The sequence below is a fragment of the Myotis nattereri genome (assembly GCF_964212035.1).
Source record: "Myotis nattereri genome assembly, chromosome: 11".
Classification (NCBI taxonomy): domain Eukaryota; kingdom Metazoa; phylum Chordata; class Mammalia; order Chiroptera; family Vespertilionidae; genus Myotis; species Myotis nattereri.
Window position 1 is genome coordinate 4,978,815 of NC_138086.1, and position 121,896 is coordinate 5,100,710.

General features: G+C 51.6%; 1 protein-coding gene across 10 annotated transcripts; it reads right to left on the bottom strand.

Annotated features, from left to right (window-relative positions):
• Positions 1-54,682: 54,682 nt before the first annotated feature.
• On the bottom strand, positions 54,683-117,983 carry ACTR3B (actin related protein 3B). 10 transcript variants are annotated; one of them, XM_081101705.1, is made up of 13 exons: positions 117,834-117,983; positions 106,393-106,448; positions 91,079-91,203; positions 90,330-90,440; positions 79,275-79,370; positions 78,196-78,303; positions 75,373-75,516; positions 71,983-72,156; positions 69,977-70,069; positions 66,808-66,852; positions 57,600-57,725; positions 55,725-55,808; positions 54,683-55,094 (listed from the first exon to the last, which is right to left on the bottom strand). In XM_081101705.1, exons 1-13 carry the CDS (start codon positions 117,875-117,877, stop codon positions 54,999-55,001), a joined length of 1,302 nt encoding a protein of 433 aa, XP_080957831.1. In that variant the 5' UTR covers positions 117,878-117,983; the 3' UTR covers positions 54,683-54,998. The 10 variants fall into 10 exon arrangements, with proteins under 10 accessions (XP_080957831.1, XP_080957832.1, XP_080957834.1 ...); XM_081101706.1 differs by lacking the exon at positions 117,834-117,983 and adding an exon at positions 116,347-116,398; XM_081101707.1 differs by having other exon boundaries at positions 54,861-55,079.
• Between the last annotated feature and the right edge of the window lie 3,913 nt (positions 117,984-121,896).

Consider the following 121,896-nt stretch of genomic DNA (forward strand, 5'->3'; position numbering starts at 1 on the left):
CCTCCCCACAGTGCCTCAATATTGTTTGATTAAATCACTGGGTGCCACAGCCTGGCCACGTTGGCACCTAACACTAACCCTGAGGATGTGCCCTCAGGATACATGGGGACAGTACTGATTGGTGGCAGACAGATAGGTCGTCCGGCAAACCCAGCCGAGAAGATCTTTGCTGTGATCCCCGCTTCTGACTTCCTGTGGGAGCTCAGGCAGGTCTAACTCTGCTTCCTCCTCTATAAACTTCCCGAGCTGCCACCATGCACGGTGGTGAGGAGGAAAGAATTTCAACAAGTGGTGTAAAGATGATCGTGCGGCAATGTACGCATCCTCCATGCAAAGACGCTGTTCTGAGCACCTCCATGCGGAACGCTCACATGTTCATTTCACTGATTTAAGAAACAATCATAACAAGGGTTAAGAATTTGTCCACTTAGAGAGCTAGTGAGAGGAGGCTGAGAAGTATGAGTCCAGCTGGGCGGGCTGTCCCCCACCAGCCCTTTGCACAATTTGGTTCCCTCTCAGAATGTCTCCCTTAGTCGGCTTGGGCTGCTGCTCTAACAACACCACAGGCTGGGCACTTAGACAACAGGCATTTCTTTCTCAGTCTAGAGGCCGTGAAGTTCAATATCAAGGTGTTGACCAATTTCATTTCTGGTAGAGCCCTCTTCCGGGCTGGCAGGCAGCTGCTCTCCTCTGTCCTCATGCAGGGGGTGGGGTGGGAGCTGGAGAGAGAGAGAGATCTGTTCTCTTCCTCCTCTTCTAAGAGCACCAATCCCATCCTGAGATTCTCGCCCTCGTGCCCTCATCATGACCTCATCTAACCCTAATGACCTCCCAAAAGGCTTCTTCCGGAAGGAATGCCTCCTGTTGACCCGTGGTTGCAGCCTGGTCATGAGCCTGGACTTAAACTTCTGATCCACAGAAACTGGGAGAGAATGTGTCTGCGCTGCTCAGAGCTGCAACTGTGGGACTTGCTCTGACACAATAGAAACAGCAGGCAGTCCCCACGGGCTCCAGGGAGGCGCCTGGCCTCTGGCCTCTGGCAGGAGTTTATAGCTGGAGCCCTGGCTTCACGGTGCAGCTTTCAGCTGCCCTTTCTCTGGCCTCTGAGAGTGCCCTTAAGGGGTGTCTGTCTTGTCCAGCTTAGCTCCTCCCCAGGAGCTCTGTTCCTTAGCAGCCAGGGTCCTGCTCCTCCACACCCAGTCCCTCAAGGGGCGATGGCTCTGAACAGCCCCTGGAATGTCATGGTCCCCACCCCCCTCCCACCCAGGGTTGTGCCCACCCCCGTGATGGGGTCTCCCTGACACCGAGGCTAGTGATGCTTCTAGTCACAGAAAGACTCTTGGAGGAGGTTCACTTTCACCTGGAAAGTCAGGGAGCACAGGAAGTGGCCCAGCAAATGTTCGAGGCAGAGGCAGGGGGAGGGGGAGGGACTGGGGAGTGCAGCTGCCACCCTCCCCTCAGGAAGCAGGGAGCTGGGACTCAGGAAGCTCGAGGTCCAGTGATGGGCACGTGGGGGCGGGCACGAGAGGAAGACGGCTGTCTGGCCAAGGAAGGGCTGCCCTGCGGTTAGTGCAGAGAGTTGGAGGGGCAGGCACTCCACGTGGGAAGCAGTCAGAGGCGAGCTGTGCGGACTGTGCTGCACACAGAGGCGGCGGGGGGGGGGGGGGGGGGGGGACGCTGGCAGGCGCAAGGAAGAAGCAGGGCCGTGAGGAAGCCACAGGGGGAGCGATGACCTGGATGCCCCCCGCCCCCGCACTAGGCACTGCGCTGGGCCTGTTGTCTCAGTTACGCCTCACAGCTCCTGACTGCCAGGCAGAGGGATGGTCCCTCCTTTGCAAGGAGCCTCCAGGCCATCAGCTCAGAGGCGGCCACGCTGCCCACTCTGCTTCCCGAGCCTCCTCCCACCCCTCTTCTCCATCCCGTCTCTCCTGCAGGACAGGGCCTAAGGGGTGGAGGAAGCCACGTGACAGACTACAGCCACCGCCGGCGCCATTCTTTCACTGTCATCAACAGGATGGGCTTCCCTGAAGAAGAGAAGTCACAAGGGCAGGCGAGGGCCCAGGTCTCCCAGGAGAGTGTCCTACGCTCAAAGGCAGGACCGAAGGAAGCGGGCGTTTCATCCCAGAAAAGAGCCCAGCCCCAGGGCCAGGCCCAGGCGGCACCACGCGTGGAGGTTCTCCCACCAGTCCCACTCTCCTCTTGTCTCCTCTGCGGGGCTCTTTCTCACCCCCCACCCCCCACCAGGAACCCCTTACCCTCCCTGCATTGTGCTTCCTGCGGGGAAGTGGTGATGACAGCTCCTGCGCCAGGGCCATGAGCATGGACTGAACTGCGAGTGAGAATGAGCTTGACTCCTTGTGGTCGCACCTAGGAAATGTGCTTGTTATTCACGGGCAGCGAGGAGCTCACGGGTGGCTGAGGAGAGACGATCACGGCCCGTGTCCTCCAAACACACCCCCGCCTCCTCCCCCTCGATTCCCACTCCCTTTCTCACTTAGGTGTTCTCATTGCTGTCCTTATTTTATTTTTGAGAGAGAGAGAAATTTGGATGAGAGAATCATTGATTGGCTGCCTCCTGCACACCCTCTACTGGGGACAAGCCTGAAACCCAGCCATGTGCCCTGACCAGGAATCGAACCTGCGACCTCTTGGTACATGGATGACACTCAGCCAACTGAGTCACATTGGCAAGGGCTGGTTATTTTCCAATGACAGTTGACACAATATGATATTGACTCAGGTGTATAGCATAGTGATTAGACATTGATTTACAAAGTGATCCCCACAGTAAGTTTAGCCCCCACCTGGCCCCATATGTAGTTATTACAGTACTAGAGGCCCAGTGCATGAAATTTTTACTCCCTCCCTTCCCCCGGCCGCCCCGGCCCCTGGTCGAACTCCCGGTCGAGGGAACAATTTGCATGCTATGCTTTTATTATATAAGATTATTGACTGTGTTGCCTACACTGTATTTTAAATCCCCATGACCATTCTGTAACCACCAACTTGTACTTCTCAATCCCTTCACCTTTTTTTGCCTAGCCCTCACCCCCCTTCCATCTGGCAACCATAAGTTTGGTATCTATGTGCTTGTCTATGTTTTATTTGTTTGTTTTGTTTGTTAGATTCCACATATAAGTGAAATCATATGGTATTTGTCTCTCTCTGTCTCACTCCTTCCACTCATTTGTTTGAAAGAGGCAGATAGGAATCAGCCAGGGGTTATAGCACAAAGCATGCAGTCACCAAGTTATGGGTTATTTTATGGACAAAGCCCAGTGGGGTGCAATGATCTGTCCAAGGTCACACAGCTGGTGGCTCCCAGGCAGGGCGGCTGCTGGCTGGGGACCCTCCTGTGCTGACCTCCAGCCCTCTCTTCAGTCCATTCCCATGGGGTCCTGGGTCTTTCGCACTAAAGTAGCAGCCAGATGATGAAAAAATGCTGAGTGAATGATTTAAATCGTGAAGAGTATGATGCGATGACTACCTGGTTGCCCTCATTTCCGGCGATAGGACATCACGGCGACAGGGTCTCATTGATGCCTGGACAGAAGAAACAGCAGTTACTGGGCACTTACCTGGTGTCCTGTTCCTTTGCCTCTCGTCTGGCAACACCAGTTAGATGCCGACTCGGCCAGGCCCATGAGCTTCGGTGGCCGAGTCCTCTGGGGAACGACAGGTGGGCATCTGAGTGACTCTGCCCGCCCCAGGGCCCTGCGTGGGAGTGAGAATTATTGTCACACCATCATTCTCACATTTATTTAACCCTTTTCCTCAGAACTGGCCCCAGGGGTTCCCAAGACAAGTGCACAGGTGTTGATGCAGCCGCTGAAATAAGGTGGCAGCTGCCCCGTGGACCCCACGGCTGTGGAATGGGAGTCCTTGCTCTCGCTTCAAGGACCAGCAATGGACTCAGTAAATATTTGAGATTAACAGGTTTCTGATCTCCATGCATCCTTGTGCGTGGCTTTTAAAATTTGCATAAATATTGGCTAGATAATTATTCAAAGTGGACAATGTCGGGACCCCATGCAGTCACTCCACAGCCTGCAGTTGGGTACTGCTTTGGGACATCCTATAACCTACTTGAGGTTCCGGTCACCCTGCCAGCCCGTCGGAGGAGCTGGCCAGCTGGTCAGCGGCTGGCATCTCTGGCAGCTGCACAGAGCAATTCTGGCCAGGAAGCCTTTCTTTGAGCACAGCATTCAGCAGGTCCTGTCACAGCCCTACCCTCTCCCCTCCAGGTCAGGGGAGGGAACCAGAAAAATAAAAGAAAGAGAGTGGGGCAGTGCTTCAGCGGTGCACAATCAGGGACAAGGCAGGCCAAGTCCTCATGAGGGGCATCTGCCCCGGCCTGCTATTGGGGTTACAGGGTCCCCCCATTTACTCCTTGACACACTACCTCTCCTCATGACCCTTTCCCATCTTCTCTGCTCCTGTCTACACACATGCATAGACACACACACGCACACACACACACACAGGCAATTGCCACTCCAGAAACACTTGGGTGGTCCCCATCATAATAAAAATTATAGTCACTTATGAGCTGCTTATCATTCGTGCCTAATTACCCAGTGGCATAATAAGCGCAGTGCATGTAATGAATTTCATGTTTGATTAGCTTTGTTGTAAGTTTCTCTTGATTTCTATACTGAACTCTGTGCTGTGAGCTCGGCTGTCATTGCCTGGAGGGCTGCGGAGAAGAAAGGGCTAAACTCAGGCTGAGTCACAGCCTCAGGGACACCCACCCGCTGCACGCAGAGCAGCCGAGGCAGTTCCTTGATAGAAGCAAGGGGGTAAGTGCAGACCTGGGGACGGGGAACCAAGCCAGGGTTCCAGAAAGCAGGTGGCACCAGAGCAAAGAGGGGGGACTGGGCAAGGGCACAGACGGAGGTCATGCCACACCAGGCACAGCTGGGGCAAAGGCAGGCGAAGGGGTGGCCTGCGGGGGCTGGTGCGCCAGGGCACCTGGTCAGCAGGTGTGTGTTTGAGGAGCTCAAGGCGACACTGGATCCATGGGGCAAGCAGTGCATTAGAAAGGCAATGGCCAACACCAGAGGAACACACCTGTGTTCACAGCAGCATCACTCACAGGGGACAAAAGGCAGAAATAACCCAAACGCCCATCGATGAATGAACGGAGGAACAAAATGTGGTCCCTCCACACAGTGAACTATTCCTCAGCCTGAAGAAGAAATGGAGCCCTGGCCCATGGGGCTCAGTGGTTGGAGCATCAGCCTGAGCACCAAAGGGCTGCAGGTTCAATCCCCAGCCCCAGTCGGGGTGCAAGTGGGGGGGGTAACTAATCTCTCTCTCTCTCTTTCTCTCTCTCTCTCTCTCTCTCTATCTCTCTCTGTATCTCTCTCTCTCTCTCTTTCCTCTCCTTACCTCCCTTCCACCCTCTCTGATAATAACCAATGGAAAAAACATCCTCAGTGAGGATCACCCTCCAAGAAGAAGAAATGGCGTCTGGCACATGGGCAACACGATGAGCTCCCAGGACGTCACGCTCCATGAAGGAAGCCCGACACCACAGGTCAGACACTGTGCTGCCACTTCGGTGAGGTCCCTGGAGCCACAAATCATGGCATGGACCCTGGAACACAGTGACCAGGCGGAGGGGGGAGGGGGCAGTGTTCAGTGGGAAGAGTTTTAATTTGAGGAAAATGGAAAAGTTCTGGCAATGGACGGTGGGGATGGCTACACAGCAACGTGAGTGGACTTACTGCTCCTGAATGTGCAGGCAAATCATGTTATTTATCTTGTTCCACAATAAGAAAACCTAGAAGGAGGTTGGAACGTGGGGTAGAGAGGCTAACAAGAGGCAAGACCATTTCAGAGTTGCTCACTGCAGCTGTGCTTTTAAGGCAAGGAGCAGTGGATGACATCAACTCAGAACTCAGAGGCCACCACTTGAGGGCGATCAAGAAGGGGGGGGGGGGGTGTCAGAAAAACCAAGATGGCAGCATAGGTAAATACCGGAAATTGCTGCCTCCCACAACCACTTCAAAAACACAACTAAAAGACAAAATGGACATCATCCAGAACCACAGGAAGGCTGGCTGAGTGGAAATTCTACAACTAGAAGGAAAGAGAAAAGCACACTGAGACTCAGAGGAGGTGCAGAAGTAAAATGCAGAGGTACGGAGGTGCACGGGGAAAGGGCTGGCAACTGAGGACACGGTTGTCTTTTCCAATTGGGAGGGAGTCTCAAGCTCCCAACTGCTCTGAACTCCAGTTCCAGGCGAGTCTCTGGGGACCCAGAGTCATACGGGGAGAAACTGGACTGTCTGGCATCGGTCGGAGCTCAAGGGCGGCTTTCTCTGAGGTCCTTGCAGCGATTACCGGGACACTAAGACGCGGGGCCTCTTAGGGTAGGACTGAGGATCAGCCATAGCTGTGTGCTCTGCCCTGTTGATTGCCTGAAACCCCACCCCACCCAAGCTGTGAGCAGAGGCTTTTGCATATGAAAGGCCTGGCCCTTTCCAATCTGAAAATTACCTAACAAACTGCAGCTGGGTCAGAGAGACCCAGAACTTCCAAAAGAAGGCCCAAATCCCCACAGCAGCTTGCATTGCTTCACAGCTGGGCCTCATCTTGGCACCTCTAAACCCCAAACAAAGAAGAGGAATCTGCAGATCTCGCCATAGCTCCTGCTGGGTAGCCTCAGGCAGAGGCTAAATTAGCACCTCCTTAGAGATCCAAGAGCCAGTGTACCCAGTGGTCAGAGTGGGACCATCCAAATTACAACTCCTCAGATCCATAAGGGACACACTCAGGGGCAGACTCAGTGAGCACCAAAGCCCCACTGAAGCAAATCTTGCCCCAGAAGGGTGTCTCCAGCACAGAAGTTCTCCCACTGTAGACACAGCTGATTCTCACAGGAGGTCACAGTTCAATTCTGGTCAAGGGCACATGTCCAGGTTGCTGGTTCGAGCACCAGTAGAGGGGGTGTGCAGGAGGCAGCTGATTGATGATTCTCTCTCATCGTTGATGTTTCTATCTCTCTCTCCTTCTCCCTTCCTCTCTGAAATCAATACATATATATTTATTTTATTTTATTAATATATTTTATTGATATTTTACAGAAAGGAAGGGAGAGGGATAGAGAGTTAGAAACATCAATGAGAGAGAAACATCGACCAGCTGCCTCCTGCACATCTCCTACTGAGGATGTGCCCACAACCCAGGTACATGCCCTTGACCAGAATCGAACCTGTGACCCTTCAGTCCGCAGACCAACGCTCTATCCACCAAGCCAAACTGGTTAGGGCAATATATTTTTTTAAAAAAAGAGGAAGGAGTCCAGGACCCAAAGAGTTAGATCCCATGGAGAACCTAGCCACGAGCCATCTGAGCCAAGCCATGGGAACACAGGGTGGTCCCTACCGTCTCCGACAGGTACCGCTGATGAGACCACAGCACAGGCTACCAGCCTCTCGGTCCTCCTAGAGGTGTGTCCTCTCTGGGAACAGGAGGCAGGACCTGTGCACTAAGACCTTCAATCCGAGGCACACACGCAGGGTTCTCCCATTTGTGCTGCCGCTGGACACCTGCCACTCAGAGGGTCGCCCACAGACCAGCATCATCACCTGGGAGCTTGTGCGATGCAGACCCAGACCAAACCATCAAAGCACAATTGCACGGGCAGAGCTGAAGGAGCAAGGAAGACTTGACTCGAGGCTGTTGCAACACGGTAGAGCGATTTAGTCCCGGCACGGAGAGTATTTGAGCCCTGGGGGAGGCGTTGGAGGATGTGTGGGGAAGGCTGGTCATGTCATGGGACCATCTGTGTTGGCTGATCAGCACTTGCTGAAAATAGGCTCCTCCCCTTTCACAGAGACTAGGAAATAGGGGCGTGTCTTTCCTTCTTTCTTTCTTTATTACTGTTTGGCTTTATTTTATTTTTTAACTTTCTTTTTATTGTTGACACTATCACAGATGCCTCCCATGCCCCCCCTTTGCCCACCTCCTCCCAGCACCCCCTTCCCTCTGGCCCTTCACCACACTGTTGTCTGTGTCTATGCGTCATGTATAGATTTCCTTGGCTAATCCCTTCACCTTCTTTCATCCAGCGCCCCCCCACCACCACCACCACTCCGACAGCTGTCAGTCTGTTCCATGCTTCCGTGCCTGTTTCTATGTTGTTCGTCAGTTTATTTTGTTCATAGGCTCTGCCTTTAACTGAGATCAGAAGGTATTTGTCTTTCTCTCACGGGCTTATTTCACTCAGGGCATGATCTCTCTCGATGATGTCATTTCAAAGGGGTGCCCTCAGCTCCTCGGGAAAGCTGGTCCTGGGCATAAAACCGGCACGGGGCTGGGAGACTCGCATCTCGAGGGGCAGAGAAGACTGGGCAGGGCAAGCTCTGAGGCGGGCGGCGCCCACGGTTAGGAGGAGCTGTCTGAGGCTCGGTCGAGCTGAAGGGAATGCCAAGGCCACGCTGTCACCACTCACACCTCCTGTCAGCTCCATGCGGTGGCCCAAGGATCTGTGGTTTTGTTTGTTTGTTTGTTTGTTTAAATATGTCTTTGTTGTTGTTAATCCTCACCCGAGGATATTTTTCCGTTGGTTTACAGGGAGAGAGGCAGAGAGAAACGTCGATGTGAGAGAAACACATCGCTTGATTGCCTCCTGCACGAGCCCCAACCATGGCCCGTGCTGGGAAGGAGCCTGCAACCGAGGTACGTGCCCTTGGCCAGAATCGAACCTGGGCCCCTTCGGTCTGCAGGCCGACGCTCTATCCACTGAGCCAAACTGGCCAGGGCAGGAATCTGTGTTTTAACGGCCCCAATGTTTCCGAAAGGTACCAAACTTCCAATTCTTAGACTCAAGTTGCTGGGCACCTGGTTATAAATGCGCTGAGCTCACAGGCGTCGCTTTGATGAACTGGCTTCCCTACAAGGCAGGCCAGGGGGAGCTCGGCGGTGAAGCTCGTTGTCAAAGAACAAAATTCCATCATCTTATTAAGCTGTCTGTGCATTGCAGCATCCCATCCAGCAACGAGAGGGTGCGCAGAGGGCTGTGCGGAATGAGGGATTTTCGGGGCAGAAGAGTGGGCAGGACGGTTTCGGGTCAGGAGGACACCCGCCTGGGGAGGAACGGACCGCACGCCTTCGCCCTGCAGGCGGCCTCACTATGCCGATCAAGGCGCCTCCGCTCCGCTGTTTCAGAGTCACGTTCTCGGGAGAGGTTGGCGCTGCAGTTACCCCTCGGTCTGCTGTCCTCGTGGGGGCTGTTAGTTCGCTTTTAACACCCTGTGAGCCTTAAGGAGGCACCGCCCAGCCAAGAACTCAGAGGAGCCCTGGTTTTTGCGTGTTTTGTGTTGTTTCAGTGAGAACCCACCAAGAAAATGCACCATCCCTCCGACAGGAACTTCCCTTCCCGCGGGAACCCTGGAGGCCGGACTTTGATAAGGCTGTTGCAGAAGACCAAAGAAAAACCAAGCGACGCTTTAGAGAAAAGGAGGGACACTGTTTATTTACGCCGGCGGACTCAGGGAATAACTTCCCAAATCTGAGTAAAGTAACATGCAGGGGGCTTGGCTTCTCTTTATATCTCCCTGTGGTCTTGGTCCCACAAATACGGATTATGCTTCCGGTCCTTTTCGCGGGCCTTGCAAGAAGGCCCCCAGGAGTTGGGGATCTCCAGGCCATAGCTGATGGTCTGGCCTGGCGCCAGCGTTAATAACCCTCCCTCCGGGGCAGTGCACTGTTCACACTTTTATGGCCTCTGTAACAGGTTCTGCAAGACCAGTATCTGGGAAGGAGGTAGTGACTTATTTATAGGTTATCAAGAATGTACACTGAGCTCGCTGGCATGGATTCAGATCGCTAGCTCCCCAGAGATCAGGGTTACATTGGAATTAGCTTTTTAGCCTCCTCAAGGTGATGTTTCCTCAGGAGTGTTCTCTGTCGCTTTCAGTACATTAAGGGTGTTACTTTCCAAATGCTACGGGGACATGTTCTTTATAGGCGCAGTAAGTCACAGGATGAGAAATAATTGAAACTCGCTTGCTGTACCTGAGTGGGCTGAGTCTTACCACAGAAAAGCCATCGGCTGACAATTAAAATGCTAATACAGGGCTCGCCCCCGCTGGGCACTCTTGCCAAACCCAAGGAGCAGCTGCAGCAGAATCCCCACAGCCTGGGCCGGACTTAACATAGAGCCACCATGGATTGAGCAGAGCTGCAGGTAACACCACAGAGCCGGCTGCCGATGGAAAATAACAACAACAATAACAAAGGAACTGACTGCTATGATGCAAACAAAAACTGCACTTAATGTAGAAGCCATCGATTCATCAGAGCTACAAAGAACACTACAGAAAAACGCTTTTTGTAACTGTAATGAGGAGAAGGATGGTAACTAAGCATTGTGGTAATCGTTTTACAATACATGTGTAAGAAGTCATTATGCTGCATAGGTTAAGCTTATGCAGAGCTGTATGTCAATTTATATCTCAATAAAACAGGGGAGGAACCATAAGAGATGTTTTACCAATGAAAAGTAGCAATAACAATAATGAAAGAATTGACGGTTATGATACAAACCAAATTATTCTCAATGATCTGAGTGTAGTCAGCTCCATTGTTTAGAACTTACTGCAAAGAAAACCAGCATCTTGCCCAGGCTGAGTAGCTCAGTTGATTAGAGCGTCGTCCTGATGCACTAAGGTTGTGGGTTCAGTCCCCAGTCAGGGAACATACAAGAATCAACCAATGAATGCAGAAATAAGAGGAACAAAAGGCTAATGTTTCTCTCTTTCCCTTCCCCTCTCTCTCTAAAATTGGTAAATAAAAATGCTTTTAAAAACCAGCACTTTGCCTGGCCAGTTTGCTAAATGGTTGAGCATCGATCTATGAACCAGGAGGTCATGGTTCAATTCCCGGTCAGGGTACATGCCCAGGTTGCGGGCTCAGTCTCCAGTGTGGCACATGCAGGAGGCAGCCAGTCAGTGATTCTCTCTCATCATTGTTGTTTCTATCTCTCTCTCCCTCTCCACTCCTCTCTGAAATCAATAAAAATATTTTTTAAAAACCAGCATCTTGGGTTCAGTCCCCTAAGGTTTTCTTTCTCAGAACCAAGCCTACAGGAGAAGCTGCAGGCACCACATATGAAGACTCGGGAAACCAGGAACGTGACTGAGGCACATTAGCGGACTGATCTTACGAACTCGGGAGCTAAACTGAGCCCACTTCATATCCTGATTCTGCCACCTGCTGGCTCCAGACCTTTGGCAAGTTATTTCAGTATTATCTGCCTCAGTTTCCTCGTCTGCACAATGCAGATGTGAACAATGCCTGCCTCATAAAGTTATTGTGAGAGTTAAATGTGGTAACTACAGCAGTTAAACAATGCATCCTCAGAATGATTTTATGTGATGAATTATTAGTACCACTGCTACCATTAATCTCTCCAGACTCTACCCCTCCCTGGCCTCAGGCCCTCATTTGTCCTGTAACCCTGTCTTGGTTGCTGTCCCTCTGCTTTGAACCTACTCTTGGGTTTTCTCCCCAGAGCCCTCCATCCCTGTCCCATCAGGAATCTCAGCTCCCACCTCACAGCCATGGGCCAGACCCAAGTGACCCCACCCCCACCTTTCCCAGGCAGGAAGGTCGATGTCTTCCTGCCAAACTTTCCTCCTATTGAGGGGAACTTGGGAGCAAGGATCAACATAAATCCCAATTCAGTTCCAAAAATAGACATCCAGTGTGTGTCGTGGGTAAGGCACCCTGCGGGCACTGTGTTGCTGCTCTTACATAGCTCTCTGCTCTGATATTTGATGGGAAGCACATCGATTTCCCCCACAAAGATGCCCACACTCTCGTCCCTGGAGTCTGTCAATACGTCCCCTTGCATGGCTGAGGGTCGTTGCAGATGTGATCGGGTTAAGATGAGGTCAGACTGGACTGGGGTGGGCCCTAAATCAATGGCTGGTGACCTCATGAAGAAATAGAAACTAGCAGACAGACACACACACAAAGGCCACGTGACAACAGAGACAGAGATCAGAGTGACCTAGGAGCCAGCGAACACCAGGGATTGATGGCCACCACCCAGAGCTGGAGGGCAGGAGGGACGCTCCCCTGGAGCCTTCAGAGCGCACGTGGCCATGCCAACACCTTGATCTCAAATTGCCAGGCCCAGAGCTGAGAGGGCAAAGGTCTGTTCTAAGCCGCTCAGGTTGTGGTACTTGGCTATGGCCACCCTAGGGAGAAGCCACTTACCGACTCAGGGCTTTAGAGGATGTAAGTCCCTTAAGCTGTTCCAGCCGCAGCTAATTCAGGAAGGCGGCTCCAATGTCCACGTCTCCATGACCAAGAACAGCAGCAGGAACAGCTGTCCAAGTGCCCAAGTCATCCTAGAGCTAAGAAGAACCAATCTCTCTCTCTCTCTCTCTCTCTCTCTCTCTCTCTCTCTCTCTCTCTCTGATCAACATAAAGATATTAGGTGGGGTCATGGAAAAGGATAACACAATCATGCCGGTAAGAGAGAATTATTGAAAACGAAGGACTAAGGGACAGACAGATGGAAAAGAAGCCTGAAAGAATAGGAGAGAGGCCAGAATGCGATCCAGCTGAGAGCGGTGTCACGGAAGCCAACGCGGAGCTTGAATCATAAATGAGTCGAGTTGGACCAGATCCCACCACCAATGCTGCCGAGAGTTAACTGAGTAAGAAAAAGACTTCGGTGACCTTGGCTCAGTTCTTGGTAAGCATATGCGTGAGTGAATGAAGCAGATGGGCAAAACCAATCATATGCTACATCCCTGTGACCCTGGAGAACCTCGTCAAAGCGTAAGGATTTCTCCCGCAGTCGTTAGGCCCAGCTCTCTGGATCCGGTGTCATTAGCAGAGCTAGAGACTGTTTTCCTCTCCACCCAACCTCCAAAAGTCCTGCCCTTCAGAAACGCTTCCCCGTCACCTGGCACCAGGAAAATCCGCAGCTTGGTCCATGGAGTTATCTAGCCAGAACGGAGTGGACCCTCCTCGGGGTGCCCCCCCACCCTCTCTACCCCACTGTTGGATAACAGACCCCCCCCCTGCCCACACCGCACTAAAACCCTTTGCCTCAGCTGCTGGTGAGCAATCATGCCAAGAGCAGGAACCCTGTCTTTTTCAACCTCGTCTTCCCAACCCCCACCCTATGCCAGTTACATGCTCTACGACGCTTGAGTAGACACCATGAAAATCATATCTTTGCGACATCTGTATTTGAGCCATGGGAGCCCCAAAATGACCAACGCCCTGGCTGAACGGTATCCTGTGACACCATCTCTCCTAAACGTCATGTAACTCAGTGCTTCCCAATAATGTGTGAGCCTCCTGCGAGTCTATGTAGTCACAGGCACATGGAGTCTATGTAGTCACAGGCACGTGGAGTCTATGTGGTCACAGGGGGACAGAGAAGCAGGACACGGCAGCTGAACTGTCCGCAGAGCTGAGCTCAGGCGCTCCTCCCCCCACCACTCCCACTGCGCCAGGCCCAGGAGAGAACGCAGACACGGTCGCCATCCAACAAACGACCGCAGGCTAATTGAATCAATAGTCCCAGCAAATTAGGTTTTGAAACGAAAGTGCTTAAAGACCTTTATAAAAAAAACCAGGATACACTCCTATTGGGGATGACATCTGAGGACAATTTAGCAAATCGGGGCGAGTGGAGGAAGGAAGCAGCATTCCCGTCAGCTCCTAAGAAGCCAGCTGCCATTTGAAAATGCTAAACTGATCAGGTGAAGACCCTGCTGTCCCCCTGAGCTTTCGCCCGCGCAAGTGCTTTCCAGGTGGCTACCGGCAGCCACAGCAAGAGCACGTGTCTTCCTCCACTAAATCTGAGGGCGCAGGTTTCTGTTTGTCAAAAACTGTTATGAATACCGTGATGCAGAGCCTCCCAGCTCCACAAAAAGAACAAAGAATAAGTCAGAGTGATTGCCCTGCTGATTTCGGGCCAGTGTCCTTGACTGTGGCCAGCCCCTTTGCTTTCCAGCTGTTACTTATTCATAACACCGCAACTAACGACAGCTGCCGTCGGCAGCTCACGGGATGCTGGGCACGGCTTTAAAACTGTACACTCTTAAGCAAAGGCAATAAACTCTAGCGATGCCAACGGGCACACTTTCTCCACGTTTTCACCACTCTGAGGTCAGAATTGCTCATAGTCCTCCAATCACTGCCCTCCCCCTCCCACCACACAGTGTGTGGTCCTGCAGCCACCGTCAGCTAAGCTGCCTGGAGCGTGGCTGCTCACCGTCCTCCCTGCCGGCGGTAGCACGCATTCTCCATCCTAACCTGCAGAGTGTGACTGCTGGTTAAACTGCCTTCAGAACAATGGCATGTGGAAGGGGAGGGTGTTCTGACCTTTCTGCTCCATTTTTTTATAAACCTAGTATTACTCTGAAAAATAAAAGTCTACCAATAAATAAAATTAGTGCATTAAAAACAAAGATGGCATTGGGGGCTGGATGAGAAGGGTGAAGGGATTAAGCAAAGAAAAAAAAGGAAGGCTCATGGCCACAGACAGCAGTATGTTGATTGCTGGAGGGAAGGAGGTTGGAGCAGGTAAAGGAGGGGGATGGTGATGGAAGTGAGGCAGGATAGCGAGAAGCTGGGAAATTTCCTGGGCAAGTAGGAAGGGGAAACTGAGACAAGAAAACTGCACAAGGCCAGTCTGTTTGGGCGGCTTGCAGCCAGCCTGTGAGTCACAAGGCCTTGTCTTCCCAGCCAAGGGCACTTGAGAGCAAAGGGATTATACTCTCCTCCCGAACCAGAGGACACATAGCTTGCATCACCCTGGTCTGGGAAGTGGAGCACAAAGACCCAATTAAGGCCGTTTGTGCAGCTAAACCCAAGGGCAGATGAAGTCAGGGAACAAATAACAAAACCCATTAAAGCCAGACAGACCTCAGATAACAGTAAAATAGACCAAAATTAATTCCACCACCCCCACCACCACCATACACTCATTTTGATGCATCCGCATGTACAAATGCACCCGGGAAGCTGAGGAACATTTGCTGAAACCCTCCCCTAAGATTCTCACCTGCAGGGGAAAAAGGATAGAGAGCCCTCAGGACACAGACTCCATGTGAGCTCGCTCTAGAGCAGGCCGTGCCCCCGCCTGGACATGAAGATGTTATTTCTTCCTAAATGCTAAGGGTCCCCATGACAGACTGCAGCCAGCAGAGCAGTGGCAGTGGCAGCTGCACCCAGGCTCAGCCCCTGATCCTGTCCCCAAGGCCCCCTTTTCCCTGACTTCCCAGGGAGCTGACGCAGCCCCGCTGGGCGCTCTGCGGTTGCCCCTTCCGCCCGACGCCCTCCTTGCTTCACTGCCCCCAGCTTCAGTGAACACCCTCTCACCGTCACCGGGACTCGCGTTGTGAAGTCTTTCCTGCACCAAGTCAAGAGCCACACACTGCAGGCCGGCCTGAGGCGGGCCCGCCGCGGCCAGGTGCCTGTCTGGTAGCAGGAGGAGGCTTGACCTGGGGTGGTGAGCACACAGGATATTTACAGATGAATTGGAATTGTACACCTGAAACCTATATAATTTTATTAACAATGTCACCCCAACCAATTCAATTTAAAAAAACACACAGATGACAATTCTGATTTCAAACAGGAAGGAACAGCTGGAAGCAAATGTCATATCAGCAAAGCAAAACTTCATCATCAGCAGAAGGCTCACAGCACCCAAACATGAGTGGGCCCGGGAGCGGGACTTGGAGAAACTCACGGAACACGGGGGAGCCGCGATCCTCGCTGCGCCCCCGCCAACATGCTCCCGGCGAGAGGCCTCCTGTGCAGGTAGTCACCCCGAGTCTGCAAGCGACTCACAGGTGTCAGGCCCCGACTGAAAATGTTTCCGGACTATCTCCACCCACTTTACTGAGGTTTTCTTTTTCAGACATTCACAGAATGATAACTGGGGTGCGGGAGGGGGTTTATCTAAATGAGGCTAAAATATCTTCTCCATTCGTGTGGTATAAAAAGTCCAGAGAGGAATCGTGCTGTGTTTAGCAGGCTCTCCTCCCCTGTGAGACCGACGGAGGGGGCTCCAGATGGTGGCGGGGACGCGAATTCAGTGAAATGTCACCCCCACGCCACAGGCGCAGAATGAAGCTCAGGGCTCTGTCGCCCCTCTCTGGGCAGGGCTCTGTCTGCATGTGTGAGTAGCTTATCTTCACCCCAAGTGTGAACAGATAGCCCTCGACCCCAGGGGGCCCTGCAGACGTCGTGCGCTCATCACCAAAACCCAGTCTCCACGGTGACAGGGCTGCCAACTCTGAGGACATTCAAAGGCTCTGAGGAGGAACGTCTAACTAATATATGACTGTCCAGCCACTATGCTGCATGCCTGACTCTAAAGCGAAATAATAGTGAATGTAAAATAAAATAAAAATTTTAAAAAATATTTAATAAAATATAAAATCTAAATTTTTTTCTAAGCAATGGTAGTCCCATTAGAGTTACTACACAATACCCCAAAGGGACACTGGGCAGGGCCAACATATGTTTGCACGCTTCAGTTTTGATCTTTAAAAAAGAAAAGTCTGGAAAAGAATCCAAAATAAAAGGCTGATGATGTCATACGTCTCCCAAAATGGAGACCTGCCTTACCCACATCTCCTCCACCTCTCGTCCCCTCCTCTCACGTTATTAAAACCTAACAAGAGCACTGACAAGGGGACTGGAATGCTAGTCGCCAAGGATACCTGACTGCTGACAACTGAACACATCCCAAAGCGAAGTCCTCAGTTACGTGACAAGCATTTTCTGAAGGGCAGCTCCGTTCCTTACAGCGACGTCATAGACAGGGCTCCTGAGTCTGAATTCCTGCCCCATCTCCGGGGTGGAGGTAGCAAATTGCCACGGACTGGGGGGCGCAAAGCAAATGCTCTCACAGCTCTGATGTCAGAGTCTCCGCTGGGCCTCGCGGGGCCACCGTCTGTCCCCGCTCCCGGCTGCATTCCCCGTTCTGTCCGGCCCCTCCTCTGTCTCCAAAGCCAGCAGCATCGCTCCTGCCCTCACCTGGCTGCCTTCGCCCGCTGCACCTCTGTAAGGACCCTGTGGTGACAGGCAGGGCCGCTCAGACACCCCGGGTAATCTCCCCCGGGCAGGAGGCCTGCTGAGCCTTCCCCAGTATGACACTCACAGGACGGAGCTCTGCGGGGCATTATGCCGCTGACCGCTCCCCTCCAAGACCATGAGCGCCTCAGGGGCAAGGCTGCCTTAGACTCTGCTTTGGGGCCTTCCAGTGCCTGCCTGTAGCATTAACCGTGCTCACAAGTTTGCTGAATGAATGAGTGGAGGACCTACCGGCTCTTCCGGTTACTGCGTTATGTCTGGGTTTCCATGGCTCCTGCTTGCTCACTTTTTTATGCAAATCTACAACTTGCTTTATACCCTGTTTTGCATAATAGCTTTTAAACGATGAGGCATTTATTTTATCTCAGAGTTGCTGTCCAACTCTGGCTTCCCATGGTTTCGGAATGAAGATTTCCTTTTTTCTATTTTCATCCATCTTCTTTGTTTTCCCAATCATCCTATAACTTTTCCCAAAACACCTGTCCCAGGGTCACCAGGCCCTAGTGGAGAATATGTGTCCCGGTCACACGGCTTCGTCCAATCGGAATTACTCGGCATCGTATTTCCACTGCGAGTCGGTTTAATCATCCCTTCTGCTGGGAAAGTTCGGCTTTGGATAAATCAAAGCAGCATTTCGATGAGTCAAGGACAGACTAACTTCCTGGGAAGAAAATTTCACTCTGCAAATATATTGCTTTCTGAGTCATACATAAGGGCCACGGACAGTATCTCTCGCCTTAATGAGAAATTCAGAATTTCACAAGGAAAAATGGCCCTGCCAACAGGGGAATCTTAGCTCATCTCACAGAATCCCTTTCTGAATATAATATTTTTCGTCATAAATGTGTCCTGGTTAACCCAAGGAGACTTGTGGTTTTTGATTTGTATGACCAAACATCTTAAACCTCACTGTTAACTACAAGTCCCTAAATCTACCTGTTTCTGCTGACACGAGAAGGGAAGCTGGGAGGCCCAGAATTCACATTTTTCTTGGCTTGGGCATTTCCCACCAGTGGCTGTCAAGTTGACGTTGCCAACTTTGATCACTTTGTTTGGACATGAGAATCTAAAAAGGACAACAGATGGCATTAGCTCACACTCAGAGGCCACGAATAAATGTTTCCTGAGTAAATGGACAAAGGAATGCTGCATAAATAGGGCACCATGTCCTCTCTTTTTTGAAGAGTTAGCATTTACTGAGCACACATCACAGGCCACGCCTGTTCAAAGGGGCTTTTCATCCAGCGTCTCTGATACAGCAACTCAAAGAGGTGAATATCATTATCATTTTTTTACTTTTTATTGATTTTATTGGGGTGACATTGGTTAATAAAATTATATAGGTTTCAAATGTAGATTGCATTGTGTGTTCACCACCCCAAGCCTAGGCCACCATTTTCTCCGAGATTGTGCCACTGACTAGTCCAGTGAAAGAAAGTGTGTCCCCGCTCTTTAGTTTTCTTAATTAAATCTAGCTCGACTGCAAACTGGGCATAACTCAAAAAAGAAGTTAGGTCAAGTCTAAGTCTGATCTCAACTCTCCTGTTTATAATGTCTGTAACCTTGGAAAATCCACTAACATCCCACAGAATGTGAATAACAGTGGGCGTGGGTATGGAATGTATTTAGCCAAGTGCCTGACACACAGAAAAATTTCAATGCTCATCAGTTATGATCAAGTGTCCAGTTTTTGTTTGTTTGCTTGTTTTTAATATTTTTGTTGATTTTTTTTTTTTAGAGAGAGAAACATCAATGTGAGAGCAGAACATCAATCGGCTGCCTCCTGCACGCCCCCTACTGGAGATCAAGCTCACAACCCGAGCATGTGCCCTGACTGGCAATCAAACTGGCAACCTTCTGGTGCACAGATGACACCCAACCAACTGAGCCACACCAGCCAGGGCGAGTGTCCAGTTGTTTAGATAGCAAGCTGTTCTCCTGCATGCCTTCAGGAGTCCGGGTTCTTACAAATGGCAGTTAGACTCTTTCTCTAAGTAGCTATACTATTTCCCAGAAAAGAAATACCATGCTCACTCTATAATTATTATTACACTTACAAAGTACAAGGACATTATTCTGAGTTTTAAATATTATTTTATACTAGAGACCCAGTGCATGGATTTGTGCACCAGTGGGGTCCCTCAGCCTGGCCTGCGCCCTCTCACAATCTGGGACTCTTCAGGGGATGTCAGACTGCCGGTTTTGGCCCCATCCCCACAGGCCAAGGAGCCTGTGGGGATCAGGCCGAAGGCTTGGGAGGAGCCGGAGCCCAGGCCAGGCACCACGCCCCTCCTGCTCATCCTGGCCCTGCTGCGCTTGCCACCACCACCGCCGCCGCTCGATAGTGCTGCCACAGAGGCAGGAGAGGCTTGCACCCGTCGCTCAGCTGAGCAGTGCTCTGGCTGTGGGAGCACACTGACCACCAGGGGGCAGCTCCTGCATTGAGTGTCTGCCCCCTGGTGGTCAGTACACGTCATAGCGACCAGTCGACCAGTCATTCAGCCACTTAGGCTTTTATATATATAGACTAGAGGCCTGATACACAAAAATTTGTGCACTCAGGGGGAAAGGGGGTCCCTCAGTCCGGCCTGTGCCCTCTCACAGTCTGGGACCCCTTGGGAGATAATGACCTGCTGGCTTAGGCCTGCTTCCGGGTGGCAGAGGGCAGGCCCAATCCCTAGGTGCAGCCCCTGGTCTGGCTCAAAACAGGGCTGATTGGGGAGTTGGCGCGCCGCCCCCGTCATGCACAGAGCAGGGCGGATCGGGAGGTTGCAATGCCACCCTCAGTCATGCTCAGGGTAGGGCCGATTGGGGGGTTGGGGCACCACCCCGTCACACTCAAGGCAGGGTCAATGGGGAGGTTGCGGTGCCACCCCCTGTCACTACAGAGCAGGGCCAATCAGGGGGTGGGGGCACCTCCCCTTGTCACACACAGAGCAGGACGGATCAGGGGGTTGGGGTGCCGCACCCTGTCACACTCAGGGCAGGGCCGATGGGGAGGTTATGGCTCTACCCCATCACACACAGAGCAGGGCCCGTGGAGGGGCGGGGGGGTTAGGGCGCCGCCCTCTATCACCCACAGAGCAGGGCCGATCAGGGGGTTGGGGCGCCGCCACTGTCACACTCAGGGCAGGGCCGATGGGGAGGTTATGGCTCTACCCCGTCACACACAGAGCAGGGCCGATCAGGGGGTTGGGGCACCGCACCCTGTCACACACAGAGCCGTAGGGCAATCAGGGGGTTGGGGAGCTCCCCCCTATCAGGCACAGAGCAGGGCTGATCAGGGGGTTGGGGCGCCTTTCCCTGTCACAAACAGAGCAGGGCGGATAGGGAGGTTGTGGCCTCACCCCCTGTCACACACAGAGCCGCAGGGCGATCAGGGGGTTTGGGCGCTGCCCCCTGTCACACTGATCCCGGTGCTGGGAGGCCTCGTGGCTCCACTGATCCTGGTGCTGGGAGGCATATTACCCTTTTACTATATAGAATAGAGGCCTGGTGCACGGGTGGGGGGGCCAGCTGGTTTGCCCTGAAGGGTGTCCTGGATCAGGGTGGGGGTCCCACTTGGGTGCCTGGCCAGCCTGGGTGAGGGGCTGATGGCTGTTTGCAGCTGGTCACACCCCCTTCAGGTGGGGGTCCCCACTGGGGTGCCTGGCCAGTCTGGGTGAGGGGCTGAGGGCTGTTTTCAGGCTGGCGGGTGACTAAAGTTCCCAACCGCTCCTTTTTTTCTTTTTCTTTTTTTATTCTGGGCCAGCTTTAGCTCTGAGGCTTGGCTCCAGCTCTGAGGCCTCAGCTGCTGAAAGCAGGTATCTGGTTTGTTTGGGTTCTATAATCGAAACACTGTTTCAACTCCAGCTCTGAGATCCCGGCTGGCTGAAAGCAGGTTTCTGGGGTTTTGTTTAGCTTCTATATTTGAAACAATGTTTCAAACTGCAAGCTCAGAGGCCGGCAGCGGCAGGCGGGGAATGTTGGCTTCCTCCGTCACTGAAGCAAGCAAGCCTCATGTTAGCTTCAAGCTGCCTGGCTTCCGGCCGCCATCTTGGCTGGCAGTTAATTTGCATATTGCCCTGATTAGCCAATGGGAAAGGTAGCAGAGGTATGGCTAATTACCATGTTTCTCTTTTATTAGATAGGATAGAGAGGAAGGGAGAGTGATAGATAGAAACATCCATAATGAGGTATTTTTAATCTTCCAAACAACCCCAGGAGCTAAGTCTCATGTTCATCCTTAATTTACAGATGAGGAAAACCGAGACATTGAATAACTTGCAAGGTCACGCAGCTGATAAGTAGCAAAGACTCATTCCCAGGCTATCCTACCATAGTGCTGCTCTCAACCCACACTGTCCAGCTCCTCCTCATGACTTCTGTGACGATGCCACCTGGTGTGACCAGTTACCCCGCACAGAACACATCTGGATTGTGTTTTCACGACTCAGGAGAAGAAAACAAGGTGTACCATCTTCAGGCACCGGCCAACCCATTAGAAATAACACTCCTCCCTCTGTTTGTGCCTCAATCCAGTCAGGAAATGCCCAAAAGAAATTCAAGAAAGGAAAAAAACATTTAAAATGTTTGATCGCCTAGAAGTCTACATGGTTTAAGCGAGCCTCCAACTAAAAGTAATTGTTGGATCTGATTTTCAATTTCAAAGGAGTACGTTAGTTCCCTCCCGGCTACAGCCAAACCCAAAACTTCCCCACACTGTCCTGTTATCTTCAAACCGTTCCCCTGAAAACAAACCAAAAACCTGCAAGAAAACAACTCCAAATGCTCTGCTGCTGTGACTCTACCTGCACCGGAGCGAAACTGCTCTCATCTATTTCAGAAAAGCAGTCTCTTCCCTAAGCACACAAAGTGGGAACAGGGCGGGCGCCAGGTAGGCAGCACGCACTGGGTGGAATGAGGTTCCCAGCACACGTGCAAGTCAGGCCCTGCTGGTTCTGGGGATCCACATGCAGAAACTCTCAGGCGGTCCACCCAGGAAAGTGATGCAGGATCCAGGGTCAGGGACGTGGGGAGCACACGGAGCAGTGGTACTGGTGGTGGTTGTTGTGGCTATAGTAGTAGTGATAGTAGTAGTGGTAGTAACTGTGGTAGTAATGCTAGTGGTACTAGTGGTGGTGGTAACGGCGGTAGTAATACTAGTGGTACTAGTGGTGGTAATGGTGGTGGTAATGGCGGTAATTGTACTAGTCACACTAGTGGTGGTAGTGGTAGTGGTAAAGGCAGTAGCAATACCAGTGGCACTAGTGGTGGTGATAACAGCGGTAGTAATACCCATGGTACTAGTGGTGGTAGAGGTAGTTGTAACGGTGGTAGTAATACCAGTGGTACTAGTGGTGGTGGCAACAGTGGTAGTAATACTAGTGGTACAAGTGGTGGTGGTGGTGGTAATGGCAGTAACAGTGGTAGTAGTACTAGTGGTGGTAGTTGTGGCACTAACAGTGGTAGTAGTACTAGTGGTGGTAGTTGTGGTGGTAACCGTGGTAAGTAGTACTAGTGGTGGTAGTTGTGGCAGTAACAGTGGTAGTAGTACTAGTGGTGGTAGTTGTGGCAGTAACAGTGGTAGTAGTACTAGTGGTGGTAGTTGTGGCGCTAACAGTGGTAGTAGTACTAGTGGTGGTAGTTGTGGCGGTAACAGTGGTAGTAGTACTAGTGGTGGTAGTTGTGGCGGTAACAGTCGTAGTAGTACTAGTGGTGGTAGTTGTGGCGCTAACAGTGGTAGTAGTACTAGTGGTGGTAGTTGTGGTGGTAACCGTGGTAGTAATACTAGTGGTGGCAGTTGTGGCGGTAACAGTCGTAGTAGTACTAGTGGTACTAGTGGTGGTAATTGTGGCGGTAACAGTGGTAGTAGTACTAGTGGTACTAGTGGTGGTAGTTGTGGCAGTAACAGTGGTAGTAGTACTAGTGGTGGTAGTGGTGGTAGTTGTGGCGGTAACAGTGGTAGTAGTACTAGTGGTGGTAGTTGTGGCGGTAACCGTGGTAGTAGTACTAGTGGTGGTAGTTGTGGCAGTAACAGTGGTAGTAGTACTAGTGGTGGTAGTTGTGGCGGTAACCGTGGTAGTAGTACTAGTGGTGGTAGTTGTGGCAGTAACAGTGGTAGTAGTACTAGTGGTGGTAGTTGTGGCACTAACAGTGGTAGTAGTACTAGTGGTGGTAGTTGTGGCGGTAACTGTGGTAGTAGTACTAGTGGTGTAGTTGTGGCGGTAACCGTGGTAGTAGTACTAGTGGTGTAGTTGTGGCGGTAACCGTGGTAGTAGTACTAGTGGTGGTAGTTGTGGTGGTAACCGTGGTAGTAGTACTAGTGGTACAGGGTAGCAGTAGTGGTGTGACAGTAATGGGAAGACCAGTCAGCGCAGTGGCCCCGAACCCTTATACAGGCACAGGCTCCCACCCCAGCACTGCCGCCTGGCACTCCGGACCCTGGGGAACTGCCTCCTCTCACTGACTCCGCTCTCAGTCGCCTGAGGATTTCTGAATCTTGCTGACTTTCTCTCGGTGTCTCTGCCGGGCTTGTCGGCTGAACTGTCTCCCGGCAGCGCCTAGAACACGATGCAGACTAACAAACGCTGTTCTGCCCGAGCGGGTTGGGCCCAGTGGATAGAGTCGGCCTGCGGACTGAAGGGCTCCAGGTTCAATTCCTGATCAGCCCGGATTGTGGGCTCGATCCCCAGTGTGGGGCGTGCAGCAGGCAGCTGGTCAATGATCCCCTCTCATCATTGATGTCTCTATCTCTCTCTCCCTCTCCCGTCCTCTCTGAAATCAATAAAAATATAGAAAAATAAGAGAAACATTATTTTCTAACACGCAGTCTCCAATGCACGTGGGGAGCCCTCTGACACTCCCCATCCTACACCCCGCCTGTATGACTCCTTCGCAGGCCTCCCGATGGCACCAGAGACAGACGGGGAGGACCAGAAAGAAAAAGGAAACACCGAGGCGTAATTTCAAGCCCCAATAAAAAATATTTTTAAAGCAAAAGGGTATATAATTACTAGGCTGCTCAGAGGGAGGAGAGGTTTATCTTAAATAGGCTGTGTGTATATGACACCACAAAAGACCATGGAAACCAACCCACCAACAAAAGTGCCGCGGCCGGTGTGGCTCAGTTGCTGGAACGCCGTCCTGTACACCCACAGGGCACATGCGGGAGGCAGCGAATCGGTGTTTCTCTCCTTCTCTCCCTTCCTCGCTCTAAAAAGTCAGTAAAATCTTTATTTTGAAAAAGCAGTGGTTTTGTTGGAGGCACTTCGGTCAGTGCCTTTGCTGTTGTCTCTTTGACTTCAGTTCCGGATCAAGCGGAATCTCTCCATGCTGAGTTCTTCAGTGAGCCCCACCCCCACCCCGAACCCCACACCCCACACCACCCCCGCACCGCCCCGTGGTTGGCGGTCAGGGTCAGCAACCAGGCTCCCGCCACGCTTCGCTCTGACAGCTTCCTCACCCAGGACACAGGGGGAGGCAGGGCTCAATTCAGCACCAACGAGCAGATCCCATGACAAAAAGGGCACGAAGTGCTGGGGCGATGAGATGTCCGGGGAGCCCACGCCCCGGCACAAACCTGATGGAGGCACAGCCACAGGAGCTCACTGGGTCTTCATCCCCCCTAGGGCTTGGTGCCCTCTAGTGGCCACTGTCCTTTGCGGATTAAGTTTAACAGGAACAGCCTCAGGTCCTGTGGCTGCTGCCACCTCCCGGACAGGAGCCATAATACAACCACCTACCCATTTTCACCGCCCGATGCGTAGAACATGAGCACAAAAGTATTGGGAACGTAGGACTCACTCTTTGTGTCTCCACGTCCCAAATGGAAGTGATCTGTCTTTCCTCAGGTGTGGCCCACCTCTCTGTCCAGACAAAAATGGCACAAAGTGGCCTGGCCGGTGGCTCAGTGCCAGGAGGTCACCAGTTCGATTCTTGGTCAGGGCACATGCCTGGGTTGCAGGCTCCATCCCCAGTAGGGGGCGTGCAGGAGGCAGCCAATCAATGATTCTCTCTCATCAATGATGTTTCTATCTCTCTCTCCCTCTCCCTTCCTCTCTGAAGTCAATAAAAATATATTTTTAAAAATTGCACAAAGTTAAACAGACAAAGAAGACTTATTCAAAACTACTGCAAATATTTTTAGAGAGAGAGAGGAAGGAAGAGGGAGAGAGAAAGTAACATCAATCTGAGAGAGAAACATCGATTGGCTGCCTTCCTCACGCACCCTGATCGGGGATCAAGCCCACAACCCAGTTATGTGTCCTGATCGGGAATCGAACCAGTGACCTTTCGGTACATGGGATGGTGCTTCAATAAACTGTGCCCCACCAGCCAGAGGAGGGCAGGAGGGTGTTAAGAGATGCAGCAAAGAGGTTGGGGGAGATAGCCCATCTGTTTGCCAATTACCTTTTCCCAAAAGAAAAGTGGTCTCTATCTTCAGGACAGGAGGCAGTCCTTACCTGGAGCCAGATGCCCTCAGAAGGCAGGCCCCCACCCCCTGGGAAATCAAGATGGGGTGCTGCCCCCACCCCTGTCCCTCCCATGTTACATTTCAAAGAGATGGCTCCAGGCCCTTGAGAAAGACAGTCCTGGCTTAGAAACCAGCAACAGGCTTTGAAAAGATTTACATTTCAATTTACATCTCAACGGGCAGAGGAAGAACTGACACATTTCTAAGTAGATACTCTGTGAAAGGAAAGTCAGGGGCCAACAAGCAGGAAGGGTTCTGTCCAAAGCTGCCCGTCTGGTCACCTCCGACCCCTCTCCCAGGCTTTCCCAGACCAGACGGACTTGCCGCAGCCCCCACCCCGGAACGCGTGGCCGGAGCCTGCGAGGGAGAGCGGGTCGCATTAGCCCAAATGTGTGCCGTCTCCGCACGTCTCCGCGGGGCGTCCTTCACTTGCTCCTCTCACCTTTGCCAGCACAGCTCCTGACCAGAAAGGGCTGCAGAGTCGACCGTTTTTCTTCCCGGGTCTCTCCTCGCCGCCTCTCCGCGGCCTGGGCGCTGTCGCAGGGAGAGAGAGAGGGAGAGGCTGGGACCCAGGTGTCAGGGCTCGGGCAGGTGCCGAGGAGACGGGGCCCTTCCCTCCGGCTCCTCCCACTGCCGTGTCCACCCACATGCTCTCTCTGCTCTGAATTTACGCTGTTTCCTCACTTCCCATCATCCCATAAATACTCCTCTGCTTTTGTGCAGGGTATGCCCCGCCCCAGCCACAATGCTCTGCCCCACCTCCTTCACCTGACCTTCCAGCACCCCAAGTCCCGCCGGACCGGAACCGGACCGGAACCCTGCCCACATGCACCCACTTGCACTCAGTTCCTGTCGTGCTTGCCTCCACACCCACACACACTGCACATGCTCACACATGCCACACACACATCTGCCCAGGCCCATACACACCCACACACACTGCACATGCTGGCACATGCCACACACACATCTGCCCAGGCCCATACACACCCACACACACTGCACATGCTGGCACATGCCACACACACATCTGCCCAGGCCCATACACACCCACACACACTGCACATGCTGGCACATGCCACACACACATCTGCCCAGGCCCATACACACCCACACACACTGCACATGCTCGCACATGCCACACACAACTGCACAAGCCCATACACACCCACACACACTGCACATGCTCGCACATGCCACACACACATCTGCCCAGGCCCATACACACCCACACACACTGCACATGCTCGCACATGCCACACACACATCTGCCCAGGCCCATACACACCCACACACACTGCACATGCTCGCACATGCCACACACACATCTGCCCAGGCCCATACACACCCACACACACTGCACATGCTCGCACATGCCACACACACATCTGCCCAGGCCCATACACACCCACACACACTGCACATGCTCGCACATGCCACACACACATCTGCCCAGGCCCATACACACCCACACACACTGCACATGCTCGCACATGCCACACACACATCTGCCCAGGCCCATACACACCCACACACACTGCACATGCTCGCACATGCCACACACACATCTGCCCTGGCCCATACACACCCACACACACTGCACATGCTCGCACATGCCACACACACATCTGCCCAGGCCCATACACACCCACACACACTGCACATGCTGGCACATGCCACACACACACATCTGCCCAGGCCCATACACACCCACACACACTGCACATGCTGGCACATGCCACACACACACATCTGCCCAGGCCCATACACACCCACACACACTGCACATGCTGGCACATGCCACACACACACATCTGCCCAGGCCCATACACACCCACACACACTGCACATGCTCGCACATGCCACACACACATCTGCCCAGGCCCATACACACCCACACACACTGCACATGCTCGCACATGCCACACACAACTGCACAAGCCCATACACACCCACACACACTGCACATGCTCACACATGCCACACACACATCTGCCCAGGCCCATACACACCCACACACACTGCACAGGCTCGCACATGCCACACACAACTGCACAAGCCCATACACACACACACTGCATATGCTCGCACATGCCACACACATCTGTACAGGCCCATACACACACAAAAAAAAACACACACACACTTGCACATGCCACACACACGTCTGCCCAGACCCATACACACCCACACACACCACACACACTTGCACATGCCACACACCTGCGACAGTGCCATGTGTGGTGTGCCAAGCAGTCCGGCCCCGCCCAGAGCGCCCCCTGGCTTGCCCAGTGCAGATCTGCCCCTCCTCTCGCTGCCAGACTCCAGGCCTTGCGGCAGCGGGAAGAAGGGAAGGTCCTTGTAGTGCCAGACACTTGACAGGGCTCCGGGGCAGCTCAGGACGGTCGAACCACATCAGAGGGATCAGATGCTCAGGACAGTCTGAGCACATTGTGGTCAAGGAGGGAGTAAGTCAGGAGGCAGCAGACCAAAGCGTGAGTGTGTGTGTGTGTGTGTGTGTGTGTGCACGCACACATGCGCACACTTGGGCATGGATGTGGGTGCACGTGTACGTGTGTGTGTGTGAGGAGTTGTCAGGAGTATGTTATGTGCACAGCTGTGCATACATGCACATGGGAGGAATGTGCGTGCGTGTGGGTGCATACATCTGTGTCATGGTCATGGGTGCATGTGTGTGTGCATGAAAGGCCAGGAAGGCAAAACAGGTGAGCCTCCGGGAGCACTTATTTTGGCCAGAAAACAATTGTCTGAAAGCAATTTGGCCCACGGGGAATTGGTCAACACGGCAAGACACGGGCGGTGGGGGCTGGCCCTCGGGGGTGGGAATGGCTGGGGGTGGGGGGGTCAATGGGGAGAAAGGAGACATACGTAAAACTTAAGACAATTGTAAAGAAGTTAATAACCCAGCCTCTGCTTTGTTGTTGTTGTCCTCACCCGAGGATATTTTTCCATTTATTTTCAGAGAGTGGAAGGGAGGGAGGGGGAGAGAGAGAAACATTGATGTGAGAGAGACACATCAACTGGTTGCCTCCCACACATGCTCCAGCCAGGGGCAGAGAACAACCCTGCAACCCAGGTATGTGCCTTGATCGGGAATCAAGCCCAGGACCCTTCAGTGTGTGGACCAGGGCTCCAGCCACTGGGCCACAGCGCCAGGGCCCACTCTGCTTTCCCGAGTCCTGGCTGGGATGAAAACTTGCACGCTGGTAGTTAAGTCAGGAAGCAGTCGGGCGCAGGAGTGAAGGACCAGGAGAAGGAAGAACCGCCCACACCAGGGAGTGTTACCATGTCGACCAGCGCCACCGGGGCTGGTGCTCCATCCTGCTGGAACTTTCTGGGGAGAAACTCAAACGAGCCAGAGTCTGCACCGCCACTTCCCATTGGCTAACGGCACCTCCGGAGTCCCAGATTCCCTCTCCCCTCTGCACAGACATGAGTGCTTCGTGCATGAAGCTGTGAGAGGGTCCCCAGGGCAGGAAGGCAGGGCACAGGTGACCCTTCACCTGCCATTCGCCATCGCTGTACCGGCCTCAGAGGCCAGGCCTGGCGTGAGGTGTGTGCTCGGGGGTCTCTGCGGTATGATACCCCTCAGTCCTGCACGCGGCCAGGGCAGGTGAGACAGGGCTGCAGGGGTCGAAGCAGGCGGGAGGCTGCAGAGATGAGGCAGGGCCAGGAGCTGGTGCAACGAAAACCTGAGGGAGACACAGAGCGGGTGCTGGTCTTCTCCGGCACTTCCAGTGCCTCCTTGGGGTGGGGGTGGCATGTCCCCAACCTCCAGAGCAAGGGCCTTGCCCGGGGCTGTGTTCAAAGGCAGTCTGTCAGTTAAACACACTTTAGGAAAATAGAGATTAAGTCCTGGAAGACGGTGCAGTGTAGGGGAGAAGACGCACGCTTAGCACACACCCCATGAGGTAAGGTCTTTGTGTCGGTGAATACGCCCCGGCCTAGGAGCCCTGTTTGCCAAAGAAGCCGTATTAAACATGAGGACCTGTTACACCATCCATACGAGAGGTCATGAGGCTGTGCGGGTCCGGTGAACAGTGGCCTCCTAGTGGTTATTGGAGACAAGGAAATGGCTATAATAAGCATTTTTTTCTGTTAATTCTCCTCCATGAAATAATTGATAACATGTCAAGTTTTTCCTTTCAGACATTCACCCTATCCGTGTTCTTAATAGAAAGATATTCTCAGCCTGCTCGACTGTGGCCCACAGCAAAGCAATTATTTATTTTAAAATTTGCATTTAAGCCAAGCGGCATTGGAATTCATCAAGGCGCCATCTCCGATCTTACAAAACTGAGGGCAGCACCATCTCAGCCCAGATCTGCGGAGCGATGCCTCACACGGATGACAGCCAACGTTACTGCACTCGCCACTCCGATATGATCGCTGACAACATTAACCAAAGACACACTCCGCGTGTGGCCTTGTCACCAGCGAAGTCGGCCTCGGGCCACAGGGAGCCGTCTGGGCACATGTCTGTCTTGTTAGGTCACGGGGTTGGGGATTCTAAATAAAGCAGCAACGTGCGCTTTCGACAGCACGGCTTACAACCAGAGGTCAGCGGGGAGGCCCTCGCTTTCCTTCAGCAAAGCCACTGCTTCCAGAACCGGCCAGAGTCCAAGAGCTCTCTGTAGTCCAGGGCGCACTCCCTGGGTGACCTTTAATTATCGGTAAAACGGAAGCCGACAAGCCAGAGAGGACGCAATGTAGCTGCGGGGCTGGGATCGGCACGCGGAGCCTGCAGAGCTGCCAATCGCCTTTATTGTTCAATCGCTTCTATTTCAGCCGCAGCGCCTGCTCGGGAGGCGGTTTGGGAATAACTTGGCCGGTGCGTTACTTTGTCAGGTTCTGCCCCGGCCGCCCTGCTTCGGCGCAGGCGCCCATTACTGCCCATTACTGCCTATTACTGCCCTGCATTTGGTCCCCAGCCCGCACTCCCCTCCAGCAGGCGGGGCTAGCCTGGGAGAGCGAGGTGGAGGGATTTCATTAAGACCACTGCTGTGTGCCCTGGCCGGTTTGGCTCAGTGGATAGAGCGTCAGCCTGCGGACTGCAGGGTCCCAGGTTCAATTCCAGTCAAGGGCACATGTCCAGGTTGAGAGCTTGACCCCCAGTAGGGGGCATGCAGGAGACAGCTGGTCAATGATTATCTCTCATCTTTGATTTTTCTAGCTCTTTCTCCCTCTCCCTTCCTCTCTGAAATCAATAAAAATATTTTTTTAAAAGACCACTGGTGCTGTTTTCCCTGGTAGCCAGGGCTACAATGAGGCAGCCCCGGCAGGACAGGCCCTGTGGTCAGCCTTGATCCAGGTCTGTGCCATCTGGGACGCGCCACAGAGTTCGGGCTCCTGTGAGGTCCCTTTGGATCCATTTCCACTTGAACTCCGGGACCCAGAAGGCAGCCGAGCAGTCCTCAGCGTAGGAAGGAGGAATGGCTCTGGGGCAAGGTGCCTGACCCCACCCGGGGCTCCTGTTACCAGAGCAGTAGCCGGGCATTCAGGCAGCCACTTCTCGGCCTCTCAGCAGAACCTGTGTCCACCAGCCTTAGTCTGGGCTGCAAAATGCTAACATTGATGTTAGAATTAAACTAGAGGACCCATGCACGAAATCTGCAGGGAGGGCGGGGTCCCTCAGCCCAGCCTGCACCCTCTCACAATCCGGGACCACTGGTTCTGCCTGCCTGCCTGATGTCCCTAACCACTCTGCCTGCCTGATCACCCCTAATTGCTCACCTGCCTGCCTGATCACCCCTAACCACTCTGCCTGCCTCCCTGATCGCCCCTAACCACTCTGCTTGCCTGCCTGATCACCTGAACCACTCTGCCTGCCTGATCACCCCTAACCACTCTGCCTGCCTGTCTGGTAGCCCCTAACTGCTCACCTGCCCATCTGATCATCCCTAACCGCCTCTGCCTCGGCCCCCGCCGCTGCAGCTTCATCCCGAAGGACGTCCGGAAGGTTGTTTGGCTGTCCAGTCTAATTAGCATATTACGCTTTTATTATTATAGATATAAAACAGCGCTGAGTTTTCTGAAAGTTGTAAGGAGGGTATAAATAAATGTAAAGGAAATAAGTTTGCTAAGAAAAGTATAAGCTTGCAGGAGGCATGGGTAACCTAATGTATGGAACAAACCATCTCTGCGTGCATAGAAGGACCGGTTAATACAGCACAGGCCGAAGTCACACACAATCATCACTGATGCCCCGTCGCTCACTAACAGAGCCTTGCATGTGCATGAACAGACGGCAGCTCGGTAAGCTCACAGCGCTCTGTGCACTCAGAGATGATACCACTGTGTGTATGGATCTAGAACTTGGCACACATTCCTCTGGCTCCACCCCATTGGCCTGAATAGAGTCTCAACTCTATGTACACACACCTCTGTCCACGCGACCATGCCCCGAAGGAGCTCACAACCTAGCTCAGACATGCACGCACTCCGGGAAAGTCAGAAACAGTAGCAAAGTCTGTTACTGGCTCAAGAAGCCAAAGCTAGCCCTGGTCGGGTGACTCAGCTGTTGGGGTGTCATCCCGTAAACCAAAAGACTGTGGGTTCAATTCCAGGTCAAGGCACACACCCAGGTTACAGGTTCTATCCCCGGTCTGGTTGGAGCATGTACAAGAGGCAACTGAGGAAACCATAAAAATTCTAGAAGAATCCAAAGGCAACAAAATCTCAGACATATGCCGAAGCAATTTCTTCACCGATACAGCTCCTAGGGCACTTGAAACTAAAGAGAAAATGAACAAATGGGACTACATCAAAATAAAAAGCTTCTGCACAGCAAAAGAAACCATCAACAAAACAACGAGAAAGCCCACTGCATGGGAGAACATATTTGCCAATGTTATATCTGATAAGGGCCTAATCTCCAAAATTTATAGGGAACTCATACAACTTAACAAAAGGAAGATAAACAATCCAATCAAAAAATGGGCAAAGGATCTAAATAGACACCTTTCAAAAGAGGACATTCAGAAAGCCAAGAGACATATGAAAACATGCTCAAAGTCACTAATCATCCGAGAGATGCAAATCAAAACAACAATGAGGTACCATCTCACACCTGTCAGACTGGCTATCATCAACAAATCAACAAACGACAAGTGCTGGAGAGGATGTGGAGAAAAAGGAACACTCGTGCACTGCTGGTGGGAATGCAGACTGGTGCAGCCACTATGGAAGACAGTATGTAGTTTCCTCAAAAAACTAAAAATGGAACTCCCATTTGACCCTGTGATCCCACGTCTAGGAATATATCCCAAGAAACCAGAAACACCAGTCAGAAAGGATATATGCACCCCTATGTTCATAGCAGCACAATTCACCATAGCTAAGATCTGGAAACAGCCTAAGTGCCTATCAGTAGATGAATGGATTAGAAAACTGTGGTATATCTACACAATGGAATACTATGCTGCAGTAAAAAAGAAGGGACTCTTACCATTTGCAACAGCATGGATGGAACTGGAGAGCATTATGCTAAGTGAAATAAGCCAGTCAATGAAGGAAAAATACCACATGATCTCACTCATTCATGGATAATAGAGACCATTATAAACTTATGAACAAAAATAGATACAGAGGCAGAGCAGCCTCAAACAGATTGTCAAACTGCAGCGGGAAGGCCAGAGAGGGTTGGAGGGCAGGAGGGAGGGGGGTAAGAGATCAACCGAAGGACTTGTATGCATGCATATAAGCATAACCAGTGGACATAAGACACTGGGGGTGGGGAGGCCAGGGGATTGTCAAGGGCGGGGGAAAAAGGAGACATATGTAATACCCTTTGTAATACTTTAAGCAATAAAACTAAAAAAATAAATGAATAAATGAATAAAGAGGCAACTGATTAATGTTTCTCTCTCTCTCTCTCTCTCTCTCTCTCTCTCTCTCTCTCTCTCTCTGCCTTCCTCATCTCTCTCTAAATCAATAAACATACCCTCGGATGAGGATTAAAGAAGGAGGAGGACAAGGAGGCAAAGCTATCACAGAGCTACATGTGTCTGTTGGTCATGTGGGGCCGCAGAGCAAGTGCCCTTGTTTCCAGAGGTGGGCCGGTCACTCAGTTGGGACGGTCGCTAAGTTGGCATGGTCACTCGGTTGGCACGGTCATTCGGTTGGCATGGTCACTCGGTTGGCACGGTCACTCGGCCGCAGAAGGAGGAAGCCTTTATTCGGATGAAACCTTGAGAAAAATGGGAGGAGTTAAAGGGAGCAGCTGGGACGAGCCGTCAGACAGGGTGAATACTGAACGGCATCCTTGGGCCAGTCGGGTGTCAGGGTGTCCATGTGTGAGACCCACACCCAAAAAGTTTTTGAGGTGCCTTTTAACAAAAGACGTAAACACAATGAAAAGCATTAAAATCAGGGTACACACACACAACCCCCCACACGCATATCTGCAACGCCAGAGGGAGATGTGCATTTGTGTGTGGGAGTTTGTATATGTGTATGTGGTCTGTATGTGACACGATATATGTGTATGAGATGCTGTGTGTGTGTGTGTGTGGCATGGCTTATGTGTGTAGGTGGTGTGTGAATGTGTGTGTATGTATGTGGTGCGTATGCATGACATGGTGTGTGTGTGTGTGTGTGTGTGAGATGGTGTGTATGTAGATGGGGTGTGTGTATAGGTAGTGTGTGTAGGTTGTGTGTGTGTGTGTATGACATGGTGTTTGTGTATATAGGTGTGTGTGAGAGATGGTGTGTGTGTGAGCATGTGTGTGTTTGTGAGAGATGGTGTGTGTATGAGCATGTGTATATTTGTGAGAGATGGTGTGTGTGTGAGCATGTTTGTGTTTGTGAGAGATGGTGTGTGTGTATAGGTAGTGTGTGTAGGTTGTGTGTGTGTGTATGACATGGTGTATGTGTATATAGGTGTGTGTGAGAGATGGTATGTGTGTGATTTGCTGTAGGCTTACTGACTGATGACCTTGAGCTGGGAGGTGAAGGGTGCAGAGCTGGAAGCTAGGGGCTGCAGGGGAGGAGCTGGAGGGAGCAGCTGGCATGGACACCTGTGGAGGGAGGGACATGGCAAGGGCAAAGGTGTGGTCATTGGAGCATCTTCAGGCTCCACAAAGCCTCTAAGGTCCCCACAGGAGCCTGGAGTACAGTGTCCACAGAGGTGCCCACAGGGGTGCCCACAGGGGTGCCCACAGAGGTGCCTGCCGGGAGCCGGTCCATCCTTGCTGTTTCAAAGGACCTGGCATATATGGCATACTGTTCTTAAAATGTTTGCTCACCTTCTTGGCACTATGTGTTTTAACCAAGGTCTCCTCTCTGAGAAAGATTGTTTCCCCAGGTAGGGATTTTCCCCTGAAGTTAGGGAGGGAATAAAACCCCTCAACTAAGTGCCAGGCGGGTAATTAATCACTTTAACTATGAACAATCATGCTTAAGCTACATAATCTTTACTCCCTGGAATGGAGATAAGAAACGCCCTAACCTTTGGAATAGAGATTGATAGGATTGAATCAACTGGTATAAATACAGATGTAACAAGACAGCAGGAGACAGAACTAAGAAGACAGAACCTACACAGAACCTACAGACAGAAGAACTTCGCTGGAGAGAACATGGCAAAGGATCCTGGACTGAACCTGACTACAGAAATTGGCAAGAGAACCTGACAAGAACTAGGTGACTGAACCTGGCTGGAGAACCTGGACAGAACCTAGCGAGGGAACATGGCTACAGAACCTGCCTGGAGAACCTAGCAAGAGAACATGGACACAGAACCTGGCTGGAGATCCTAAGTAGAACCTCTCTGGAGATCCAGACCAGAACTTGGCTGGAGATCCTGGCTAGAGATCCTGGCTAGGCTGCTGATCAACTGAACGCTGTCTCTGTGTCATTCCTTCTTCGCCGACTCCGTCCACACCTTTGGGGACCCCTGGACCTGCTGGGGTTGGACCCCGGCAGGTGCCCACAGAGGTGCCTTCAGGGATGCCTGCAGGGGTGCCCACAGAGGTACCTTCAGGGATGCCCGCAGGGGTGCCCACAGAGGTGCCTCCAGGGGTGCCCACAGAGGTGCCTTCAGGGGTGCCTGCAGGGGTGCCCACAGAGCTGCCCACAGAGGTGCCTTCAGGGGTGCCTGCAGAGGTGCCTTCAGGGATGCCCACAGGGGTGCCCTCAGGTGTGCCTGCAGGGGTGCCTGCAGGGTGCATATAGCCAGGCCTCTGTGTCCCTGCATCACTGCAGGGGCTGCCAAGAAAAGGAGTGAGTCTGCAGTTGAGACAAGTGCTGACAGCCCTCCTGGCATCTGGGGCAGCAGGCCCCTCGTGCAGGGAATCGGGTGGCCACTCCACAACCCGCAAAATAGACAAGACACACACCACCACCCCCTGTAATGAGACTCTCACAGGAAGTTCCCAGCATGTCCGACGTCACTGACTTTAACCTACAAAAGGCACTCGAATGCTCTCCTAGCGGGAGGGCCTGATCAAGGTCACACAGCCTCATGGTGGGGGTGGATTTTCTTTTCTTTCTTTTTTTAATTGATTTGAGAGAGAAAGAGACACTGATCTGCTGGTCCACTTATTGATACATTCATTGGCCGATTCTTACATGGCCCTGGCCGGGGTCAGACCCTCAGCCGTGGAGTATCAGGCGATGCCCACCACCTGAGCCGCCGGTCGGGCTACCCTGGGTTCTGAATGTCAAATCCACCGCACGGCCCTGGGGTGAATCCCTGACCACGAAGAACTCTGAGTGTAGATACATTTTTCATTCAGATTGCTGACTCCTGTTAGATTACGTGCATCCAGGTTCATGACGGCTAGTGGTCGGTGCCTCCTGTGTTGTCTGCCTTGGCTGTGGGCACCACGCAGTGCTGAAGTGGTGCTGTGTCTTCCTTAGATGCGGGTAGAATTCACCAATAAGGCGACACAGCTTTCTTCACGTGAAGGTCTGTAATTACAAATGCAATTTGTTTTTAATTGATGCAGGGACATTCACTGCCTCTTCCTCCCTGAGTGTGTTCTGATCATCTTGCCAGGAATTTGCCCGTTTTATCAAAGTTGAGGCGTTTAGGACATAAGCTGTTCCTAATGTCCTCGGACCCTCTGGATGCTGCTGACCCCGCCGGGAGTCCTCGCTCAGCCCCGTGCTGTAGTCAGGCCTCGTCTTTATTTCCCAACCAGCGCTGCTAAGGAGACTTGCCAAGGGAGCTGATCCCTGAGAACTGACTTCCCCATCATTGATTTCCTCTATTGTTTATCTGCCTTCTACTCATTAATTTCTGTATTATTGTCCCCTTTCTCCTGCTTCATTTGTGTTCGTTTGCTCTTCGCTGTTGCCGTGGTTGCTCATCCTCACCTGCAGATATATCCCCATTGACTTTTAGAGACAGTGGGAGGGAGGGAGGGGGGAGGGAGAGACACATCGATTGGCTGCCTCCCGCACACACCCCCACTGGGGCCTGATCGAACCTGCAACCCAGGTACAAGCCCTTGGCAGGAATCGGACCCATGACCCCTCAGTGCACCGGCCGAGGCTCCCACCGCACGGGCCAGGGCTCTCTTCTCTCACTGGTTCGTGTGCGCGGAAAAGCCTGATGGGACGCGATCGCCGCGTTACACTGGGAGCGTCCGTTTGCCGCGCATCCCTGCCGCGTTCACGGTCCTGCGGCAGAAAAAGCCATGGCTTCCCCAAGGGGGCGTTCCCTCTCAGGCCCACGCTAACACGCTCCGTGTCGATTCACACCACGCGTGCTCTACAGCATGCAGCCTGCGCCTCCTGCGCCTCCACTCCGAGGCGTGTCCTGGTGACCTGCCTGTCGCCTTCCACCCAGGACACCCAGGCTTCCCTTAAACGTTTGTCGTAGGCAGTTGTACGTGTGAGGATGTTTGTTACAGGAAATCATGCCCGTTCTCTCAGCATCATGAACAACATTTGCCACAGAAAATAAAATTCGCTGACCGCCTTGTTATAATTAACCCAGGCCCTTCGACCTAACCAATGTTTTAAAGAAATCACCTCTGAACGCGCTGAATACATTCCCTTGCGAGCTTGCAAAATATCTCGGCGGACGGGTCCTGAGCTCTCTTCTTGCCGCCTGGACAGTGAAGTTAACATGGAGGCTGGAGCATTCGTTTCTGAAAGCCACGGATCTCCTTCCTCTCAGCCCAGCCTAGGGAACAGGCACCGGGGAAAGCACCTTGGCCGAGGGCCGCGACCCCTGTGGTGGGAGCTGTGGGTGCCCCGGGAGCTGGGGGAGCCCCGGGAGCTGGGGGAGCCCCGGGAGCTGTGGGTGCCCCGGGAGCTGCGGGAGCCCCAGGAGCTGTGGGAGCCCCGGGAGCTGCGGGTGCCCCGGGAGCTGTGGGTGCCCCGGGAGCTGGGGGAGCCCCGGGAGCTGCGGGAGCCCCGGGAGCTGTGGGTGCCCCGGGAGCTGTGGGTGCCCCGGGAGCTGGGGGAGCCCCGGGAGCTGCGGGAGCCCCGGGAGCTGTGGGTGCACCGGGAGCTGCGGGAGCCCCGGGAGCTGTGGGTGCCCCGGGAGCTGGGGGAGCCCCGGGAGCTGCGGGAGCCCCGGGAGCTGTGGGTGCCCCGGGAGCTGGGGGAGCCCCGGGAGCTGCGGGAGCCCCGGGAGCTGCGGGAGCCCCGGGAGCTGTGGGTGCCCCGGGAGCTGCGGGAGCCCCGGGAGCTGCAGGGCTTTAGGACACACGGGCCATGTCCGTGTTCTTTGGTCTCTGCCGGGCTCGCCGGGGCGCACAGTGGGGCTGGCTTCTCTCCCTCCGTGCTGCTTGCCTGGCAGCGTCAGAAAGTCATCTGGTGCCAAAAACCCTGAGGTTTCCTCTTTGCCATTAAGGGTGGCGTCTCAGGGATACTGAGCCCGGAGACCGCAGGCAGGCCCTGCTCGTGGAGATGAGAGGTTAGCTGGACACGCAGGCAGACAGGGCAGGGTCCAGTGGGAAACAAAGCCAGGTGGCACACAGGCAGGGCAGACACGTCAGTTTGAGCAGCCCAACCACAGGACCCAACCAAGCAGAAATAATCAAATGTTCTGGACTCAAAGCCAGAGGCATGGAAACCAAGGGAGGGCCTGCAGCAACAAGGTGTAGGAATACATAGGAACAGGGAGAGTCCTGCACAGGAACAGGGAAAGGACACATAGACACAGGGAGAGTCCCGCACAGGAACAGAGACAGGACACATAGACACAAGGAGAGTCCCGCACAGGAACAGAGAAAGGGCGCATAGACACAGGGAGAGTCCCGCACAGGAACAGAGAAAGGACACATAGACACAAGGAGAGTCCCGCACAGGAACAGAGAAAGGGCGCATAGACACAGGGAGAGTCCCGCACAGGAACAGAGAAAGGACACATAGACACAAGGAGAGTCCCGCACAGGAACAGAGAAAGGACACATAGACACAAGGAGAGTCCCGCACAGGAACAGAGACAGGACACATAGACACAGGGAGAGTCCCGCACAGGAACAGAGAAAGGACACATAGACACAAGGAGAGTCCCGCACAGGAACAGAGAAAGGACACATAGACACAGGGAGAGTCCCGCACAGGAACAGAGAAAGGACACATAGACACAGGGAGAGTCCCGCACAGGAACAGGGAAAGGACACATAGACACAGGGAGAGTCCCGCACAGGAACAGGGAAAGGACACATAGACACAAGGAGAGTCCCGCACAGGAACAGAGAAAGGGCGCATAGACACAGGGAGAGTCCCGCACAGGAACAGAGAAAGGGCACATAGACACAGGGAGAGTCCCGCACAGGAACAGGGAAAGGACACATAGACACAAGGAGAGTCCTGCACAGGAACAGAGAAAGGGCACATAGACACAGGGAGAGTCCCGCACAGGAACAGAGACAGGACACATAGACACAGGGAGAGTCCCGCACAGGAACAGAGACAGGACACATAGACACAGGGAGAGTCCCGCACAGGAACAGAGACAGGACACATAGACACAGGGAGAGTCCCGCACAGGAACAGGGAAAGGACACATAGACACAGGGAGAGTCCCGCACAGGAACAGGGAAAGGGCACATAGACACAGGGAGAGTCCCGCACAGGAACAGGGAAAGGGCACATAGACACAGGGAGAGTCCCGCACAGGAACAGGGAAAGGACACATAGACACAGGGAGAGTCCCGCACAGGAACAGAGAAGGGACACATAGACACAGGGAGAGTCCCGCACAGGAACAGGGAAAGGGCACATAGACACAGGGAGAGTTCAGGCCCATGGCTGGGTAAGAACAATTGAGGAAATCGATCAGGTGATGACAGGGATAGATATAGAGCAGACTTGTAGCAAATATCTGTCCCTAGACCACAGGCCTCACAGGCCGCGCATTACAGGGCACCCTCCCCGTGTGGCGAGTCCGAATCTGCTTGTAGGAAACTTTCCACACTTTTGCTTAAATCTTCTGGCTCTCAGAGCTCATTCTTCAGCGTCGAGAGACACCACCCCAGGAAAAGCCCTCAGCTCACCGCTCAGGTTATCAGAGAGGCGAGGGGCGGCATGAGGAGAAGCCTGCACCCCCTCTCTGCTCTCTGGGCGCCTTTGAGCTTTGAGAAGTCCCAGTACCTCACCTTCTGCAGCCCCTTCTCGATGATGTCACAGGATGTGGTCGTGATGTGTTGCTTGTCACGGTGGCCCTTCTCGCTTCTGTCCCTCCTGCCTTTCTCGCTGCCTTTTCCTTCATCCACCATCAAGACCCACCCTGTGCTCGCAGGGCCCCGAAGTCTCTCCAGAGAGCCCCCCAGCTGACGGGTGTTTCTCTCCCCGTCCCTGCAGAGGGAGCATCTCCATCCACCTGGAGTTACTGGGCACCCCTGAGGAGGCAGGCGCTGTCCAGCAGGCAGCTCGCTGAATCTCAAACAACCTTATCCAGCAGGCCTGTCACCGTCTCCATTCCACAGTGAAGAACGCGAGGCAAGAGCAGGGGAGACCGCACCCGGCCCAGGCCACACTGACACATGCCCACGGTCACCTGGTGCCGGCTGTTAGCACATGCGATTGTTGAAAACACTGCATTGACTGACAGGAGACGACAGGGGCGTGTGATGCTGCCTCGCCGCCACTCGTTTTCCTGGGACACTGTGTCACACGTGGGTTCCAGAGGCGCGTCCGTCCCGTGGAGCCTGCGTTTCAGGCCTGCTGACGGCCTGCAGGCCAGCAGCCGGGTCCCGGTGCCTCAGGCTTCCTGTTACAGCGACAGGCCGTAGCGACAGGGACTTCGTTGTAGCCACGCACATGCTGAAGCTCACAGCTATTGAAATAGAGTAGCAAGGCCCCTCAGCCAGGCTGCTGACAGAGGTCCCTGCCCGTCTGTCGGGGCACCGGCCTCGTGTGGTCAGAGTCGCTCAGAGTGTCCGGCTGGCTACCCTGCCTCGTGAGTCCTGAGAACAGGGGACAGGCAGGTGTGGAAGAAAAAGTGCTGGAGAGGGGGGGCAGCGTGGGGCCAGAGGCAGGATGTCAGAACTGCCAATGGCACGAGGTTCAACACACTGCCTGTTACTCAGAATGGGCCAGAAACTCGAGTTTTGGGGAATGATCGCTCCCTGAAAGCGATGGTGTCCATGAGCTCTATTCCAGCTGGAGGCCCACGCCTGATCCAAGCCAGGCCTCCCGGAACCACCAGCACCTGAAGGAGGCCAGGCCCGGAGGCCCAGGAACCACCCACGGCCACCCCGCTCTGCGGACAGCAGGGCTGTGCCCAGTGCCCAGCACCCAGCACTGGGCCCTCGGACAAGGGCAAGCTGGGAAACCCTCCCCCTTTCTCTACCACGTCACCACAGCCCCCAGCCTGTCCTTCCAAGCCCTTCACCATGCTGCCCACAAGTTCTCCAAGACCCTTTCCCCCCACCCCCCAGAGGGTGAGCCTGGCTCTCCTAGGGCCTGCCCAGCCCCCACCACTCCTCAGGAGCACCCAGGGCTCTGCACCACCTGAGTACCCGCCCCCCCTCCCCTCCATCCCACACCCACCTCCACCAGCTGGAAAGCCTCACTCAGCTGCCTGGGACAGGTCCCCCAGCCCCTAGGAGACACCCACACCTTCTCCGTCCTCCCGTCCCCACTTTCAGTGCAGCAGCACAGAGACCCCCTGTTCCCTGCCCCCACCACCTCTGCTCCGCCCGCCCCTGTCCCTTGCTCTGTCCCTCCCCCAGAGTAGAAGTGGAAAGTCATTGAGACTCTGGTGGCCCTTTTTAGGGACCTGGAGATGCCCCGTGGGAACCACCCCTAAGGTGACCACAGGAGAGGGACACAGGTGATCTTTCTTTCACTCCCGACACACTCCACGGTGTGACGGGAAAGAACTGGCTGGTGGGACCCTGTGCACCTGGAAGCTGTGCGCGCTCAGAACCTCACCAGGTTTCCAATGGAAACTCTGGACGCACCGAATTCCCGAGGGAGCTGCCAGGTGTCTTGTCTGGGAGCTGAATGTGCAGGTCCGTCTGGTCAGAGACTCAGACGTGCGCCCTCCTCCACAGCGAGGCTGCTCCTTCCCTTGCTAGTGCCGGCTGCCAACCCCACCTCTCCCCACAGTCATGTCACAGCGGGGCGAGCCCACGCCCTTCCCCGGGGCAGCTCTGGGTGCTGAGGCCAGGCTGGGAGGTCACAGCGTGTGTGAGAAATGGCAGCCTCAGGGGGCTCCGTGCCTCCCAGCATGAGGGCTCTGAGCTCAGAGCAGCTGGGCTGCTGGGTGGACTCAGGCTTTGCATCTGCCTCTCAGCTCTTGTTCCAAGAGGTTTGACAGGCACACTCACTCTGAAGGTCAAATTGCAAAGGTTTGCTGTCACAGAATGCCATTTGCTCCTTACCACTCAGTGCAATGACAAGCTCTTACAATCCCCTGAAAGGGTCGACGCAGGTGACTGTCCCTCCGTTGCTTCAGATTTCAGCTCAGAACTGACCTCTGAGGGTTGGGCAACGAGCCTTTGCAATCACGCGGTGCTCGGTGTCACCCAGAGCCAGAGCGGTGGGCGGTGCTGGCGCGCCCTCTGGTGTCCGCCGCAGGGACAGGCGGCCTGCAAGCCCGGGCGAAGGGTCGACTGAACCAGGGACTGAACCACGTGGGAGCCTCCAGACACAGCCGCCCCTCCCTGGAAACCTAAGGAGTCAGAGTAAAGGGAGGAGAGAGCAGGGAGGGCCCACCACGGGGAGATGTCGCATCTCAGCACTGGCGCTTTCCTTCCTCCTTTCCACTTCCTGCCACCCCGACAGCTCAGTTTACATCAGTGGTTCTCAACCTTCCTAATGCCGGCCCTTTAATACAGTTCCTCATGTTGTGGTGACCCCAACCATAAAATTATTTCCGTTGCTACTTCATAATTGTATTTTGCTACTGTTATGAATCGTCATGTAAATATCTGATATGCAGGATGTATTTTCATTGTTACCAATTGAACATAATTAAAGCACAGTGATTAATCACAAAAACAATATGTAATTATATATGTGTTTTCCGTTGGTCTTAGGCGACTCCTGTGAAAGGGTCATTCGACCCCAAAGGGGTCTCGACCCACAGGTTGAGAACCGCTGGTCTACATCCTCCCTTTGGGGGGCAGGAAACTGGGGGTCAGAGGTGAGGAAATACACTGAGGTTCGCAGGGTTAACAAATGAGAACCCAGGACTTCAATCCCGGCCTCCAGCTCCTCAGCTCAGGGCTTTAACGCCTCTGGAACCAATGGATGGAGGGGGCAGGCGTGAGCGGGTGGAGGGCAGAGTGCGGAGGGCCTTCCCGTGTGCTCACTGATGAAGGCAGCAGCACGCCTCCCGGTGAGCTGTGAACTCAGTGCCTGACCTGCCGTGTTTCTTTTTCTCTTTTTTAACATGTTTTATTGATTTTTAGAGAGAGAGGAAAGGAGGAAAAGAGAGAGAGAGAGTGAAACATCGATGTGAGAAACACCGACTGTTTGGCTCATCACACAACCCGTGGCATGTGCCTGGCCGGGCCAGGCATCGCACCTGCAGCCTCTGAGAGCACGGGACACTGCTCCCCCACCTGACGTGTGTGTCCATCGTCACTCCTGGACCGGCGTGGGGTGGGGAGGGGGGACCCCACTCCCTGCTGCACTTCCCTCAGCTGCTTCGGTTCACACAGGAGCCACCAGTTCCCCTAATGAAGACCTCACGCCTGGCTGGCTGACTCGCCGCTGGCCCTGCCTCTGGCAATGGGCTCTTCTTGCAAGGTCTTCATTTCTTCCTCGTTGTCGGGATGTATTTGCTTCATTTGTCTTGTGAGGAAACATGTTAGAAAAGTAATCTCCAATCTTGGGCTGCAGTTAATTTAAAAGCTCCTCCTGGTTTATTAACGACATCATTTGTAACTTCAGTCATCCCCGCTCAGGCCAGCAGGCGGGAGAGCACGCGCACACACACACACATCACTCAAGTCCCCCCTTGCTCTCTGCCTTCTGGTTAAAGACAATTCTTTCATCGCTGTCACTGTAACATCAGTTGACTTGAACAGCTCACCTGATAAACATCAGGATTCAAAACAGCAGGTGGTGGGCATGTCCATGTCCGTGAACTCCAGGCTGTGATGACTTCCGGCTCACAGGTGCTGGGAGACCCTCCCCCTGGCCTCAGCGGCTGCTGCCCCACCTCCTCCTGTCCACCTTCCCCGGGAGCTCCCAGCAGGTGTGTGACCAGAAATGCTCAGCCCAGCCCTAGCCAGTGCTCAGTGGTTAGAGCATCGGCCTGCAGACTGAGGGTCCCAGGTTCAATTCCAGTCAAGGGCATGTACCTTGGTTGCAGACTCGATCCTAGCCCCGGGGCACGTGCAGCAGTCAACCAATCGATGTATCTCTCTCACATCAATGTTTCTCTCTCTGTCTCTCCCCCTCCCTTCCCTTTCTCTTGAAATAAAATCAATGGAAAAGATATCCTCTGGTGAGGATTTTTTAATTTTAAAAATAAGGAAATACTCAGCCCCATTCTCTGCTGCTGGGCTGGGGCTCAAGCCCACAAACACTGGCTGGAAATTAACTCGATGGCACTTAGCACGAAACGCTCATTTGTGTTATTAGCCAACATCCACAGAGTGTCCCCTAGGACTAGAACAACACTCTGGTCCCTCTCTGGTGCCGACTCCCAATCAGGGCCACAGCCTCCTCCAGATGATCCCGAAGCCGATCTGGGCTCAGCAATTACCCAGAACTCCCCGGTCCAGGCCAAGCCGAGAGGGAAGGTGGTCCGTCAGGTGTTGTCAGTCAGAGATAGATGCAATCAGAGGTGTGCAGTAGGTGGGGTGGGGCCTGAGAGGGTTATTTAAGGAACTGGCTCATGTGCGTGTGGGGACTGGCCAGTCTGCACCGTGAGGGTTGGCGGCGGTCGGAAACGCAGGAAAAGTTGATGTTTGGGTCTTGTGTGTGAAATCTGCACGGGAGGCTGGCAGGCTGGAGACTCAAGTGGATTCCATATCAGTCTTGAGGCAGAATTCCTTTTCCCTCTTAAAAGTCTTCAACTGATTGGCTGAGGCCCAGCCACGGGCTCTCCTTCACTTAAAGTCAACGGGTGGCAGACGTTAACCACCTCCACAGAATACCTTCACCCTGACATCCTGGTGAGTGTCTGACCAAGTGCCTGGGCACCATCGCCGGGCCACAGGGACACGTGGACTCTGCCAGCACAGGTACCAGGGACGCTCCCCCGTTTTAGGAAGGCCGCCTCATCGAAGGTGCCAACCCCTCCCGTCACCCTCGGAGCACACTCAGGCCACTTCCCTCACAGGTTCCCGTGATGCCACTTCCTAACAGAACACAGAAGTAACAAGCTGACGCTCCATCAGAGACTGTACAAGGCTTCGGGAATTTCCTAATTCCATCGGAAAGCTCCTTGGGGGCCACCTCTGCTTCCGGGGGGCGGGGCTCCAGTCACCACTCTCACATTCTCAAGTGTCCCTGCCCCAATGCCTGAGAAAGGAGAGGTGGGAGGGGGACTTAAAGCAAAGGTGGAGGTTAATATCCAACAGGCACTATGAGTGGGGTAAGCCAAAATCAATTGCTTTTCCATTAAAAGCCACAAGGCAACAGTCTAAGCAGGCCTTCCCCCCGGGGCTGTGCACACAGCAACACCGAGCAAGAAGGCTTCAGGGGCGGTGTGGAGTCCGCACAGAAGAAAACGCTACAGCGTCCAACGCTACCACCCATTAGAATGGCAGACGGCACCGGGTAAACGCAGATCGCCCACTTCCTCCACGCTCTCGTCGTCTTAATCAGATGCACGCGCCCAGCCTCTCTAGTTAGTCCCTCGAACATCCGTTCTTAAAAGTCTTCATCGGATCCGGGTCAGTAGGACCCCCTTAGACACCCACAGGTGTCCCGTCCGGGCTGACCAGCTGGGAGCATCACCAAGCGTCTCCATCTGCTTAGCTTTGTCGCTTGAACTCACAAACGTCGCCTAGAGTCTCATTTGCTCCATCAAGACTGCCCTGACCACTGGAGCCCACACAATCTCTGGTGGCATTGGCCCTGGGACCCCAGACCCAGGGCACCCCTGGGCACCTACACATCACTTTGTGTGGTGGAGCAAGTCTTCTCTCTGCATCAGAATTGCCCATGTTTACAGCAGCAGCTGGGCCTTCCCATCATTCGGGTCAGAAAGTACTCCAAGAACAGCCCACCATCATACAGACATCGACCAGGTCGGAAAGTCATGTCTCAGGCCCTGACCGGTTTGGCTCAGTGGATGGAGCGTCAGCCTGCGGACTGAAGGGTCCCAGGTTCGATTCCGGTCAAGGGCATGTACCTTGGTTGTTGGCACATCCCCAGTAGAGGGTGTGCAGGAGGCAGCAGCTGATCGATGTTTCTAACTCTCTATCCCTCTCCCTTCCTCTCTGTAAAAAATCAATAAAAAAATTTTTTTTTAAATTAAGTCATGTCTCAGCATGTGACTTGCAGGGAGCTGACAGAGCACGTTGAGGTAGGAGCCGAGGGTCCCCCAGCGCCCGGGGTGATAGCTGAGTGTCAGCCCTAAGCTCTCCCTGAGCAGGCATCTCGCCGCCCTGCTCGCCGTGTCCTCCTGGGGAAAGGATGGCGTCCTTCTCTCTGCTGTCCACCCCTTCAACACGCCACCGGGCTCGGTGAGAGTTTGCATGTGGTGGGCTATTCTAAGTGTAAAACTTAACACTTGGACCTATTAGACCTTCTATCAGAAGTAGGTGTGTGCCCTGCCAGTGTGGCCCAGTGGTTGCTGAGTATTGACTCACGCACCAAGAGGTCACCGTTCGATTCCTGGTCAGGGCACATGCCCAGTAGGGGGCCTGCTTCTCTCCGTCCATGCTTCTCTCTACTCCTCTCCCTTCCTCTCTCTCTAAAATCAATAAAAACATTTTTTTTAAAGTAGGTTGTGTTGTATACCTTAAATGTATACAATGCTATTTGTCAATTATATCTCAACGAAGCTGGGGTCAGAAAGAAAGGCAGTAGTAAAATTTGGGGGGTGTCGGTTTGTGAGAATTGCAGGGCCCCGTCCAGCATCCTCTCGGGCTTGTTCTTGACTCCCTGGCCCTCTCCCGGCCCCTCCTGGGGTAGCCTGTCCCCACACCTCCCTCTGTCAATCTCCCCACCCCGAATGCAACTCTGCCACAAAGGGGCCACCAGTGCCCTCAGCCTCTGCACCTCGGGGAGGGGCCACCTTGGGGCCCGAGGGGAGCACACGGCTCCGTCCCTGACGAGCCCACAGCTTAGCCTTCTCCCAGCGGCTGTCGGGAGAACTTCTCAGCCAGGACACCACCAGCCTCTGGATTTAGCCAGGGATTTAGCCAGTACTCGGACGTTGCTAGAGTTATCAGAACACGTTGCCCTGGCTCGGTAGGTTGGAGTGTCGGCCGGGCAGGGCACATACCCAGGTTGCAGGTTTGATCCCTGGTTGGGGTGCATGTGGGAGGCAACCGATCAATGTTTCTATGTTTCTTTCCCACATGGATGTTTCTCTCTCTCTCCCCAACCCTTCCACTCTCTCTAAAATTAATAAACATATCCCGGATGAGGATTTCAAAAAAAAAACAACTTGAGGCAAGAAGGGCCAATCGCACAAACCCAGAGGGTGCGGCTTCTGCAGACCAGACTGAAGGGCTCCCCTGGGGTCTCCATGAGAGCTGTCTGCCCTCACACCCAGAGCCTTCACCTTGCACCTCCTCCGTCACCCCCACCGCTCATCTGCCTGCCAAACTCTACGTTGGGTCCTATGGCCCCCGACTCCCCTGGCTCACGCACCCTCATCTCACCAGGTGAAGAGAAGGAAAGGAGACGAAGAGACAGCCGAGAGCAGCAGCACCGAGAGCCAGCAAAGGCAGCGACGTCCCTGCTTCACCCCCAAACTCCGCTTCACGGTGATGAGCAAATGGCATGAAGTGAACCTCACTGGAAACCGTATCGTCTGGTCACCCCGCCAATCACAAACGGGAAGCAGGACGAAAGGTCACTCGAGGCCAGGGGATGTCTGAGGGGAAATTAGTCAGAATGCATCTGCGGGGAGCGCTAATGCAGCCAGCAGGCAACTAGGTCAACGGTGAGGGCCGATCCATCTGACCGGTTAATATTGAAAAGATAGCCAACACCATGTTATTTAAATTTTCCTCATCCATCCTTAGGTTTATCAGTATTAATTTTTTAACAGTAATTTAAAGCTATCAAATCAATTACCAATCAACCTTCTTTAACCAATTAAAAAATTTTCAATTTCTTAGGAGCAAACACTATTTCTTTCAATATGTTTTTATTATTTTTTAGAGAAAGAGGAAGTGAGAGGGAGAGAAACACCGACTGGCTGCCCCCTGCAAGCCTCCGACCGGGGATCGAGCCCGCAACCCAGACATGTGCCCTGACTGAGAATCGAATTGGTGACCTCTTGGTGCATGGGACGATGCCCAACCAACTGAGCCACACCGGCCAGGCTAGCCAATACTATTTATATATATATATATATATATATATATATATATATATATATATATATAACTGTACACACACACAGCCAGAAATAACCTACACCCCAAGCTGAAAACAAGGGTAACCTGAATGCCAGCCTGCGAGAGTACACCTACTTGCTTTGAGACATAGTGCAGGATAGAAAGAACTAGTATTTTTTATTATTATTATTGATTTCAGAGAGGAAGGGAGAGAGATAGAAACATCAATGATGAGAGAGAATCATTGATCAGCTGCCTCCTGCATGCCCTCTACTCGGGATCGAACCCACAACCTGGACATGTGCCCTTGACTGGAATCGAACCCAGGACTACTCAGTCCGAAGACCGACACTCTATCCATTGAGCCAAACCAGCCAGGGCAAGAACTAGTATTTTAACACAAGAACAATCCCTCCATGACACCAATATCAAGCTATCATTTCTCTCCTCTCTTTTTAAAAATGTATTCCATCTGACCAAGTGGAATTGATATAATTGCCAATTAAAGCCTCACGCAATTATTTTGCCAATCTATTTCTATTTAACAAGCCTGACAGTTACTTTTAAAGGAAACATTATGAAATAGCCTTCATTTAAGCAAAGACTTTTTTCCCAGTAGATCTCCACTTGCGGTGTCACAGAAGCTGTGCACGCGATCACTCTCACAAGACTGTCTGGCACCATCGTCATGTTCACAGATGAGACAGAAGGAGGGACCGTAGAGAAGGACTTCATCGCGAAAGGCCCGCTGCTTCGGTCGGAAGGGGCTCATCATTCACCTCAGGGAGCTGCAGGTGCCGGCTGCTGCTCGGCAGCCCAGGCCCGCACGGCTTCTGCGGGCGTTTCTGCCACCAGCTCTGCTGTGGCCACACAAGGACGGGCACCACGTGGAGGGGCCCGCACACCAGGAGCAGGCGGACGGGAAGCCCACTGTGGCCTCAAGTGCTGGGCTTCACACCATTAAAACTCTTACGGTCACGCTCGCGAACACCCCAAGCGTGCAAACACCAGCCTCATCGGAGGCTACCCACACTCTGCACAGCACGCCCAGCCTGGGGAACCGGGTGGAGTCTCCTGTGACAGGAATGGAGTCCAGCGTTTGCTGGGCACCTACCAAGGGCCGGGCACTGCGGAGATCAGTCCCCGGGTTCAAGGACCTCGTCCGGTGAGAGACACAGGGCAGGACTGGGGAGGAGAGGCTGACTGTGGGAGGTGGGGCTGGGGGCGAGGGCGCAGGTGAGAGCGCTCGGGTGCAGGGAGCCCTTCGGGGGCTGGTCACTCGGGCGCTGCCCCCATCCTGCCCCGGAAACCACACAGGGACACTGAGAGAGCTTCTCACATCCCAGCGCGTTCGGCTGCAGCCTGGCTGCGGGGTGCGCGGGCCTGAGGCTGGACAGTCTTGGGCCTGAGAGGATGGTTGGCAGCTCGCAGCTTGGCGGAGGCAGGTGCGGTGCGGGGCGGGGCTCTAACTCATGGATGATGAACGATTCCATCATGGCAGCAATGTGACAGGAAGAAAGGCCTAGTGATGTTTAGACTCTGCAACTACAGACTGATGCCTTTTTAAATATTTTCTTACTGGAAGCCCTGAAGACCCGTTAGTTCATGGACCTAACATTCTCTTTCCCCACGAAAACTATTTTTTAAATCAGTTTTCACGAGTAGGCTCTCAGGACACAGTCGCTTTTTAGCAAAGTGAGAACGGCTGAAACTCCCCGCACACTCGCTGTGCCCCGTGTGGCTCTCGGCTCTCGCACTGACGACTCTTCCGCCTCGTTTGCCTTATCACATACGATGGAGTCAACGCACAGGGCAAACACATATTGGCAAAGCACCGTGAACAAAAATAATTCAACATAAAAACGTCGACAGCAGCTCCCTACAAGACATCACATGCCAGGGGTTTGGGTGGGGGCGGACCTTTTACAGCGCCTCGTCGTCGGTTCCCACCTGGCCACGCGCTGTCAGGAAATCACTTGGCTCACGCCTCAGATGTGCCCCCCCCACGCGGGCTGTCGTCCACCTACTTCTCCAGGAAGGGGGGCGGATGCGCGCCTGAGACCACACAGAGCCTCCTCCCCCCTCACTGTGTGCTTGAGCGTGTCAGCCTGGAAGATGGGGATCGTGGCAGCACCCATTTCACAGGGGTGCTGCTGAGCTCAAACAAGGCCATGTGCAGTCGGCACGTCGTGAGCTCCCACGGGCGATGCTCAGGTTCTGGCCGTTCCGCACCTGCGACTCTGGGTCACAGTTTTGCTCTCATCTCCAAGGCCCCATTCCACCCAGATGGTGTCCACCCCCAACTAGACCATCTGCCCAACGCCCTGAATTCTCCGGTTTCCAGTGGATTCAACCTCTACCGATGCCCACCTTGGTGGCGCAGTGATCGCTGAGAAGGGCTTCGTCTCTGTGACCACAGTCTCCCGACCTTGGGGCTTGAACCTCCAGTCCTCAGACCCTCCACTCCCAGCCTCTCACTCCCTGTCCTCCCCACCCTCCTGGGCTTCAGGGGTTTTACCCAGAGAACCCCGCACCTGCCCTGCCCCCACCCACAGAGAACCCCACATTCCCCCTGCCCCCACCCACAGAGAACTCAGCACCCGCCCTGCCCCCACCCACAGAGAACCCCACACCCTCCCTGCCCCCACCCACAGAGAACCCGGCACCCACCCTGCCGCCACACCTGCTGGCAAACCCCAGCCCCAAGGTCAACTCACCACTCCTCCCCTTCCCTTTGGAAGCTGGACAGGGAGAACCCCTGCCTTGTGGATCTGTCCCCCGTGAGCCCCTGGGGCCTCAGAGCTCCTCGTGCTCCAGGCGAGCCACCTCGCACCTCCTCGAAGACCCGGAGGGAGGGCCAGCTACCCTGTCAGGAGCCTCCATCTCTCCCACTTGCATTTCCCCCGATGCTCCACACGTGCGGAGCAAAATCCTAAGCCGCCTGCTCTCCCATCTGGTCTTGAGTAGAAATTCAATAAAGACAGAAGCTGATGCCCGGGGACCGATGCTGAGGGGTGTCCCCCGGGTGCCCGTGGAGAGCCTGAGCGGCCCCACCTGCCGGCGGAAAGACTGACCGGTGACCAGGTGTGCAGCGAAAGCGCCCGTGACATTCTGGGCCCAGAGCCGAGTTTATGTCCACATCTGTTAGGCAGCGCCCCGCAACTGCCACACCGTGAAGACGTGTAATGTTCTAAAAACCACTGGCTGACCATTTCAGAATGCTAACGTGTGCATTTGTTGAGTTATTCTTACAGAAAACTGTTCAGGGAGGCGTTTTATTGTAGAAGGTGGATTTTACTCATTGACGTCGTCACACTATGATCTAACTCAATCTGGAGAAAAAGCCTGTGCGGATTTCCTTCAGATTGCCAACCTAACTGGCATTCTTCCTTCTTACCAAGTGACCAACCCCAGCTCCTCCTGCAGACAGTACCCGGCAGGTCGGTTGAAAGAAGCGACACATTAGCCTGGCCGGTACCTCAGCGGCTAGCGCGTCCTCCGGATACACCAAGCAGCGGGTTCGACCCCCGGTCAGGGCACATACTAGAAGCAACCAAGGAACGCATCAATAAGCAGAGCGACAAATCCATGTTTCTCTCTCTCTTTCTCCTTTTTTCTCGCTCTCTCTCAAATCAATAAATAAAATCTTTGCGAGGCCTGCATAGCTCAGTGGTTGAGCGTCGACCTATGAACCAGGAGGTCACGGTTCGATTCCCAGGCAGCGCACAGGCCCAGGTCTCGGGCTCCATCCCCAGTGTGGGCCGTGCAGGAGGCAGCCGATCCATGATTCTCTCTCCTCATAGTTGTTTCTATCGCTCTCTCCCTTTTTCTTCCTCTCTGAAATCAATAAAAGTATATTTTAAAAAATAAACAAAATATTTTTAAAATGTACAACTCCAGCCTGCTACCAGCAATAGGACCATGCAGTCTTAGATAAGGAAACAGACGGTAAGCAGTCACTTGCTTAAGGAGCCACCAGCACCCACACTTGGATCACCTACAGGCTGGCATCCCCTAGGGCCAACTAGGTCGGCAAACTGCAGCTCGCGAGCCACATGCGGCTCTTTGGCCCCTTGAGTGTGGCTCTTCCACAAAGCACCACGTGCGGGCGCACACGTACAGTGAGATTGAAACTTCGTGGCCCATGCACATAAGTCGGTATTTTGTGGAAGAGCCGGTATTTTGTGGAAGCCGCGGTTTGCCGAGCCAGTTTGCCGACCACTGCCCTAGGAGCTTAGAAAAACAGCTGCCTCCCTCCTCCTGCCTCATCTGACTCGCCTGGTCCCGGGGGACCAGCCAGGGCTGAGAGCCTGCACTGTGGTCACGTTCTAATCCCTCCACCCATCAATGTCATGTTTAGAACCAAATGCCCTGCTCAGGATCTGTAAGTTGGACAAACGTGAGTACAATCTCAGAGATAACCTTGTCCCCAACTTCAAGGGAAGCCTAGAAGTCCTGTGGCCTAAGAACGCGTACGTCAGGTTCTACCTCAACCACTGCTGGTGGCACGGCCTCCTGAGCAGGGCCGAGGAGGAGCTGCCGGAGCTGGGAGGGGGGCGATGCCTCGGAGGCCGTGGCAGCTGCCGTCCACTGTGCATCAGCCAGGGGCCTGGGGACAGGCACCCCACAAGGCACCTGAACAAGGAACACAGCACAGGGGTGGAAACGGTGAGAACGCAAAGGCTGGGGAGGCAAAGAGCCCCAAGGGCCCAGGGGCAGGCCTGGTCGCTGAACAGGACAGGATGTGGGGTGCACGTGGGTACCTGAGGCAGACAGCCCCACCCAGACCTCCTGTGACCAGGTGGCTGGAGGACCGTGAGAGACGAGCAGCGGACAGCGCAGCGAGCCCAGAAGGAGCCAGGCCAGAGGGAAAGCAGGGGCTTGGTCTGTGCGGACCAAGGAGGACCCCGTGGCTGAGACGCCCCGGTGGGGGGCACAGGTGTGGGCGCTGACCCTTAGGAGGCGGTGGCCGGACCTCCTACGGCGTGGGAAACCCCACCTCCCGTGCTCGGCGGAGAGCTGACTGCACGAGTCCCCAACTTGTTCCTAAACGTCAGTAAAAAGCCCAATGCTTCCTTCCAAATGTTGAGAGAATAAAACATACTTCGTGTCTTGGAAGAAACACCATAAACACCAGTTTAAAAGTAAGGTAAATACTCTATGAACAGAATAAAACTAAAACTGTTAATTTAACAAATCCCTTTCAAGCCAGCTTGCTCCTGAGTCCTGCTTACTGCAAGCGTAGTCATGGAAACCGCAGGTCCCTGCCCTACCCTGACCTCTGCCGGTGACCGTGCCTGTCCACAGCCGGCAGCCACCGGGGCAACATCCACATCGTTTAGATTTCCTTCCGCAAACTTGGTATCAACATCAGACCCCCACAGACACGAAGCAAATCTCGGATGTTTAAGAAAAACATGGGTGAAGGAGAGCCAGGGGCGCCCAGCGCAGCGGGTACTTCACCACGGCTTCCTTCAGGGCGCAGCGGTGTGGCGTCCCATCAGACAGCGGAGCACCCTCCACAGCTCAGCCCAAGGGTCCCCGCGAGGACGTGAGCAGGTACGTTTTCTGGAGCAATTCTCACAGCGCTCTAAGCTCCAGGGCACTCCACTAGAGTGAGGTCAGCTCCTAGCAGACACGTGGCTACCTTCCATCTGGTGAGGTTAATGCCCGAAGCCAGGATGTGCCTCAGGGAACATGGATGACCACACTCCAGGGCACCAGCACCCGCCCAGGCCCAGGACCCGGCACCGCCCAGGCCCGGGACCCCAACACCCGCCCAGGCCGGGACCCCAACACCAGCCCAGGCCCAGGACCCGGCACCGCCCAGGCCGGGACCCCAACACCCACCCAGGCCGGGACCCCAACACCCACCCAGGCCGGGACCCCAACACCAGCCCAGGCCCAGGACCCGGCACCGCCCAGGCCCGGGACCCCAACACCAGCCCAGGCCCAGGACCCGGCACCGCCCAGGCCGGGACCCCAACACCAGCCCAGGCCCAGGACCCGGCACCGCCCAGGCCGGGACCCCAACACCAGCCCAGGCCCAGGACCCGGCACCGCCCAGGCCCGGGACCCCAACACCCGCCCAGGCCGGGACCCCAACACCAGCCCAGGCCCAGGACCCGGCACCGCCCAGGCCCGGGACCCCAACACCCGCCCAGGCCGGGGACCAGCCAGTTGTACCAAATACATAAAGGGCAAAGTGACAGGAAATAAAACACCGATTTGTATTTCAAGTTTATATTTATTTACAAAAATAGGCTGGGGGGGGGCGGGATTGAGGGCCCTGGGGAGGAGGCTGCTCTGTGCCACATTCTGGCTGTTTTCCTCACGGTGAGTTAAGCTCCTTCCAACATTCCCGCGTCCCCAGAAGCCGGCTGGAGTGCAGGGCGTGAGGAGGGGGGGCACCGCGGCACGGGGGCTCCGCCTGGCGCAGGTGCCTCGTGTCCCCCCAACATCGGCATCACCGCTGACCCCGCTCTGCAGGGCCTGAAGGACAGCGGGCTGGCGAGGTGACCCACAGGCCAAGGGCCAGGCTGACGCTAGGACAGGACTCCGAACACGGGGCTGTGGCGGCAGATGCTGGGGCCGCGCTCCTCGTAGTCCCTCTTGGTGTGGCAGGCCTGCAGGAACGCGGGCTGTGCCGCAGAGAGTGAGTGTCCGAGGCCGAAGCAGCCCAAGTGCCCCTCTCCTTGCCGCCCTCCCCCCCACCCCCTACCCCCCCACCTCGCCCCCCAACACCCCCCCACAGGCCTGCCCCTCCCCCCTCCCTCCCCCACAGGCCTGCCCCTCCCCCCTCCCTCCCCCACAGGCCTGCCCCTCCCCCCTCCCTCCCCCACAGGCCTGCCCCTCCACCTCTCCTGGCCACCCTCCCTCCCCCACAGGCCAGCCCTCCACCCTCCCTCCCCTCCATCCTCCTCCCCCACAGGCCTGCCCCTCCACCTCTCCTGGCCTGAGCAGCCACAGGGGTCCTTTGTTAAAAGCCCCTCAGCCTCTGTTTGGGACCAGCTGTGTGCTGCCCTGGGTTTAGCGACTCGTGCGTGACCTGTTCGTGCTGACGAGGAAAGGCACTCAGGACTCAGATAGTCACGGAAAGGACGATGAACGCATGTGGGTTCCCTGACCACACAGCCCGTCACCCCCAATCACTGAGAACTGAAAGGACCGCACGTTTCTGTCCCACAGGATTAGGGGCGACAGTCTAGAGCAGGCACACCAGCTGGCCTTCAGGACACGGGAGGGAGCAGTGCCGGCCGGCAGGGACTTACGGTGGAGGCGAGCATGGAGCCGCCGAACCACACGGCGAAGCGCTGCATGTGGTGCGTGATCACCTGCACCTCCACCGGCCTGGGCTGCAGGGAAGGGACACGGTCACCCGGGCACCAGCCTCTCCACAGACGGGCATGTGCCCCCCTCCCCTGGCACGGACCCTATGGTCAATCCCTCTGTGAGGCAGCAGCCACAGCTGCCTCAGAAAGGAGGTTCTCAGCCACTCCTGCTGCACCCCTCAAGCCCCCTCCGCCTCCTAGGCCAGTGATGGCGAACCTATGACACGTGTGTCAGAGGTGACACGCAAACTCATTTTTTTGGTTGATTTTTCTTTGTTAAATGGCATTTAAATATATAAAATAAATATAAAAAAAATATGTCTTTGTTTTATTATGGTTGCAAATATCAAAAAATTTCTATATGTGACACGGCAGAGTTAAGTTAGGGTTTTTCAAAATGCTGACACGCCGAGCTCAAAAGGTTCCCCATCACTGTCCTAGGCCACTGCCCCCCAACCTCCGCCCCACACTCCGTCACCCCCAGCCCAGCCCCCAGCCCAGGGTGGTGCGGAGAACACAGCAGGCAAGCCTCTCAGAACAATAAGGGCATTTATAAAAGCAAACCATCGGCCTGGCCGGTATGGATCAACGGTTAGAGCGTCGGCCCGCAAACCAAAAGGTTTCGGGTTCAATTTCTGGTCAAGGGCATGCAAGTACCTGTGTTGCAGGTTAGATAGGTCCCCAGCCCTGGGCGGGATGGTGCGGGAGGCAACCAATCAGTATGTCTCTCTCACACTGATGTGTCTCTTCCCCTCCCAGGCCCCCTCCCCCACCCCCCGCCCCAAAAGCAATAGAAAAATATCCTCAGGTGAGGATTTTTTAAAAGGCAAAAAATCCAAGCAACTGACTCAGTTCATTTTTTTACTGAACAAATTAGCTGTTCTGGTTTTGTAGGAATAATTCCAAGTAACACTAAGAGTCCCCAAAATGCTCTGAGAAATGACATTTGCCAACAATGACTCAGCAGATGACATCTCCCATTCACCCTCCGCCCAAGCCCCTGTGACCCACTGCTGGCTGTCCAGTGGAGGCGAAGGGCGTGGAGCGGCGCTAACTCCCTGCTCAGGGCCCACATCAGGACGCCGAGGCCCTCGGTGAAGAGAGCCCGTCGGACACGGGCTGCCGGGGCTGCGGGGGCAGAGCTGCTGGCCACCACGGCCGGTCAGTCGGCTCACACTTGGAGTGAGTTCAGCAACAACCTCTACCCGTAACTTCCCAGTGTGGCTCCGGGGGGACTCGGACAACTTCTACCCGTAACTTCCCAGTGTGGCTCCGGGGGGACTCGGACAACCTCTACCCGTAACATCCCAGTGTGGCTCAGGGGGGACTCGGACAACCTCTACCCGTAACTTCCCAGTGTGGCTCAGGGGGGACTCGGACAACCTCTACCCGTAACTTCCCAGTGTGGCTCAGGGGGGACTCGGACAACCTCTACCCGTAACTTCCCAGTGTGGCTCAGGGGGGACTCGGACAACCTCTACCCGTAACTTCCCAGTGTGGCTCAGGGGGATTCGGACAACCTCTACCCATAACATCCCAGTGTGGCTCAGGGGGGATTTGGACAACCTCTACCCGTAACTTCCCAGTGTGGCTCAGGGGGGACTCGGACAACCTCTACCCGTAACTTCCCAGTGTGGCTCAGGGGGGACTCGGGCAACCTCTACCCGTAACTTCCCAGTGTGGCTCCGGGGGGACTCGGACACCTTTCACTTCCCACTCCCCAGACAGCTGAGTCCTCGGCTCCCTGTGGGGGAGAGCCGAGTCAGCTGGGGCAGAATCGCCCTTCCTCCCACGCCCGCCTGTCGGGGTCCCCACCTTTATTCTGCCGCCGCTGAGCTCTTGGCTGAGTCGCAGTCTGGCATCCACCACCCTTTTCAAGTCTCTCTGCAGCCGCCGTCCAAAGTCTCTGAACATTGTCGAACCTCCTGAAAGAACGACGTTCTAGAGGCAAAGCAGAGGTTTCCTGGGGTGAGTGGCCGCCCACAAAAACCGCCAGGGGAACCAACAACTGGCAATGACAAGGCAGGGAAATGTGGACTGACTGGGCATCTGATAATTCTGTGGGATTAGCATCAATGCTCTTAGGTGCGATCATGGTATTACGGTTCTGTTTTTCTTAACGTGTCCTTATCTGCTAGACTAGAGACACTTTCTGAAATACTTTATGGATGGAATACAATGTCTGGGATGAGCTTAACAATAATCCATGAAGAAGGAATGTGTGGGTGACAGGTACTGGGGGGTCTATCAATGTCCTATTTTTATGTTTAAAAGTTTCCATAATAAACTAATATATTATTGTTAAAAAAAAAAAAAAAAACTGCCAGGGGCCCGACGACGGTGTGACCAACACATTTCAGCCTACCTGAGAAGACAAGCAGCGACCCAGGTCAATGCATACGAAGCGCCACTGCATCTCCCTCCTGCCACCCCTCCTGTCATTCCTCCGTCCTGACCCAGGGAAGCAGGAGGCAGCTCTGCCCCGCACCCACCCGCCCGCTGTACACACGGGGAAGCTAGACAAGGACCAGGAGGGCAAAGCAACCGTGCACATCACCCGACTGCTGGTTGTCATGAAAACCTACGGCAAGTCGCACTGGGCCTAGTTTATCTGCCTTAATAATCACTGGGAAACAGGTCTTAAACACTCGTCCGATCAGGAGGGCGCTATGGAGAACGGTGTTTTCGGGTGAGACACCCTTGTGCCCGTGTCCCCTCTGTCACCCTGAGACTCTGCTAAGTAGTCACAACAGGACTCTCCCCGGAACTCTCCCAGGACCCTCCCCAGGACCCCCCCTGGAACCCCCCCGGGGACCCTCCCCAGGACCCCCCTGGGACCCTCCACAAGGACCCTCCACAGGACCCTCCCCAGGACCCTCCCAGGACCCTCCCCAGGGCCCTCCCCAGGACCCCCCCTGGAACTCCCCCCGGGGCCCTCCCCGGGACCCTCCCCGGGACCCTCCCCGGGACCCCCCCCCAGGACCCTCCACAAGGACCCTCCACAGGACCCTCCCCAGGACCCTCCCCAAGACTCTCACCAGGACCCTCCCAGGACCCTCTCCGGGACCCCCCCTGGAATCCCCCCCGGGACCCCCCGCCGGGGCCCTCCCCAGGACCCTCCCCAAGACTCTCTCCGGGACCCTCCCCAGGACCCTCGATAAGACTCTCCCCAGGACCCTCCCCAAGACTCTCCCCAGGGCCCTCCCCAGGACCCTCCCCAGGGCCCTACCCAGGACCCTCCACAAGCACCCTCCCCAGGACCCTCCCAGGGGCAACCCCTCCTCAAGAACATTAATAACAAACACACGCGACGCAGTGCCCAGGGATGGTGTCGCCACCAGGATGGTGATGGCCAGCCCTCCCGTGGGCACCAACGTCCAAACCTCGCTTGCTCTCTGGACACCGCAGGCACGGGCTGCTGCCTCGTCCATTTCTCGAGGGGCAGCCGTCTACAGACACCCCTCCCCACAGGGACTGCCGCAGCTCCTTTGCGTGACAAACCGCACATGGAGGTCTTACCCGCAACACCCACCCAGGAGGGAGGTCGCGGACAAGCGCTGCGGCACTCTGCTCCTCCCAGAGACAGCGCTGAGCCACAGCAGGAGGCTGCCCCCCCAGCCCAGGGCCACCTGGCTACCCACGCTCACTGGCCGTGTGGCCGAAGGTGAGACCGCAGGGCCGAGCCCCTGACCGCCAGCCAGGGTGGCAATCGTTAATACAGGGGTGTCCTCACCCCGCCCCTTCTCAGGCCTCACCTGGGAACTCACACAAACTGCCATGCTTTTCCCACTACGAATCGCGAATGAAAAGCATCCTCGCTATTCTGGTCACTGTCCCTTAGGACAAGCCTCAACTGACATCTGCCCCCGCCCTAACTGCCGGTCAGACGGGCCTACTGTCTTCTGGGGGAGAGACCTCGGCTTACATCCAAGACCGGATCCAGAGCCCAGGGGGCAGGACGGCACCGGCCTGACATCAGACATTTCTAAGGGTGCTTTGCTGAAATACTAGCTTTTATTTTCATTTCTTATATTGCACAGCAGACAACGCCTCTGAAACTTCTTTTCAGGCTAAAAAGACCAGGTCCCTGCTGCCCAGCACTGAACAGAGGCCTGGGCCTCCTGACGGCCACGCGTCACGCAGGAAGCCGGCTCTGCCCCCGAGCTTCCCTCCCTGTGACTGAGCGTCTTCCTCCCTAAATGACTGTCCCAGATATGGGGCTGCTTTTCACCGAAACCCTGAAAACCAAAACCATCACTGAGAATCTCAAAGCTGGCTGCTGTCGTTCGGAAGAGGGCCTGCAATTGTGGGGGCCTTGGTCAGGTAAGAAGGAAACATAAAGGTTTTAATTTTGCTGGCAAAGGTGTAATTTACTAAAGTGCTATAGGTCATAGGTAGCTTACGGGGACATTTTTCTTCAGTTAATGGGTTTTACCTTATTGTACCTATTTTTACAGGTTTTTACCTATTTCAACTGTTATAAATTAAATCAATTTTTATCTTTTATGGCTCATAGTTTTTATGTCTTATGAAACTTTTGCCTAGATCAGTCATAAAAATATATATATATTTTCTTCTAGAGTTCTTTAGTTTTAGGCCTGACATTTAAATCTGTGATCCATTTTAGTCAGAAAAAAGGGCCCGCATGACTCCAAGATTCTCACAACCAGAGCAACCATGCCGTGTGGCTGGTGCCTGTGCTGGAGGCTCCCCCTGAACCCCACGCCGTGTGGCTGGTGCACCTGCTGGAGGCTCCCCCTGAACCCCATGCTGTGCGGCTGGTGCACCTGCTGGAGGCTCCCCCTGAACCCCATGCCGTGCGGCTGGTGCACCTGCTGGAGGCTCCCCCTGAACCCCATGCTGTGCGGCTGGTGCACCTGCTGGAGGCTCCACCTGGACCCCATGCTGTGCGGCTGGTGCCTGTGCTGGAGGCTCCCCCTGAACCCCATGCCGTGCGGCTGGTGCCTGTGCTGGAGGCTCCCCCTGAACCCCATGCCGTGCGGCTGGTGCCTGTGCTGGAGGCTCCCCCTGAACCCCATGCTGTGCGGATGGTGCACCTGCTGGAGGCTCCCCCTGAACCCCATACTGTGCGGCTGGTGCACCTGCTGGAGGCTCCCCCTGAACCCCATGCTGTGTGGCTAGTGCACCTGCTGGAGGCTCCCCCTGAATCCCACTTGACAGACACGCAGGGCCCCCCACCGACCTCCTGGTGCCACTAACAAATCCCTGCGCTCACTGCAGAAACCACGTCCCCTGCCCACAGAGCGGGCTCCCCCTGACCAGCAGACCAAACGCTACCCGGGAAGAAGACAGCTCGCCCGACGCTCCTGGCAGCTGCCCTGTATCGTGCTGTGAAAGGCTGTCTCTCTTCAGGGACAAGGCTGTCCTGCTCTGGAGCTGAACTGAAGACTGGGACTCAGCAAAGCCAGGGCAGCTGTTTCTAGGACGTGGTGCCAAGTCCTAGAGACGGTGAGTCTCGGCTGCCTCCAAGCGGCCTGGCTGCCAGGGTGAGACTGTCTGCACGGCTCCTCTCCCGACTGCGGGGACCTGGCTCTGCCCACCTCCCCTCACAGGCTGCTCACCTCCTCACCCGACAGCCACGGCCAGGTCTCAACCTCCCCTGCGTGACCTCTCGCATCGCCAGACGGGGCTGCGAACAACCTTCCACTGGCTTCTGGAGTTTTCTCTCTTTCTTCACTACTTCTTGGCTTCTGTGATGGTTCATTTTACATGTCAGCTTGGCCTAGCTATGGCCCCCAATTTAACTAACACGGCTCCAGGCGCTGCCGGGGTCTCTGTGGATGTGGTTAACATGAGTGTCCCTCCACAGCATCCGTGGGCCTCGGCCGAGAGCAGAGTTCCCGGGGCAGAAGGGATGGGCCTCAGACTGCGGTCCGCTCCTGCCCAAGTCCCGGCAGCCGCCTGCCCTGCGATTCAGGCCCGAGCAGGCTGACAGCGGCCAGAGACGTACTAACCCTGACACAGACACGGAGCAGAGGAGGGAGGAGGAGACGGAGACAGTGCGACGACCTCTGCCGCTTGTGTCTCTGGAGAACCCACTGACGGTCTCTTCTCTGCCCGTTCCTAAAACCTGACCTTCCAGTCGGCACCACCGTCTTCCTGTCCTGTCCCTGTGACAGCCGCCGGCAGCCCTCCTCCCTGCAGCATGAGGAGGATCCAGACCTTCCTCCTAAACTTCGTCATGGCCAGACCTCGCGCCCAGGGCTCCTCAATGGGCTCCTTTCTCTGCATGTCCTCATTAGTGACACCCCCTCCTAGATGTGCGTGTAAGAACCCTGAACTTTCCCCTTATCAGCACATCACAAACACTGCCCAGCCTCTCCACATCTTCCTCCGAGTCCGCCGCCACCTCCCTCGTGGGCACTGTCCTGGGCCCGCCCACAGAACTTGCTTCTGCCCCTCTGGCTCCCACCCACTTCCGTGGTGCAGCTCACACGCTTTCCTAGCCCTAAGGAGGATGTCACCTCCCTGCAAAAAACCCCGATGCCCTCAGTTTGGTAAAACCCAACTGCACGCAAGGCCCTCCCAGCGCACCCACCGCAGCTCTCTCTGAATCCCACTGAGTACACGCAGCTGCCAGCACCCTCCTGTGCACACAGCCAGGCCCCACCCCACCATGCCCACTGAATGGAAGGCCCGCGGAGGCCATACTCCTTCCAGACCCACATGCTCTCCTCCCCTTCACCCAGGGGCGGAGACAGAGCCTTCCCTTTGACCAGGAAGCCCCACCGGCCGCCAGAACTCAGTGGATCTGAGCTGTCCCAGTAGCCAGCAGCCACACATGGCCACTTCCGTTTAAATGTAAACAGCCCTGGCCAGGTAGCTCAGTTGGTTGGAGCATCACCTCCAGGCGCCAAGTTTGCAAGTTAGATCCTCAGTCAGGGCACATACAAAAATCAGCCAGTGCCCTGGCCGGTGTGGCTCAGTGACTAGAGCAGCCGTGGGCAAACTACGGCCCGCGGGCCAGATCCGGCCCGTTTGAAATGAATAAAACTAAAAAAAAAAAAAAAAAAAAAAAAGACCATACCCTTTTATGTAATGATGTTTACTTTGAATTTATATTAGTTCACACGAACACTCCATCCATGCTTTTGTTCCGGCCCTCCGGTCCAGTTTAAGAACCCATTGTGGCCCTTGAGTCAAAAAGTTTGCCCACCCCTGGACCAGAGGGTCAGCCTGCATGCTGAAGGGTCTCAGGTTTGGTTCCCAGTGAAGCGCAAGTACCTGGGTTACAGGCCTACTCACAGCGTGTGCAAGAGGCAACCAATCAATGTGCCTCTCTCACATCCATGTCTCTCTCTCTCTCTCTCTCTCTCTCTCTTCCCTACTCTAAAAATCAATGGAAAAAATATCCTCAGATGAGGGTTAACAAAAAAAAAAAAGAATTCACCAATGAATGCATACATAAGCAAAACAACAAATTGATGTTTCTCTGTATCTCTCTATATATAAAAATCAATTTAAAACATTTTTAAATACAAAAATTAAAAAAAACATAAAAGATTTTTAAATAAAATTTTAAAAATAAATTTAAAGTAAACAAAATTTTACAAGCAGTCCTGCAGTCACATGAGCCCCGTTCTGAGGGCTCAATGCCACGTGTGATCGTGGTGACGTAGTAACCAATAGAAGCACTGCATCACCGCCAGCACTGACCCGACGGCCTGCCCAGGCAAAGGAGACACCACCTGCAGTCCCCCGTGCCATGTGGGCACTGCCCGTGCCCTGGTGCCCACGGTGAGGCCAGCCTGGGCAGGTGCTCAGGAGCCTTTATTCAGTGTGGTCAATGGAACACCATCAAGCCCTTCACTTCATCACTCCCTACAATGACCTTCTCCGCGCGGCAAGTCCCCATCAGCTGTTAGCGCCACTCTTCCCTCCCCAGAAACACACAGCCCTGCTGTGCGTGATGCTCCACGGGAATAGTGGGGACAGGCGGCCTGGCACTGGGCCCGCCCCCCAGTGGTTCCTGCCTCCCATGCCTGGCTGCACCAGAACAGACTTCGGAAACCTCTGCCTGCTAGCCTGCTCTGTCTGGGTTAAGGCCCCTCCCCCAGGCCCAGGCCCCTCCCCCTCTGCAGGCCAAGCCCGCAGACTCAGCTCAGTCTGCCCTTCTCTCGATTATCACACTTTGCATGGCTCACTTGAGTGACATGTGGCCGGTAGTGATTCCCATGAGAATTATTTCAGTATTATTTTTAGCTTTTTTTAAGGTCTAGAGGACAAGGACTCTCTCTCCTACACACGTAAATCCTCTGCTTTGGCTATGATCGTGCTGTGGTCTGTCAGGTGTGCGGATATCTGAGGACCAGAACTCAGGAATGAAGACATGCAGTTTGTCAGGGCCAGCCTGACAGGGTTGAGCCGGGCCGAGGCAGGGAGGTGGGAATTGAGAAAAGAAAGAAAGACAGGAAAGCGGGGTCGGGAGGACCCCAGTTCTCTTGATGAACTGAAGCGAGCTTATTAGCCACACAATCCTATTTATACACAACACACTGAATCGGAGGTCTGTCAAGAGGGATGTATTCTTTGTTCCTCTTAATCTCTAAGGGAGAGACACAGCAGAAGGACAAGTTCTCAGTACAGCATATCTCAGTAAATAGTTATAGACTCCTTGGCAAGCTATGAAAGGCTGTTCTCATTCTACAAATGTTACTCCCATTCTACTGATAATCGCCATCCAAACAAGTCTGGGAAAACTGTGTGGGCAAGGGTACCAGCCTTGCTAGCCCCTGCAGGTGCAAGGACCTTGCCAGCTTACATCTGGCCCCCAACAGCAATTCCACAACAAAGCAACGTAAAACTGGCCCTGCCGGCAAGTACAGCAGGAAAGCGACAACACCAAGACGAAGCCAGCTGCTACCAGTGCCGCCAGTTTAGCTGCACCTCACAGTCACCCGGAAGCTCCAAACACCGGGGTCCAGGCCCAGCCCGACCACACCAGCATCTCTGGGGGTGGGACCAGGCATGTGTCCACTCTGACACTCCTGAGGGTGATGCCCACAGGCAGCCAGGGCTCAAGCAGCACCTGCTCCTGGCAATGTCTTGGCCTTTGGGGATGTCATAGGCCTGTCACACACGAGCCCCTCCAGGCCCCGACCTCCCTACAAAGAGGCTGTAGGCAGCCTTCTTATCTACAGTCCAGACTGAAATGAAAATTAGGGTATGACTACTTTCTTTGAAAAATAAACTTCTGCTTTTCTCCAGATTCTAAAGTTCAAAGCCACCTTTTATTCTCACTCCTCCACCACCAGCCTGAGCAAGGTGCTAATTCACAACGAGGCATCAGCTGCCACCACAGGGCCCACCATGAGCCTCCTCTGACTCCCCAACCCTGACAACCCACACAAGGGTCCGGACGAGTCTGCAGATAGGAAGTCCTTGCTGGCCGGTCTCCCAAACAGCAGACCTAGGCACCATGGCGCTGGTCCGGAACTCCCCCCTGCTGGGTCTCCGGGGTCCCACTACAACCAATTTGGACACCACAGCTGCCGTAAGAGGCTGTGGGGACCACAGGGCAGCGCGTGGTGACAGGGGCCGGAACCAGCGCCCGCTCTCGTGGAGGGTGCCTCACCTGGCTGGTCAGGGCTCAGCAGGTATGCTGCGTCCCCTTGGCACTCATAACTTCCTCTGGGTCTGGACCATACTTCCTACTTCCTCCCTGATCCACTGAGTGCTTTGTCTTTGTTTTGTTTTGTTTTTATGCTTTTTTTATTGATTTAAGAGAGGAAGGGAGAGAGAGAGGGAGAGAGGGAGAGAGGGAGGGTGGAAGGGAGGGAGGGAGGGGGAGAGAGAGAGAGAGAGAGAGAGAGAGAGAGAGAGAGAGAGAGAAACATCAATGATGAGAAAGAATCCTTGATTGGCTGCCTCCTGCACACACGCCCTCCACCCACTGGGGATAAAACTAGCAACCTGGGCATGTGCCTTGACCAGCAATCCAGCCATGACCTCCTGGTTCATAGGTCGATGCTCAACCACTGTATCACACCAGCCAGACCACTGAATGCTTTGTAAGCCCAGGCAGGTACCTATGCCACAGACAAGCGTGGGCCTGGCAGGAAGAAGAACATCAGTAGCAGAGAAAGGAATGACAGTACCAGAGTGACAGGAGAGGGAGGGCAGGGCCTAGGACAGGTGAAGGCGCCACTCAGAGCAGAGGGCAGCGTGTTCTGCAGGACAGTGTCTCCCACAAGAAGAGGGTTCTAAACCCTAAAAATCCACCACCCCGAACACCTGTGCACGTCACAGAGGATCAGGTGGAGGTTCTTTCCATGACAAGCTCACACCCACTGGGAAGAGGAAGGCCATCTATCCACCTGTCAAAGGAGAAAACGCTCACCCCATCATGAGCAACTCATAGCCACTGACAGAAATCCATGTCCAGGAGGACACAGGGAAGACCCTGGAGCGCACCTGCTCCTCACTCTCACGAACAAGAAGACTCAGAGGCCCACACCTGCTCCTCGCTCTCACAGACAAGAAGACCAGGAGCCCACACCTGCTCCTCGCTCTCACGGACAAGAAGACCCAGAGGCCTACACCTGCTCCTCGCTCTCACAGACAAGAAGACCAGAAGCCCACACCTGCTCCTCGCTCTCACGGACAAGTGACCCAGAGGCCCACACCTGCTCCTCGCTCTCACAGACAAGAAGACCAGAAGCCCACACCTGCTCCTCGCTCTCACGGACAAGAAGACCCAGAGGCCCACACCTGCTCCTCACTCTCATCGATAAGAAGACCAGGAGCCCACACCTCCTTCTCGCTCTCACGGACAAGAAGACCAGGAGCCCACACCTGCTCCTCGCTCTCACAGACAAGACCAGGACCCCACACCTGCTCCTCACTCTCACGGACAAGAAGACCAGGAGCCCACACCTGCTCCTCGCTCTCACAGACAAGAAGACCAGGAGCCCACACCTGCTCCTCGCTCTCACGGACAAGAAAACTCAGCTAATGCTGAGACTTAGAAGTGGGGAAAACAAGGTGGACGGTTTTACTAAACCTCAATATCCAGTCTGTCTTCAGTTTTCCCTTCTTGTGGATATTGCTGGAGGACATTCAAGGATATGCAATAAACAAAAAAAGAATTATAATTATTTTCACCATAAATAGCTGTCTATATAGAAAAAATTTTTCCACTAATAAAAATAACACTTTTTAACTATAAAACTTCAAACAATTTTAAAAGACAAAAAGTAGAAAGTAAAAGTTATCCATCTGCCACTCCCAAAGACATTTTATTTAAGAGGTTGGCATATGAAGAATCTGGTCAAGATGGCAGCATAGGTAAAGGTGGTACTCGTATCCTCCCACCACCACATCAAAATTGCAACTAAGTTACAGAACAACCATCACTGAAAACCACCTGAAATCTAGCTGAACAAAGTCCTATAACTAAGAATATAAAGAGGAAGCCACATCAAGTCTGGGGGTCACTGGTGGAACAGATGAAGCAGAGGATCAAATCAGCAATTTGGAAGATAAGAAAGCAGAAAATACCCAATCAGAACAGCAAAAGAAAAAAGAAGCCAAAAAAAATTAGGATAGTACAAAAAGCCTCTGGGATAACTTCAAGCAACCAACATTCCCATCATAGGAGTGCGAGGAGAAGAGCAAGTAACTAAAACCCCATGTGAAAAAAATGATGAGAAAAACTCCCCCTTCCTGGTGAAAGAAATAGACTTACAAGTCCAGGAAGCACAGAGAGTCCCAAACAAGATGAACCCAATGAGGTCCACACCAAGACATCGTAATTAAAATGCCAAAGGTTAAGGACAAAGAGAGAAACTTAAAAGCAGCAAGAGAAAGCAGTTAATTATATACAAGGGAGCACCCATACAACTGTCAGCTGATTTCTCAATAGAAGGTTTGCACACCAGAAAGAATTGGCAAGAAATATTCAAAGTGATGAACAGCAAAATCACTCTACCCAGCAAAGCTATCACTGAAAATTGAAGGACAGATAAAGAGCTTCCCAGACAAAAAGAAAAGAGAAAAAAAAACTAAAGGAGTTTCTCAACACTAAACCAGTATTACAAGAAATGTTAATAGGTCTTCTTTAAGAAGAAAAAAAGACCCAACATATGAATAATAAAATGACAATAAATACATGTCGATCAACAATTACTTTAAAAGCAAATGGATTAAATGCTCCAATCAAATGATATATGGAGGCTGAATGGATAAGAAAACAAGACCCTTATATATGCTGTCTATAAGAGACCCATTTCACATTAAAAGACACATACAACTAAAAGTAAAGGAATGGAAAAAATTATTTCATGAAAATGGAAACAAACAAAAGCTGGGTAGCAATACTTATACCAGACAAAATAGACTAAAACAAAGCCTATATGACAAGAGACAAAGAAGGACCCAGTAATTCTACTTCTGGTTATTTATCCAAAGAAATCCAAAACACTAAATCCAAAAAACATGTGTCCATATGTTCACTGCAGCATTCTTTACAATAATCACATAGTTTGGAAGAAACTTAAATGTCCATCAGTAAATGAAAGAATAAAGAAGTAGTGCATATATATAATGGAATGAGACTCAGCCATAAGAAAGAACAAAATCTTACCATATGTGATGGCATGGATGGACCTAGAGCAGCCGTGGGCAAACTATGGCCCGTGGGCCAGATCCGGCCCGTTTGAAATGAATAAAACTAAAAAAAAAAAAAAAAAAAAAAAGACCATACCCTTTTATGTAATGATGTTTACTTTGAATTTATATTAGTTCACACAAACACTCCATCCATGCTTTTGTTCCAGCCCTCCGGTCCAGTTTAAGAACCCATTGTGGCCCTTGAGTCAAAAAGTTTGCCCACCCCTGACCTAGAGGGTATTACGCTAAGTAAAATAAGTCAGACAGAGGAAGACAAAGGCCATATGATTTCACTTATATGTGGAATCTAAAAAAAAACAAAATAAACGAACAAGCAGAAAAGAAACAAACTCATAGATACAGAGAATACTTTGACAGTTGCCAGGTGAGAGGGGGCCTGCAGGGATGGATGAAAAGGAAAAGGACTAAAAAAAAAAAAATCAAAGAATTGATATAATAAAAAAGTTTAACATATATCATTCAGAACCTTTGCTTCTATAAATATGCAAACTATATTTCTATATGAAGTGAAATACTATGTGCAAATTTTACAACCTGCTTTTCTAGCTATCAGTATATTCTCACAACTTTTCATTTGCATTTACACTGATTTACCTATTTCTTTTTAAAGGCTGTATAGTATTCCATCTTATAGATCAGGAGTGGGCAACGTCCGGCCCACGGGCTGCATAAGGCCTGCAAAATCAATTGGTCTGGTCCTGCCAAGGCATTAGGGGCAAGTTAATTAAATGTTTAACCAAATATGATAGGTTGATTTTTAAGTGGATAATTCTGTATGGCTCGTGAATTATGTTATAAATATCCAAATGGCCCTGGGCAGAAAAAAGGTTCCCTACCCATTATAGATGAAAAAATGTATTGGGCCCTCTTTACTGAGCCTGAGTTCTCCTCTGTAAAATGCAGCTGCCTAGACCTGAGTAAGGGGAGACGCAGTCCTGAGGCTGGGATAAGACATGACCCCCTCATGCAGAGGTTTAAATGCTCCAACGGCGGCTAATTGACCATCCCTTTCTGCTCTCAATATTTGGCAGTCAGCAATATTTCCTTTTATCCTGTAATTACATGGATTAGCATTTTCTCAAGTTCAAAAGTCCCTCCAAAGACTTTGGAAAAAAATATTGCATGAGCGTTTTCTAGTTGGTTGCTCTATCTTCTTCTGGCAACACCACATTGGCCCTAAACCTAAATATGCATCAAACAAAACCAGTAGAATTCATGGAAATCAGAGAGGAAGTATCACTTTTCTCTCAATCAACACATATAGTTAAAAGGGTCCAATTTAAAATAGCATAGCTTGCCAGATGAGAATAAAAGACACTAGAACAGTTAAACTAATACTTCTGGTTTACTGAGTCATTCTTCCAAACATCTAAGGCATCCCCACTCCAAGAAAAAAAATTTGCCATTCCACTGGCCTTTAACAAATCCTGTAAGACAGGAGGTGGAACAGGAAAGTCTGCATATCGATGTTAATGACCTATCCTGAGGATGGCGGCCAGTAGCTGTGGAATGAGCTCGGAACTTACCCCAGCAGCTCCTACCTTGTACAGCGGACGGCGCACATCGATGGGACAGTTCTGTATCACTTCGTCAACAACATCCGAGATGGACTCCATGAAGTCTGGGTTGGCAAACTACATTTCACATAAACACAAAGGAAACATTACACACTTCTCTCAACAGGACAAAACAAGAGCACTTTTTAAAAAGTAACTTTAACAAATACAGAATTTACTATACCTTTAAGCACTTCACATGGGAATGAACAACACGTCAAGTGAATCCCATGTGACTGTGTGCACGGACTGATGACAACATACGTCCCCTCAAGAGATGAAATGTGGGGTTTGGTGAAGGAAAAATATGAAACAGTAACAAAAGCAGAACAGCCCTGCATCACAAATACAGTGAAACGTGTGGTAAGAGACTGTAAAAAGCACGTACATGATGTATGTGAAATAATGAAACACTATGAATATGAATGAGTACATCACTTATGAATACTAACTTATGAAAAAATTATCCAAGATACAGAAAATAACAAAAAAAACATGGCCAATGAAAAGCCACTGTATGGTGGCTTTAAAATGTAACAACTGCCCTGGCCAGTGTGGTTCAGTGGTTGGTATGTCCTCCCATGTGATTCCCAGTCAGGGCACATGCCAAGTTGTGGGTCTGATCCCCAGTCAGGACACACACAGGAAGCAACCAATCAATGTTTCTCTCTCACATTGATGTTTCTCTCCCTCTCTCTCTCTCTCTCTCTCTCTCTCTCTCTCTCTCCCTCTCCCTCTTCCCCTCCCTCCCTCCCTCTACTTTCCTCTCTCTCTAGAGTCAATGAAAAACATATCCTTGGGTGACGATTTTTTTTTTCTTAATGTAACAATGCCCTGGCTGTTTGGCTCAGTGGATAGTGTGTCGGCCTGCAGACTGAAAGGTCCCAGGTTCAATTCTGGTCAAGGGCACGTACCTCAGTTGCAGGCTCGATCCCCGGCCCTGGGTCTGTGCAGGAGGCAACCAGTCAATGCTTCTCTCTCTCTGTCTCACCCCCTCCTTTCCACTCTCTCTAAAAAATCAATGGGAAAATATCCTTGGGTGAGGATTAACCAAGGATAAAAAATTTTTAGCTTATTTAACTTAGGGAATTTAATCTGAGGAAACAGCATTGACATTCCATTTGAAACGTGTTAAAAGTCGAAGGAAAGCCTAAAAGTACACTATTGCTGGGAGGAAGTCACATCCAGCTGCTCACCAGCTGTTTCCTGGGCATGGGCAGCTTTATGTCTATTTCAATCACTGATATCAAGGGCATGAGTGGAGGAGTATGATATTATTAGATTACAATGCTGGACACGTTTTGTGCCATTTCCCAGTACAAAACAGTTTTATGCACATCTAAAAAGACAAGTAGCAGTTTGCAATCTTCCTAATAAATACAAACTGAATCAGGCAGGAAAATATACCAAAATATTTTAAGTGCATTTTATTTAGACTTTAAAATGCTGCCCCTTAATTACTGCTTCCACAAAAGTAATAATTTGTGACTCCCAGCTAAAATGACGATAGCCGTGATTCTTACAGACAGCCCTCAGACACAAGCCTTAACTAAGCACCAGCGGGGCCGCGGCAGGCGGGTGTCCCGGTTAGAAACTGGGTTAGGAAGGGCGATCACAAAAGATGGGAAGGAAACGGTTACATCATCCACTCTGATAGAGGCAGCTTGCACGCGGTCCTGAGAGTAACTCATTTTCATATTAGTGTGCGATTCGTTTCAATTCCATTATCTCCTACTGCTCTTCAAACTTCTTCCGAACCACTCGTGGCATAATCAATGGTTCGCTATTTACAGATAATCAAGCCTATGGCGAGCAAGGGGCACAGTCAGTCACGCAGACAGACGGCCCGGGGGCTGTGACCGTCACAGGGCCTGTGCGCACCAGTGTCCTCACTTAGCCGCAGTCAGTGGCTGAGAACCAGCTTTACACACACGAGGTGGCAGTGTTCCTCCACATATGAAGTGCTTCAACGCCACAGGCAAGCACCTCACCTCGGGGTGGAAGAAAATCTCGGGGCCCAGGAACCGTTCGTAGCCCACATCTACCACGAACTTCTTCTGGTTGATGGCATTGATGCCTGTGTACTGCTTGATCCACTTCCGGGGGTCCAGGTCGTACTTGGCAAATTCCTTGACGATGTCAGGGCAAATGTAACAGTATTTCTCCTGCATGCACAACACACAAAGACGTCACCAGGCATTAACAACCAACCCAGAGCCTCAGACAAACACCCAGTAACCCCAGCATTGAACACACCCCTGGACTGAGTCCTGCCCACACCCCTAACGCCAAGCCTCACAGTCGTCATCCTTCACACAAGACATGACTACGCTTTGATGCTGGACCTTTTAAGCTGCTTGTTTCAAGGTGTCTACTAAGTATGTTGTCTCCATCACCTCTTTCTTTATTCCTCTTAGGCGCCCACACGGCACCTGCCCCGGGTACCCACTACCATGGCCCTGGACCAGCTGGCCTGCACTGCAGCCCCGCCCGCTGAATAAGGCAGACGACATGATGCCCGCCACAGCCACCGCCACTGTTACCCTCTGTGCATCCTGACAGGACAGCGCGGCCATCAGCTGCACGGAGAGTCTTCACGCTGAGGCACAAGTGAACAGACACACAGATCCCGGCCCTGGGGCATGCGCTCTGGCCGAGAGTCCATAACAAGCAGGTGACACAGCAGGTTATGGGTGGTAGGGGCCATGGAAAAAGAAGAGGCAGACTTAGGCAGGACTGGACTATGGCTGCTGCTGCTGCACAAACATGCCCGTGGCTTTCACCTTGAACCACCAGCCTAGACGTGCAATGTTTCCTCTGAATCTGGCGATGCTCAACTGGGCTCCTTGGGTGGGCACCTGTCCTTAGAGCTAACCTCTGTCAAGCTGCAGGTGGCACATGAGTACCAGCTTCCAAAAGTCAGCTTCCTGTGGGCAGACAGCAGAGGGGGGCACCTTGTACACAAGGAGCGAGACTGACAGAGCGGCTATAGATCACCATGGAGACACTCAAGCCATGCCCACTCAGGAATACGCAGGGACCCAGAATGGCTTCAGTGTCTCCAGGTGATCTGCACCTGCTGGGTCCGTCCTACTCCCTGCATAGATGGTGCCCCCAACCCCAGGTGGGAAGGCAGCACATGGGCGCTCGTACACATTTTGGAAGAACCTCTGAAGGTGTTTTCTGCTATGAAGTTTGAAGTCTCCTAGACTCCCTGAAACATATTCCAGTTTCATCCTTGACGCTCTAACAGAATTGTGAGACTGGTGGGCAGGGTTTGTTTATACAAACTGTGTTCCCTGACGACAGAGAGTGAGGGACACAGTTAAATCTACCAAATGGAGACAGAAGCATCGAGCTGTCCTCAGAGGCCTGCTCAATTTCCAACGGCACCTCAACTGGCCTAGTGACAGCACGAAAGGCTTCAAGGGAAGGTGGGTGGCGTGTGCAGACCTAGACTGGAGTTCTGGACTCACGCTACGAGAACGGCGTGCCACAGCCCACACAGCCTCAGGCCTGCTCATGCCCGTGGGCCACGCCATGGCAGTAGCACGAGGCAGGCACTTCTGCTCCACACTCCCCGGGGCCTCTGCCTTTCACAGAAACAAGTGAGGCGGGAAGCCACGGCAGGGCCCACCGCCCCCCAAGCAGGGCCAGTGCAGCTGATCTCGAGAGCGTCACCAAAGGAGTCTCTTTTCTCCTGACCTCTGCAGCCTCAACAGCCAGCTCTAATTCAAGGTCAGGATAGGACCCCAGAAAGCCAGTGAGTAAAGCAAATGCCACTGTGAGGACCAGAACGCAACCTCCTGAGCCATGCCACTCAGGAATCTTGACTGAGAAAGGGAACACTCACGCTCACCAGCTCGACCCCTGAGTGTTAGAAACAAGAGGTTCCATTCTGATTGACATTTGTCACAGATATGGGGTGGCAAGAGAGCTTGGGTCAAATCTCCAATTTTTTTTTTTTCCACTGAAAAAAGGCAAGGAAAGGAAGAGGGAAATTCTTGGGAAGCATTTTAGTCTAAAAAGAAAGTCTATGATTCTTGGGTAAACTCTCCCCAGCTAGAAAGGGCTAAGTGTCCCGGGCTGCCCGGGGCTGTGCTGTGCAGTTAAGCGTGCCCATCCCGGGAAACCGTGGTCCAGGACAGCAGGGCAGCTGGCCACCTGGCTTGCCGGAGCCCAGACCTACACCAGTGCACCCTGTTGCTACCCAGAGTGCCGTGCAAATGTGGGGCCATCTCTGATGCTTCCTGTCCTTCAACCAGCAGGGTTCCTGGGAACTAAGCCAAGGAAAGCAGTGGGGGAACGCCCCTCACTCCCCCTCAAGCTCAAAATGACAGGAGATGCTCAAGCTCATGGCACACCCACGCGAAATTCTTCTTCAAAACAAACTAAATCCTTCTCTCTTCATCTATATCAGTGATGGAGAACCTTTTGAGCTCGCCATGTCAGCATTTTGAAAAACCCTAACTTAACTCTGGTGCCGTGTCACATATAGAAATTTTTTGATATTTGCAACCATAGTAAAACAAAGACTTATATTTTTTATATTTATTTTATATATTTAAATGCCATTTAACAAAGAAAAATCAACCAAAAAAATGAGTTTCGCGTGTCACCTCTGACACGCGTGTCATAGGTTCGCCATCACTGATCTACATAATAGTTATCCTTGCATTCCTAAGAATCTCTTGCATTTTTACTAGAAAAGTTCCCTTAAAAGGGTTTGTCAACTGAAACGGACACGGTAACAGTCTAAACTGGTCAAGTGAGCACTTAAATATGCCCCGACAAGCCATGCTCCTTCTTATCGAATTGATTTCCTTTTAAAACTTCCTGTAACTTTTTTAGCATGGTAACTAGAGTCCAGAAAATACAAGTGGACTGTGTTTCATGACTCTAGAGCCAGGAATGACTTGTTCTGAACTGCAGTTAAGAGGGTGCAAACCACACACAACAGGGATGGGAAACGAGTTTGACATTGGCCGATACCCAGGACCCCTGGGGTCACTGCTGCTACTGCTAGTGCCTTGTCCAACCGTCCAACCGTCCAACCGTGGAGGGAGCTGCAGGCGATCAGGTAACTGGAGGCCCTACCTAATCAGGCGCCAATTAAGTGAGGCTGCATCCGTAGCACAGGCTCAGTCTGGCCATAAAGCCGTTCTCGTCTACACTGGAACCTCCACGGCTGATGTCCGAGGAAGGGCCTGAGCTGTCAGTCTTTCAGCCCTCACTGAACTCAGCGGTAAACAGATGAAGACCCACATTCACGGAAAGGAAGCAGGGAGAGGAAGCAGGTGGGCGCAGGGTGGCGGCAGCGGGGAAGCGTGCAGCCCCATTTCTCCTCCACCCAAACCAGCCCATTCCCCGTCCGTTTTTACCTTAATGGCTTTTGCGGTCTCCAGTGACTGCTCAGGAGGGATTCCCACCTCCCTCTCCCTTAGCAGCTGTTGAATGAAATACGTAATATCTCTACCTGCAATCGGGATGTGTTTGATGCAGCTTCCGATTACATAACCTTCCGCCTGGGAAGAGAGGAGGCAGAAGACTGTGAGCAATCCCAGGGGCTCCTGCCCTGGAGGCCCTGACACACAATTACAGATCCCAACATGGCTCCATGGGCGAGGTCCTTAAAGTGACTGCACTCCCAATCCCGTTTCCATGACCTGCCCCCCCCCCCACCCGGCCCCCGCATAAGCAGCCAGAACGGTGCTTTCATCAGGAACGTGCTCGGAAAACCACATTCCAAAAACAGATGCTGCGTGTCGGAACCGTGAATCCAACCTAACTCTGTTCCTTAACAGAAAGCGTTTTACCTGTAAGCTGCTAAGCCAACTATAAATCTACTTGTATTTAAGGATCTTAACATGCTTCATGCCAGAACCTCTGCCCACAGTGTGGGGCAAATGACCCCTTGGGGTACAATACAGAGTCAGTGCAGTACGCAGCCCAGCACTAGCACTGTGAGGCCATTTACTAAGCACCCAATAGACAGCCCCGAGTGTGGGGCTAGGAGTGATTCTGTGGTTCCCTTAACACTGTGTGTCTCAGACCCGCTCACTGGGGGCCTTCCTGGACCATGGCCCTGTCTGCTGGTGCCAGGAACGGGCCATAGCCCAGCACCAGCCCCTCCCCAACCTTCCAGGGAAGCCACAGGCTGTGGCACACCCAGCTCGCCCAACAGGGACCGACAGTCAGAGTGTCCCTCCTACCACAGTGTCACAGACAAGGACGTGGCACGCCAGTCCCCAGGACAGCCCTGCTTCCGTGCCCCACGCCTGGGAAACAGAGGGCCCGGCAGGGGGCCGCTGACTGCACTCTGCGGTGGGAGCCACCAGGCAGGGCCACGTGAGGGCGAGGACACGCTGCTGACCCCTCAGGTTTCTTCCTGATGTGCCTAACGTCTGGAAGTAAGAGAAGATGTGGCCTTCCCACAGTCTAAGTTATTTATAAAATATTTTAAGAAAGAGGAAAAAAGAGGGAGATAAAAGATATGTCCAAATTATTAAAATAGTAAAGATCAACTTACAGTCATAAGAATACCAGCTAACACAAACTATTCACAATTATTATACTCCGTGCATCACATCTAACACTTTCTAAAAGTAATCCAGCCAGTGTTTACTAACCTGAGCTTCGTCTCAGATTCAGAACACTCGACACCCCGTCCAAGGACAGGCAGACAAGTGAATTAGGCTAGACTCCAGGATGCGCTATTACATAGCTACTAACTATTTTCACAGAATACTCAGCCATAAACACTATTAGGGATAAGTCTGTATGCAAGCTGTAAAGTTAGGGTTGTATTGTACAATCAGGACACAGAACCGGACACAGGACGCTCCAATTTCGCTGAAAACGTCACGCGTTGTGTCTAGGAAACAGCTTAGAAGCTCTCTGGCTCAGTTCACGGGTATTCTACTTCCTCCTTTACATTTCTCCATTTCACCCTAATTTTGTGCAACATGTAATTTTTTGGGAAAACACCGAATTATGATACAGACAAAAATGTTCAAGCGACTTTCTCTGTGGGCCTCGACACCGAGAGAGCCAGTTTTCCTTTCTCCTCCTCAGCCGGAAACACGGGAGAGAGGGCAGCAGGCCCACGCGCCCAGCGGGTCCGTCTGCACCGGCCTCCGAGGGGAGGGCCTGGGAAGGGGCAGGCGCCGGGACGCTCGGTCCGCACTGCTCTCACGGCCAGGGCAGCAGCGCGGACACGCCTCAGCAGCCCTACAGGAGCAAGGGGTGAGGCCAGCTGCGGGGCTGCCAGCACAGAGAACACCGGGAGGGCGCGTGCAGTCCTGCCCGTCCCTCCGGACCCTGGGGGCACGTCCACCCTTTACCCTGTTCCTGGCGTTCTGACCCGGAAGGAATTAAAGCATGTGAGCATATCCTAGCTGCAACCTCCTGAAACGAAATGCTATTTCTCAATGAAAGTAAATGATTTGTTTTTTAAAAGCCCTAGTTTGTCTTTCCCAAAGGTGTTATACACACAGACACCTGTATATACAAACAGCGTGCTTGTAACAAACGTGGATAACCGGTAACGGGCTGCATCTGGGAGGAGGGCCTGGCGATCAGGAATGAGAGCCAGGCCACTCTCCCCTGGACACCCTCTCCAGAGTTTCCATTTCTTTTCAAAAGCAACTTTAAACAATTCGTTTAAATAGTTTGTGGAGGGTGGGGGGAGAAACAGAAGTCTCTTAGAGCCCCAGTTAGGAACCACTTCTCTAATATTCTGAAATGTAAAACCAGAAAGCGGCCCTGCAGACCACTCTGCAGACTGAAAGGTGCAACTCCTCCTCTCAGCTCTTACATAAACTCTCAAACCCCAGCAGCGCCTTGTCCAGAGCAGGAGCTGGTTAAAGCCACCCACGTCTTGTCCCGGAACAGAGAGATCCTCTGGGTGGCCCAGGCTCGGGAGGCGAGCAGGAAAAGCCCCCAGGGACCATGACCTCATGACCCCAGGGGCAAGGCAGAGTCCTGCTGACCCCACCCAATGGCTGCCGTTCGACAGCAGAAGCTGCCCCTGCACATTTAAAACTGCGACGGCCACGGATTTTTTCTCCTCTTATTCCCTTGTCTAAATACAGCTATGACTTTAAAAGTGGTATTTTAAGCAGAAAAGCTTTTTTCCCTTTAATTGTTCCCTTACCTCCAATCAGGTGAGTCCTGCAAAGAGAAGCACTGACCAGTCTGCTTACCACTGGGATGGCGTGGGTGACCCCGTCCCCGCTGTCGATGATGATGCCTGTCAGCGTGCGCTCGCCGACCTGCCGAGACGTCCACGACGCGGCCAAGGCCAGCACTGCCTGGACAGGACACGAGCCGTCAGCACGGGGAGCGGCCTCAGGTCCTCTGCGCGCTCATGCTCAGGTCAAGCAATCGGTCCTTCTCCCCAACTGAGGCTAACTCTCCCTCTCCCTCCTTCACCTCCCCCCAAAATTCAAATCCCAACCTGGACAAGGACCATGTGTACTTAAACTGGAGGACTCAAGTTTTCAATAAAATAAATCAATTTTTACCCCCAAAAAGCCAGTGAGGTGGGGATTTTACTATGGAGTCAGAGGGGGGTGTTTCTCACCCACCGTTCCCGGTGCAGGTCCACGGACGGCTGCAGTTCACTGGCCTCACACCGGATACTGGTTCCCCACCAGGGCCGTCTGCCCCCCGGGACACTGGGGAGGCCTGGTGCCGTGTCTGTCACACTTGGGGAGACCAGGCGGGTGCTATTTCTAGGGGGTCAAGGCCAGAGGCTGCTAACCGTTCTGCTCTACATGGGAAGCCCCCGCACAGAGAACTGCCTGTCCTACCCTGAGCTGGGAAACCTGGTCTGAGATTAATGCAGAGTAGGGTGTGTGTAAGTATGTGTGTCTGTCCTTCTGTGTGTGTGTCTGTGTGTCTGTGAATGTGTGTGTGTCTGCGAATGTGTCTGTCCTGTGTCTGTGTGTCTGTGAATGTGTGTGTCTGTCCTTCTGTGTGTGTGTCTGTGAATGTGTGTGTCTGCGAATGTGTCTGTCCTGTGTCTGTGTGTCTGTGAATGTGTGTGTCTGTCCTTCTGTGTGTGTGTCTGTGAATGTGTGTGTGTCAGCGAATGTGTCTGTCCTGTGTCTATGTGTCTGTGAATGTGTGTGTCTGTCCTTCTGTGTGTCTGTGTCTCCATGTGTTGTGTGTGTGTTGAGGGAAAGGAAAAAGGAAGAACACACAGCCCCATCTTGTAACAGAGAGCCTCTGGAATCACCATGCCGTCCTGTGGGAATCATAAAAATAACTTTGCTTTTACCTGAACTGCAATGTAGAGTCCTGGTACATTAAAAGATTCAAACATAATTTCTGCAAGATATTCTCTATTTTCTGGTGTGTTCAGCGGAGGTTCTGTCTGTAAGAAAGCAGTCACTGTGTTCAGTATTCGCCCAGATTCCATGTGATTGCATGATCATCAGGATGCTGTAGAGCGCCCTCCCTTTGCAGATGGCGAAACCAATGTGGTTCCTTAAGAAACCTGGCCCGGCCAGTGTGGCTCAGTGGTTGAGCTTCGACCTATGAACCTGGGGGTCGGGGCACATGCCTGGGTTGCAGGCCCAATCCCCAGTAGGGGGTGTGCAGGAGGCAGTAGATCCATGATTCTCTCTCATCATTGATGTTTCTGTCTCTCCCTCTCCCTTCCTCTCTGAAATGAATAAAAATGTATTTTTTTAAAAAAAAAAAGAAAGAAAGAAACCTGACTGTGGGGCTCAGAACCTGGAAGATGCAAAGTAAAGACCTCTCTGAACAATGCTGCCCTTTGTGACCACCCAGACCAAGAACAGTCAGTTAGGGAGAAGAAAGCTTGATCTTTGATAACATAGCACCTGAACCGCCTGAGACTAACCGGCAGCAAGTTGCCACAGGCAAGAAACACTCAACCAAGACAGTGAGGCACCGGGAGAACACCAGGGACTTCAGATCTCAGAGGAAGGGCAGAGTTCTCCAGAGCTCAGGCAGGCAGCCCTGCTTAGAGCAAGAGCCGATTAAGCGGGACAGCCGCAGACCTGCCAAACCCCCTGCCACCAGAGCCCAGAGCAAGCTCAGACGAATGCCTTTGCCTCCAGCTGCGAGGCAGAACCCCAGAGAGAAGCGGCTTCACCCACACTGCCCCCTTCCCCCTACCCCGGCCAAAACCACACACACAGCTAGTCCAGGAAGAACTCTCCTCATTCAAAGATGAGGAAAGAAACTAGGCAAAGATATATAAAAAACTAAAGAAAAAGAGAAAAGTCACAGGAAAAACAAATGGCAGACAAAAGACTCTTCCTCAGAAAAATATAAAAATAAAGCAGATAAAGATCAAAGGCATTTCAAAAAATTCAAATATCTATCTATAATAATGAAAGCATAATATGCTAATTAGACCAGACATCCTTCTGGGCGTCCTTCCTTCCAGACAAAGCAGCAGAGGGTGGGGGCTGAGGCAGCGGCACCAGAGGCCCCCAGCTGTGGTGGCGGCGGGCGGGGGCCGGGGCCTAGGCCCGTGCATGAATTTCGTGCATCAGCTCTCTAGTTTTAAAATAATAGCCATGACCAAATAGGAGGAAATGACAGGATTACGGAAAGATAAAAAGAATAAATAGCCTGGCCAGTATGGCTCAATGGTTCCTGGTCAGGGTACATGCCTGGGTTGAGGGTTCGATCCCCAGTAGGGTGAGTACAGGAGGGAGCCGATCAATGATTCTCTCTCATCACTGATGTGGTGGTTTTTTTTGGTTTTTTTAATCCTCACCCAGGGATACTTTTCCCCTGATTTTTAGAGAGTGGAAGAGAGAAGGAAAGACAGAGAGAAATATCCATGTGAGAGAAACACATTGATTGGTTGCCTCCTGCATGTGCCCCAACCACAGGCTGGGGAGGAGCCTGCAACCGAGGTACATGCCCTTGACTGGAATTGAACCCAGAACCCTTCGATCTTCAGGCTGACGCTCTATCCACTGACCCAAACCAGCTAGGGCATCGCTGATGTTTTTATCTCTCTCCCTCTCCTTCCCTCTCTGAAATCAATAAAAATATTTTTTTTAAAAATAATAAACCTGCTTTTTGCCATTCAGTGGTATGATGTGAATTTTTCCATGTCAATAAGTATGGGTATACATCACATATTTAAAGCTGCAAAAGAAAAAAAAAACAATAAATAAAAATTATCCAGGCCTTTTGGCCAAAAAAAAAAAGAAACTCACATCACCCTTTGTTATGGACTGGACTATGTCCCCAAAAATTCACATGTTGAACCCCCAAACCCAAGTGTGACTGTATTTGGAGTTGGGGTCTCTAGGGAAGTAATCGAGGTTAACTGGTCACAGGATGGGGCCCTAATTGAACAGGATAATGTCTATTAGAAAAGGAAGACACCAGGCAGCTCTCTCTCACGTGAACAGAAGAAAGACCATGTGAGGCACAGAGGGAAGGCCGCCGCCTACAAGCCGGGAAGACGGGCCTCCAGCAGCCAACCCTCACGGCACCTTGACCTTGGGCTTCAGCCTCCAAGCTGAGAAAACAAGCGTGTGTGTGGAAGCCACGAGCTGGTGGTGCTTGCTATGGCAGTTCCAGCAGACACCTTAAAGTGGGAAAAGCACACCAGCCTTGGCCATTAGCATACCTACGTTTACCACCGAGACATAAGGGCTCACTCACAGTCTATACAGCAGGAAGCTACGACCCAAGAATTCTACATCTGACCACACTGTCAATCGAGTATGTTGCAAAAACAAGTCTCTTTAAACATTTGAGAACTTGGAGAAGTGGTTCCCATGAGCCCTGCATGAAGGAACTATTAGAAGATGAACGTGAGCCAAACAAGAAGAGTGCAGAAGTACAGAAAAAACTGACAGTGCGCATGTAATCCAGTTAAGGTGTAAGATTTTTCTTTTCTGGGAATCACAGTTACTGGACAGAATGCAAATGTCATCAATTTAAACAGCAATCATATCAAATTGAGATGCGTAGACAGAAAAGAGGGACTATAAAGATACTGATATCCTCTTATGATGGAATCAAAAGGTTCTGCTTTAACCTGACAAAGTATCAGAGGTACTAACACACAGAAAGTCACCAATGTTAGTATTAGAGTAAGTTCAGTGACAAACTCAATCACAAGCAGGTGGCAGAGGCAAGGACAAGGGACGGAACTGTGAGGATGAGCCAGTCTGGTCACTGATCACGGCAGGAAGTAATCATCGCTAAACAAACACAGGTCAATGTATTACTTGAAATTTGAGTTACATTTAAAAACAAATTATTACTTATGCATATATGCATACAAGTTCTTTGACTGATCTCTCCCCATCCCCACCTACCCTCTGAGATTGGTCTGGAGTGGGGGGAAGGGGAAGGTGTGGGGGCAGGCTAGAAGGGGTCAATGGGGGGGGAAAGTGGGACATATGTAATACTTTCAATAATAAAGATTTTTTAAAAACACAAGTTATTAGAAAGAATACACACCCAATGCAATGCAAAGAGAACACCAAGCCTGAGTGTTAACAAATTAATACATAAACAAAACACACTAAAAACAGAAAGCGTAACATAAAGCAAGTGGCTAAACTAAGCGCAGCCATAGCTGTCATGGCAGCACGCAGACCAATGGGGTGACTGGGGTCAGAAGACAGTGATCTCTTCTCTCCACCCCGGTTAGCTGGAAAGATGAAAAGAGTCTAAGTACTTACAGAGCACCTGGCGTTCAATGAAAGTGAGTTATTAGTACCAAAATCATCGCAAAGACCAGTGAGCAACTCTCCCACCACAGAGGAAGTTTCTCAACAAAGATCATGAAACAAAATCAAATCACACTACAAGCCAGAGACCCACCTAATCAAGGTGCCCACAGAGGTCAAAGTCAGCCCCTCCGGTCAGTAGGACAAGATCAGAAATGATCTAAAGCCCATCATGAGGAAGTAATTACATAAATTATGCCACTTCCATAAAACACAACACTTTACAGCAATGAAAAGGGTGAGCCCCATATATGCTGATATGAAACAAGCTCTGTGATAAACCGTTAAACAAGAGAAAGGTGTCTCCATACATTATTTTTATGTTATTTTTAATTGATTTGAGAGAGAGAAACACTGATGTGAGAAACATTTATCAGCTGCTCCCTCCCACCGCACCTTGATTGAACCCGCAACCTAGGCATGTGCCCTGACTGGGAATCAAACCACCAGTGACCTTTCAGTGCACGGGATGACGCCCAACCAACTGAGACACACCAGCCAGGGCTACTACATACATTCTTAAATATTCTTTTTGTTGACAATTTTTAATTAAAACTTTTTATAAATATAAGGGGGAAGGGGAGGGGCATTGTTGAGTAAGTACACAGTTTCGGTTTACACAGTGGAAAATTTCTGGACATCTGTTCCACAACAATGTAAATACAGTTAATATGACTGGACTTAAAAATGGTAGGAAGGAAAATTTCATATTACTCTTTTTATCAGATTTTTTACCTATCTATATATATAAAAGCCTAAGTGACTGTCGCAACCGAAACAACCAAACGGACTACCAAACAGGCTGCATGGGGCGACCTGGCTGGCAGGGGGGGTTAGTGAGGGCTGACCAAAAGACTGAGCAGCAGGCTGTGTGGGGAGACCAGGCTGGCAGGGGGGGCAGTGAGGAGCGACCAAACGACTGAACAGCAGGCTGTGTGGGGCGACCAGGCCAGCAAGAGGGGCAGTTGGGGGTGACCAGGCCAGTAGAGGGGGGCAGTGAAGGGCAACCAGGCTGGTGTGGGGGGCAGTTAAGGGTAACCAGGCTGCCAGGGTGGCAGTTGGGGGTGACCTGGCCGGCAGGGGGGAAGGTTGGGGGTGACCAGGCCAGCAGTGGGGGCAGTTAGGGGCGAACAGGCAGGCAGGCAGGTGAGCAGTTAGGAACCTATGGTCCCAGATTGTAAGAGGGATGTCCGACTGTCGGACATTCCCCGAGGGGTCCCGGATTGGAGAGGGTGCAGGCTGGGCTGAGGGGACCCCCGCCCCCTGCATGAATTTCAATGACCAGGCCTCTAGTTTTAAATAAAAAGTCAAGGTGTTCAATAGTATGTGTATTTTGTTACCATTTGTATAAAACAAAAGTATATGCGAAATCCATGTGCCTGCACACAATTATCTCTGCAAAGACCAACCATGAAGTGGTTAAGGGCTGGTAGCAGGGTGGGCAGGAGGCGTCAGAGCTGGGAACCCTTCTGCATCCTACTCTGTGTGCTCATCTCAGCTGGCTATCACCTCACCAGATGCTTTCGTTTAGGCTCTGTGTAGTAACTACAGCAAAGTTCACAGTGCCCCACATAAGATTTGATCACTGTAATTAGAATCAGTCTATTCCCTGGATGGGTGGGAGAAAGCAGTCTTAAAACCTGGGGGAGAAATAAATGAAGTCGTACTCAAAAGCAGGTTATAAATAAGGGGCCTCAAAGTCACATTACTCCCTTTAACGTGCCTCCTCAAGGGGTGAAATTGATGCCTGTGAAGTGCCCAGCACCTAGTTTGCACTATAAATGTTAGAAATCATTAGTTTAGATTTCTTTCATTTAAAATACATGTACTGGTCACAGTGTGTCTCTTAAGGTACCTCCTACCAATCTGGAAAATGGGCCTAGTAACTACCTCCCTCGGGGTCACTGGTGGGATGAAATAAACGAGTTAATGCATGTCAGGGGGGAGATGGTCGCACAGCAAATGCTCAATAAAAGCAAGCTGCAATGATCAATAATGAGTCTCAGACCAGAAGAAATAACCTGTATGAACTAAAGAAATCTACAAAGTTTTTTCTCACCTTAAATAAGAATCCAAGCACCTTAATAAGTTACCTTTATAAGCAAAGCATTTCAACTGAGTAGAGGGGGAAAGTAGCAAGAGGGAAAGGTGACAAAGGTATGAAAAGTATAGGTAGGTCTTGGCCAGGTGGCTCAGTTGAGTGTCATCCTGTGCGCCAAAAGGTTGAGGGTTCAATTCCCGGTCAGGGCACATACCTAGGTTGTGGGTTCAATCATACCTGTGGTCACACAGTATGGCAGGCACTACCCATTGCCTACCCCTGTCCATTCTCCCATCTGCCTTCCTGACTGACCACTGATCAGTCACAGGAGGCAGCGACAGGCCAGAAGATGAGCATATCCCGGAACTCCCTGTGGACAGGGATGGCTAAAGGACTAAGTTCTGGCCAGTAAGAAGCACAAGCTGATGGATAGCCTCCTAGGAAAGCTCCTTCAAGGTCAAGGGCAGACTCAAGCAGCAGTCTCCTTTCTGCCCTTGACCCGCCCTTTCTTGGAACACAGCAGTGCTGACAGGAGCCGCAGCAGCCACCCTGTGACGATGAGACCCTTGGAATGGAAGCCTCATGCTAATCTCCGCTGGCTATCACCGAGCCCGGTGCTGGCAGGAGCACGAGGTCCCTAACGACACAGGGAGTGCCAGACCAGCACTGGCCCCTACTACAAATTTAACAACAATAAAAGCCCTAACCATTTAAACTACTATTCTTTTTTTTTCTTTTTTTTTCTTTTTTTTCAGAAAAGTACAGAGAGGGAGAGAGAGGCAGAAACATCAATGATGATAGAGAATCATTGATTGGCTGCCTCCTGCACACCCCCAACTGGGGATCGAGCCCGAAACCCAGGCATATGCCCTTGACCGTAATCAAACCCGCAACCCTTGAGTCTGCAGGCCAACGCTCTATCCACTGAGCCAAGCCAGCTAGGGCTAAACTACTATTCTTTATACTTCTATTACTTGCTACCAAAACACTCACCATCTGTGGAGATTCTACATTAAAATCCATATACTTCCATTTAAGGAATGCTTACAATATAATTAGGCTACCCTGCTTCTTGAATCAAAATCAGCATTATTAAGGGCATATCTTCATGGGTTCTGAGAACTTTAATCATAAGTCCATTTCTTCCTCAATCCTCCACTTCTTCTATGTTTACTACCAGTAATTGTTCCTTTAGGATACCAACTTAAGTAAAACTTCCCTAAACCATTATTTATGACAAACTCTAAATTGCAGGTATCATGTTTTCAAACATATTAAAACATCACAGGAACGCAAGCTGCATAAACATTTTTATTCATAAGAATGGTAAAATAGCCCTTGCTGGTTTGACTCCGTGGATAGAGTGTCAGCTTGTGGACTGAAGGGTCCCAGGTTCGATTCCAATAAAGGGTACATGCCCAGGTTGCAGCTCAATCCCCAGTAGGGGGCATGCAAGAGGCAGCCAATCAATGATTCTCTCGCATCATGTTTCTATCTCCCTCTCCCTTCCTCTCTGAAATCAATAAAAATAGATACTTTTTTTAAATAATGGTAGAATATCATCTGGTATTGATTCTAAAATGAATAATTAGTCACTGTCATAAAAACCAATCCATAGTTCTGGGTTAAGCCAGCAAAATGTACACATGGACCTAATACTGCCCCACCTCAATCTCCTTTGTAACTGCAGCAAAGAAACCGTTTTAAAAACTATAGGCCTTGGGGTGGAGGCGGGGTGAGGGGCGAGCTGGAGAGGATCAATGGAGGAAAAAGGGGGACATATGTAATACTATCAACAATAAAGAATTAAAATAAAAAGGAGAAGTGCTTTGTAATTGGGAAAGCTTTATGAATATACGGGACGCCTGGTGCACAAAATTCATGCATGGGTAGGGTCCCAAGGCCTGGCCGGAGATCAGAGCTGATCTATGGGGCAACCAGCAGGGCGATCAGGGGGCCTCCACTGTCACCCGCCTTGGCCGGCCTGTCGCCACCCACTTGCTGCCCCCCCCCCGACCATCGCCAATCACAACCCTCTGCAGGAGGCAATTGGGGCATTGCCAGCCTGCTCGCTGCCCCCCAGTCGTGCTGCTGCCGCCAGTTGCCTCCCTCTGTGGAGTAATGGGCAGGGCAATCAGGGGGCCCCCGCTGGCACCCACCTTGGCTGGCCTGGGGCCTGCGGGCTGGGGGCACCTCCTGCGTTTAGCGTCTGCCCCCCGGTGGTCAGTGTGCATCATAGCAACCAGTTGTTCCACTGGTCGTTCCACCATTCAGTCGATCTGCATATTAGGCTTTTATTATATAGGATGATATGATCATGCCCCACATGGTAGAAAGAAAAAACAACCATACATCCTTGCCCGACCGGCATGGCTCAGTGGTTGAGTGTTGGCCCATGAACCAGGAGGTCATGATTTGATTCCCAGTCAAAGCACATGCCCAGGTTGCAGGCCCGATCCCCAGTGTGGGGTGTGCAGGAGGCAGCCGGTCAATGATTCTCTCTCATCATTGATGTTTCCATCTCTCTATCCCTCTCCCTTCCTCTCTGAAATCAATAAAAATGTATTTAAAAAAAAACAAAACTATAAATCCTCAAGGAAGGGAGGACAGGGAGGAGATGACAACACACTCAAGCAGCGGTTCTCAGCCTGTGGGTCGCAACCCCTTTGGGGGTCGAACGAGCCTTTCACAGGGGTCGCATAAGACCATAGGAAAACACATATATAATTACATATTGTTTTCTGATTAATCACTATGCTTTAATTATGTTCAATTTGTAACAATGAAAATACATCCTGCATATCAGATATTTACATTACGATTCATAACAGTAGCAACATGACAGTTATGAAGTAGCAACGAAAATAATTTTATGGTTGGGGGTCACCAGAACCTGAGGAACTATATTAAAGGGTCGCGGCATTAGGAAGGTTGAGAACCACTGCACTAGAGACTGGAAAGCACGCAGGCCACCAGGAACTAACTGAGCAAACCCAAGAAGTAGCCTTGGCTCGCTGGCCGCAACTAGACCGAGCAGGGCTGCACCCTCTCGAGAAGCAGCGAAGGACCATCCCTACATCAGGACACAATGCATGGAAGGTCCACTGTGCTGTGCACCTGACGGCACCGGATGTGCCCACATAACTAACAGAACGTTGGTCCTGGGTGCGTCTGGGGTGCTGCTGGAGAGGAGAGCATCCAGCAAACCCAGTGAAGAGCTGTCCCTTCACATGGGCGGCATCAGCCCCCAACTCACCAAGGACCGACTGGAACAAAAAGATGGAAGAAGGGTGATATTCCCTCTCTTTTTTCCTCTTTTTTGCTAGATTCATAGTCAAAATTTCCAAATCTCTTCTGAAGTTAAAACTCAATTTCTAAATTGGGGCGGGGGGGGGGGGAGGGTTGAGCAAAACAAAGGAAAAAAGAGAGAAGACATGGAAAGCAGTGTGGTGATTGGGCGGGGGGTGGGGGGAAGTGGGCATAGAGGGGATAAATGGTGATGGAAAAAATAAAGAAAAATAAAACTCAATTTCTGCTCGCCAGCCCCACAATTCTCTGAAATCCGTTATTCTGGTTTAGACGTGGGCAATCCAGTGGCAGAGTGGTTCCCATTTGCTCTGCTCAGTCCACACAACCCATGTGAGCTGAGTCTCTGGACTGTGTGAAAAATGTGAGGCCTGAGGAGCACCCCATTTGCTCTGATGTCTGTCACAGCAGTCAGAACGGACACCCTGTGGCTGTGAGGGGCACAGAATTTAGAACTCAGACTCATATGGAGAAGCCCTCATCTGACGCAGCAGTTTAGTAAATATCTTCAATGAACTTCAATGACTCGGCTGTAAATCTCTACACCGCTTTACTCCTGTCACTGCTGCAGTAGCCGGTGATAAGGGCAGACACCTCAGAGAAATGTACGTCTCCACACTCCCTCAATCACACCACGCATTGAACCAACCTGCAGAATCCAAAACGCAGCATATATAACACAGTATTTATCTTTAATAAACTTGATTATTTTTGAACATTCACCGCAGATGTTCATTTTTAGCAAATGGACTTTAGCTTTTCCACATTCACACCAAACACTTCCAATTCTTTCCTGGCAAGTGATTTTAGCTTACTGGCCTACATATGCCAGCTAAACCAGAAAAAAAAAAGAATTAGGAGACACTTCCTGTGCATCTGCTCCACAGGCCTAGTGGATGATGTCCCTCAAGGTGGAGTAAGAGGGACAACTCCTGGCACAGTGAGAAGAGCAGACAGAAGGAAGCAGCTGGGCATGGTGCCCGCTCCTAAAATCCTGTCCAACAGGTAGCCATGTGATGCACTAGAGAAGGAAAAGTGCCAAACCTGACAGGTGGGAGTCTATGATTTGTTTTGGCTACAAAGACAAAGCCACTCAGACACACTGTCACTTCCTGGCTCCATTTACTTTACAGGAACCACTGGAGGGACACGGGAGGGACACACGGCAGCCTGGAAAGCACAGTGCTCAGCCTGGGCAGCCAAATTATGTAGGTTTTAATAGGCAGCTTATGTTACATGCAATTGCTCTCTACAAAGCATGAGTGTTGTACATGTAATTAATTTTAACTTAAAAAGAATATATCATGGAAGAAAATACATAATATTGAGTATAACAATTAGAACAGAATCCATAATCAAGACATAATTCTTCTCATTTCTCTGTAATTGTTTATTTTGTTTGAATAAGATTAAGTGACATAATCAGGGCCCATAACCCTACTCAATTTTATTTTGCAGTAAGACTTAAACCACAGCAAAATAACATCTTGCCTCGGTTTCCTCTGTTGTAAGAAGCAAAAAATCACAGCCACCCAGTTACTTCACGGGGCTATCTAAGTACACAGCTGTTTCCTACCCAACCAATCCCTCCCTCCACCTCCCAGGCTGTTGGAGGCCTGTTTAGGTCCCTACCCTCCCAGGCCAGGTGATCAGAGAGGGTCCTCTCCCAGCCCCAGGGAGAGAATCCTGATTACTCTAAACCTGTCAAGGTAATTCCATCCCCAGGTTGGAATGGATGGTGGGCCAATCTGCTGGAAAGGTTTCTGGGAATCTTAAAAGGTGAGCCTCTCTCTGAAAGTACAGATACCAAGACATGGGCACCTGGCAGGCTGGGCCTCAGGGGGACCACACAGGAGGCTCAGCTGGCGCACTGGGCCGGCCCTTGCTTCTGTCACTGAGCGGCTGAGATGACCTGCCCTGGAACCACCCGACTCTAGGCTGCCTGTTTAGTGAGAAAATGAGCCCTTTCTGGCATTAGACATTTTTGCTGACCCTTCCATTATTTGCCCAAAAGAGCACCCTGATTCATATAAGTGGCTTTAGCAGAAATAAAGACTCCCCAGGGAAGACTATCTTGAGTTTAACCATTTGTACGCCATGAGTGTCGTACAGACGCAAGCAGCAGACGTTTATTAGTTAAATTCAAAATACCGTGGTGTGTGGGGATGGTTTCTGTTTTGGACGCATGGCAGTTAACTGGTTAAATGCAAGCACTTGGGAATTATCCCTCTTAGTTCCAGTTACTCACCATTAGGAAATAATGATCCTCAGGTTCAGCTCGAAGATATTTAAAAATCACATGTTCCATGAACCTTTCCATAAGATCCCAGTCTTCGATTATTCCGTGTCTTATTGGCCACTAACCCAAGAGAAACCAAGTATGTCAAGCCTCGGTTCACATCAGTGAGAGCAATTCTAACGACAAGGCCGGGGGAGACTGAGCAACGACAGAATCAAGGTCCCCTTTGCATGAAGTGAATGTTAGTCCCATAGAGAAAAGACAGACACCTTAACAGAAAGACTGTTATGTAATTGTTTATACTCTAACTCCACCCATTTCTAACAACAAAGAACGTCTTAACAGTGGAGTGGCAGGTGCAAAGTGCAGCTAATCCACCATACCATTCGACTGTTTTGTTGAAATGGGGTTTTGTTTTTTGGGGTTTTTTAGAACAAATGTCTACTTAAATAATTTTAGTGCTTCTCTTTAATTAATCAATCTGCAACTTTCCATATCTGACAGGTCATTTAGTCAACCTGTGATTTTCCATCTCAGCAGAACCTACCTTCACAGGCAATCCTGAGTCCAGATTGCGCCCCAGGGCTCTGAAAATCCACCCGCTTCCCCACATCCAAAACAACAAAACCTTTTTACAAACATAAGCATAAAAACACATTCAACTCACAAGCACACTTTCTAGATAACCTGCCCTTCTGCATGGTTCATTCTGCAGCTCGTCCTGGCTACTCCCTAAAGCCATTCCCGTCTGGGCTCACCTTGGTGGCGTATGTGGGTTTATCGATGGCTTCATCCCCAATGAAAAAGTCCAGGTCATCCACGCCCCTCAACACCTTCCTTTGTGCTTGGTCAACTACCTTTGCTGACTCTCTGATGGCAATACCTTAAAAAAAAGCACAAATATTTCCATCACTATCCACATTTACTTAAATAATTAAGAAAGGGGTTCCAAATTTAGGGGGAGAACCAAGATGGCAGGGTAGGTAAACATTGGTACTTGTTGCCTCCCACAATCAAAATTACAACTAAAATACAGAACCATCATTCAGAACCACCTGAAATCTGGCTGAATGGAAGTCCTACAACTAGAAAAGTAAGGAAGAAAGCACACTGAGGCTGGAGGGCAAAGGTGCAGAACTGGTCTGGTCCGACGCCCCATTTTTTTAATCGGGAGAGGTAGTGTGGCTGCAGAGGCCTCCCGTGAAGAGCAAGAGATCCCAGCCCTATACCAGACCCTCAATCCAGGTTCCAGAACTGGGAAGAGGAGTCCCCATAACTTCAGGCTGTAAAAACCAGCGGGGATTATGGCTAAGGAGACACAGGTGTTCCTCTTAACGGCACACAGACTTACACAGTCCACTTTCTCTGAGTTCCAGCACTGGGCAGCGGCATTGGCGGAACCAGGGAAATATGGGAAGGTACTAGACTCTCTGGCATTGGGGCAGGAACTCAGGGGGTGGCTTTCTCCCAGATAGGGGTGCTTGCAGGGGTCACTGTTCCTGTGCTGGTACCTCCCCCTGTCCCAGAGCTAACTGGAAGCCATATCTAAATTTCCATCAGCTTGGCTCACACTGTTCACCAGTTTCTGGTGATTCCCTGAGACCCCTCCCCATCCAATTTGCAGCCCTACCCAAGATGTTTGCAGCAGCTTATCCATATGAATGGGCTCTCCTGGGTCAGGCTTGAGACTTTCCTAAAATCTCTAAAACAAGCAGCAGCTGGTGTCAGCCTGCCCCATACTACCAATAAGTGGCCCAACACTCCACACTAGTACCAGTCTGCCTTGCTTCACACCTGGGCCACACCTGGGCCTCACCTGGTCACTTGCAAGCCCAATACAAGTAGCAGCCACCTGAAGATAGTTCTGTAGCTCCTGCTGAGTGGCTCTAGGCCAGTGATGGCGAACCTTTTGAACTCGGCGTGCCAGCATTTTGAAAAACCCTAACTTAACTCTGGTGCCGTGTCACATATAGAAACTTTTTGATATTTGAAACTATAGTAAAACAAAGACTTATATTTTTGATATTTATTTTACATATTTAAATGCCATTTAACAAAGAAAAATCAACCAAAAAAATGAGTTCGTGTGTCACCTCTGACACATGTGTCATAGGTTCGCCATCACTGCTCTAGGCAGTCACTGACTTTGCACCTCCCAGAGGCAGTGCACCCGGTGAACAGCTTCAGACCATACCAGATTACAACGCTACACATTCACAAGCAACACATCCACATTCAAGGGACAGACTCAGTGAGCACCAAAGCCCCAGTGAAGCAAGTCCTGCTTCACAGGAGTGTCTCCTGCACAGTAGCTCTTCCAGTATAGTCACAGCTGGTTCTCACAGCCAATTGGCCTGAAGGTCAATTCCTCCCAGTGATGCCAACAGCAATCAAGGCTCAACTACAAGAAGACTGTGCACATAGCCCACACAAGGGCCCACCTAGAGTGCCCAGCTCAGGTGACTGGGGAGGCTGAGCTACTGGACGCTATAAGACACCAACTACACAAAGCCACTCCACCAATTCCAGGAGACATAGCAGCTCTACCTAATACATAGGAACAAACACAGGGAAGTGGCCAAAATGCAGAGACAAAGAAACATGTCACAAATGGAAAAACAGAAGAAATCTCGAAAAAGAACTAAATGAAACAGAAGCAAGCAAACTACGAGATACAGAGTTCAAAACCATGGTTATAAGGTTACTCAAGGATCTTAATGAAGGCTTCAAGGATCTTGGTGAGAATTTCAAGGATCTTAGTGAGAATTTCAAGAACCTTAGTGAGAACATCAAAGACATGAAAAGGGACCAGTCAGAAATTAAGCATATACTACTTGAAATAAAGACTAATTCAAAGAATAATTTACAGGGATTCAACAGTAGAATAGAGGATTCCAAAAATCAAATCAATGATTTGGAATATGAGGAAGCAAAAAAACACCCAATCAGAAGAACAAAAATAAAAAAGAATCCAAAAATATGAAGACAGTGTAAGGAGCCTCTGGGACAACTTCAAGCAGACCAACATTTGCATTATGGGGGTGCCTGAAGGAGAAGAGGTAGAGCTAGATATTGAAAACCTATTTAAAGAAATAATGACAGACAACTTCCCCTACCTGGTGAAAGAAATAGACTTACAAGTCCAGGAAGCACAGAGAACCCCAAACAAGCGGAACCCAAAGAGGTCCACACCAAGACACATCATAATTAAAATGCCAAGGATTAAGGACAAAGAGATCATCTTAAAAGCAGCAAGAGAAACACAGTTAGTTACCTACAAGGGAGCATCCATGCGACAGTCAGCTGATTTCTCAACAGAAACTTTGCAGGCCAGAGGGAGTGGCAAGAAATACTCAAAGTGATGAATATCAAGGACCTACAATCAAAATTACTCTACCCAGCAAAGCTATCATTTAGAATTGAAGGTCAGATAAAGAGCTTCACAGACAAGAAAAAGCTAAAGGAGTTCATCATCACCAAACCTGTATTACATGAAATGTTAAGGGGTATTCTTTAAGAAGAGGAAGAGAAGGAGGATGCGGGGGGGGGGGGGGAGGAAGGGGAGGAGGGGGAGGAGGAGGAGGAGGAGGAGGAGGAGGAGGAGGAGGAGGAAGAAGAAGGAGGAGGAGGAGGAGGAGGAGGAGGAGAAAGGAGGAGGAGGAGGAGAAAGGAGGAGGAGGGGAAAAAGAAAAATGTGTACAATAAAATGGCAATAAATACATATCAATCAACAACTGAATCTAAAAATCAAAATAAATGAACAAGGAATCTAATGAACAAAATCAACTGATGAATAAATAGAACCAGAGGCATGGAAACATGGAACAGGCTGACAAATCTCAGAGGGAAGGAGGGCGGAAGAGATTAACTAAAGATCTTCTATTCGTATATGCATTACCTATGGACACAGGCAATAGGGTGGTGAAGACCTAGGGGGGTGACAGGAACCAGGTGGAGGCGGGCAACAGGGGGTTAAAGGGGAGACATCTGTAATACTCTCAACAATAAAGATTTTTTAAAAAATAAAAAAATTTAAAAAACATAAATAATTAAGAAAGGGTAATATAATCCCTATATATATGCAGTAAATATTTCTGCATAATATTTAGGGAGGATAGAGGGTATTCCCAAAAAAGACGCTATCAAAGAGCATGTAAAGTACTATAGGACCGGTTCTATGTTCGGGCATTATTTTCGGGAGGGCACAGGGGACTTAACTGCTCTGCTTTTAGTGCTGACAGAAGCTACACCACTCCATTTCTCAGTTCCATCTGAAAAAAAATCCCACAAGACAGTGAAATGCACCTGAAGTATATATCAATAGGTCCCAAAATTTTAAAATACAAAACAGAAGGAGACAAAATTAAAAACATAATACAAGAAAGGAGAATTAACTGGGGGGAAATTGCCTGTATGCTCTTTTTTGGTTTTGTTTTTGTTAATCCTCACCGGAGGATATTTTTACATTGCTTTTTTTTTTTGCTTTTTTTTTTTCAGAGAGAGCAAATGAGAGGGGAGAGACAGAGAGAGAAACATCAGTGTGAGAGAGACACACATCGATTGGCTGCCTCCCATATGCTCGAGCCTGCAAGCTTGAGCGTGCAACCAAGGCATACGTCCTTGACCTGAATCAAATCTGGTCCCTTCAGTCCAGAGGCCGATGCTCTATCCACTGAGCCAAATTGGCCAGGGCAGCCAGTATGCTCCTTCACATTTTAATAACACTCTGCATCAGATAAACTTAAAATACTTCTTGTTTTGTTACAGAAGAAAAAGAATTGACTTCCCATTAAAAGAAAAACTAGGAGGATGCCAGCTAATATCTATCACAAAAAGTACAGTAATCAAACAGCACTATATGAAAATGTTAAAGACTTTTGATATACTATTTTAATAAGAGCTTCGCCTTGCCCGGTAGGGGCGGCTCTGTGTTTGAGTGTGGACCCATGATCTAGGAGGTCACAGTTCGATTCCCGGTCAGGGCACATGCCTGGATTGCAGATTCGGTCCCCAGTAGGGGCCATGCAAGAGGCAGATGATGGATGATCCTCTTTCATCATTGATGTTTCCCTCTCACTCTTCCCCTCTCCCTTCCTCTCTCCAAAATCAATAAAAACATTTTTTTAAAAAGCTTAGCCTTGATATTTGGGAATACACTTAGTAGTAAATAATTATATCAAACTTCCCTCCAGAACTTAACATCTGATGAAATGTGGAAAGCTTCGCAAAGATTCAATTTTCCATTCAAATTCGTAATCCCTGGTTACACAAGACCAAGGAAAAAAATAAAGTACTGGGGCTGGAAGAGACAAAATATCTATTATTTGCAGTTAGTACAATATTCTGCATAGAAAACTAATAGAATCTGTGGGATATTAGAACAAATCAGACAGGTCAGAAAGGTTACTAGATTCAAAAACAACTTAAAAATCTCAGCAGCATTCCTCCTATGTGCTGGCAATAACTAATTAGAAAATTTAATTCTAACAAAATTCATGAAAAAACAACAAAAACAGAAAGTTACCTTACTAGTACTCAAAAATGCACTTATAAAATGAGACATCATCATTTTACATTCATTAGACTGGCAGAAATTTAAGTCCAGCGGTATCAACTGTGGTCAGGACATGTAGAAACATACACTCGTCCGCTGCTAATGGGAGTTTAGGTCAGTACAGCCTCGGAAGAGCGATCTGACAGTGCCTGACATGGGGGAAGAGGGGCACACCTGGATGAAGAAACCACCATTTCTCATTGCTTTCTCTCGGGAAACCAGCACACATGAATAAGGAGGTATTCACTACACCATTTTGTACAGCAGAGAAAGCTGGGAAATGCCTAAGTTTAAAAGCAAACTGTTGTAGATGCACGTGTTAGAATGCCAACCTAGGTCTGTGTACACCAACAATGAAATACACCTTAGAATCAAAACTTTGAGAGGTTTTCAAAAGAGCAATAACAGAAAGTTACTCGCAGTATGACACCATCGTGGAAATGTTTAGACTCACAAAACAATGCTACATGTTGTTCATGGATCCTGGAGCCTGTCATCTAAGGATCACATACGGACTGGATACAGGAAACAGCCACCAGAGGAGGGCAGCAGCGCCAGGGGAAGGACAGGGGAAGGACAGGGGAACGACAGGGGAAGGACAGGGGAAGGACAGGGAAGGACAGAGGAAGGACAGGGGAAGGGCAGGAAAAGGACAGGGAAGGACAGGGGAAGGACAGGGGAAGGACAGGGGAAGGACAGGGGGAGGACAGGGGAAGGACAGGGGAAGGACAGGGGGAGGACAGGGGAAGGACAGGGGAAGGACAGGGGGAGGACAGGGGAAGGACAGGGGAAGGACAGGGGGAGGACAGGGGAAGGACAGGGGAAGGACAGGGGAAGGACAGGGAAGGACAGGGGAAGGACAGGGGGAGGACAGGGGAAGGACAGGGGGAGGACAGGGGAAGGACAGGGGGAGGACAGGGGAAGGACAGGGAAGGACAGGGGAAGGACAGGGGGAGGACAGGGGAAGGACAGGGGAAGGACAGGGGGAGGACAGGGGAAGGACAGGGGAAGGACAGGGGGAGGACAGGGGAAGGACAGGGGGAGGACAGGGGAAGGACAGGGGAAGGACAGGGGGAGGACAGGGGAAGGACAGGGGAAGGACAGGGGAAGGACAGGGAAGGACAGGGGAAGGACAGGGGGAGGACAGGGGAAGGACAGGGGGAGGACAGGGGAAGGACAGGGGGAGGACAGGGGAGGACAGGGGAAGGACAGGGGGAGGACAGGGGAAGGACAGGGAAGGACAGGGGAGGACAGGGGGAGGACAGGGGAAGGACAGGGAAGGACAGGGGAGGACAGGGGAAGGACAGGGGAAGGACAGGGAAGGACAGGGGAGGACAGGGGGAGAACAGGGGAGGACAGGGGGAGGACAGGGAAGGACAGGGGAGGACAGGGGAAGGACAGGGGGAGGACAGGGGGAGGACAGGGGGAGGACAGGGGAAGGACAGGGGAAGGACAGGGAAGGACAGGGGGAGGACAGGGGGAGGACAGGGAAGGACAGGGGGAGGACAGGGAAGGACAGGGGAGGACAGGGGGAGGACAGGGGGAGGACAGGGGAAGGACAGGGAAGGACAGGGGGAGGACAGGGGGAGAACAGGGGAGGACAGGGGGAGGACAGGGAAGGACAGGGGAGGACAGGGGAAGAACAGGGGGAGGACAGGGGAAGGACAGGGGGAGGACAGGGGAAGGACAGGGAAGGACAGGGGAGGACAGGGGGAGGACAGGGGAGGACAGGGGGAGGACAGGGGAAGGACAGGGAAGGACAGGGGAGGACAGGGGGAGGACAGGGGAAGGACAGGGAAGGACAGGGGGAGGACAGGGGAGGACAGGGGGAGGACAGGGGAAGGACAGGGAAGGACAGGGGGAGGACAGGGGGAGGACAGGGAAGGACAGGGGGAGGACAGGGGAGGACAGGGGGAGGACAGGGGGAGGACAGGGGAAGGACAGGGAAGGACAGGGGGAGGACAGGGGGAGAACAGGGGAGGACAGGGGGAGGACAGGGAAGGACAGGGGAGGACAGGGGAAGAACAGGGGGAGGACAGGGGAAGGACAGGGAAGGACAGGGGGAGGACAGGGGAGGACAGGGGGAGGACAGGGGAAGGACAGGGAAGGACAGGGGAGGACAGGGGAAGGACAGGGGGAGGACAGGGGGAGGACAGGGGAAGGACAGGGAAGGACAGGGGGAGGACAGGGGGAGAACAGGGGAGGACAGGGGGAGGACAGGGAAGGACAGGGGAGGACAGGGGAAGAACAGGGGGAGGACAGGGGAAGGACAGGGAAGGACAGGGGGAGGACAGGGGAGGACAGGGGGAGGACAGGGGAAGGACAGGGAAGGACAGGGGAGGACAGGGGAAGGACAGGGGGAGGACAGGGGAGGACAGGGGGAGGACAGGGGAAGGACAGGGGAAGGACAGGGGGAGGACAGGGGAGGACAGGGGAAGGACAGGGGGAGGACAGGGGGAGGACAGGGGAAGGACAGGGGAAGGACAGGGAAGGACAGGGGGAGGACAGGGGGAGGAAGGGAAGGACAGGGGAGGACAGGGGAAGGACAGGGGGAGGACAGGGGGAGAACAGGGGAGGACAGGGGGAGGACAGGGAAGGACAGGGGAGGACAGGGGAAGGACAGGGGGAGGACAGGGGAAGGACAGGGGGAGGACAGGGGAAGGACAGGGGGAGGACAGGGAAGGACAGGGGAGGACAGGGGAAGGACAGGGGGAGGACAGGGGAAGGACAGGGGAGGACAGGGGGAGGACAGGGAAGGACAGGGGAGGACAGGGGAAGGACAGGGGGAGGACAGGGGAAGGACAGGGGGAGGACAGGGGAAGGACAGGGAAGGACAGGGGGAGGACAGGGGAGGACAGGGGGAGGACAGGGAAGGACAGGGGAGGACAGGGGAAGGACAGGGGGAGGACAGGGGGAGGACAGGGGAGGACAGGGGGAGGACAGGGAAGGACAGGGGAGGACAGGGGAAGGACAGGGGGAGGACAGGGGAAGGACAGGGAAGGACAGGGGGAGGACAGGGGAGGACAGGGGGAGGACAGGGGAAGGACAGGGAAGGACAGGGGAGGACAGGGGAAGGACAGGGGGAGGACAGGGGAGGACAGGGGGAGGACAGGGGAAGGACAGGGGAAGGACAGGGGGAGGACAGGGGAGGACAGGGGAAGGACAGGGGGAGGACAGGGGGAGGACAGGGGAAGGACAGGGGAAGGACAGGGAAGGACAGGGGGAGGACAGGGGGAGGACAGGGGAAGGACAGGGGGAGGACAGGGGAAGGACAGGGAAGGACAGGGGGAGGACAGGGAAGGACAGGGGAGGACAGGGGGAGGACAGGGGGAGGACAGGGGAAGGACAGGGGAAGGACAGGGGGAGGACAGGGGGAGGACAGGGAAGGACAGGGGGAGGACAGGGGAAGGACAGGGGGAGGACAGGGGAAGGACAGGGGGAGGACAGGGGAAGGACAGGGGAAGGACAGGGAAGGACAGGGGGAGGACAGGGGGAGGACAGGGGAAGGACAGGGGGAGGACAGGGGGAGGACAGGGGAAGGACAGGGGGAGGACAGGGGAAGGACAGGGAAGGACAGGGGGAGGACAGGGGGAGGACAGGGGAAGGACAGGGGGAGGACAGGGGAAGGACAGGGGGAGGACAGGGGAAGGACAGGGGAAGGACAGGGGAAGGACAGGGGAAGGACAGGGGAAGGACAGGGGAGGACAGGGGAGGACAGGGAAGGACAGGGGAAGGACAGGGGGAGGACAGGGGAAGGACAGGGAAGGACAGGGGGATGACAGGGGAGGACAGGGGACGGACAGGGGGAGGACAGGGGAAGGACAGGGAAGGACAGGGAAGGACAGGGGAAGGACAGGGGAAGGACAGGGGGAGGACAGGGGAAGGACAAGGGGACAGACAGGGGAGGACAGGGAAGGACAGGGGAGGACAGGGAAGGACAGGGGGAGGACAGGGGGAGGACAGGGGGAGGACAGGGGGAGGACAGGGAAGGACAGGGGGAGGACAGGGGGAGGACAGGGGAGGACAGGGGGAGGACAGGGGAGGACAGGGGGAGGACAGGGGAGGACAGGGGAAGGACAGGGGGAGGACAGGGGAAGGACAGGGAAGGACAGGGAAGGACAGGGGAAGGACAGGGGAAGGACAGGGGGAGGACAGGGGAAGGACAGGGGGACAGACAGGGGAGGACAGGGAAGGACAGGGGAGGACAGGGAAGGACAGGGGGAGGACAGGGGGAGGACAGGGGGAGGACAGGGAAGGACAGGGGGAGGACAGGGGGAGGACAGGGGAGGACAGGGGGAGGACAGGGGAGGACAGGGGAAGGACAGGGGGAGGACAGGGGGAGGACAGGGGAGGACAGGGGAGGACAGGGAAGGACAGGGGAGGACAGGGAAGGACAGGGGGAGGACAGGGGAGGACAGGGGGAGGACAGGGGAGGACAGGGGGAGGACAGGGGAGGACAGGGGGAGGACAGGGGAAGGACAGGGGGACAGACAGGGGAGGACAGGGAAGGACAGGGGAGGACAGGGAAGGACAGGGGGAGGACAGGGGGAGGACAGGGGGAGGACAGGGGGAGGACAGGGGAGGACAGGGAAGGACAGGGGAGGACAGGGAAGGACATGGGGAGGACAGGGGAGGACAGGGGGAGGACAGGGGAGGACAGGGGGAGGACAGGGGAAGGACAGGGAAGGACAGGGGGAGGACAGGGGGAGGACAGGGGGAGGACAGGGGAAGGACAGGGGGAGGACAGGGGAAGGACAGGGAAGGACAGGGGAAGGACAGGGGAAGGACAGGGAAGGACAGGGGGAGGACAGGGGGAGGACAGGGGAAGGACAGGGGAAGGACAGGGGGAGGACAGGGGGAGGACAGGGAAGGACAGGGGGAGGACAGGGGAAGGACAGGGGGAGGACAGGGGAAGGACAGGGGGAGGACAGGGGAAGGACAGGGGAAGGACAGGGAAGGACAGGGGGAGTACAGGGAAGGACAGGGGAAGGACAGGAAAGGACAGGGTGAGGACAGGGGAGGACAGGGGGAGGACAGGGGAGGACAGGGGAGGACAGGGAAGGACAGGGGGAGGACAGGGAAGGACAGGGGAAGGACAGGGAAGGACAGGGAAGGACAGGGGGAGGACAGGGGAGGACAGGGGGAGGACAGGGGAAGGACAGGGAAGGACAGGGAAGGACAGGGGGAGGACAGGGGGAGGACAGGGGAAGGACAGGGGGAGGACAGGGGGAGGACAGGGAAGGACAGGGAAGGACAGGGGGAGGACAGGGAAGGACAGGGGGAGGACAGGGAAGGACAGGGGGAGGACAGGGGGAGGACAGGGGAGGACAGGGGGAGGACAGGGGAGGACAGGGGGAGGACAGGGGAGGACAGGGGAAGGACAGGGGAAGGACAGGGGAAGGACAGGGGAAGGACAGGGGAAGGACAGGGGAGGACAGGGGGAGGGCAGGGAAGGACAGTGGAAGGACAGGGGAAGGACAGGGGAGGACAGGGGAAGGACAGGGAAGGACAGGGGGAGGACAGGGGAGGACAGGGGGAGGACAGGGGAGGACAGGGGAGGACAGGGAAGGACAGGGGGAGGACAGGGGGAGGACAGGGGAAGGACAGGGGGAGGACGGGGGAGGACAGGGGAAGGACAGGGAAGGACAGGGGGAGGACAGGGGAAGGACAGGGAAGGACAGGGAAGGACAGGGGGAGGACAGGGGGAGGACAGGGGGAGGACAGGGGAAGGACAGGGAAGGACAGGGAAGGACAGGGGGAGGACAGGGGGAGGACAGGGGAAGGACAGGGGGAGGACGGGGGAGGACAGGGGAAGGACAGGGAAGGACAGGGGGAGGACAGGGGAAGGACAGTGAAGGACAGGGAAGGACAGGGGGAGGACAGGGGGAGGACAGGGGAAGGACAGGGGGAGGACGGGGTAGGACAGGGGGAGGACAGGGGGAGGACAGGGAAGGACAGGGGGAGGACAGGGGAAGGACAGGGAAGGACAGGGAAGGACAGGGGGAGGACAGGGGGAGGGCAGGGAAGGACAGGGAAGGACAGGGGGAGGACAGGGGGAGGGCAGGGAAGGACAGGGAAGGACAGGGGGAGGACAGGGGGAGGGCAGGGAAGGACAGGGAAGGACAGGGGGAGGACAGGGGGAGGACAGGGGAGGACAGGGGAGGACAGGGGAAGGGCAGGGGGAGGACAGGGGAAGGACAGGGGAAGGACAGGGGAAGGACAGGGGAACAGGAGAGGCTGGCACTCGCACTGACACATGCTTGTGTTCCGGTGTTCACAAGGTGAAATCCCACTAACATTTATTCAGTCGGGGTGCTGGTACATGGGTGGGTTTTTGTTTGTTTTTTTGTCAAAATAAAGACTTTAAAGACCTCTAATTTTTTAAAAAGAAAACCATCTCTGGGCTCAGCCTCTGTCTCGAGTCCAGGCTTCCCCCAGAGCACCTAACCTGTCCCCAGTGCCGACTGGACCTTTACACCAAACTCTTCAGACACCAAATGTCTGAGCTGCACTTTTTCTCCTGCCCCACCCTGCCTTCTATGCTTGTGATCGCCACACACACACACACACACACACGCACGCACACACACGCACACACACGCGCCCTCTCTTGTCAGTGATTCCCAATATTCTCCGACAACTTAAAGTTCTGCACAGAGGCTCAGGCAAGCCAGACCTCGCAGAGCCAATCTGAAAATCCCTGGTATACAAATGAAAACTCCTTCCGAAGGCGGTTCGAAATCCTTCATCACCAGGGCCTCTCTGTGGTTCCACATCCTCCATCGTCCACTCGGAGTTGTGATTTCAGAAACTATCGGAGTGCTGCCATCCCCCACACCAGGGCCTCGCCTGTGCACCCCTGGTCAGAAAGCCTGGTCCCGGCACCCTCCACACACCCGCACACCCACTCCACCCTTCCCTCTGCACGCACTTCAGCACATGGGTCTTGGCCTTGGTCTGTGAACAGAGCCTCTGGAACCGAACAGTTCAGCTCCAGCACTAACACAGCAGTGGGCCACGGGCCCAAGTAAGCAAGGTCCCTCCCTACCTGCCCCAGCACCTTCTCTGTCCAAACACCTACCTGCCTCCTATGCTGCTCTCTCTGGCAACAGTTCAGCCAACAGGATAGCTCTTCTTTCATTCCCACTCCTGACGTTTTAGCCTCTCTCCAGCTTCTGCCACTGCAAACGCTCTGCAGCACCAATCTGAGAGTCCCCGCCTCCTGACAGTGAGCAAAATCCCCCTAACAACAGGATTCAGTTCCCCTCCCCACCAATGATGACAGGTTACATGACGCCCACAACAAAATGCTGCACTCAAGGCCAAAGCTTTAGCACTAGCTGGTTTGGCTCAGTGGATAGAGCGTCAGCCTGCAGACTGAAGGGTCCCAGGTTCGATTCCGATCAAGGGCACGTGCCCAGGTTGCGGGCTTGATCCCCAGTAGAGGGTGTGCAAGAGTCAGCCAATCAATGATTCTCTCTCATCATTGATGTTTCTATCTTTCTCCCTCTCCCTTCCTCTCTGAAATCAATTTTAAAAGAAGGGAGGGAGGGAGGGAGGGAGGGAGGGAGGGAGGGAGGGAGGGAGGGAGGGAGGGAGAGAGGGAGGGAGGGAGGGAGACATGTGACAAAAAATAAAACAAAGACCAAAGCTTTAAAGCACAGGTGTGAGGTCAGCCTTTCAGAGCTGCTGTACTTACCAAGGTTCAAATCTAATCTGCTCTAAAAAGCCAGAAAGGCCAATTTATCAATCTGGCATGACATGGTCAAGTTCTGAGGCATTCACAGTAACAACATTCACAAAAGACTGATGTATCCTGCACAGTGCCAACTGCTCTGACTGAACTGTCCCTCTAATGCTGTATGCTGAAGCCCTGACCCCCAAAGTGACAGCATTCGAAGATGAGGCCTATAAGGAGGCAACACAGTCACATGAGCTCATGAGGTTGGGGCCCTGATCCAATAGGACTGGTGTCCTTATAAGAAGAGGAAGAGCCCAGCCTGTGTGGCCGAGTGACTGAGCTTCGACCTATGAACCAGGAGGTCAGGGCATATGCCTGGGTTGTAGGCTCAATCCCTATTAGGGGGCGTGCAGGAGGCAGCTGAATGATGATTCTCTCTCATCATTGATGTTTCTCATCATTGATCTCTCTCCTTCTCCCTTCTTCTCTGAAATCAATAAAAATATTTTTAAGAAAAGAAGAAGAAGAGAGTCCTGGCCAGTGTGGCTCAGTTGGTTGGAGTGTCATCCCCACACTGAAAAGTCACAGATACAATTCCCAGTCAGGGTTCACACCCAGGTGCTGCTTCAATCCCCCGTCAGGGCAATCAATGTTCATTCTCACATCGATTTTTTTTCTCTCTCTCCCCCTAACCCTCTTTCTCTCTCTAAATACAGTAAAAGCATGTCCTAAGTGCTGGTGGGGATGTGGAGAAAAGGGAACCCTAGTTACTGCTGGTGGGAATGCAGACTGATGCAGCCATTTTGGAAAACAGTATGGAGTTTCCTCAAAAAATTAAACATGGAACTGCCATTGACCCAGTGATCCCACTTCTAGGAACACATCCTAAGAAACCCGAAATGCCAATCAGAGAGGATATATGCACCCCTATGTTCATAGCAGCACAATTTACAATAGCTAAGATCTGGAAACAGCCCAAGTTCCCATCATTAGACAAGTGGATAAAAAAAAGTTATGGCACCATGGAATATTATGCAGGGGTAGAAAGAAGGCTCTCTTACCCTTTGAGGCATCATGGAGGGACCTGGAGAGTATTATGCTGAACGAAATAAGCCAGTCAGAGAAAGACAATCATCACCTGATCTCACTCATATGTGGAATCTAATGAACAAAATAAACTGATGAACGGAGTGGATCCAGAGGCATGGAAGCACAGAACAGAGTGAGGAATCTCAGAGGGAAGATGGGGGAGGGTGGGAGGTGATCAGCCAAAGACCTTGTAGGCACATATGCATAACCCATGGACACAGCCAATAGGATGTTGAAGGCCCTGGGGTGGGGGGTGGGGGAGGAGGGGCAGGCTGGAGGGGGGAGGGAAAGGGACCTATGTAATATTTTCAACAATAAAGATTTAAATAAATAAATAAAATAATGATTAAAAAATAAAAATAAAAAATAAAAGCATGTCCTTGGGTGAGGATTTTAAAAAAAAAAAAAAAAAAAGGAAGAGTTAGAGACACCAGAGCTCTGTCAGCCATGGAGAGAGAAAAGGTCACGCAAGAACACAATGAGAAGACACCTCACCGGAAACCATCGCTGATGGCACTGACCTTGGACTTGGAGACCCCACTCTGGGATATCAACTATACACCAAATTGTGGGTTTAAAACGAGGGTGCAGCAGACCTGTTGTCGAGGACATGCCGCCACGGAATGGGGTGAAGAAAATGTTCTCAAGGGCCCATGTTCACCAGAACGCCTTTGGTCTTCCCTTGAGTAAACACTCAGCCGGCTCCTTCTCCCGCCTCCTCAGCTGTCCATGCCCCGCACGGGTCAGGAGAGCCTGTCATCACCATGTCACCGGCCCCAGAGCAGCTCGGATTCTAAGGTCACAGCTTCTCGTACCAGAGCCACACTTAGGAGGCAGAGTTTCACTTCACTGACACACCTCACTCTTTTTTTTTTTTTTAACATATTTTTAATGATTTCAGAGAGGAAGGGTGAGGGAGAGAGGTGGAAACATCAAAGATGAGAGAGAACCACTGATCGGCCGCCTCTTGCACACCCCACACTGGGGATGGAGCCTGCAACCCAAGCATGTGCCCTAACTGGGAATCGAACCATGACCTCCTGGTTCATAGGTCGGCGCTCAACCACTGAGCCACACCAGCTGGGTTACACTTCACTCTTTGGTAAACTATCTCCAGAATTTAAATCATTTCGGAGACTAATTCTACCCTCTCAACAACCAACCCAAGCCTGGAGACTCCCATGGGAAACGGAGAGGGGGTGGGAGGCACTGCTGCCGAACTGTGAGAGCATGCCCTTTTCAGTCTACCATTTTCTACTGACTAAAATTTAAACAAAAGAAGAACACTTCTGAACACAGTAAAACAGCCATCAGGCCTCTCATTTCAAAAAAAAGTCTTTCAATAGAGTGAACAGTGAGTACAATGGATATTCAGCCCACAACGTGGCTAAGTTAATAACACTGCACTGACTTAAAAATTACAAATTATTCTTCAAGCGACACATACACTTCTAAATAATTCAGACATTTAGAATTGCACAGCCCCTACCAACCACCATAGCTGAAACTTCAATGACAATGACAAAGGACTGTCAGAAAGTTGGGGGGGTGGGGGGGGGTGGTGTTAGGTCACACCTGCAGCCAATAGCAATATTCAGGAACTAGGTGTCAAAATAAATAACCCTCCCCAGGAACCAGGACAAGTTCTACATGAAGATGGCAGGTATACCTTACAAAACATAATTAGAACACTTAGAACAATTCTGAGAAACAATCTATTATACACTCAAAAGAGGAGCTTTACTTACATGAAGGGACAATGAACTGGGGCTCAGTGTTGCCTGCGTAGCCAAGCTTGGTATACCTAAAAGCACAAAGTCATCGACACGTTTAGAAAACGATACTCTCTTCTACATCCCACTTACTATAAGCTCTCCAAGTCCGAGAATACCGTGGCTCAAAATATTCCCTTGAAATTAAAAAAATTTATGACTGAGAATCACACTAATTTTGGACAAGCGAGCAGTTACAAAAACGTAAAATAGTATGCTTGTTTCTGTTGGAAAGACTCTGTATGCATATATTTATAAACTAGAGGCCTGGTGCACGAAATTCATGCAGGGGGGGTGTCCCTCAGCCCGATCTGCACCCTCTCCAATTCGGGAGCCCTCAGGGGATGTCCTACTGACGGCTTGGGCCCACTCCCCGTGGTTCTCTGCTCTCTGCAGGGCCTGCCTGCTCCACACCACAGGGGTGGGCAAGCAGGTCGTGCTGGGTGCTGCCTGCAGGCCCCACTTGCCTGCTCCAGGGTCGCCACGGTGACCGCCAAGCAGGCCCTGCTGGGTGCTGCCTGAGGGCGCACTTGCCTGCTGGGCTCACGTTGCCGGGGTGATGCTGCCAGCATCCTGCCCCGGCCGCTATGGGCACCACCATCTTTGTCGCAGAGTGAGGGTTAATTTGCATATTACTCTTTTATTAAGTAGGATTACATTTATGTGTCCCTAATAACTTTAAGAGTGCTTCTACCCTCTTTCAGTCTTTACAAAAAAAACCCTGTGAAGAAAGTAAATATTATCACTATTTTGCAGATGAGAAAACTGAGGCACTAATGAGTTTATTAAGCTGCCCAAAGCCCAACAGCCAGTGAGCAGGAAAAAACCCAAATCTCAATATGCGGCCCCTGTTCCCGTCCTGATCAGGCTGCTGAATGAACAGTGGGGTCTGGGCAGTGACCTCCATTCTGTAGTGATGCATATGAGTAAAACACTTGATGGCAGTGCTGAAAGTGACTTTATTAATTCATTCCATTTTACAAATTCTTTCAAGATGCTTGATACTAATTTTTTGATATAGTAATACATTCCAAATTCTAATAAATTAATGATTTTTAAATATATTTTTAATATATGTTTTGTGGACGAAAGGGGCCACATGCTAACCTGACAAGTTCAGGGCAGGCCTGCATGGCGGTCTTGCAAACTCAGAGACCTTAACAAAGGATGGTCTGAAATTAAACTTTCACTAAAAGCTGTTATGGTGGGTAGTTATGTCCTAGGCCAGTATCTTCACTGAAAAGGTCAACCTTTACCTTAACTGAGCCTATACTAGCATATCTTTTTGCATCTATAATAACATGCCCTTGAAATGTCTGGGTAACTTGTAACTTCCCTTTTCCAGACCCCTTGGGGCACAACCTAATGTGCTGGGTGCCAAGACAGATACCACAAGTTCCTTCATTATTATCATGTTAATTGTTCCTGTACCCACCTAAATATTTGTCTATCATTTTACTTTTTATCCAATCGCTGGGGTTTCCCTGCTTTGCTTTCTCCCGCCTCTCTAGTCTATCACCAATGAATTTCATGTAACCCACCTATGTCCCTTCCTTTGATTGCAATATATAAATACAGATGTAACCCGCCATTCTCCGAAGCATTATCTCAATTCGTTGAGGTTCTGCTTCCCGGCATATGTCAACAGTTTGGCTCAAATAAACTCACAAAAATTCTTTACAGGTTTCAATGTTTTTTTTACGTTAACAGCTAATTTTACTATTTTCAAAACAGAATGAAGATGAAAAAATAAAAAAAGCAAGTCAGCTCCACTTAAATCACACCTTACTGTTCAGTATCCCAGGATCAGAGGGCTTGGTGTCACAACAGCTTGGCCCAGGCCCTGAGACCCACCTGAGGGTCCTTCCAATTTCCATGAATTACCCAAGTACACGTGTACCCACCAGTTCCTCATCCCATGGCCCACAAGACCCACAGGGTGGATTCAAAGCCAATACAGAGCCGAGGGCTTTCCAGAAGGAAGTCAACACATACTGAACTGCAACAATTCTAGACCATATCCAATTCAACCATCTCGCTGGAGTTTACTGCAGACAATAAATATAAATAAACTAAATTACTGACCCAGGGCTAAGGAAGCCTACAGGGTCTAACAAGCAGGCCAGCAAACACTAAAATCAGCGCTTCCAAGCCTGTGTTTTGAACAACCCCTTGCACTAAAGTAAGTCTACATTTCCATGCTGTTAAGATCCTGACTTGTATCATGACCAAAACAGGGCCTTTTTCTTGACTGTGTCTCCACCCTGCACAGTGCCTGGCCTTGGGCCTAAAAGTGCTCTGGCCCACTGCTGCAGTCTGACCCTTTGCTGATGGTTTCAGGGCACAAAACTTTGGGATGGCGATGAGACCCAGTTGTGGAAGGGCATTGGTGTCACACCACTTGGTTCACCACTTGTCCATTGAATTTCTACCACTACACACATTGGCGTGTCCACTGAATTTCTACCACTGCACAGATATTCCAAAAATGCCTGCTGAATGAGTGCTTACCAGACAGAAGAAAAAGTAATCACGCCACAGTGCTGAGGGAGGGCGGTGTTGGAAAGGGCAATGCTGAAAAGCAATTTGATGGGTCCGGAAAAGACCAAAGATAGTGTCTAGAACAGTGGTTCTCAACCTTCCTAATGCCGTGACCCTTTAATACAGTTCCTCATGTTGTGGTGACCCCCAACCATAAAATTATTTTCGTTGACTGTTATGAATTGTAATGTAAATATCTGAAAGGCAGGATGTATTTTCATTGTTACAAATTGAACATAATTAAAGCATAGTGATTAATCACAAAAACAATATGTAAATTATATGTGTGTTTTCCTATGGTCTTAGGTGACCCCTGTGAAAGGGTCGTTCCACCCCAAAGGGGTCGCGACCCACAGGTTGAGAACCGCTGGTCTAATACAATTCCTCAAGGATGAGAAAACACTTGTTTTTTTGCAATGGGGTTTTTTTTAACTGAAAACAAATATAGTAAAATGTCAACATTTGTTAAAATTAGGTGCTAAATATCATCCATGTATATGATAATACTTTTTGTATTTCTGAAAGGCAACAGAGTGTATTGTATTAGTTAAGACCATGTACTCTGGCACCAGACTGCCTGGGTTCAAATCCCAGCTGTGATTCACCAAAATGTAACTTTAGGCAAGTTACTTAACTACCTATAATCTCAGTTTCTTTGTCTGTAAAATAAGGATAATACAATCTATCTGCTGGAATTAGTGAGTTAATATATAAAAATACATAAATACAGGGAAAGAGCACTCAAACTGTGCTATCTATATGTTATCGTTTTTACTATTATTTTTCTGTATGTTTGAAATATTTCAGTTAAATTTGGGGGAAGGGGAGTCATTTTAAGTTTGTTCTGTGTCCCGAGTCACACACCACTCTGCAAACCACTCTACACCACAGACACGCCAATGTGTGTAGTGGTAGAAATTCAATGGACAAGTGGTGAACCAAGTGGTGTGACACCAATGCCCTTCCACAACTGGGTCTCATCTCCATCCCAAAGTTTTGTGCCCTGAAACCATCAGCAAAGGGTCAGACTGCAGCAGTGGGCCAGAGCACTTTTAGGCCCACATTTAAAATGTTAATAAAATCTTCATCAGCACAGGCTCATCTCAAACTTCCATGAGAAGCTATTAACTGGAACACTGCAAACATACCTGACAAGTGTGCATTCTCATAACTCCTAGGAGGGCAGCCCCATGCGAGCCTGGCACACCCAGTAGAGATGACCCGACAACAAAGTGGCTCAGCTATACACAGAACAGGACACAAAACGACAAGAAAAACACAACTCAAACACAGAGTGTGTTCAAGACACCATTTACGGAAACAAGACACCATTTATTGCAACCATTAGTAGTAAAAAACTTAAAATTAAAAAAACAGGCTCAAATAATAGTGAAAAACTAGAATCATCCCTATTAAAATCAGAATTAAGCCAAGGAGACCCACTATCATTGCTCTCATTTAACACTGTTTGGGGAGAAGTAGATAATACAAATCAGAAACTAAATAAAAGAAATAATGTTGGGAAGGAGACAAAAACTTATTTGTAAGTCATAATTATAGACCTGAAATATATAAGGAATTAAATGAAAAAACTAAAAACAACAGGAACTCAGTAAGATGACCAGGTACTTAGTGAAAGGACAAAAGTCCACGGTTTTCCTACCTAAGCAACAGACCAGAATACACACTGGGTCAGAATCCCATTCACAATAAACACCGAGTAACACTGTCCTTACAAATAAACTGTATAGTGTACAAGTAGGCAAATAAATGGGGACATATGCCGAAACCGGTTTGGCTCAGTGGATAGAGCGTCGGCTTGCGGATTGAAGGGTCCCAGGTTCGATTCCGGTCAGGGGCATGTACCTGGGTTGCTGGCACATCCCCAGTAGGAGATGTGCAGGAGGCAGCTGATCGATGTTTCTCTCCCATCGATGTTTCTAACTCTCTATCTCTCTCCCTTCCTCTCTGTAAAAAATCAATAAAATATATTTTTAAAAATAAATAAATAAATAAATGGAGACATATCTTAAATAGGAAGAGTCAATAGTTTTCTTTTTTTTAACTTTTTTTTATATATTTTTATTATTGATTTTAGAGAGGAAGGGAGAGGGAGAAAGAGATAGAAACATATATATATATATATATATATATATATATATATATGGCTAAGTTGACTTGCGCATGTGCAATACATATAAAGCTCTCGCTGGCGTCAATCGCATGTGTGTGTTTCCATCTGTCATTGTCGATCGTGAATTTGGTTGACACTTCTATTATAGAGAAAGGGCGAACAGCAATATTAAAATAATTCTTCTAATTACTTTCCTTTCAATGTGCACGAATCCATGCACCGGAACACTAGTCAACAAGAGACAATCACTGTTTGGCTGGCTCCTGCACACCCCACACTGGGGATTGAGCGCACAATCCGGGCATGTGCCCTGACCAGGAATCAAACCCTGACCTCCTGGTTCATAGGTTGACACTCAACCACTGTGCCACACCAGCCAAGCAAGAGTCAACAGTTTTAAAAGAAACATCAAATATCACTAAATTCACCTACCACTAAGTTTAATGCAAAACCATTAAAAATCTGGCCAATTCTGAAGAAGATAGTAGAAAATTATACCTGGGCATAGTAAAGGTTGAAGAGTCATTACAAAAGGAAGCTTCATTCTACCAGTCAAAATTTTAAATGCATGTACCATATGGTCCAAATAGTTTATATGCATACTGGAAACCCAGTGCATGAGATTCTTGCACTGGGGGCGAGGGGGGTGTCCCTCAGCCCAGCCTGAGCCCTCTCGCAGTCCAGGAGCCCTCGGGGGATGTCCACCTGCTGGCTTGGGAGCGGGCCTAAGCCAGCAGGCGGACATCCCTCTCGCAGTCCAGGAGCCCTCAAGCCACCAGTCAGACATCCTTAGCACTGCCATGGAGGCGGGAGAGGATCCTGCCACCACCACTGCGCTCACCAGCCTTGAGCTGGCTTCTGGCTGAGCTCTCCAGCTTTGAGCTGGCTTCCTGCATTAAGCGTCTTCCCACTGGTGGTCAGTGTGTGTCATAGCAACCAGTCGTTCCACCGTTTGGTCAATTTGCATATTACCTTTTATTACATAGGATGCCCTAGGTCCAAATAGCATGTTTCTAGGAATTTACCTCACAGAAGCACTTTTACATGTGTACAAAGATATGCACAAGAATGGTCACTACAGTATTACAATAACAAAAGAACAACAACAACAAAAACTGGGAACACTCAAATGCCATCAAATAGAGGACATATTAAATAAATAGAATCATTCACTAAAATGTTACACAATCATCAAAAACGAAGCAAGCCCTGGCCAGGTGGCTTCGTTGGTTGAAGCATCATTCCATACACCAAAAAATGAAGCAGATTTATGTTACTGGCATATACAGATGCATAATATGGTTTGAAAATAGTTGCAAAACAGTACACACATTGCTGTGGCTCCACTAGCACACTGCTGAGTGGGATTTGACACTGTCAGGCAAAATTACATTATGCATTTACTCTTTGACCCAGAAATCCCACTTCTGAAAGTATAACCCAGAGATACTCCAGCTAAAAATACAAGATGTATGCATTGCACAGGCAATCACGCAGTCTTTTGATAATAACAAAATGCTCAAAATACATATATATGGACATGTCTAAAGAACCAGAAAAGGTTGAATGGGTCTCTGTTGGCCAAATCTGAAACAATTTAAGCATCAAAAAATAATAGCAACAACAGATAATAATCCATTGAATATATAAGAATTACATAATGGATTATAACCTTATGAATAAAATAATAAGCCATGCAGATGATAAATTAATAAATGGGGGTGCCCGGACAGTGTGGCTCAGCAATTGAGCATTGACCCAGGAACCAAGAGGTCACCAGTGTGACTCCCGGTCAGGGCACATGCTCAGATTGCGGACTGGATCCCCAATAGGGGTGCGTGCCGGAGGCAGCTGATCAATGATTCTTTCATTGATGTTTCTATCTCTCTATCCCTCTCCCTTCCTCTCTCTAATAATCAATAAAATCATTTTTAAAAATAATAGAAAATGGGGGCTATGAAGTGCTTCCTTATAGTAAAAGGTTAACAAATGTAGGTAATAGTAGAGTTTTGTGTGTGTGTTTTTAATCACAATTTTGCAATCATCCTGTAATAATCACTTAGGACAGCGGTTCTCAACCTGTGGGTCGCAACCCCTTTGGGGGTCAAACGACCCTTTCACAGGGGTCGCCTAAGACCATCGAAAAACACATATATAATTACATATTGTTTTGTGATTAATCACTATGCTTTAATTATGTTCAATTTGTAACCATGAAAATACATCCTGCATATCAGATATTTACATGACGATTCATAACAGTAGCAAAATTACAGTTATGAAGTAGCAACAAAAATAATTTTATGGTTGGGGGTGACCACAACATGAGGAACTGTATTAAAGGGTTGCGGCATTAGGAAGGTTGAGAACCACTGACTTAGGGCAAGAATCACCAATGGATATTGAAACAGTGGGTGAAAGTTTAAGGAAGAACCAGGTATCTCTCCACGAATGACATTAACAACAAAGGGGAAATAGCAACCAGACAGTGAAGAAATCCAGTGGACATCACCGTATCCAAATAATCCAAGTGAACCTATCAAGAACAAGGCAAATCACTATCTTAAGCCTTCTGATTAGACCAATGAGTTCTGGAAATCTAATGGACAGCACAGTGATTGTAGTTAACGGCACTGTCTTATATACTTGAAAGATGCTAAGAAAGTAGATCTTAAATGCTCTCATCACAGAAAACAAATGGTAATTATGTGTCATGATGGAGGTGTTAGCTAACACTATGGTGATAACCACTTTGCAAATATATTTACAATATCAAATCAACATATTGTACACCTTAAACTTACACGTTTTGTGTCAATTACATCGCAATAGAACTGAGGGGAGGAAAAGCCTTCTGATGGGATACACTAAGAACTGGGCCCCAAAAGTGTCAATGTCTTGAAAGACAGAAAAAGGCTAAGCAACTGGTCCAGTTAAACCAGACTAAAACGACAAGAGACTAAAAAGTCAAGATGATAACCGAACAGAATGTATGATGCGAGACGAAGGAGAGGTGAGGATCCATGAGACAGACATGGAGTCATGCCCGTGAACCCAGACTGCCTATTAGATAACAAGTAGATAATGTTAAACTTTCTGGTTCTGACCATTAGTCTATGCTAATATAAGTTCCTTGTTCTCAGAAAGTATACCTTGAAGCATGTTGGTATAAAACCACGGGGTTATCTGTACTTTACACTCAACAGTTCAGAAAAATAATAATACAGATAGAAATACAGAGAATGAAAAGCAACTGTTAATAGTTGGTACAACTGGATGAAGAACAGGCAGTTTTTTATATACTTTTTGCAGTTTTTCATTAGATCAGAAATTTTTTCAAAATAAGTTTAAAAAATACAAAAATCTTCATTAAAAAAGTCTGGTTATGAGAAGTGAGACTAGTATTTGTGGATATTCTCTGAAAACTTTGCCTCCTAGTAATTCTTTTAAATCAGGGGTGGGAATGTCGGGCCATATAAGGCCCTCAAAATCATTTGGTCTGGCCCTGCCAAGGCATTAGGGTGAGTTTATTGTTTGACCACATAAAGCAGGCTGATTTTTAAGCTGATAATTTTTGTATGCCCTGTGAGTGATAGGATAAATACCCAAATAGCCCTTGGCAGAAAACAAAGTTCCCCATCCCTGCTAAACGACACTTTACCTTTAGATGGAGCAGACCCCTGGCCCATACTATTCCTGGCCCCCAGTACACTTGTGCTCAGCAGGTTTGTCTCAGGGTTTATTAGAAGATTCTAGGCTACCAGTGTGAAATTTATTTGCTATAAAAATACTATATAAAGAAAATACTATATAGTACACTGCCCACTAAATCATTGGTGTCCACCATGTATAGTTCAATGTGAATTCTTCTTTTAGAATTTAGCACTAGCCCTAACTGGTTTGGCTCAGTGGATAGAGTGTCAGCCTGCAGACTCAAGGGTCCTGGGTTCGATTCCGGTCAAGGGCATGTACGTTGGTTGTGGGCACATCCCCAGCAGCTGATCGATGTTTCTCTCTCATTGTTGTTTCTAACTCTCTATCCCTCTCCCTTCCTCTCTGTAAAAAATCAATAAAATATATTTTAAAAAAAATAGAATTTAGCACTAGAAAAAGCTTTCACCTGAGAAGCAGGTATTTCTCTTCCTTCCTGATGACAGGAATTACGTAATAACAATGACTCTTACCATTATGTCAGACAGGAAAGTGAGGCTTGACTACAACAGCCACAGGCCTACACCTTACAGTGACTCAAGAGGCCCATTCTTTTCTTAATTTTTAAAAATATTTTTTTATTGATTTCAGAGAGGAAAGGATAGAAATATCAATGAGAGAATTACCGGCTGCTTCCTGCACACCCCCTACTGGAGATCGAGCCTGAAACCTGGGCATCTGGCCTGACTGGGAATCGAACCGTGACCTCCTGGTTCTTAGGTCGATACTATACCACTGAGTCACACTGGCCGGGCACCCGGCCCATTCTTTTCCTTGGTCCTGGTTTACTTTCATCTGCATTTACCCCTTCTTATACTATTTTGAAGTAAAAAGCAATCCAGCCGAAACCGGTTTGGCTCAGTGGATGGAGCGTCGGCCTGCGGACTGAAAGGTCCCAGGTTCGATTCCGGTCAAGGGCATGTACATGGGTTGCGGGCACATCCCCAGTGGGAGGTGTGCAGGAGGCAGCTGGTCGATGTTTCTCTCTCATCGATGTTTCTATCTCCCTTACTCTCTGTGAAAAATCAATAAAATATATTTAAAAAAAAAAAAAAAAAAAAAAAGTAATCCAAAAACCATTTTAGCTCTCTGGAAATATAAGAACTACTAATATGGTTTAAGTAAATGTAGGCTCTTCCGGGCTGCTCCTTCTGGCCAGACCCTGGCCACTGGGCATTTGTAGTGACCAGTCACTTCCACGACTGACTACGTGAGACCCACTGGGAAGATTCCCTGCCACTGTATGACAGCCTGAAGACAATGACATGACTTGGGGCCATAAAATAATAATATCCTTAAGTTATAGCTCCAAAGGGGCCAAGTTCCACTGATTACTTAACCTCAGGTCAACACTATACACACATTGTAGGTATTTCGAGCAAGAATGATGAGTACAGTCCCCAGTTTACTAATAGTAAAGGTGGCAAGCCCTGTGAGCATTATTGTATTGCCAAGAAATGCTCTGGATTTCAACAGTTTGACAAGACTAGAAATACAAAAGCAAAAATCTCACATGCAAATGTGGGAATGAAAAATATTTTTACCTGCTGCCTTCCCTCTTGATACCACCAGACCTCAGGTGGGCATGGGTGAACACTGGGTTGTGAGAGAAGGGAATGTTTGTGAGGGGAGCAGATGCCTCAGGGAGCTGACAGTTGAGGGGGTGTTAATACCAATATTGACTTTGGCCTGTGTTTTGGGCAGCAAAATGACCTCTAACATAAAGGGCCACAATACTTCTGGTATAACGTGTATGTCAAAAAGAATTAGTACAGCCCTAGCCGGTTTGGCTCAGTGGATAGAGCATTGGCCTGCAGACTGAAGGGTCACAGGTTCGATTCTGGTCAAGGGCACATGCCTGGGTTGCGAGCTCCATCCCCAGTAGGAGGGATGCAGCAGGCAGCCAATCAATGATTCTCTCTCATTATTGATGTTTCTATCTCTCTCTCCCTCTCCATTCCTCTCTCAAATCAGTAAAAATATATTATTTAAAAAAAAGAATTAGTACAGGAAAAAAGGCAGTTTTTTCCCAGATGGCTGGTGCCTTTAGCAGAGGGAAAAAAGAGATCAGTAGATGGACTGCAGCAAATTAAAGACACCCCCACAGGGTTGTCATGGAAACTAAACCTGTTTTTGTACAGAAAAGAAATCAAGGCAAAGGTGAACATGCCATGGGCTATTTCATGACAAAAAAAAATTATTAGAATCCTGTCTTGAAATACTTTAAGAGGCTACATTTCCTCCCAGGTCATTTTAATAAGTACTTCATCTATAAAGCAAGCAGGCCACCTGGAATTCCTAAACCACCAGCTGGCCGTATTCAGCAGCACCTTCGAAACATCAGGAAGCTTGGGCCACCGAGAGCGAGCTCCGGAAATGTCCCAGAAGGCTCTTGCATACCTTAACATCAAAAGAAGCAATCCCACCCAAAAATAGAGGAGGAAAAAGAAAAAAGACCTATACCACAACCCGGCTTTCCCAAATCTAGACTCTATTTTTCAGAATGGGGCCTTTTTCATTTTTTAAGCGAAAAGGCAAGTCTACGCAAACTACAGCAAGGGCTTAGTAGCCTAGTGAGCCACTGAATACTGGGGAGAGCAGATCAGGTGCCCGGTGATGGGTGGTTGATGGATGGATGGACAGAACCACCGCCAGGGTGAGCGGCGAAGATCCCGCAGGCGCAATGGGTGCACCCGGGCCCAAAGAGGGCCGGGTTTAAGGGCCGGGAGGTCGGGGCACCGTTAGGTGGGTAGAAAGCCGGGACGCCGGCGGGCCTGCAGCCACCGCCTGGAGGCTGTCCGGCCGGGGAGGCCCGCCGGGCGGAGAGGGGGCGGCGAGCGAGCCGGGCCGGCTTCAGCCCCGCAGCCCTCCCGGCCACGGTGAGCGGGCTCCGCGCGTGGCGCTTCCCGGCCCGGGGAGCGTGCGGGGCGAGCCGCCGCTGCCACGCGCACGGGGGTGGGCGGGACCCAGGACCCGGCGCAGGTGAGAGCGGGCGGACGCGGGGCAGGTGCTCAGCGCCGGCGGCTCTTACCCGGTGCCGCAGTCCACCACGCAGGGAGGCAGGGAGCCCGCCATGCCGGGCAGCGCGCCGCTCGGCCACGCGAGAGCCCCCGGAGGACCCGCCGCCCTCCTCGCGCCGCGCTCGCCCCGAGCCTCCCGCTCCCGGGAGCCGCCGCAGCGCCGCCGCGGGAGCCCAGATGGTCGGTACCGCCCACGTGACGCCGCTCCGGCCAGCCAATCACGGCGCGGGCACGCATACGTCACGACAGGCCACGCCCACCCGCCATCTCTAGTGCTGGCGGCAAGGCCTCCTGGACCACACCTGCAGCTTCCGGCTCTGGAGATTGGGGGCTATTTTTAGCTAACTTAACAGTGAATGTGACCTGGTTTCCGTGGCCTGGCTCCGATGTCACCTTCTCAGAGAACTTGTCCCCTCCCCGCACCTTACTCTCTATCTCAACAATCTATTGCTTTTGTTCACAACACTTGAAGCAAGTTTTTATATACGTTTATTTGTAGTCTGTTCCCCCAACTCAGATAGGGATCCTGTTTTACCCATTATTGCATACATGTGCACAGAACTTGCTGCACCCATGAAAAGGACCCAAATGTCTGCTGGGTGAATGAATAACCTTCATCATAAAGAATATATATCTATATATATAAAAGCCTAAGTGACCATTATGACCACGACCAGTCACTATGATGTGCACTGACCACTAGGGGGCAGACGCTCAACACAGGAGCTGCTCCCTGGTGGTCAGTGCGCTCCCACAGCCAACCTCTCTCGGCCATTCCTCCTCCAGACCAGCTGGCCCAAATCGGCCCTGATCAGGACTGGGTAAGACAGCTCTGATCAGCCCGATCACCAGCCAGGCCAAGGGACCACACCCGTGCACGAATTCATGCACCTGGCCTCTGGTGTATATATAGACTTATGATACCTAGCAGAACACGGCACAATTCCTTCTCTAGTAGAAAAATAACCAAAAAAATGCAGGCCAGCCTTAAGGAACCAATGACCTTAGATTGAGTTAACACCACACCCAGATTATTACAGGAAAATGTTCCCAAGTATCAAAGATGGCATCATCCAAAAGTTCTCATGGAAACCAGGGACCAGACAGGCAAGCTCCTACCACATTTCATTATAAAGCTACTGACGGTCCCACCGGCTTTCTGCTTCTGCCCTGTTGCAAACTCTTGACATTAATTTTTATGAGCTACATGGAGACATATTTCCATGTAGCTTAGCTAGTATTTAAAGCATTGTGTTTTCCCCTAGGGAAAATAATAGATGAGTTGGTCATTCTAGGTAACCCATGTTCATTACCTTTTTTTTTTTTTTCTTAATTTGCCTGTTAAGGTCAAATAAGCCTCAGAGCTAGAAAACCCATTCCCAGAAGTCCCTAGCTGCTTTCCCTCAATTTCATTAACCAGCTCCATTAGTGTCCTGGGGCTGCCATAACAAAGCACCTCATACTGGGCAGCTTAAAACAACAGACATTTATTGTCTCACAGTTCTGGAGGTTAGAGGCAAAAATCAAGGTCTGAAGGCTCTAGGGCAGGAACTGTTCCGTGCCTTTTTCCCAGCTCCTGGTGTTGCCATCAGTCCTGATGTCCCTTGGCTTGTAGGTGTATCACTCCAGTCTCTGCCTCCATGCCATATGGTATTCTCGCTGTGTGTGTCTGCATTTCACACGGCATGCCTTCTCTTTTTTAATGTTTTTTATTGATTGATTTTTTGAGAGAGAGAACCATCAATTTGTTGTTCCAATTACGTATACATTCATTGTTTGCTTCTTGTATGTGCCCTCACTGGGGCTAAAACCTGAAACATTGGCGTATCAGGATGATGCTCTAACCTGGCCAGGGTGGCATTCTCTTCTTATAAGGATACTAGTCATACTGGATTAAGGTCTACCTTAATGACCTTATCTTAACTTAATTACTGCAAAGGCCTTGTTTCCAGAGAAGATCACATTCCCTGTACCAGGAGTTAAGACTTCAACATGTCTTTTTGGGGGACACAACCTGTGCCAAAGCAGCCACCCATGAGGGGAAGTAATATACAGTGATTGACTTAGACCAGGGTGGGAACGTGAAATAAGGCCCATGAAATCATTTGGTCTGGTCCTGCCAAGGCATTGGTAGTGACTTAATTAAATGTTTGATCAAAAACAGCAGGTTAATTTTTAAGTTGATAATTTTGTATGGCCCTCAAGTCCTATCTAATAAAAGAGAAACATGGTAATTAGCCATACGTCCGCTACCCTTCCCATTGGCTAATCAGGCTGATATGCAAATTAACTGCCAGCCAAGATGGCGGCTGGCAGCCAGGCAGCTTGAAGTTAACATGAGACTTGCTTGCTTCAGTGATGAAGGACTCCAACGTTCCCCGCCTGCCGCTGCTGGCCTCTGAGCTTGCAGTTTGAAACATTGCTACAAATATAGAAGCTAAACAAACCCCAGAAACCTGCTTTCAGCCTGCCGGGATCTCAGAGCTGGAGTTGGTACAGTGTTTCAATTATAGAACCCAAACAAACCAGATACCTGCTTTCAGCAGCTGAGGCCTAAGAGCTGGAGCCAGAGCTAAAGCTGGCCAAGAATAAAAAAATAAATAAATAAAGGAGCAGTTGGGAGCTTCAGTCACCCACCAGCCTGAAAACAGCCCTCAGCCCCTCACCCAGGCTGTCCAGGCACCCCAGTGGGGACCCCTACCCTGTTCCAGGACACCCTTCAGGGCAAACCAGCTGGCCCCCACCCGTGCACCAGGCCTCTATCCTATATAGTAAAAGGGTAATATGCCTCCCAGCACGGGGATCAGCGGAGCCGCGAGGCCTCCCGGCACCGGGATCAGTGTGACAGGGGGCAGCGCCCAAACCCCCTGATCGCCCTGCTGCTGTGTGTGACAGGGGGCGGGGCCACAACCTCCCTATCTGCCCTGCTCTGTTCCTGACAGGGGAAGGCGCCCCAACCCCCCCCCCCCATCAGCCCTGTTCTGTGCCTGATAGGGGGGAGCTCCCCAACCCCCTGATCACCCTGCAGCTCTGTGTGTGACAGGGGGCGGTGCCCCAACTCCCCTATCGGCCCTACTCTGTGAGTTACAGGGGGGAGCTCCTCAACCCCCTGATGGGCCCTGCTCTGTGTGTGACAGGGGGGAGCTCCTCAACCTCCTGATGGGCCCTGCTCTGTGCGTGACAGGGGGCAGCGCCCCAACCCCCTGATTGGCCCTGCTCTGTGCGTGACAGGGGGTGGCCCCACAACCTCCCCATCGACCCTGCCTTGAGAGTGACAGAGGGCGGTGCCCCAACCCCCCAATCGACCTACCCTGAGCGTGACTGAGGGTGGCATCACAACCTCCCAATCCGCCCTGCTCTGTGCATGACAGGGGGCGGTGCCCCAACTCCCCAATCGGCCCTGCTCTGCGCCCGACCAGGGGCTGCACCTAGGGATTGGGCCTGCCCTCTGCCACCTGGGAGCAGGCCTAAGCCAGCAGGTCGTTATCTCCCGAGGGGTCTCAAACTGAGAGAGGGCACAGGCCGGGCTGAGGGACCCCCCCCCCTTGCCCCCGAGTGCACAAATTTTTGTGTACCAGGCCTCTAGTGATGTTATAAATATCCAAATGGCCCTTCGCAGTAAAAAAAAGGTTCCCCACCCCTGGCTTAGACTCTTAAGGACCACCCACTTGGGCTGGAGAGGAGCCTCATGTTCTCTGAAACATACAGCTGCCAATACCTGACTGGAGTTGGGTTTGATCAGCAAAAAGGAGAATGACAACAAATAGTTCCTGCCTCACTGGTAATTTTCCTAATTAAACTGATTTTTTTCTCATTCATTGTATGCCCTTTCACTCCTCTAGCCTCTGCTTGAAACTCTCAGTAGGTTGGAGCGTTCTCCCATGCACCAAAATGTTGAGAGTTTGATTCCCTGTCAGGGCACATATCCATCCCCAGTTGGGGCATATACAGGAGGCACCACCCCACCCACACCCAATACGCAGAAACATGGAAACCGGAACACTTCCTGTGTAGAATTCAGCATCTCCTCCATGATGGATAATGTGACTGTTTCATAACTACTATCCTGACTGT

Coding starts and splice junctions, on each gene's coding strand:
- ACTR3B (XM_081101705.1), bottom strand. CDS start 117,877: ATGGCGGGCTCCCTGCCTCCCTGCGTGGTGGACTGCGGCACCGG. Junction 57,726..66,807: donor AAGACAGACTGGATATTGAG/GTTTAGTAAAAC, acceptor CTTTGCCTCTAG/AACGTCGTTCTTTCAGGAGG. Junction 55,095..55,724: donor GCTCCATGCTCGCCTCCACC/GTAAGTCCCTGC, acceptor TCTGCGGCACAG/CCCGCGTTCCTGCAGGCCTG.